Source organism: Schistocerca nitens, chromosome 4 (assembly GCF_023898315.1).
Source record: "Schistocerca nitens isolate TAMUIC-IGC-003100 chromosome 4, iqSchNite1.1, whole genome shotgun sequence".
In the NCBI taxonomy this organism is placed as follows: domain Eukaryota; kingdom Metazoa; phylum Arthropoda; class Insecta; order Orthoptera; family Acrididae; genus Schistocerca; species Schistocerca nitens.
In genome coordinates, this window is record NC_064617.1 from 552,056,465 (window position 1) to 552,178,360 (window position 121,896).

Consider the following 121,896-nt stretch of genomic DNA (forward strand, 5'->3'; position numbering starts at 1 on the left):
TATTCTGTACATTCCTGTATCGATTTGAAAGAAAGCAACAATATCATCAAAAGCAGTGTATGGTAGTCTTCTGAAAATGTATCTCTTGTCGTCTTGGGGAAATAACACAGGCCTGACGAGAGGCACCTTTTCGAAATCTCGCACCTATGTAAGAAACGCTTCACAAAATTGCATCTCCTGGATTTGAAAGGCATTTTAAGGAGCTCAGAGTAGTATCTTATAAAAGAACATTTTGTGATTACAATAATGCCACGAAGACAAGTGTTAACTTTTTATATTAGAGTGAAAAATGTATTCAGATGTTGTCAAATTGCAATTAGTCATAACACAGAATAATTTTGCCAGAATAAAAGGCCAGAGGATTCACTAATTTCTCTCAAGTTATTTCCAACTTACTTAGTTTTAAATTTATATACAATGGACTGTGCTATAGGTCTGAAGGGGTTAACCACACAACATGCAAGCTTAATTTAAAAAGTTATGTACCATTTGGCAAAGGGCATTTTAAGGGTAAGATATATGCAGCTTTTGTTTTTCAAATATGCCCAACTAAATAGTTGTAGTAAAATTAAACTTTAAAATGTATTATCTCAAAACACCTCTTTTTCATCATATTTTCAATGTTTTATAACTTAGCTAAATTTAGAAATAGAAATCTGTTTTTTATACAGATGTTCAGAAATTATTGCCGATTTTAAAAATAAAAATAACGCTAAATCAAAAACTGGCAAGACGCACCTTTTCGCTTTCCGTGTCAGATATGTCAAAACACAAGTTCGGGAGTGAACAAAGTTGCTGGTAACCATTTTATCGATCGTTTAAGGTGCCCGTATATGCAGCTATGAGAAACTTTTATTGTCTAATACACGTGGTATTTCCAGACTAGAAGTACGATTTATAACTGTGGAATGGACTGCGTGTTTGGATCTGTGAAACAAACAACGTTATTGCACAGGTATTAGGAGAGAAAAAGAAATAATATGTCAGACGGACTTGAACCATTCTCTATTAAAAACATTATTCGCTTAGGTACGGTTAATATTTGTGTCTACAAAAATTAATACTGGAGCTGGAATGGATCAAAGTCAAAATACGAAAGCTGGAATATATAGTTGAAAGGAATTGCCGTGAAAGAAGAATGTTAACTACTACCGGAGAAAGAGCAGCTTATTGCTCACGTGCAAGTAAGGCTAACAAATTAATTTCAACAAATTGTGTAGAAAACCGTGGGTACAACAGTGGGATACGAAATTTCTGCTATAAACCATGTTGTTGTGGTCTTCAGTCCTGAGACTGGGTTGATGCAGCTCTCCATGCTACTCCATCCTGTGCAACCTTCTTCATCTCCCACTACCTACTGCAGCCTACATCCTTCTGAATCTGCTTAGTGTATTCATCTCTTGGTCTCCCTCTACGATTTTTACCCTCCACGCTGTCCTCCAATACTAAATTGGTGATCCCTCGATGTCTCAGAACATGTCCTACCAATCGATCACTTCTTCTAGTCAAGTTCTGCCACAAGCTCCTCTTCTCCTCAATTCTATTCAATAACTCCTCATTAGTTATGTGATCAGCCCATCTAATCTTCAGCATTCTTCTGTAGAACCACATTTCGAAAGCTTCTATTCTCTTCTTGTCTAAGCTATTTGTCGTCCACGTTTCGCTTCCATACATGACTACACTCCATACAAATACTTTCAGAAACGACTTCCTGACATTTAAATGTATACTCGATGTTAATAAATTTTTCTTCTTCAGAAACGCTTTCCTTGCCATTGCCAGTCTACATTTTCTGTCCTCTCTACTTCGACCATCAACAGTTATTTTGCCCCAAATAGCAAAACTCCTTTACTACTTTAATTGTCTCATTTCCTAATTTAATTCCCTGAACATCACCCGACTTAATTCCGCTACATTCCATTATCCTCGTTTTGCTTTTGTTGATGTTCATCTAATAACCTCCTTTCAAGACACTGTCCATTCCATTCAACTGCTCTTCCAAGTCCTTTGCTGTCTCTGACAGAACTACAATGTCATCGGTGAACCTCAAAGTTTTTATTTCTTCTCCATGGATTTTAATACCTACCCTGAACTTTTCTTTTGTTTCCTTTATTGCTTGCTCAATATACAGATTGAATAACATCGGGGAGAGACTACAACCCTGTCTCACTCCCTTCCCAACCACTGCTTCTCTTTCATGTCCCTCGACTCTTATAACTGCCATCTGGTTTGTGTACAAATTGTAAATAGCCTTTCGCTCTCTGTATTTTACCCCTGCCACCTGTAGAATTTGAAATAGAGTATTCCAGTCAACATTGTCAAAAGCTTTCTCTAAGTCTAAAAATGCTAGAAACGAAGGTTTGCCTTTCCTTAATGTTTCTTCTAAGATAAGCCGTAAGGTCAGTATTGGCTCACGTGTTCCAAAATTTCTGCGGAATCCAAACTGACCTTCCCCGAGGTCGGCTTCTATCAATTTTTCCATTCGTCTGTAAAGAATTGGCGTTAGTATTTTGCAGCTGTGACGTATTAAACTGATAGTTCGGTAATTTTCACATCTGTCAACGCCTGATTTCTTTGGGATTGGGATTATTATATTCTTCTTGAAGTCTGAGGGTATTTCGCCTGTCTCAAACATCTTGCTCAACAGATGGTAGAGTTTTGTCATGACTGGCTCTCCCAACGCTGTCAGTAGTTCTAATTGAATGTTGTCTACTCCCGGGGCCTTGTTTCGACTCAGGTCTTTCAGTGCTTTGTCAAACTCTTCACGCAGTATGGTATCTCCCATTTCATCCTCATCTACATCCTCTCCTATTTCCATGATATTGACCTCAAGTACATCGCCCTTGTATATGCCCTCTATATACTCCTTCCACCTTTCTGCTTTCCGTTCTTTGCTTAGAACTGTGTTTCCATCAAAGCTCTTGATATTCATGCAAGTGGTTCTCCTTTCTCCAAAGGTCTCTTTAATTTTCCTGTAAGCAGTATCTATCTTACCACTAGTGAGATAAGACTCTACATCCTTACATTTGTCCTCCAGCCATCCCTGCTTAGCCATTTTGCACTTCCTGTCGATCTCATTTTTGAGACGTTTGTATTCCTTTTTGCCTGCTTCATTTACTGCATTTTAATATTCTCTCCTTTCATCAATTAAATTCAATATTTCTTCTGTTACCCAAAGGTTTCTACTAGCCCTCGTCTATTTACCTATTTGATCTTCTGCTGCCTTCACTATTTCATCCCTCAAAGCTACCCATTCTTCTTCTACTGTACTTCTTTCCCCCATTCCTGTCAATTGTTCCCTTATGCTCTCCCTGAAACTCTGTACAACCTCTGGGTCTTTCAGTTTATCCAGGTCCCATCTCCTTAAATTCCCACCTTTTTGCAGTTTCTTCAGTTTTAATCTACAGTTCATAACCAATTGATTGTGGTTAGAGTCCACATCTGCCACCGGAAATGTCTTACAATTTAAAACCTGGTTCCTAAATCTCTCTCTTACCATTATATAATCTATCTGATACCTTTTGGTATCTCCAGGGTTCTTCCATGTATACAACCTTCTTTCAAGGTTCTTAAACGAAGTGTTAGCTATGATTAAGTTATTCTCTGTGCAAAATTCTACCAGGCGGCTTCCTCTTTAATTTCTTAGCCCCAATCCATTTTCACCTACTATGTTTCCTTCTCTCCCTTTTCTCTGACGAATTCCAGTCACCCATGACTATTAAATTTTCGTCTCCCTTCACTACCTGAATAATTTCTTTTATCACATCATACATTTCATCAACTTCTTCGTCATCTGCAGAGCTGGTTGGCATATAAACTTGTACTACTGTGGTAGGCGTCGGTTTCGTGTCTATCTTGGCCACAATAATGCGTTCACTATGCTGTTTGTAGTAGCTTACCGCACTCCTATTTTTTTATTCATTACTAAACCTACTCCTGCATTACCCCTATTTGGTTTTGTACACTCCTGGAAATTGAAATAAGAACACCGTGAATTCATTGTCCCAGGAAGGGGAAACTTTATTGACACATTCCTGGGGTCAGATACATCACATGATTACACTGACAGAACCACAGGCACATAGACACAGGCAACAGAGCATGCACAATGTCGGCACTAGTACAGTGTATATCCACCTTTCGCAGCAATGCAGGCTGCTATTCTCCCATGGAGACGATCGTAGAGATGCTGGATGTAGTCCTGTGGAACGGCTTGCCATGCCATTTCCACCTGGCGCCTCAGTTGGACCAGCGTTCGTGCTGGACGTGCAGACCGCGTGAGACGACGCTTCATCCAGTCCCAAACATGCTCAATGGGGGACAGATCCGGAGATCTTGCTGGCCAGGGTAGTTGACTTACACCTTCTAGAGCACGTTGGGTGGCACGGGATACATGCGGACGTGCATTGTCCTGTTGGAACAGCAAGTTCCCTTGCCGGTCTAGGAATGGTAGAACGATGGGTTCGATGACGGTTTGGATGTACCGTGCACTATTCAGTGTCCCCTCGACGATCACCAGTGGTGTACGGCCAGTGTAGGAGATCGCTCCCCACACCATGATGCCGGGTGTTGGCCCTGTGTGCCTCGGTCGTATGCAGTCCTGATTGTGGCGCTCACCTGCACGGCGCCAAACACGCATACGACCATCATTGGCACCAAGGCAGAAGCGACTCTCATCGCTGAAGACGACACGTCTCCATTCGTCCCTCCATTCACGCCTGTCGCGACACCACTGGAGGCGGGCTGCACGATGTTGGGGCGTGAGCGGAAGACGGCCTAACGGTGTGCGGCACCGTAGCCCAGCTTCATGGCGACGGTTGCGAATGGTCCTCGCCGATACCCCAGGAGCAACAGTGTCCCTAATTTGCTGGGAAGTGGCGGTGCGGTCCCCTACGGCACTGCGTAGGATCCTACGGCCTTGGCGTGCATCCGTGCGTCGCTGCGGTCCGGTCCCAGGTCGACGGGCACGTGCACCTTCCGCCGACCACTGGCGACAACATCGATGTACTGTGGAGACCTCACGCCCCACGTGTTGAGCAGTTCGGCGGTACGTCCACCCGGCCTCCCGCATGCCCACTATACGCCCTCGCTCAAAGTCCGTCAACTGCACATACGGTTCACGTCCACGCTGTCGCGGCATGCTACCAGTGTTAAAGACTGCGATGGAGCTCCGTATGCCACGGCAAACTGGCTGACACTGACGGCGGCGGTGCACAAATGCTGCGCAGCTAGCGCCATTCGACGGCCAACACCGCGGTTCCTGGTGTGTGCGCTGTGCCGTGCGTGTGATCATTGCTTGTACAGCCCTCTCGCAGTGTCCGGAGTAAGTATGGTGGGTCTGACACACCGGTGTCAATGTGTTCTTCTTTCCATTTCCAGGAGTGTATTTATAACCCTGTATTCACCTGACCAGAAGTCTTTTTCCTCCTGCCACCGAACTTCACTAATTCCCACTTTATCTAACTTTAACCTATCCATTTCCCTTTTTAAATTTTCTAACCTACCTGCCCGATTAAGGGATCTGGCATTCCACGCTCCGATCCATAGAACTCCAGTTTTCTTTCTCCTGATAACAACGTCCTCTTGAGTAGTCCCTGCCCGGAGATCCGAATGGGGGACTATTTTATTTCCGGAATATTTTACCCAAGAGGAAGCTATTATCATTTAATTATACAGTAAAGCTGCATGTCCTCGGGAAAAATTACGGCTGAAGTTTCCCCTTGCTTTCAGCCGTTCGCAGTACCAGCACAGCAAGGCCATTTTGGTTAGTGTTATAAGGCCAGACCAATCAATCACCCAGACTGTTGCCCCTGCAACTACTGAAAAGGCTGCTGCCCCTCTTCAGGAACAACACGTTTGTCTGGCCTCTCAACAGATACCCCGCCGTTGTGGTTGCACCTACGGTACGGTCATCTGTATCGTTGGGGCACAGCAGTGTACACATTGTTCAGCATAACTGCCTGCGATGGATTCACTGCCACAGAGCTCCCACAGGCTGACGGCACGACGGCTCTCAACCACTAGCTGTTCCTGCTTGTTTCCAACATCCCACGTGTACAGTATACAACCTAAAAAACGCGTCAAACGTGAACTGCGCCTCAGTCTAAAATTAAAAACCAGAAAACTGAATTTTGCAAGCAGTTTCCGTTATCATCAGGTTTTTGGCGTAGTCAGCAGCAATTGGCTGTGCCGGTGCATGTTCTCGGAGACCCGGATTTCCCGCTTTGCATGAGCTGCCGCCTTAACTGTCTTTCTACCTGTCGTGTGAAGTAGCAGTTGTAGGTAGCGGAGAGGTTAAATGGAAAACGAGGACAGTGCGGCATCAGGCGCTGCATCCGCCAGGAGCTTGATGAACAAACACTGGCAGCAGTGACTTCTGTAAAATATCTGGGAGTATGCGTACGGAACGATTTGAAGTGGAATGATCATACAAAATTAATTGTTGGTAAGGCGGGTGCCAGGTTGAGATTCATTGGGAGAGTGCTTAGAAAATGTGGTCCATCAACAAAGGAGGTGGCTTGCAAAACACTCGTTCGGCCCATACTTGAGTATTGCTCATCAGTGTGGGGTCCGTACCAGGTCGGGTTCACAGAAGAGATGGAGAAGATCGAAAGAAGAGCGGCGCGTTTCGTCACAGGGTTATTTGGTAAGCGTGATAGCGTTACGGAGATGTTTAGCAAACTCAAGTGGCAGACTCTTCAAGAGAGGCGCTCTGCATCGCGGTGTAGCTTGCTGTCAAGGTTTCGAGAGGGTGCGTTTCTGGATGAGGTATCGAATATATTGTTTCCCCCCTCCCGAGGAGATCACGAGTGTAAAATTAGAGAGATTCGAGCGCGCACGGAGGCTTTCCGGCAGTCGTTCTTCCCGCGAACCGTACGCGAGTGGAACAGGAAAGGGAGGTAACGACAGTGGCACGTAAAGTGCCGTCCGCCACACACCGCTGGGTGGCTTGCGGAGTATAAATGTAGGTGTGGATGTAATGTGTGTGCGGGGGGGGGGGGGGGGGGGAGGGGGGAAGGGGGTGTTAGTAGTGCACCTCGGCAGCAATCAAGGCTACGACACGTGGCACATTCCAGTTGAGTGAGGAATCGCAGAAAATCCCACAGAGGTACTTGGCGAAAATTTTTTCAAAATATATGGTAAGTTCCTATGGGACCAAACAGCTGAGGTCATCGGTCCCTCGGCTTGCACACTACTTAACCTAACTTAAAGTAACTAACGCTAAGTATAAGACGCACACACCTATGCCCAAGGGAGGAGGAGTACCTCCAACGGGGAGAGCCACGCGGACAGTGGCCACGCGCCTCAGAACGCGCGGCTACCCTGCGCGGCGTACTTGGCGAAAATGCCCTGGTACCGTAGACGTTTTTGAACCACGGCATGGTCATTCTGTATGATGGTCGAAAGACCAAGTCACGATTTGGCCCCGTCCTTTGAGCCAGACTACTTCTTGATTCTTGGCTGCCGGGAAACACACGTCCATCAGGAGAATGAAGGCGCATGGTTCGACCACCGGTGTAGGGATGCGTAGGAAACAGGTGACCGTTTGCTTCCATATAATCCAGATTTCACAAACAGTGGCGCACTTCAGACGATGGGCATCATCATCCAACCAGGCACAGGAGGTGTATAAAGGAGTATCGATCAAACCAGTCGCATGGTAGTACCGAGTTTTCACAGGTGACATCATATCGGCCAGAGAGATGTCGAGAGGTACAGTTGATGAAGCATGCGCCACACCACTGTCTACCTCTTTAATAGATATTTTATGTCAACGTTGTTGCAAGTTACGCTACGCAGTAATTGAACGTAGAAATCCTTCGGACGTGGGGGTGCGTACATGAGAGATCAGTGCATACACAGCGAAGGCCCACATCAGAGATAGACAGATGAGTGAATAGTGCCACATCGTGTCGTACCGGCACCGGTGGGGATATGGAGACCTGAGTGTAAATGTTCAAGAATTGTCACGTGAATCATTTCTCTGTGACCGACTACGGTTTGTTCATGTTGTTCTGATACTCGTATAAGGCCGCACACAAACATCTCCCATATTCACAAAAGAAAGCAAATTCTAAAAAAATAAAACATTCTGTGAAATACGGCACACGCAAATAATCAGTTCCAAGAACGAACTGGTAGTTCGCTGGTAGTGCAATTCAGCACCACGGGGGTGACCGATACCAACAGCTAATTTCTTTGTACTCACCCCTCTGTTCGTTCTTGCTTTCCATACTATACAATCATTCACACGCTCAACCTATTCCTTATCAAAGTAGTTTGGACGTGCTGCTTGCAAATGGGGGTTAAAAAGGAACCGTGAACAAGATTTATGAGATGGCCTAGAAAAATTTTACGTCACTCGCTTAGAACATTAAGTATGTGACACACGCATCTTCAACCAGGTTTCACACGGAATCGTCATCCAAATTACTCATCAGCCGTTACGACCACGTGTTAACTAGGAGGGGTGACGCCCCAGGTTACTTTAACATTGCAAGAAACGCTGCTTCTAAAAGTGAAACTGTACGATTTTTTTTAGAGCTATTGCTGCTCTCGTGTGCTGAATGCACCAAGTGACTGCAGCACTATAAATGGATGACGCGAGCCCCCATGCTCGCCTCTGAATAAGAAACCCTAACAGAAAACTGTAATTGTAAAGGCAAAATTTCTCAAAAAATGAATGAATGACCGTAACGACACGCTATTTCATTCCTGAAAAAGATCGGATTAGTAACAGTGTAAAACATAATACCTCATGCCATGGTAAAATGGGCGGCAAAGACGGAGATCGCCCTCGATCCCGTCTGCTCTGTTCAGCCGCTACCGCAAGAGTGACTATCGTGGTGGCTCTCAGCGGCCATTCCCTTACATGGAGGGGAGGGGGACCTGTTACCCCCTGGCAAACAAATTCATCATCTCTGCTTTTACTCCAAGCTTAGGTTGGCACTAACCAACCTACGCGGTGACCACATCTCTTCACTCGAGATATGATACTATTTAAAGTAAAAAAAAATGTTGAAAGTATATTCAATAATATGCAACTAAAAGTAATTGTGATGTGATGGAACAAACTGTTCCCTCTCAACGTACCTCGTGAGGCGACTGCCGATAGGCATCAGAACGTGGATAAATGGCAGTGCCACCAACCGCGTGTCCCTGGTAGCCACCGTTGCTGCCATGCATTTACCGCTCCACCGCGGGCGTCGCAGGGCCCTGAACGTGGTCCAGCTCGTCCTCGAGGTAACCGTTCCATGCGGAGGTCGTCAGCGCCTCGCATGTTTCCCTACGATCAACGGCAAACATCGTCGAGGGCGTCGGCACAAAGTCGAGCCGACAGCGGGGCGGAATTGTGTTAGGTCGTCTGTTTACACAGACATCACACTAGTCACTATTATTCCATCAGCTAAAGTAACATAGTTGTCCTCTTCGTTTTGAGACATCACTGAGACGTCACCAGGGCAACCAGTCACAGAATCTTGGATGGAAGGCGAGGCATCCCGATTGGAGGTCGTGCGTTGCGGCCGCCTACACTTCTTGGATGACCGCTAATTGCGCAACAACCGACCTACAGTGACGGAAGACGGGAGTGATCCCCGACGTGGCTGTAGAAAAGCCGCTGTAGGAATGATGGTCAATGAAAGATCTGTCGAAGCGTCCGGCACGGCGTCGACAGGCGTCGATATTGTAGAAGAGGGAGAGATGGACGCAGGTGCCTCCGTTCTGTCGGACTCCGCAGGTAGGCGTGCCACTTCCTACAGCGACTCTGTTGGTTGTCGACCTGTTGGTGGCGGAGTGAGGGCCGTCACGTGGGTGACAGCCGATACCGTTTGTTGAGTCTCTCTCGGAATCTCAGCGGGCAGTAGTGACTTGCTGTTGCAGTCTTTCTGAACGGAGACGACCATTCTTGCCACACGCAGAGATGTTGTGTTGATCTACTGCATATATAACGACTGCACGACATCTGCTGATGACTAAATAGGATGTTTCAGGAGAACAAAGTGCAATCATGATGTGATGCACCTCGATTAAAATGGGGTGCATATTGAACTGCACCCAGCAGTCTTCGGTGTAAATCCGAACCACGCCGCGGGGCCAGAAGACCTCTATGAGTTCCTCCGCCGGCATCTCGGAAGTTACCTCCAGTACCCCTATAGTATGAAGGCCCAAGCCCGCATATACCACCGTGACCCCGCCGACGTTGCCTTCAGTGCGTCGAAACTGGACGCCGTGTTGATCAAATTTCAATATCATGGGAAACGTTGCATTTCAAAGACCTTGACAAATAAGATACTATTAAGAGTGGAAAGGTGTATTCCAGTATGTCCGATCGCAGTATCTTCCCCGATCATGAAGGAAGCCTTCTACCTCCAGCCTTTTTGGTCATATGTACTCATTACGAAAGGTGAGTCGAAAAGCCGCTTTTCTGAAGCAGTTAGCCATGTTCCTGCTAGCAATTAAGTGGTGTCTAAGCCTGCAAAGTAAACTAGTCAGGTTGTGTGCATCGCAGGCAGAAACTCTACGTTCATCCTCACGACTCAGCTTCTCAAGCCAGACTGTCGCTTTAACAGCTTTGGCTGTCCATACGCAACTCATGGTCAGACGAAAACTTCTATTTGTCGTCGTTCCTGTGCACAGCCTGTACTCGTATACATATAACGTAATTGACAAGCATGCATAGCGAAAATGGTTAATGCGACAATCTGTGTAAAGCCGGATATCTGGATTCGGATCTCGGTCCGGCACAAATTTTCACTGTCGTCGCTCCTGTATATAGCTGATGGTCCGTATTCACAACTGCAAATACGTTTCATGTATTTTATAATAATTATAAAGGTTGACACCTCCACGAATAGGACAATGATTGGAGCTCTTCGTTGAAGGCTACGCCCCATTTATGATGTCATTCGTTATTTCTCACAATTTGAATTTATTTTCTTAATGAGATAATCACAAATGAAGAAAAATCTAATTTGCACAAAGAATTCGAGCAACTGAAACACAGTTAATGACATTACACGTCCTAACATTGTGCCTCACAATCCATTTTCTTTAAAGAAAGGGACCACCAAAAATTTAAAATTCTTAACTGAGGCGGAGCTGAATGACAATTAGAACAATTATAAAATTGACATTTGCACTGAGGAACAAGACGCTAAAGGGTACAGAAGGAAAGACAAACGCAAGTTAGGGAGCTGAAGAAGTGGCATGAAAAGTGCCCGCAGTGGTGAGAGGCGCTGCCAGACCTCGAGCTGCCTGACTAGCAGCTGGCCAGGGTCGCGCCGCGCGGAGCAGAGCCACGCGGCAGCAGGCCCTGCACAGCCACTCCAGTACCGGGTCCTCGCAGGCCCCGCAGCCAGTGCTAGAAGCGCTGAAAGGTAGAAAACAGCGTAGCGAAGGAATCGCGTAAGCAAGATAGGTCCAAATCAAACAGTAATACAAGCACAATGGCCCTTCAACAAAGGAAGCGCAAATAAAGAGACACCTAATCCCCTTCAGTTAGGTAAAATTAAATGACAGTTTTTAAAAACGGACTAAATCAACTTGCTGCCCACTAAATTAGAATTTGAGTATGTATTAAATAAGGTATTAAACTAATTCAATCGGTGAAATGAAATGTCGTGTGGCTAGGGCCTCCCGTCAGGTAGACCGTTCGCCTGGTGCAGGTCTTTCGATTTGACGCCACTTCGGCGACCTGCGCGTCGATGGAGATGAAATGATGATGATTAGGACAACACCCAGTCCCTGAGCGGAGAAAATCTCCGACCCAGCCGGGAATCGAACCCGGACCCTTAGGATTGATAGTCTGTCACGCTGACCACTCAGCTACCGGGGGCGGGCATTCAATCGGTAAATGCTCTAAAAGGGACAAACACAATTAATTACAATTTGCGACTTCAGTTAATTAAATTGAAAACATTACAATTACTTGACCTGAGGAATAGTCAGCAATGTCAAATAGCAACCCCAAAATTTTGGATGCAGTCACGTACGTAAATCAAAAGAAGACCTTACCTCAGAATCAGATTGGGCATTGACGAGCAGCTGATCAATGTCTCCATATTAAAGGGCTCAATAAACACCTTGAGGACCTGGGCAGGTCATGCGTCAAAGACATAACTAAAACCAATACATATTAAAACTTGAACATAGATTAAATGAATAGCTAGGATTAAAAACAAATGAACAGAAACTCGTACGATACTAGCACCCCTGGAGGGGAGAATACTAAACAACAGTGACGTGCCATGAAACCGTTCAGTCAGAACAGTAACCCTAAACACACTATGAGGTCACTATGAAGGGCATCGATACGACATCACAAACTAATTTTTACAAACGGAAAACCTTAAGCCTATATTGAAACAAATATACTCACAGTAACATAATAAAATACCAGAAAGCAATACGATGTAGAAGGGAGGCAGAGGCGGCCCCCCAAAACAACTCGCGCCATGTGATTGAGCGTCTCGCCAAACGCTCTCGCAGGAAGTGCACGGCGTCTAAGTTAAAGCGGCGTAAATCTCCAGGAATGTGGTTGTCTGATCCACCTAGACTATGAATGGAATGCCCCAGAAAAACACCTTTCCAAACACCGAGCTTACTAAGTTCCCCATAGATCGAAAATCCACCGTAGTGGTTGCCGGGTACAAGGCAAAACACTATTTCAACACGGGCAACGCCTCGTGCCTCAACGGCCATCTCTCTCTCTCTCTCTCTCTCTCTCTTTCTCTTTCTCTCTCTCTCTCTCTCTGTCTCTATCTATCTATCTATCTATCTACCTTATCTGATTCAGAGATCACTCCAAATCTCGCAATGGCGCGCAGTCGTGCCACCTCGCGGCGCACCGGAACGGTGAAGTCTTGCCATTATGCCGCGAAGCAGATATCGATACGAGCCAGCACGCCTCAGTCGCCGCAGTACCTGTTGCTTCGGGCACGCATTTATGTCTGAAAGAACTTTGCATCGTTCTTTTTAACGACACAGGCACTGCAGTATCGTTTTTATCTGCCGATACCGAGTACCGACTTCAAATTAAAATGTCCTGCCCTACACGTGGATTACATAATGTGTTTATGAAAACGGATTCTGACGTAAGAACGAGATTGACAGAAAGTGTGGAATGGTAAATCAAGAATTACTAGCCACGTACAACGCTATAGATGGCTGTGCGATTGTAGGAGATGTTGATCCTGTGCATAGGGAAGAAACAAGAAACAGCAGCTGTATGAACACCATGAGCTCACATAGCATGCCAGTACTAAGCAAAAAACCCTTCCTACTTTACTTAAAGCTGACATGTGAAAGGTGGCTACACTGAGCCACAGCGCCAGAGATCGCTAGAGAGCATTGTTCCGCCGCCTCCACTGGCACAGTCATTATTGAGATGTCGTAGTAGTCAGTGCTTGTCGAGGACTCGTGGTAGTCAGTTCGTGTTCAGATGTGCTAGTAGGGAGTGCTTGCTGAGATGTGATACTGAAAGGTTCTTGTTCAGATGTGGTAATAGCGAGGCGGTGTGGAGATATATTGTAATTATGAGAGTGATTTTGGTCAATATATGAAGGTAACGAAACTTGATTTATTTTTCATTATTTCCATGTTTTAAATAATGTGTCATTACAGGTTCAGTCAACAAAGCATCTGGCTTGTGTTCTTGGATTAGAGTGTAATTGTGGTTCTCTTGAGTAATTATGGTATTTGTATTTTCTTTAATTAATTCAGTATAATGTTATTTAAAAATTGTTGTGTTGTTGAAGAAGAACCGTGCCAGATGCGTACGTTGAGTCACACTCCCACACACAGAACAGTTACTCTTGTGCTTGTTGTTGCGTTGGTTTTATAGTTGCTGGGGACTTAATTAATTAACTGTGTTAATGAAAATTTCCATTTCATTCTTTGTTATTGTTCTAAGCAGTCAGATTGCGTAATAATACTAGTCAGGGCCAACCGGTACGAGACTTCGTAATCGGACAAACAGCTACGAAAAATTAAAATTATTTACATTGCATTTAATAAAGCCCACATGCACGTGGCGACCGCTGCTTCGGATCGTCCCTTGGAATTCTTCTGATTGTAAAAATAGTAGACAGTAGTATTGTTGTAGTAATTTGTAGTTTAGTAATTGTAGTCTATATTGCATGTGTAGATTTGGTAATTGGCATTCTTCTGATGGTATTTTTCAAAATTTAATATTGGTTGTCTTGTCTATGGGTTTGACAAATTAGTGCAATTATTTCAATTGTTCGTTAATCGTGTTTGAAGGAAGCGTTTCGTGTGAATGGTATTGTTGGTGATAACGTGTTATATTCTCTGTAATTTTCGTACTGTGACGAGTTTTGTACGTTTTGTAAATGATTACGCGATCGATGAAAAAGGCAAAAATGATGGATAGTCACAATGACGAAATTGTTGACATGGCGAACTCGCCAACACAGGACAACAGTACGATAAATAATGAAGTTGAAAACAATTTAATAAGCAGGGAAAATAGTCCAGAACCCTTTCAAAATTTTTCTCAATCAGAAAATTCAGAGAATACGAGATTACCGATAGAAGATTCTGGAATAGTATCGAACACAGATAGCTTTACAGCTATGACGAAGGAAACTGGTTTTGCGGGAAATGTTAGGGGCGAAAAGAATTTCGAACCGGCTATTATGGAGCAGTTGTTGGGTGCAATATTAAATATGGGATCACAGTTACGATCTGAAATTAAAACTGATATAGCATCTGAATTAAAAACAGTGGCAACACGTTTAGAAACAGATATGGGAACAATGGAATCACGGTTAGACTCACAAATAGGAACAATTAGAACTGAGATGGGAACAATGGAAACACGGTTAGATTCACGAATAGGGACATGTTTCAAAAACATGAAAGATGAATTAAAGAAAGAAATCAGAGAAGAAGTACAACCGATTTTGAATTCTCACAATAATAGATTAATTGCAGTAGAGATTAGAAAAAGGGAACAGGATAGAGAACAGGAAGAAAGAGATCGCGTGATAGTACAAAAATTTTCAGAGTTAAATTTACAACGTGCACACGATAAGGAAGAGATATTTGAGAGAATCGAGGAATCCGTACCAAATGACAGATTAAATAACCTAACACAACAATATGAACAGTTAACTACCAAATGTGTCAACACTGAAACCCGAGTCGCGACACTTACGGAAGACGTAGGTAAACAGAAAGAAAAAATAGGTGACTTATCGGAAAGAGTTGAGGAGATTTCAGATAAATTGACAAATCTTAGTTTACATGGGGACAGAGATTCAGATGATACAGCACCATTGCCATTTGCAGAAACCGAAGAGTATCAGGACATAAATAAGCATGTTGAAAATCAGGGAAAATTTAATGAACGCGTGAAAAGGGAATTTGAGGCATTAAAAAAGCAAGTCAAACAAATTGAAGGCGAAATCGTAGGAAAAGACGGCAAAAGAGATTTAGAATCACAGATACCAGAGGGGTTTGAAGAAAATAATTTGTTTCATTTACGGGATGCAACAAGAGAGCGCCAGGCGCGCGAACTTGACAATAATCGACATTCAAACTGGGACAGACGCGGTAGGTCTTTGTCGCCACGAGGCGAAAACTTTGACTATAAACACTTTTTGACTGTTCGGAAATTTAAGATCTTCCGCAATTCTAAGAATGACATACATCCATGTGCATGGTTAGATCAATTTATGTATGCACTCCCACCAAATTGGCCACTAAGTCACAAACTGGAATTTATGTGTGGATATTTAGAAAACGAACCGGCGACGCGGATGCGTGCACTCATTAGAGAGTTTAATAATCTGAATGATTTTTATCATGCATTTCTATCGGCATATTGGTCCGAAAACACGCAAGACAGAGTCAAACACAGTCTTATTATGCAGCGTAATTTCAAACAGTCTGAGTTCCGCACACCAGCAGAATATTTTGAAGACATGATTCGAAAGAATCAGTTCGTTTCTAACCCTTACAGCCCGACTGAATTAATTCGCATTTGCTTAACTAAGCTGCCACAATCCATAAGACAAATTGCTTTAGCTGGAAGATGTAAAGACGACATTGAGACTTTTAAGACTTTGTTACAAGAACTTGAGTATGACAACGACGACGGGACTTCTTGTAACTTTTTCAGTAACAGTAATTACGATAGATTTTCAGAGAAAAGGGATAGTGATCGGAACGGGCGTTATATGGGTAATTTTGAGAATGACAGACGTAACAGACAGGACAATAGATACCAGCCTTATGACAATAACAGACGTTCTAACAGAAATTACACAGGCAATTATGATAACGGTAATTCGTACCGGAATGATCATTCATACGGAAACAGTAATCGGTATCATAAAGACAGAAATTATTCATACAACAATAGAAATTCTTACTACAGAAATAACCAGGATAGTAGATACAACAATAATTTCAGAAGTGACAGTCGAAATTATACAAGGAGTAGTTATGCAGACAGACAGGAAAACAGAAATTTTAATAACAGACACAACCAAGAATTAGCATCTAACAGACAGGAAGGACCTAATTGGCATCCTCCGCGTGACAGAAATTCAGAGAGACAAGTGGAAATAGTAGGAATTGATCCGCGAAATGTCGGGAATAATCAAAGACGTGACGCAAACAATCGACAATGACTAGCAGCTTCGGCTTCTGGCAGCAATATAGACGGTTCAGAAAGTAATGACACTACAACTTTACACTACGTACGCCTGGAAGATATGAGAGACATTTTGCTAGGCGAAAAGGAAAATAATGTAGACGCATTTTTACATCCTGTTATTGAAGTATGTGTGGGTAAGAATAAGTTCACTGCAGTTTTAGATTCTGGGAGCCCATTGAACGTCATTAGTGAATCGGTTTTTCGTATATGTGAAAGAACTATTGCCTGTCCTGTGTTACCTATTTCTAAAACTACAATTCGAGGAGCGATTTCTGGAAAAGGTGTGGAAGTTAAACAACAGACCAACATAAATTTCATTTGTCAAGGATACGAATTGTCTGCTAATTTTATTATTGTTCCATTACTCAGTACACAGATTATATTAGGTATGGAGTTTCTTAACACACATAAGGCAATTTTGAACTTTAAAGAAGGAAGTGTGAATTTGAATGTTGCCGGTATGCCGAAATGTTTGAAATTTTTCGAGTGTTTAGCAAGATCTGAATCAGATACAAAATGTTTAAGGTTTCTTACTTCTGATGTTTTCGTTGAGCATTATGACGACAGTGTGTTTATTCATGACAATGACAATAGATACAGAGACGCGATGGAGGATATAATTAGTAGCGAAGAATTAATTAATGAAAAGGTTAAAAAAGCTGAAGTGCCAGATGACGTTGCAAGAGAAGAGCTGCACCATATTTTGACTTCACATGCTACAGTGTTTAGTCATCACACAGGAACTATACAAGGCTTACAATATTTATTTAAAGTAAAAGAACACACACCATTTCGCGGAAAAACGTACGCTATTCCTTTGGCTTACAGAGACAAGGTTAAGAATGAACTTCAATACATGTTAGATCAGGGCATTGTTGAGCCAGCAGTCAGTCCTTATACCAGCCCATTACACGTTGTTCTTAAAAAGGATGGGTCAATTCGTTTGGTTCTGGATTCCAGACAGATAAATAATATTATTATTCCTGAAACTGACCGTCCACAAAATTTAGATGAACTTCTTCAACATTTCCATGGAATTAAAGTTTTATCCACGATTGATATGCGCGCAAGTTTTTGGAAAATAGAACTCCACCCTGATTGTAGAAAATATACTGCCTTTTTAGCCTTTGGTAACTGTTACCAGTTTCGGAAATTACCGTTTGGACTTACTGTATCTTCTGCAGCATTTATTCGCAGTTTAAATGAAATTTTACCTGTTTATCTTCGTGACAATATTACTTCTTATGTTGACGACATTCTTATTGCTAAACGTTCTTGGAGTGAGCATAACAAAATTTTGGATTCATTATTACGTATTTTTGCACGAGTTGGCATGACAGTGAACTTGGAAAAATCTGAATTTGGTCGTTCTCAGGTGAAATTTCTCGGTCACGTTATTTCTACAGAAGGTATTCTCCCTGATCCAGAGAAACTAGACGCTATTCATAATTATGCTGTTCCTACCACAAAACGTGATGTTCGTAGTTTCCTTGGTGTCTGTAATTTTCTTAGACGCTTTGTTAGATTGGACAATTTGGCCACACCTCGTTTATGTGAATTATCTGGAAAAAATTCTAATTGGTGTTGGGATGAGGAAGCTCAGTCAGAATTTGAACAACTTCGTGATGCTTTAGTTGCTGCCCCACTTCTTTCACATCCGGATTTATCTAAAGATTTTTGTTTGGCGACGGACTCATCATACAAAGGCCTAGGTGCACATTTATTTCAAGAGATAGAAGAAAACGGCGTTGTAGTACAGAAGACTATTGCATTTGGAAGTCGTGTTCTCTCTAAATCAGAGAAGAATTATTCGATTACGGAACTTGAAGCTTTGGCTGTTGTATGGGCCTTCACAAAATTTCGCACATTTTTGTTTGGCAGACATACTAAGGTTTACACCGATCATCGAGCTCTGGAATTTCTTATGTCGACAAAATTAACTCATGGCAGATTGTCACGATGGGCGTTGTACCTACAGGAATTTGATTTTAGTATTGTTTACATACAGGGATTTTCAAATATTGTTGCTGATGCTTTATCACGTGCACCTATGGGTTTGAAACAAAGTGCCGAAGAGGACGGCAAAGAAAACCATTATTGTTTGATGTACATTCAAGGTGTTGCGTTTGAGAACTTTATTTCGTCTTCGCTCCAGGACATCGCTAAGGAGCAAAATAAGGATCCAATCTGGAAGGACATTAAGGAGAAGTGGAGGAGAAAGGAAAGCGTAGCGATCAGACAGTATTATTTAGTTCGCAATGATATTCTTTTCAAACGAAAATCGGTCGACAACTCTGTTTGGTTAGTTTGTATTCCTGATGAGTGGGTCAATAAATTGATTTGGTACACACATTTGAGTTATGCGCACTTTGGTCCCAGAAAATGCTTTCATAAATTACGAGAAAATTGCTACTTCAGTAATATGGAAAAACGTATTCGATCTGTTCTTGCCAAATGCAAATTATGTCAAAAGGCTAAGCCGCCAACAGTTTCTCACAGAGCACCGTTGTTTCCTATCATTCCAGCGAAATTAAAGGAGATGGCTGCAGTCGATTTGTTCGGTCCAGTGGTTCGTTCTACTAATGGTTTTGCGTATATTTTCGTAGCAGTGGAATTAACATCAAAATATGTGTGTTTTACACCTTTACGCAAAGCAACAGCTCGTTCAGTATCTAACGCTTTCATCAAACATTTTCTTAAAGAAGTTGGTCATGTTGATAAGGTTATATCAGATAATGGATCACAGTTTCGCTCTAAAATTTGGCTTCGTACTCTACGGCGTCGTAAAATTAAACCAATTTTCATTTCACTTTTTCACCCTCAATCTAATCCTTCAGAGAGATGGATGAAAGAAATCAATAAATTGTGTCGTCTTTATTGTCATCAGAATCACAGAACGTGGGATCAGTATCTTCATCTTTTTCAAAACATTCTGAATGAACTTCCTAATGATTCAACTTCTTTACCGCCTATACTGATATTAAAAAATAAAGCACCGATAAACCGCATTTCTGAAATCGTTTCTTTTCCGCCTTCACGGAAACTGCGGCATTCTGAAGTTGTCAACCTGGCTCTACAAAATATTGCATCTGCGGCTGCTAGAAGAGAGAAATCAGCTAAACGTCCTGGTCGTTTAAAAATCTTGTCAGTTGGTCAGAAGGTGTTAATTAAATCTCATCGTTTGTCTCATAAAGGAAAAGGCTTATGTCGCAAATTTTTTCTGCTTTATAACGGTCCATATAGAGTTCGCAAAATTATTCATGATAACACTGTTGAAGTAGAAACTCTTAAAACTCGGCGCTCTAAGGGAATACATCACATATCTAACGTAAAAATTTTTGTGGAATGACATACTTGTGAGAAACCAACAGTTTACGTAAACATGGAGAGAGTACAAGGATACCGCGCTGTGTTTGGCGGCGGCACATACTCAAAGCAACAGTCAGTCTGCGCGCCGCACAAGGCAGTCGTTGACCGCAAACAATTACCTTCCTACGTCACGCGCCTACAGCTGATCGAGCGCTCAGTGCGAATGCACTGACAGACGTAAACAAACACACAGTCTAATTTCTCCGACTAAATTCTGTATAAAGCTATAAGGACTTAATAAATTATGTTATTAACGTTCAGTATTTTTCAGGATACGGTTGTATAAAGTATTTAAGACCTTCAGGTAAATTCGGTGCGTGTCCGGCGTTAAGACGACTTGCTTTGGAGAAAATTTTCAGGAAGATGGTCATTTCGAAGAAGAAAGTAATAAACAAAAAAAGGTAACGGTTAATTGAGTTTATTTTTCAGGTAACATAATTCCACTTAGGTACGTACTTCAGACGTAATTTGCTGCTTGCGATTACGTGATTCATACTTTGTGCTAATTTCATGTTCTATGAATTTACTAGTGAAGCGACGTGCTTACGCATATTAACTGATTTTGACAATGATTAATTAATGAACAGGGTTGATATTTGTATATATTATGCATCGCTTGGCTGCTATGCTTTTTCACTGATGTCATATATTTCTATTATGTGCCTGCTGTGCTTATTTATTTAAATTATAATTGTCACCTGATTAATTGTGCTGATGTGGTTAGATATGTAAGTTATACTTTGTGATTTATCTGCTTGCGCCTTCATGTTTACTTATTAAGATTACATATAAACATTTATTTGCTTATGCTGATATGATGCTAATGACCTGTTTATTATGATAGATAACATATTTGCTGCCTTGCTTATGGATTGCATATTTACACATTTCTGTTTTGTTGTCATAACTACTCTTCAATTTAGTATATAGAAATGCTGATATACTGTGTACAAACATAGAGACTAGGTTATACTATGGTATTAATTGTAGATTGTTCGCTTGGCAGAGCCTTGTTATAGGGATTGTGCTGCATCCACTTGTTGACATTCTGTTCTCTACTGGTATATTTACTCGCTATTGCTTGTTTTGCCTACGCTCAGTGCCTTATATTTTTAAGATAAGAAAATGAACTGCAGTAATTCTACGAACGACATTAGTACAAGAAAGTCATAGAAGTCACATGAGCTGAGGTTTTATGGAAGCTGTATAAATTTATGCTAATAGGAAGGAAGCTAACGACATGACATACCAAAACTAGGTTTAGACCATTGACAGTATTACACTGCATTTTTCGTGAGCAATTGAAATAGGAGGTGACACTTGACACAAAAAATACTCCACATGTTTGCTTCTGCTATGATTCTTGAAGTGGTGTACACACTGTGAAATATTATGATCATTCACACTCCGTAATCGTACTTAATTACTGAGAGTTATTCGAACTAAAGTCTGTTAGAGGTCATGTATGCATTTCTTTTATTTAATGATGGACAAGGAACCAAAATGTATCTTATAATTTATAATGAGTAGAAAATTTGGGTCAGATGGATTACACAGAGGTTGTGTGTGGACACTGTGTCTTCGGATTGTATGGGATGATGAATTGAAGTTGCACTAGGATTTTGTCTGTACTTGTTCAAGGAGACTGACTAGAGGAAAGAGTTGTTATGGAAGTGAAATGATATTGGTGCTGAGGTTTATATGTATCGACGTATTATTGAGGTATTGAGATTAGGTGAAGTAGATGATTATTGGAGTTTTCGTGGACAAAAGGTAAGATAAATGATATTGATGATCGACGTATTGAAAAGGTATTAGTGAAGTATTGAGATTAAGTTGATGATTATTGGAGTTTTGGTGGATAAGAGGTAAAGTAAATGAGGAGCATATTTTTTTTTGTTGGTCCATATGGAACAAGGAGGATAAAGATGGCAGACTAGAACACTCAAGTAGAAGGAAGATTGTCTACACACACACTTTGTCAAATCACTAAGCAGTATACACTTTTTTTTGAAGAGAGGAAGTATTTGCATATCTTGGCTCACTGACAGTTGTTCAGCAACAGTACAATTTGATCTGGCTTGGCAAACATTGGTCTAGACATGATGACTATAACGTTGACTAACTATTATTGACTGTTATACATTGCTGCCACTACTACTTGATACACATAATGAACATAAAATTTCGACAGAATTGCATTTACACAGTTAACACTATTCAATTACACAGTAGCACTAATGTGGATGAAAGATGAGTGAGTGTGTTTTGTGTGTTTTCCTTTTATAATCCCAGAGAAGTGATCCCAACCTATCTCCTAAATATTATTTCACTTGTTTGTTGTGGCTTGCACTGACACCCATAAATATTATAGGTTAACTGTTATTGTGTACTGTAATAGTTAATGTGACAATTACCTGATATCATTTGTGTGTTTATTATGATTTGTATGTTTAGTGTAAGAGCATTGATTATATTTTGTTAAAGAAATTGTATGTGCATTCAAACTATTGTTCATGACTGAACTGTCTCAGTAGTTATGGTGAATAGTATGGACTGTTACTTGCACCTTTTCTACAATATTGGTGCCACTAGGACATGTTTAATTTCTGCTTATAAACTCTGATGAACAGTGTGATCAGTGACAGTGTATTTTATTGAACTGCTTCTGCTGAGAAATGTGACTTGTTGCTGTGCGTACCTGCTCAACATTGCTGGGTACCACTGATGGACTGTTTCTACTGAAAAGATGTCACCTGTTGCTGTGTGTACCTACTCAACATTGCTGGGTACCACTAATGGACTGCTTCTACTGAAATGGTGTTACTTGTTGGTGTCTGCACCTACTCAACATTGCTGGGTGCCACTGATGGACTGCTTCTAATGAAAAGATGTCACCTGTTGATGTCTGCACCTGCTCAACATTGCTGGGTGCCACTGATGGATTGCTTCTACTGAAATGAAGTCACCTGTTGCTGTGTGCACCTGATCAACATTGCTGGTGCCACTAATGGACTGCTTCTACTGAAATGGTGTTACTTGTTGGTGTCTGTACCTACTCAACATTGCTGGGTGCCGCTGATGGATTGCTTCTACTGAAATGAAGTCACCTGTTGCTGTGTGCACCTGATCAACATTGTGGGTGCCACTGATGGACTGCTCCTATTGAAAAAATGTTACTTATTGGTTTTTGCACCTGTTGACCATTGCTGGGTGCTATTGCTGGAACTGTCAACTGCTTATTCATGGGCTATGGAAAGCGTTTATGTGAATATTTGTATAAACTGATTTATTGTGTATTACTGTTTGTGGAAAGTTATGAGACTCTTACCTGTACATATTCGTCATTGCTGACGCTATTGATTGAACTGTTTAACCACATAATACTTGTATAAACTGTTATGTAAAGTCACATGTATGAAAGAATTTGTATTGCTTACTGTATTCTATATAATAGGTTATTGAAAGGTCAGTGCAAAGCCAAAATTTTATCTAGTTATATGATATTTACGTATTAATATTATCTTTTATTTTTGTCTATATTTTTTTGACGAATTTGGTGGTATTTTCACCACCAATGCTGGCAAAAATACCATCAAATTCTAGCCGTGGAGGAAGGGCATATGAAAGGTGGCTACACTGAGCCACAGCGCCAGAGATCGCTAGAGAGCATTGTTCCGCCGCCTCCACTGGCACAGTCATTATTGAGATGTCGTAGTAGTCAGTGCTTGTCGAGGACTCGTGGTAGTCAGTTCGTGTTCAGATGTGCTAGTAGGGAGTGCTTGCTGAGATGTGATACTGAAAGGTTCTTGTTCAGATGTGGTAATAGCGAGGCGGTGTGGAGATATATTGTAATTATGAGAGTGATTTTGGTCAATATATGAAGGTAACGAAACTTGATTTATTTTTCATTATTTCCATGTTTTAAATAATGTGTCATTACAGGTTCAGTCAACAAAGCATCTGGCTTGTGTTCTTGGATTAGAGTGTAATTGTGGTTCTCTTGAGTAATTACAGTATTTGTATTTTCTTTAATTAATTCAGTATAATGTTATTTAAAAATTGTTGTGTTGTTGAAGAAGAACCGTGCCAGATGCGTACGTTGAGTCACACTCCCACACACAGAACAGTTACTCTTGTGCTTGTTGTTGCGTTGGTTTTATAGTTGCTGGGGACTTAATTAATTAACTGTGTTAATGAAAATTTCCATTTCATTCTTTGTTATTGTTCTAAGCAGTCAGATTGCGTAATAATAATAGTCAGGGCCAACCGTTACGAGACTTCGTAATCGGACAGACAGCTACTAAAGCAGAAATTAAAATTATTTGCATTCAATATTTTTATTAAGCCCCCATGCACATGTCATCTGAGTTCTTGTTCTTACTGCTGTTTCCTCTTCATTCATGGCATCAAACTTTTCTTCAAGGCCGAAACTAGGGCGGGATATATACAAAAACTGCTTGAGGAAGGAACACTCAAGACAATTTTTTTTAAGGCAAGAGGAAGTAGATGAAGCTGTATGGGAGACACCGTGAGAAGAATTTTATAGAGTACTGTGAGGCCGTAGTGCTCCGTACAGAGTCAGAGTGGTGTCCATCAGAAAATTCTACGAACTGGATTACCCCGTATTCCAGATTAACTGCTTCCACAGACAGTGTGGTGTTGTGTAACCTCAAGAGCATAACACGAAAAGCAACCTGTTTATGCTGCGGAGGAAGACTGCACGAACTATATCTCACTACGTCCGCATTGGCAGTCTTCCGATCAACATCAAATTTGGAAGAATCATCCTGCAATGTGACAGTAATGTCCAAATATGGTAAGTGTTCCTAGTACCGTTTTCAATCATGAATTGCACACAATCACTGAGCCCTTTAAGGTGGTGAAGAAAATTGTTAAAATCAGAAAAGTTCCTTTATATCAAAGAAAAATATCATCGACATACCGTAACCACAATTCCTGGAAAACTAGTCAACTCAGTAAATTCGCGATACTCCAAACTACTCAGGAATACACACCGGGGTGACATGTCATGGGATAGCGATGTGCACATCTACAGATGGCAGCAGTCTACAGTCGTCAATGTAGTCTGAATATACAGAGGAAACAGATGAAAATAACCCTGTAGTGCTGTCACATTGTTAAATCTTCCTTAAGAGTACGTAGAATAGGAAGACAGCATTCGATACCTATACTTGTACCAGAGGCCCTGAATGAAAATAACAAGCTGAGATCCTATTCTAGGTCAGTCATCTTGGATTCTGATGTCATAGAGTTGCACCAGCCTCTCGTAAAGCCAACTCTGCCGCTCGCGGTCCGGGACAGCGTCGCCATAGACTGCCGAGTTTCTTGGAGGGGCTGCCAGCCTCTCGTGGCGCCTAGGTGCCCTTTCCAACACGGAGAGGTGGACGGCGGCACAGCCCGTAACTCGAGCTGCTTCCCCTCCTTCCCCCCCCCCCGCACCCCCCTCCTCCAGTCTGACCACTAGTGGAAGTGGGCGAGGAGGCAGCTCCCCAGCAGAGCAGTACAAAGTCCAGTGAGGACTTGGCAGTTCTAGAAGGTGTGGTGGTATAATCCCGAACCTGCAGCTGCTGCATACTGTCCCACGTCACTTAGTCACCGTCAGTGGCCCTCCCGCCTCATGCAGATGCTGCTGGAATGATGCTCAACTCAATAGTTATATATCCTCGTTTGTAGCTCACTTGTTGTGCTGAAACCCTGATTGCAGGCACGCTCGGTATAAGAAGTCAGTGGTCTTGCGTGTGGCAACAGACTGGATCACGTTGCGACAGTTTTGTTTTCAAGTGCTGTTGCAATATTGCCGTGCTGAGTCTATTCTGTGCCATGGCCGCACGTAAGCGTTTTGTAGTGTTGTGGGTGAAGTGCTAGTTTCTGTAGTAACACCCAAAATACAGTAATGGCGTTACAATAAGCCTTAGACGCCAAATCCCACAGGTTTAATTAAGAGTGATGATACATAATTGACTTCGGCTCGGTTCTTTGAAAGCAGATAATTCAATACGATTTTACACAGCAGTGCAAATCAGCATGACGACATGGGTATTTGCAGGAAAATTAACATTGTCAGTGTATATGCAAGATTATGATATCTAATATACTGACAAATGCAGTCAAATGGTATCACATTTGACGTCAGTAGGACAGTGTACAGCACGACATCAGCGGTTCAGGCGGTAGAGGGTGGAACTCGGTATAAAAGCAGTCGGCTCTGTGCGGTGTGTATACTTGCCATTCCTGCAGACCGGAAACAGACGCAATTAGTGACAGTGCGTATCGTACATACACTCCTGGAAATGGAAAAAAGAACACATTGACACCGGTGTGTCAGACCCACCATACTTGCTCCGGACACTGCGAGAGGGCTTTACAAGCAATGATCACACGCACGGCACAGCGGACACACCAGGAACCGCGGTGTTGGCCGTCGAATGGCGCTAGCTGCGCAGCATTTGTGCACCGCCGCCGTCAGTGTCAGCCAGTTTGCCGTGGCATACGGAGCTCCATCGCAGTCTTTAACACTGGTAGCATGCCGCGACAGCGTGGACGTGAACCGTATGTGCAGTTGACGGACTTTGAGCGAGGGCGTATAGTGGGCATGCGGGAGGCCGGGTGGACGTACCGCCGAATTGCTCAACACGTGGGGCGTGAGGTCTCCACAGTACATCGATGTTGTCGCCAGTGGTCGGCGGAAGGTGCACGTGCCCGTCGACCTGGGACCGGACCGCAGCGACGCACGGATGCACGCCTAGACCGTAGGATCCTACGCAGTGCCGTAGGGGACCGCACCGCCACTTCCCAGCAAATTAGGGACACTGTTGCTCCTGGGGTATCGGCGAGGACCATTCGCAACCGTCTCCATGAAGCTGGGCTACGGTCCCGCACACCGTTAGGCCGTCTTCCGCTCACACCCCAACATCGTGCAGCCCGCCTCCAGAGGTGTCGCGACAGGCGTGAATGGAGGGACGAATGGAGACGTGTCGTCTTCAGCGATGAGAGTCGCTTCTGCCTTGGTGCCAATGATGGTCGTATGCGTGTTTGGCGCCGTGCAGGTGAGCGCCACAATCAGGACTGCATACGACCGAGGCACACAGGGCCAACACCCGGCATCATGGTGTGGGGAGCGATCTCCTACACCGGCCGTACACCACTGGTGATCGTCGAGGGGACACTGAATAGTGCACGGTACATCCAAACCGTCATCGAACCCATCGCTCTACCATTCCTAGACCGGCAAGGGAACTTGCTGTTCCAACAGGACAATGCACGTCCGCATGTATCCCGTGCCACCCAACGTGCTCTAGAAGGTGTAAGTCAACTACCCTGGCCAGCAAGATCTCCGGATCTGTCCCCCATTGAGCATGTTTGGGACTGGATGAAGCGTCGTCTCACGCGGTCTGCACGTCCAGCACGAACGCTGGTCCAACTGAGTCGCCAGGTGGAAATGGCATGGCAAGCCGTTCCACAGGACTACATCCAGCATCTCTACGATCGTCTCCATGCGAGTATAGCAGCCTGTATTGCTGCGAAAGGTGGATATACACTGTACTAGTGCCGACATTGTGCATGCTCTGTTGCCTGTGTCTATGTGCCTGTGGTTCCGTCAGTGTGATCATGTGATGTATCTGACCACAGGAATGTGTCAATAAAGTTTCCCCTTCCTGGGACAATGAATTCACGGTGTTCTTATTTCAATTTCCAGGAGTGTATAAACCACGACTGTGACGTAGCCCAGCGGGAAACGGTTGTCACGTGATGGAAAAGCGAAAATCGGCGCATAGAAGAAAATGCGATTCTCTAATCGTCAAAACTTCAAAAATTTGAACCGTTCTAGTGCAGTAAATTATAATTTCGTTGGATTCGGCGAACGATATGGACAGAACGGATAATATGGGAAAGTAGGGAACAATCTAAGGCACTGAAACGGTTACATTTGCACTAAGCAAGGGTGAGAAACTGTTCTTCTTCTCAACCTGTAGATGGTTTACAATTATCAGTAACTGCAAGACATGTAAGACAAATTTCTGAAACGAAAACATTTTGCAAATCTTTAACATATTGCAGCGTGTCAGCAACTGTGAAATGTACAACAATTAAACAATTTTTTCAGCCTTCAGTTGCAAGGTAATTTTATTCGTTTACCTAGGTTTCGATTCCAGTAATGGAATCTTCTTCAGAACCTATAAATTAAACCACATACAGACATATGTTACTACTACAATGCATTATCAGTCTAATGTTGAATATTAAAGAAATTGGGATACTTACAAAAATTAAATTATTTTGTGAGCCAAACTCTGGCCATGTCACAGATTAAAAATTAACATTAACGACGCATAATCATAAGATTATGTCAGTCAAAATTAACACCATTGAGGCGAACGTGGACGCTACGCCGGCCAGAAATAAGGACCACACGTAAGCGGCTCGAAAACTAGGCGTTGTGAGCCGTTACGCGGCGAGGCTGGCCGCGGCCAAGCGCATGCGCAAGCGCAGGGGCGAGAGACAACTGTCTCAAAATTACTTAGAGCAACTATACATATAAACAAAATGTGACTGAAAGCCGTCCTAAATTGGACAAAACTATCTATTAGTATAGCAACATTAAACAAATTTATATATATATATATATATATATATATATATATATATATATATATATATATATATAACGTAGTACAAAGATACACATGTACAATTGCATTATAATAAAGGGACGAAGCAGATGGGGAAAACAGCATCGGTCATTCGAGGCGGACTGTTGGTCAACTCCACTGGAGTAAAGGTTGGAATCCTTCGAAGTAACTTCTATTTTTTAATTGCAGCTGATCATTAAGTAAGTTGTCTCTATCAATACTAAGATGTTTAAAAATTTGCAATTCTTCGAGGGTGTCTAGCCTACATCCCTTTACTTCATTATGCAAAAGCTCTCTAGGAAACTCGTACGCCAGATTTTAAATGAAAGAAGTGCTGAATTGTACTCCAAGAAAGACAACCTGAATGAAGAAGCTTATGAACTGTATCTTGAACTTTCAAAAATTTTTAAGACTACCTATAATTTTCAAATTGATTCTTTTTGGATGCAAATTAGTTTATGGTTAGCAAACCGTAAAACCGAAATTAGTGTTAGACATGAAAGAAAGCTAGCCAAATTATTAAAATGTGGTGATGTTTCTGGCGTTCATAACACATGTAAAGGGGCGGCCACCCAAACCCAATTTTACAAACGCGTAGTGAATAAGACTAATATTTGTTTCTCCAAAGCTGAGAACGAGCTTTTATGTAAAGGTTTCAAGTTTAATGTACAACCTAAATGTACTTCTCAAAGTGTAGAAAATTTAATTGTCGACCTCAAAGTTGGGCTTGATTGTTCTAAAATAGCAAAAAATGTGCAAACAAGAATAGCTTATAACGCCTGTAAAATAGTCCAAAAAGATTACTCTATTCAAAATCCTGTTTCTGCTGTACATCAAACGTTGAAGAGCATTAATCTTAAGCTTAGAAATAATGAAGCACTAATAACTAAGGCCGACAAAGGCAATTCCCTAATTATCGCCCACAAAAGCGAATACATCCGTAAAACTGAAATGTTTTTTGAGGAAAATGGCATCGTGCCAATCGAGGTGGACCCCACACCCGTGATCCAAAAAGAGATAAGATCGGCTCTTAGCAGTACAAAAAAGTTAATCGGCGAGTTTTATAAAAAATGCCTTATAAACATGAATCCGAAACCGCCTATTTTGAGAAGCCAGTTCAAGGTTCATAAAATTTCCCAACCTATCCGTCCGATCGTTGACAGCACCAAAAGTGCATACCACAAACTAGCTTGGTTCCTACACCGTAAATTGAAAGAGTATTTTGTGTTTGAAAAAAATTTCTCCGTCAAAAATTCGGTAGACGTGGCCAACAAACTTAAAACTTTAGCCTGTTCTGACATCACAAAACTCGTATCATTTGATATTAAAAATTTATACACTAATGTACCCGTTGAACAGACGATGGACATTATAGAATCCAATTTGCGATACCATAAAAAATTATCGGCCCCTGAGATCGATGAACTAATGGTTCTGTTACGCACCACCCTCAAGTACAATTATTTCTCTTTCAATAATAAAATATATTCGCAACCCTGTGGTCTAGCTATGGGCAGCCCGTTAGCTGGTATCATGTCAGATATTTTTATAAACTCAATGGAACAGATGTTTTTTCGGAATTATCCAGATATGGCAAATAATATAATATTCTATGCGAGATATGTAGATGACCTGCTATTTGTGTTTGAAGGTTCCCATGAAGAGCTAGAACTGTTATTTACCACTTTCAATAACCTACATGAAAAAATCAGATTCACGCAAGAAAATCAGACAGCTGATAGGACCTTAGACTATCTCGATCTGACTCTATCCATTATTGGCAACAAAATAGATTTTAAAATTTTTCGGAAAGCAACCTATTCCGACATCATCATCCCAGCTGATTCCACCCATCCTCAGGCCCAAAAAATGGCCTTTTTTCACTCGAGTATCCATCGAGCTCTTTCCATTCCACTTTCGCCAGTCAACTTACAGAACGAATTAAAAGTCCTCGAAAACATCGCTCAGAATAATGGATATAATCCCAGTATAGTGAGACAGTTGTTCAATAAAAAAACACGAAAGAAGACTACCACTCTTTCCAGTTCAGATACTCACAATCAACACCAGGCAACGAAATACATATCAGTTCCCTTTATAGGTAACATCTCCTATAAGGTAGGTAGGTTATTAAAAAACCTAGGGTGCAAAGTTTCATACTCTACCACCAACAACCTCAAAAAGAACTTAATTCATTCCCTGGTTAAAGGTAATGATAAATCATCGCTGTCAGGTGTGTATAAAATCACGTGTGCTGAATGCCCTTCTTATTACATTGGCCAGACAGGAAGGGCCCTGTCGGTTAGGTTTAAAGAGCATCTGCCGACAAAAAGCGGTGATGGAACTCGAGGATCTACATTTGCTGAACATCTGGTCCAAAAGGCGCATGCTCCCAAGCCTCTAAAAGACGCAGAGCTTTTGCATAATGAAGTAAAGGGATGTAGGCTAGACACCCTCGAAGAATTGCAAATTTTTAGACATCGTAGTATTGATAGAGACAACTTACTTAATGATCAGCTGCAATTAAAAAATAGAAGTTATTTCGAAGGATTCCAACCTTTACTCCAGTGGAGTTGACCAACAGTCCGCCTCGAATGACCGATGCTGTTTTCCCCATCTGCTTCGTCCCTTTATTATAATGCAATTGTACATGTGTATCTTTGTACTACGTTATATATATATATATATATATATATATATATATATATATATATATATATATATATTTGTTTAATGTTGCTATACTAATAGATAGTTTTGTCCAATTTAGGACGGCTTTCAGTCACATTTTGTTTATATGTATAGTTGCTCTAAGTAATTTTGAGACAGTTGTCTCTCGCCCCTGCGCTTGCGCATGCGCTTGGCCGCGGCCAGCCTCGCCGCGTAACGGCTCACAACGCCTAGTTTTCGAGCCGCTTACGTGTGATCCTTATTTCTGGCCGGCGTAGCGTCCACGTTCGCCTCAATGGTGTTAATTTTGACTGACATAATCTTATGATTATGCGTCGTTAATGTTAATTTTTAATCTGTGACATGGCCAGAGTTTGGCTCACAAAATAATTTAATTTTTGTAAGTATCCCAATTTCTTTAATATTCAACATTAGACTGATAATGCATTGTAGTAGTAACATATGTCTGTATGTGGTTTAATTTATAGGTTCTGAAGAAGATTCCATTACTGGAATCGAAACCTAGGTAAACGAATAAAATTACCTTGCAACTGAAGGCTGAAAAAATTGTTTAATTGAAAACATTTTGCATTCCAGAAACGACTGCAGAAACCTGCTCTGACAGCTGAACATATATAGGTTTGATTGGAGTTTGCTGAAAAATGTATATCATCTATATGTAATTTCATCTGTATGTAATTTCATATCTCATCTAGTTGAGTATGGGATCAAGTGATCTTCAGTGATGAGAAGAAGTTTAATTTTGACAGTCCGCAAGGATTTTAATATGACTGGCATTATCTGAGCACAGACCAGCAAGTAAGAATGCGTAGAAATTTGGGTTTTAAAAGTGTTACGATTTGGGCAGCTCTCTGCACAAAAGGTAAATCATACATTTCTTGGGTGAACACTGGAGTTTATTTTAATATAACGGATTAGAATGTATGAGAACATAGGGAACGAGAGTCTAATGTTTCAACAAGGTAATGCATCTGTGCAGGTTTCTGCACTTGAATAGATTGGTGTGGAGGTACCGGTGTCTTGCACATAGCCGGGATTTGAACCACGTGGAAAATCTCGGAAGAATACTTGCAAGGTTTGCTTCTCGCAATGTAAGGCAAGCTGAGGCAGTGTGTCAGCTGAAAAGAGAGATACAAGAAGAGTGGGCGACTAATTTACTGGAAGAAGTACAAACCCTAACAAAATCGGTGCCGAAGAGAATTTTTGGAAAGAACGGATTTTGGACAAAGTACTAAAAATGCACTAACGTAAGAGGACGGTGAGTACCTATATACCACTTTTCGTCCAGAAGTTCCAAACCCAATGTTTTATTACTCTTGATATGAAAGAAACTATGTAACTTTGTTATAGTTGTTTATGCCTTATATGTATCTATCACTCAGTTAATAAATCATACGTATAAGCTTCAGACATTTTATATATTACCTTCTTAGGAACCCTGCCTTTATACTGATTTCTACTGTTGTGGATCACGTTTTTCCTTCCGTATCAGCAATTCCTGTTTCCCAATTACGTTAAGGAATGCCTTTAACGGAGCTCTGCCATCTATCTGCAATCTCCTCCTTCTTTGCCACTTTTTTGGAGGTGTCCGTCTGCGTCTCACGAGATAACACCAATTGATTATAATTTTACGAAGTAGGATTTGATTTTCTTGCACATTGCACTGATTTTTCTTGTGACCACCTACTTCTTAGTTTCTTTGTGTCTGAGTTAGTCCACTTGCACTTGCTATTTGTCTCTTTCGCAAGAATGTTGTATCGTAGATGTGTGCTACAAGTGATTTTGTCACCTACGCTTTTTCTGTACTTACAGTGTCCTCACGTATTATTCGCTTCTTTGCAACACGCCTGAATCGTCAGATGTAAACGCATATAATTAATCTGTTCACCACCGATTCGAAGAATTTTAGCTTCACAAGACCACATAGTCTAAATATCCTGCCACGACTCCTAACATTATATATAACTTTTAGTAGTTGTTCTATGTGTAAATCTCACTTCCCTACTGTTTTGTGACGAAAAGATATTTATCTCGAGCAAAATAACAATGTAATTGACAGTGGAGCATGAGAGGGGGCGCTGCAGTCGGTTCACGTTTGTGTGCGCTCATAATGTTGCTGCATTAACTACTGAGACTTTCGGTTCTGGACACATTCACACGCTGTCCGGTTTGTTTATCAGGGTGCTAGTAAGTGGCGGCTGGTGATCATGTGCTAAAGTGCTACAGCACACTGCAAACACTGTAATGCAAGCCGGATGAAAGACTAAAATTATGCCATTTGTTGTCGAATGGGAGCCGGAAAATACACAAAAATTACGCCATTTCCCTTCGAACACATGCTGGCTTGGTAACAAAATGGATGAAAGCATGTTCTGTGGCCTTCTCTCCGCAATAACTAGGAGCCAATGTCGAGAGCTGAAATGTTTGTCAGTGGTGCTAACAAGGGAATCTCCCCATCGCACCCCCCTCAGATTTAGTTATAAGTTGGCACAGTGGATAGGCCTTGAAAAACTGAACACAGATCAATCGAGAAAACAGGAAGAAGTTGTGTGGAACTATGAACAAAATAAGCAAAATATACAAACTGAGTAGTCCATACGCAAGATAGGCAACCTCAAGGAGAGGAGGAACTCCGTAGTGCCGTGGTCACGTGGTTAGAGTGAGTAGCTGCAGAGCGAGAGGTCATTGGTTCAAGTCTTCCCTCGAGTGAAAAGTTTTAATTTCTTATTTTCAGACAATTATCAAAGTTCAGGCACTCACACATAATCAACTTCGCTCTCCAAAATTCCAGGATATGTTCAGATTTGCTTGGACATATGCAGGATTAGACGGTCTACACACGGAAAAAATTGAAAACGTTAAAAACATATGTTTTGACAGAGCACAGGGAAAACTGTGCGACTGTGAAACTGTTGCATTCATTTGTTGCAGTTTATGTGACAAACTCGTCGGGCAAGGTAGAATAATCTTTTTACCCATTCGCCAAGTGTATAAGTTAGGTGGGTCGACAACATATTCCTGTCATGTGACGCACATACCGTCACCAGTGTCGTACAGAATATATTAGACGTGTTTTCCTGAATCGGTTGACCTATGACCTTGCGATCACATGTTTTCGGTTCCCATTGGAGAGGCACGTCCTTTCGTCTACTAATCGAACGGTTTTGCGGTGCGGTCGCAAAACACAGACACTAAACTTATTACAGTGAACACAGGCGTCAATGAACGAACGGACAGATTATAACTTTGTGAAAATAAAGAAATTAAACTTTTCACTCGAGGGAAAACTTGAATCAAGGACCTCTCGTATCGCATCTTCTCACGCAAACCACGGGACCACGGCGCTCCTGAGTTCCCGCTATCCTTGATGTTGCCTATTTTGCGCATGGATTAATCAGTTAGTATATTTTGTTTATTTTTTCATAGTTCTACACAATTTCTTCCTGTTTTCTCGATTGATCTGTGTTCAGTTTTTCAAGGCCTATCCACTGTGCCAACTTATAACTAAATCTGAGGGGGGGTGCGATGGGGAGGTTCCCTTGTAAGATCAGATCAGTGAAGAGACGCTGCTGTCCGTTTCCGACACGTCATCCCCGTCAGCATTCATGGTGCTACGTTGTGCACAGATCGACGTCAGTATCTTTCTTCGAGCACTGCACTGAGGATTCACAAAACACTTGTCATAATGGTGGTGTGGATGAATGGTCAGCCGGCACGGTAGCTCAGCGTGTTCGGTCAGAGGGTTAGCTGTCCTCTGCAATAAAAAAAACTGAGTTAATCGATCAACAACGAACTTAAAAGGACGTCTTACGACGTCCGCCCCGAGCAGACGAAGCGAACAAAATAAGATTTTTTTTTAAAAAGTGGTTTAGCATATAGAGTGGTAATTTATTAGGCTGGGTTCGAATCCTGCTGCCACCAAATTTTCTTTAGTATTATTTTATTCCTCTCAGTGTTGAACTATTAATTAGAAAATCACTTTGCCTGTTGAAGACATACTCTCTACATTCCGTGGAGAGAGCGGCTTTGTTGTCGCTATACTGCTCGCCTAATGCTGCTACCTGTGGTGAGAGATGGCATTCCGGCCGCTTTGAAATACTTATGATCCGGTTTCAAGAAATCTGTTTTGCGAAAAGGACTAGATTTTCCCAAATCTTGCAGTCTGATATCTTCGCTTGATAAAAGGCTGAATTTCTTTTCGTTATTCGTCGTAGTTACTGTGTTGCATCAAATTCAGTAAGGCAAAACAAAAATTTTTAAAGAATTTGCAGAGGTAAAAACTCAGTGTATAAATGAAATGCAGGCAAGATATCGAAAAGTTATTGAAAATTGAGAACACGAACATATCTCGTTTAGTTTTCAAGTTATATTTTTATATCCGTCAGAAGGTCATGCATAATGTGCCCAATTTTGTCCATGTGGACATGCCAGTTGTTATGAAATATCTATCATTCATCTTTAAGATAACTATTAGGTGCAAACATTGATGTTTGCACATCTTTCAGTATAATATATTTGCTTGATAAATGACTGAATTTCTTTAACATTATGCGTCATAGTAACTGTGCTGCATCAAATTCAGTAAAGCACAGCACGAAATTTGAGAGTTTACACAGGTAACAATGCATTGCGGAAACTTTGTTTGTTGTTGATCTTAGCCGAAACATAGCTTTCTTTGCTATGTAGACAGGAAATCGAAATTTTATTTAAAACTGAATATCTCATTTCGTTCTCGAGGTATTGGTTTCTTCATCCGTTGCACAGCACTCGCTATGCACTTGTTTCTGTCCTTACGCATCAGGAAACATGAGATCTTAATCATCGTCATACTTCACAAATGGTTCAGTATATTATTGATACGAGGTATTTTGCAAGTGACAGCACACTAATAAGCAAGTGCATTTTCCGATAAATACTTGAAAATTTTTTATTTGCTAAGATATAGAAGTACGTCGTCTGTAGCAACGAGATGGTCTGCAGAACAGGACGCGTACGCACAATAATAGCTCTTAAGTTCTCAAAGCGAGAATTTTTGGAGATTTTTGACCATTTGTACAGACGTCGGTTCTGTAGCCTACTGGTTAAATGGCCAGTTTGTTGACATAGGTTTGATTTCCACAGCTGCCAACATTTTTTGTATTATGATTTTATTTTGTTCCTCGCAATGTTAAGCGATTATCCATAAGATTTAAATACATTTAAACAGTTAAATTTATATACATTGAATTCTGAAATACAATATAATTATGATTGCTACCGCTGTGTCATCCTCACCCCTTAGGCAACGCCGGCCGAAGTGGCCGTGCGGTTAAAGGCGCTGCAGTCTGGAACCGCAGGACCGCTACGGTCGCAGGTTCGAATCCTGCCTCGGGCATGGATGTTTGTGATGTCCTTAGGTTAGTTAGGTTTAACTAGTTCTAAGTTCTAGGGGACTAATGACCTCAGCAGTTGAGTCCCATAGTGCTCAGAGCCATTTGAACCATTTTTGAACCTTAGGCAACACCAGTTGCGTGTACGGAGGGGCATGTGGTCAGCACACCGCTCTCCCGGCCGTTGTCGGTTTTCATGACCGGTGTCGCTTCTTCTCAATCAGGTGGGCCCTCAACTGACCTCACAAAGGCTGAGGGCTGAGTGCGCCCCGGTCGCTAACAGCACTCGGCAGGCCCAGACGGTGACCCAATCAAGTGCTATCCGAGCCCGACAACGCTTAGCTTCGGTGAGGTGGAGGACGTTGGCACACGAATACCTATAGAGTAGGAAATACATTGTTTTCATTGTTAATATTGCTCTATTCAGAACGGACTTTCTGAAAACAATTTTCTAACCAGCAGTGACAACTTTGCCTTGCTAGAGGCATCGGAAAGCCTGCTGTATTATGACTCTCTGAGGCTCGAGAAGAAAGATCTGATGAAATTATAGCATTGCATTGCTGTAAAACTTTAAGCAAAATAACACATCGACAGGTTAAACAGCGTAACCTGTGTGATCACAGAAATGAAGCAACATACAACTTTCACATATGTTAGCGTTTCTCTTCCTGTACTGAGGTGACAATATTGCAATCAGATAATGCGGCATTATAGTTCGTCTAGAAACTCCGCTATTTGGCTCCAAAATCCAAGCGATGCCGACCGGCCGTCGTGTCGTCCTCTGCCGTGTGACGTCTGGCGGATGCGGTATGGAGGGACATGGAGTCAGCACACCCGTCTTCCGGCTGCTATCGTCTTTCCAAACTCTGAAGCAAGCATTTCGCATTGAGGTATTGCTGCTCTAAAAGCAATAACTTTCCGACCTGTCCAAAACTAGCCTGTAATATCTTCTGGTGTTGGAGTGAAAGGTAAATTACTGAGGGTCGGATGATGCTTTCGAAAAAAAGAAGGACGAACTTTTCAGCTAGAATGCACACTTGCAGCTGGCGACATTGGGTGTAAAGAAAAACATTTAGCTGGTCGAAGGCCGAACAGGACGGACAGGTTGAGAGAGACACATTGCTCAATGAGCTTTTTAAGACACCTCGGTGGAGCCGAGTGCTCTTCCATGACGTTTAAAGTCGCTGCCTCTCGTTTGTAGTGACGAAACCAGTGGTACTGACTGCTTTTACTTCGCGGCGTATGAAATGGTAGCTCGTCGAAATTGACTTCTGCAATACGAGTCCGGATTTAATGTGCCCGCTTGATTTGTGTCCTCTTGATTTGACTCCATGTGTAAAAATAGATTAAAAATGATGTTCATTTAAAACTACCTATCAGTTCTAATTACATAGACATTCATAGCAGATAGCATTTCTTGGACATAAAACCAATATTTTAGGTTTCCAATGGAATGTTATAGAACCACAGATTTTCGCAGTATATACTAATGAACTTGTGGTTACGATCGGGCATTCCGATAGGCCTACCTACTGAGAACTGACGTTTGATACATGGATTGTTAGGTATCTTCCACAAGATATCTTCCACATAAACAAATTTGACGTGTTGCACATAAATAGGCATAAAAATTGCATCTTTACATGACTGCAGACCAAACACTGGAAGGCAGTGACATCCATTAGACAAATAGGAGTGCACGTACCGAGGGATTTAAAGTGGAACAGTCAGATGCAACAAATGACAGGAAAGACAGATTCCAGACAAATTCATTAAAAGGACCCTCAGTGTATTGCCACGAGGCGGTTAGCTAACAGCTCGTTCGGTCGATACTTGAACTTTGCTCTGTAGTCTGAGACCCGTCCAAGACACGAAGATCCAAAGACGTGCAGCACGATTCGTCAGGAGTTCGTTTATTAAGCGCGAAAGCGCCACGGATATGCTTATCCAATTCCAGTGACAGGCGCTGAAAGAGAGGCGTTGGGCCTCTCGGTACGTTTTAATATGAAACTTCAGAGACCGTACGTGCCTCAAAGAGCCATCCAACATATTGCTTCTTCTGACGCATATCTCCCTGAAAAACCTCGGAGAAAGAATCCGGTTCACACACTTGCGCAAAATCGTTATTTCCGCGCACCATTCGCAATTGGAACAAGCAACAGAATAAGTGACAGATGTATGCGAAGTAGCATCCGATAAACATCACAAAGTGGATTCTGGAGTATAGATGATATACCTTACGATAACTGATGTGAAGCCATCATACAACTGTTATTCACACAATACGTAGGAAATTCAGACCAATTGTCAATCGTGTGATTATAGCCCCAACGCGTTTCGGAGCAACATTATCCTATTTCCAAGTGCTTAAATTATTTCTTATTTTTTAAGCCATTAGGCCTCGTCACAACTTAGAAATCACCTCCACACGCGCAATGTCCACTCGAACCGTAAAATATAAAACACCCAAAGCCAAGGCATCCACCGTTCACGACGTACGCTGTTTTTAAGTTGTGATGACGTAGTGGCATAAAAATATTAAAAAAGTTTTAAGCACTAGGAAATGGGATAATGTTGTCCCGAAACATCTTGTGGCTAAATCACACGATCGACAACTAGGCAGAATATCCTACATATTGCGTTGACAGAGTAGCTAAATTCATTTTCTCTGAGCACACTAATTTAAGTACTTGCTTTTACGCTACAGCATTTGCACTGTCCTTCCACAAATACACATTGTTTAAGTAATGTTTCAAACTCTACTGCGCCGGCCGCTGTGGCCGAGCGGTTCTAGGCGCTTCAGTCCGTAACAGCGCGCCTGCTACGGTCGCTGGATCGAATCCTGCCTCGGGCGTGGATGTGTGTGATGTCCTTAGGTTAGTTAGGTTTAAGTAGTTCTAAGGGACTGATGACCTCAGATGTTAAGTCCTATAGTGCTTAGAGCCATTGCAACTGCACAAACTGTACTGCACAAAGTCTGAAGTTTGGGAGTGCCCCTGGGAGTTAACATGTCTCTATTCTGTATCCGCTGAATTCCAAGCCATATCACTTACCTGCTGCGTGTAAACTGACTGTATTACAGTTCAGTGTCGTGTCACTCTACACAGTGCTTTGTTGTTTGTGTCTATTGGACTCAGTGGAATGTCATCTCCGATATTCAGTCAGTCTCGACCGAAACGAGTCTGACTATACATGTAAGCTGTATTATACACTGAGGCGACAGAAGTCATAGAGTATCTCCTAATATCGTGTCGAACCTCATTCTGCCCGGTGTGGGGCACCAACTCGACGCAGCAAGCACTCAACAAGTCGTTGGGAGTTACCTACATAAACACTGATCCATGCTGTCTCAATACAGAACCATAAACGCGAAAGCGTTGCCGGTGCAGGATTTTGTGTACGAACTTACCTCTCGATTATGTATCACAAATGTTCGATGGGATTCACGTACGGCTATCTGGGTGGCCAAATTATTAACTCCAACTGCCCATAACGTTCCTCAACCCAGCCGCGAAAAATTGCGTCCCGGTGACGTGGCGCATTGCCAACCATAAAAATTCCATCCCGATGACTTATAACCGTCTCCAAATAGTCGAACATGACCATTACCAGTCAATGATCGGTTCACATTCCATGTAAATACAGTCCATGTCGTTATGGAGCCACAACCAGCCTCCACAATGCCTTGTTGATTGCTTGTATCCATTGCTTCGTGGGGTCTGCGCCGCACTCGACCCCTACAATCAGCTCTTACACTACTGAAATCGGATTCATCTGACCAGACCACGGTTTCCAGTCATCTAGGATTCAACAGATATTGTCACGAGTGCAGGACAGGCGCTTCTGTCGATGTCGTGCAGTTAGTAAAGGCATTCGCGTTGGTCGTCTGCTGCCATAGCCCATTAACGCCAAATTCGCCGTTCTAATCTAACGGATATGTTAGTTGTACGTCGCACATTGATTTCTGCTGCTATTTCACGCAGTGTTGCTTGTCTGTTAGCACTGACAACTCTTTTCAAATGCGGATGCTCTCGGTATTTAGTTTAGGCCTTCGGCCACTGCGTTCCCCGTCGAGAGAGGTAATGCCTGAAATTTGGTACTCTCGGCACGCTCTTGGCGCTGTGTATCTGGGACTAATGAATTCGCTAACGATTTCTGAAATGGAATGTCCCATGCGTGTTGCTCGAACCATCACTCAAAGTCTGTTGATCCCCGTCGTGAGGCTATAATCATGTCTTTTCACATGAACCCCCAGGGAACAAATGGCAGCTCCGCTAACATACTGACCTTTTATACCTTGTGTACGCTGTACTAACCCCGTCTGTATATGTGCTATCGCTTTCGCATGACATTACGTTGCCTCAGTGTAAGGTCATCAAATTGGCACCGAAGGTCGTTTCTTCTCTGCAGAGATTATTTTGTGCAGATGTTAGTGGCGCAAACAGGTCATTGCAAACAGTTTCACGAACTGTTCCGCTGCAAAGGTGGTAGTGTTGCATTTAACTCCGTCATTATTGACAGTATAATGAGAGGAGGTGAACTGGGTAACTCTTACACGTAGTGAGATATGCACGTCCATTCTATGATCTGTGAATCAATCTCCAAAGGATGTGAACAATAGCCACTACCGCTTGTGTGTACTGAGACACTGCGGTGCGTATATCCACTGACTGAGATAATTAGTGACGCACTGTAGACCAATGTCGCATATTACTGAACGACTAACCCTAGCACGTTCACTCAGTTCCAGTTGCAGGTTGTTCCAGTGACAACAAAAATTTCATTTTCAGCATTTCGTACAATTATTGACTGAATTTAAAGAATTAAAGCGCTGTAATAATCTACACATTAAGAGATGAGAACGTATGTAGGGGGTGGTTTACTGTCTTTGGCCAGAAAAAAGGATGTTATTTGAGATTTTTTTTCTCGGGATGTGTTAGAGATATAAGTGTCAAATTTTGTCAAGATATTTCCTCTACAAACTAGAATTTTTTCGACCGGAAATGTCTAAGAGCAAGGGCGGAAGTGCCGTCGGATCGAAACAAAATTTCGATGTAGATCTCCACGCGCGGTATGTTACAGGTCAGCCGGCTCGTCTTAAATCAAAGTTGAGTTGACGATAGCGAAGTGTATAAGATTATTTAAGAGTTGTACCTCGCTTAAGTTATTTGGACCATAGGAAACAAAATGGCGGCCATTTCAAACTAAATACGGTTTTTTCATCGATTTTTCGACTTCGTCGGCCAAGCAAAAATATTTATGGTTGATGGATCGGAATAAACGTGGTAAAACTCCTAGAAAATTTAGTTAGCTTCGTCGGAAACAAAGAATCATGCCAATAGGCTCGGTAAATTTGAAGTTACCATACCGCGCGATGAAAAAAACGTCATTTCGAGAAAAACGCGTCTGAAGTTTTGACTACATATAAATGCAATATCATGCACCGTACGTTCAATCTGCTATTCAGGGTCCGTAAATTAGTCCTTCCTCATAGAGGGCGTTCTGCTCATCTGGGCCATCCTGCGCTGCACCAGAGCCGCTCGTACGGCTGGTGACAAGCGATTTTCAGCCGCTTGAATCCGGTGGTCGACCGAATGCTTGGCGAACTGCGTCGAATAGAGTCCCAGGGTAACGTCCATCGTTGTCATGGTCTTCAGGCTTGCTGAATACCCTTCACTGAAGCTGCTCACTGCCAGGAAAGTCGCAACCTTCACAGTCTTCGCACCAGAATGCAAATGCTTGTGGCCTAACTTCCAAACACACGCGTTCAAACTTTGATTTGAATTTTGTGTGTTTCCTCCCAAGCACCGGTACAATAACTCGTCTTCCGAAAGAAAAAAAAAACTGATGCGTGGAAAATGCCGATATCAGGCAGATGCATTTTTTTGTTCAACCGCGAATAACAAACACTTCCGTTCCGCATTTGGAAAAACCGTTTCAGGGGTGGTTTCTATACACTTTTATAGATCCAAAAACGCAATTTAAAAAAATCGGTTTTTTGAACCAAAAGATAGTAAACCTCCAGTTAAAGTTCAGAAACTGTGTATGTGTATTTTTACGGCGTAAGGTCGTCGCCGGCACGCCAGTCGGGAACGGCAGAGAAGAAAGGCTGTGAGAAGAGATGAGCCAGTCGCACGCTGACCGACCTACGACAACGCGACAGCAGCGGACCCTAGGCGAAGACGACATAAGCGCCGAGTCAGACTGGTGGCACTCACTTCGATAGCAGCTTCAACGTTAGCCACATCGTTAGCCGACGCATCGTAGCCTCTTCATTAGCAATCTCTACGTAACACAGAATCAGCGGTAACTGCAGTTGAGTTGACAGACATTTGTTAGTTGCGGTTGCTAGGACCAGAAGTGTTACTTGTGTTTGTCTATTCTGAAGAATAGAATTCAAAATAGAATTATACTTTGTTTGTCACCCTTCGCTTGCGACACATCTCTGTAATTGCAGCCGGCCGGAGTGGCCGAGCGGTTCTAGGCGCTTCAGTCTGGAACGGCGCGACCGCTACGGTCGCAGGTTCGAATCCTGCCTCGGGCATGGATGTGTGTGATGTCTTTACGTTTGTTAGTTTTAAGTAGTTCTAAGTTCTTTGGGACTGATGACCTCAAGAGTTAAGTCCCAAAGTGCTCAGATCCATTTGAACCATTTTTTGTAATTGCACTTGTGGCTGATCATGTATAATGGACTACAGGAATTTTCAGATGAAAGTTTAGTGTTTGTGTTTGTCTTGTTGTAATAAAACTCATTTATACGAGTTGTTTGATTGTTTGTCTAGCGAACCGGTTATGCAGGATTCCTGGACGCAACATGTACTGAAACAGCGTAAGGCACCACCCGCAAATGTCCTAGTATATTCACCCAGTATTTGAGAATTAGAACATTTAATGAATTGCAACAAATTTTCCGCATTTTAAGAAAGTTTTTCTTGCTAATGGCCCCCTCCTACCTCCCCCCCCCCCCCAACCCCACACACACACAAAACACAAAAGTAAGAAAGAAAGATGTTTAACGCTTAGTATATTTTCGCTGTTAATGCAGTAAAAATACGCCATCAGGCGTGACGTTTTAATTTATTACTTCTTTATTAGTAATTGTATTCGCAACAAAGTTTGCAGATCATCAGCATATATCATTGAGTGTACCTGAAAAATAATATCATTACACGACGGACGGTTCAGGAGACATGATGTTAAAAATTGAGAAGCGTGAAAAATTAGCTTCTTCCTAAAACAGACCGTAAATTACCCAGACTATACTCGGCCAGTATTTGATAATCAGAGCATTTACCGACTTCCGACACAATGAAATCATAATTTTAGCCCTTCTCTGAAGATTTTCTTGCTTACATGCTTAATGTGAAATATTTAAAACATTAACTCATTAGTAAAGTAATCAGGAGTTTGAAGCTGTTTTATATAGGAGAGTTAGTTTCTTTAAGAAATAGTGGGTTTACTCGTACCTTTATATTTCCCAGCTGTTGATCGGAAATATTTCTTCAATAAAAAGAATTGCTTTCGCCAATGATGCCGTGCCAGGCACTGTGTATACCGCATGGTACAATAATGCAGCTTTGATCATCTGGATGTGACAATCGTTCGGTTGCGCCAGTAACTCTTGGAGAAAACTATATTAAGGATACGGAACTTTCCGGCGGGTTAAAACTGCCAGCCGGATCGACACTCGAACGCGTGAACTTTGCCCTTCACGTGCATGTCTTCACCGACTTTCTTCTTCTTTTTAATCCCATTTTCTTCGTTATTATTCGTTGCATTTGTTCGGAGCAGACGTCCCATGACGCCCGATAAAATTCAACGTTGATCCATTCACTCAGTTTATTTATTACAGGGGACAGCTGCCCCTCTGACCGAACAATCAGAGCTGCCGTGCCGGCTGCTGAGAAACTCACACACGACTCGCGAGCTGTCCTCACAGCTGTACTTCCTCCGGTACCTCATCTCCTACCCACGAAACTCCACAGAAGCTCTCCTTCGAAACTTGCCTGACTAAAACTCCTGGAAAATAGTATATTGCGGAGACATGGCTTAGCCACAGACTGCGATGACTTCAGAACAAATTTTCAATCTACAGCGGAGTGTCCTCTAATATGAAACTTCCTGGCAGATTAAAATTGTATTCCGAACCGAGACTCGAACTCTGGATCTTTGCCTTTTGTGTTCAAGTTCTCTTACATGCCGATAGCAAGAAACCGCACATTGTAACACATTGTAGTTCGAGTGTTACGTTTTCATCAGTACAGTCATGTTAGGTAGGAAATAGGACAAAAGACCTGCAGCTTCGAGGATCGTCTGATGATGGCAGTTTTGCTGCAGACGAGGGGAAAAGTTGTCTTCCTAGCATGACGTCTCAAGGGAAAGTAGTTGTGGATCACGAATCACTGGGGGATCCCAGCACTTTCTCCGACATCCAGTACAAACCCAATTGCCCAGAAGTCAATTTGATTCGTTTCTAGACTTTCTTAGTTTTCATGACAATAGGTGTTTACAAAAGGTCCGAGACGTTAATAGCATGTCGATGAAGCCGTTTCCTTCACGATTTTCTGCAATTTCGTATTTTTTTCACTTCCAAACGCAAGCACCGTTTCATTTCCCTGCTACCTTTGAATCCTGGTATCACTAATTACTGCCATCTTCACACTATCTCAGCTTGATAAAAACTAAACTCTGTCCGAACAGGCCAGGGAGACCCCAACGGTACTGACCGGCCGCCGTGTCATCCTCAGCCTACAGGCGTCACTGGATGTGGATATGGCGGGGCATGTGGTCAGCACACCGCTCTCCCGACCGTACGTCAGTTTACGAGACTGGGGCCGCTACTTCTCGATCACGTAGCTCCTCAATATGCCCCACAAGGGCTGAGTGCATCCCACTTGCCAACAGCTCTTGGCAGACCGGATGGTCACCCATCCGGCCCAGCCCAACAGCACTTAACTTCGGTTATCCGATGGGAAGCGCTTTCACCACTGCGGCAAGGCCATTGGCTGTCTCAGTTTCATAGTTTTTAATAATGGCGGATTAGCGCGCCATACTGCGTGTTATTGCACACCTCAACTTCTCAGTGCGTGTTCAGTGATCTGCGGTGAAACTAAGAGTTAGGTGACACTTTTAAAAATGAAGAGAACGTTCGATCTAGATGGTACAACATGCATTGTGTATTTGTTCACAAGTACATTACATTGGTTCATCTGTTTGCAGATATCTGCAACGTCAAAGAGTAACAGAAGTGTTGCGATTACAAAGTGCATTGTCTCAGGCACTACAAACCACCAGTTTTCGGGGAATCTACTTGTAAACAAAAAAGTCTGGTTGCGTCATTGGTGTGCAGCTCTGTCTGACACGAATAAATGGATTCATACATATGTGACATAACAGATGCCGAGGCCATGTCTGTTCCATTGTTGATGACCTTGTAGCTTCTCAGAAGGTTCACATAAGCCCGCTCGATCACGCGCAAACACACACGCACACACACACGCGCACACGCAGACACATACAAACACTGACACACGCACGCACATTCATACAGGTAACCATTGAGGATAAATACACCGATGGCAGCGAATGTTGTCAGAACGGCTCTTGAACACAGTGCAGCATGCGATCCTCCCAGTTGGCGTTTGTGCCGAGTTTGCTGTTGTGGCTAGCGGCCGCAGTGAAGGTAAATGTTCAGCCGCTTATAATATTCCTCCATATTTAGTAAGTTCCTGACCACTCACGTACAGGAAAAATGTAAGTTTATTAGCATTTAGATATCCTAACAGTCCGGTGAAGACCGATGCAGCTAATTATAAATAACACGCGGATGTATCTAAATCTGTCGATAGGAAGACGCAGTCTAACAATGAAAGCATAATTACTGAACTGCTATTAGAAAATGGACTTACATATGTGGGTAATAGGGTTTCAGGTGGAACACGAACGTGCTGAAGAAAATGTCCTAAACTCCTCCTAGCAAGTAATTCTAAATAAATACCTGTCAAGAAATATAGCCAAAAGATTAATTGGGATGTTATGGAGCACGTAAATGTTAGGCCGTTGAAGCACAAATGTTCTGTAAATGAGTTGGTTCCCACTTAATAACGCAAAAATCTTTAGCGAAAAAACTTAGAATGTGGGAACACATTTTGGTTCCTGGTTGCTTATTTTTTTGTCAGTTGCTGCTAAATTTGCTAGAAACAGACGATTTCGAGCTGCTTTTTGTGATTTCATCTCTACAGGTTTCCGACTTTCATTGCTGAAACTCTCTGATTAATTTCAGGATGACCCTGAGATCATTTAGAACATTTTACTTTCCTTTTGTTTCTATTTTTCTAGTCTTTATATGCTTTTCGCGCGCAGTTTCCAACACAGATTTATGCAATAGAAACCATCGACAAAATATTCTTTTTCAGTGTACTCAAAGAATTTTTGAGAATTGCAACTCCCATTAAATACGAAATCCGTTTATCTGTAGAACGTTATGTGCGAAGGTTTCTGCAGCCGGTGTCACTTTGAATAAAATCCATTTAGGACTTACACTACTTCTTTATGAATATTGGTTTTAACTCCAGGTAAAATTATGTAATGCGCAAAGTGATTTCATTAAACTATTTGAAGAACAATTCGCTAGAAATAAGTGATTAAACTTGCAGAGATTTGGCGTATACATATGTTTCTTTCATGAATAGAAAGGTATCCTCATCTCGCATAGTGAAGAGCTTTCAGCATCTAGAAGGAACCTAAAATTGGGTGCTAGTACGCCTCGTCGACGTCAAAAACGATGTTCCATTTACTGTTGACAGATCGGGCTCCAGATGGACTCCCATCCCGTAATAAACGTTTCCAAGGTTTCCAATTCGTCAGGATTTATTGTAGTAACAGAGTGCATATGGAGTACATGAAATGATTACATTTACAGATGGACAGCACAAGCGTTTCTGAGGTAAAAGGTATCGACCCATGCTGAAACATCCATATTAGCACGTGCTTGCAGCTTCCATGGGTGGCATTACAGAAACTGACTGGTATCCAGTCGATCGTGCAGATAGCAGAAACTGTCCTGGAACACGTTATCCCACGCTTGCTAGATCACTTTCGCTCCATCGTATCCCACACGTGTTTGACTGAAGACAAGTCAGTAGATCGCGCTGGCCAGGGAAGTTGCTGCACATCTTTAAAATCACTTTGAGTGTCACAGGCAGTGTATAGGCAAGCATTTTTCTGTTGTAAGAACAAATCGCCTTCCCGTTGCAAGAATGGCACATTTTGCACGTACCGAGCTCTGGTTAGCGTCCACTCCAGAAATAAAAAAGGTAAACGAGAGTTGTAGCTTGTCACACCCGACACCATAAGACATGGCTTATGGCCAGTGTGTCTTGGCGGATGCAGTGTATGTGACAGCGCTCATCACGTATACATCTTAAGCCCAAACGACCATCAGCTGCTTGCAGGCCGAGTCGGATTTCATCGCTGAAAACCACGGCCCGCAGTTCCATCTTTACATAATACCCTGACGACAGCAGTCGAGCCATGCACGTCGATGGTGTGGTGTGACTGGAAGCTGGGCTATTAATGTGCATGCCCGTAGTCCCATTGCTGATAACCGACTCGCAACAGTTACTAGTGACACGTCTGGGCTCACAACTCTTTTGTCTTTACTGTGGTAGCTGTGCGATCTCCCACTTTTGCCTGTACAGAACGTCTGTACTGACGGGCTTCTGTGCTTCGTGGACCTCAAGAACCTCGTCAAGGAGTGTGAGAATGTTCATGTGACCACTGAAGCCAGCATCGTTGCACAATGACTCAGCATGTCCAACTTGAGTGGCAGTTCTCAAAACGGACTATCCTGACACACACACACACACACACACACACACACACACACACACACACACACAATTTGACCCCTTTAAACTCGATCAGTTGATTGTAGGAAAGCACAAGAGCGTTGGCATCGTCTGTTTCCTTGACACAAATGCACGCCACTGAACCTTCTCGCGTTGAGCATTCCCTATTAGTGGGTAGACGCAAATGGCGCTCTGATAGCTATTCCACTGAGATATCTGTTAGCAGAGGACGTACTTTGCTGCTTCGAAAGTCATACGACTTTGGAATCAATGTCTGGAAAACAGTGATACGGGTGTGTACTAGAATGAAACCACAGTGTGGTCACATGTCCCTTTTTCTGTACGGCCGTACTTGATCAATAAAATATCTTCGCTCGACCTGGGGTACTGAGGCGAGAGTCGCCTGCTGCTATGTTCATATGAAACCTTCTGCTTTGTGCTGAACTAGTGGCCGGCCGAAGTGGCCGTGCGGTTAAAGGCGCTGCAGTCTGGAACCGCAAGACCGCTACGGTCGCAGGTTCGAATCCTGCCTCGGGCATGGATGTTTGTGATGTCCTTAGGTTAGTTAGGTTTAACTAGTTCTAAGTTCTAGGGAACTAATGACCTCAGCAGTTGAGTCCCATAGTGCTCAGAGCCATTTGAACCATTTTTTTTCCTGAACTAGTAGCACACTTGCACTTTCGTCGGAAGGTATTACCCAAAAACACAAACGCCGCAAAGTTTTTGAGGTAAAGTGAAGATTAACTTGTAGCTTATGACTTTATTTAGGGATTCCACGATCTGCGGAAATCAACGTACCGAGATGGGCTGTGTACTGTGAACAAACAACGCTATATTACGACAAGTTACTATATTTCGTTCAGCGAGGACATAGTTGCAGTTAATCTGGTTGAAAACAGACTTAGGACATCTTAAAAAATTTACAGTAATATTTAAGGCTTATTCATTTTATTTTGTGCATAACTCATAGAGCTGCTATTAATAACCATATTTTATTTGTCACTTGTATCTGGAAAGGACGATGATGACTGAACCAGAGAAGTAGCATTTCATTAGGAGGTTTGGCGAAAGTCGTTCCTTACTGTAAACACCATTTGCGAATGGAACGTAAGACGGTTGCACAGTAGTGTAGGGCGTTATTATGGTACAGTGCTAACTCTTTACGACACATCATCTATTGCTCTCCTCGATTACGAGCAGGTTCACCGTCATGATTGTATGGCCTGTCAGAGGTCCACGAAGAAGATATTCCACTGCGCCTCATAGTTAGTAATATGGGAGCAGTAATATACGGCACGGCAAAATACGTCACTGATCTCCTGATTCCTTCTGTGGGGACATGCGAACAACACATCCAAATTTTCACTCATTTTGTATAATGTCTACAACAACTTTGACGTAATTATAATGATCTGTTGATGAGTTGCGATGTAGTGTCCATTCCATCTTCACCAGGGTTCAACGGAAGGATTCCGTGAAACTGATTAGCAGGAAATTCGACTTTAACCTTACGAGACTCTCCGAATTTTTGCGTACTTCAGCGTACTTCCTGTTCGATGGAAACTGTTGTGAGCAGAAGAGCGGCGTCGCCATGGGACGTCCCCTGTCACCGATTTGGCGAATTTGTTCGAGGATTCCGATGAGAAGGCCCTGAACAAGCCCAATAAAAACCGACCTCGTTCTGTCGTTACGTCGACAATACGTTCGATGTTTCGCCATGTGGACGGGACAGCTCAAGTGAATTTTTTAGTCACCTGGATTCGCTACACCCCCCTCCTCCATACAATTAGATGCAATATGCATTTATGGAGATGGCGATAGTATCACGTACACAAGGTGTAACAGGGCAGTGCATTGTCGGGGCTGTCATTTGTATTCAGGCAACTCACATCAAAAAGTTTCCAATGTGATTATGGCCCCACGACGTGAAAAAACAGTCTTTGAACGTGGGATGGCAGATGGAGCTGGACGAATGGAACATTCCACTTTAGGAAATCGTTAGGGAATTCAATACCAATACCCATTTTAAGGCACTACTTCTCACCACTGAACCACACAGTGGCTACCGACCTTCACTTAACGACCGAGAGCAGCGGGGTATGCGTAGAGTTGTCAGTGCAAATACAAGCAACACTGGGTGAAATCACCGTAGAAATTAGTGTGAGACATAGGACGAACGTATTCGTTAAGACAGTGCGGTGAAATTTGGCGTTATTGGGCTACGGCAGCAGATGACCAGTGCGAGTGGCTTTGTCGACAGCAACACATCGCCTGTTCTGTGCTGTGCTGGTGCCCATACAGGATGGACCCTAGATGACTGGAAAACCGCGCTCTGCTCAGATGTGTCCGATTTCAGTTGTGCAAGAGCTGATGGCAAGGTTCAAGGATCGCGGAGACCCCAAGAAACCGTGACCCAAAGTTGTGAACAAGACATTGTGGAAGGTGGTGATGGCTCCATAAGCGATTACTTTGGAGAACATTCTGGACAGTTCGAGTGAATGTTTTGACCACGCAGATCGCCCGACGTGGTTCACTGCGAACATATATGGAACGTTATCGAGAGGTCAGGTCCTTCACAAAAACCAGTGCCGCTTTCGATATTATTGACAGCTATAGAGGCAGTATGGTTTAATATTTCTGCAGGGGACTTCCAACGACTTTTTGAGTCCATGCCACTTCGAGTTTCGCACTTCGCCGGGCAAAAGGAGGTCCTACACTATAATAGGAGGTATGCCATGAAATTTCTACATAGTGGAGGCGGAACAGGATGTCGATCTCCCATTTCTTGATGTGCTAGTGCATCGATAACCAGAGCGCAATGTGGGATACAGTGTGTATAGAAAATCAGTAGATATTGATCTTTATCTGCATACCTCCAGTAGTCACCGCAGCTCCAAGCCTGTAGAAGTTTCACACACACTTGTTCAGGGGTTACCATCCATCTGCAACCAAGACAGCCTTCCAACTAAGCTGCAACACCTCGAGACGACATTCCGGAGAAGCGGGTACTGCTGCACGTCGATCAGACAGGCTGTATCCCGAAACCAGCAGGAACGAAAAGAAGAGCAAAAATCACTAGCGTGCATCCCGTTAGTCCACAATACTTCCAGAAAAATGGGCATTATCATGTTAAATGTTTATCTCCTCTGTCCCCTGTAATGTCGACATTAATAGGCCCAGTGAAGCGGAATCTAGGCCTTCGCAAACCAAATCCCACCGTCAGCCCCTTGGCAATGCGACAAGGCATACATTGGGGATATTGTACGCACAGTAGAAGGGAAGTTCTAAGAACATAAGCGACTGACCGCCAGTTAGCAGTGGCCGACCATGGTTTAAAAACTGGCCGTACTATGTTGTACAACAATGCCAAAATACTTTAGCAGTCTTCCTCCTTCGGGGATTGCGTGATTAAAGAGGTCATTGAAATCAGATTTCAAGATAGTCTAATTAATAAATATAGCGGCCTACAATTGAGTCAGGTGCGAAAGCTTATACTGAGACCCGAGAAAGAGTAACATCCCCCCATAGTGAAGTCCGCACCCAACAGCGATAGCGCGGAGAACAGAGAGCAGATACTGGGGCCGGGAGCCGATATCCCGATCACCGAGGCGATCGCTCGGATATCAGTAGGAGTGGAGTGGTAAGGCACGCTGACAAGAGTGAACGAGAAGGCATCAGGGACCATCTGAGTATTGCAAGTCTGTTTTCCAAAATATCGTAAAGCAATTACCAGGTGACCAGGTCGGACGCCCGAGAATTCTATAAGTTAGAATTACGCGGGGTAAACATCAGATTGTATTTGGAGTATAGATGTTAACGAAAAAAAGTTCTTATCTTGTAACCATGAACGGAATGGCTTGCACAGTTTAGCACTGAATAAATTATGAGACTATGAGAATAACTTTTGACTTCATCATCTTTTGGTTGTAATTAATAGTCACATAATGTCTTCACACTAACATGAAATTTTAATAAAATAGACAAAATAAGGACATGTTATCAAACTAGCTGTCTGTAAAAATAGCAGAAATAAGTACAATGTTAACGTATGTGAAAATCGACACATTTCACTGAAAATTTCAGCAGGCGTGCTCACAGTGACTGAATGAATAAAGTGCAATTCTTGAAAACTTTCCAATAACTGTTCGGTATCATGTCGGCCTTAAGCTAACCGATCAGCGTTTCGGAGTGCCATGATGTGGAGCACTCAGGTTTGATACCCGGAACTGTCAGGGAATTTGTCTTGATGGGAGGCTGGACTGGTGTGCATGTAGCCTCGTGAGACGTAGAGGAACTGCTTGAATGAGCAGTCGCAGCTGGATGGTTTGGAACGCTGATAACGGGAGAGGGAGCCATGTGCTGACCCAGTGCCCAGTAGCGGCTGGGGAACTGTAGATTAATAGGGGCGGCACGTCTGTCCAGGCAATCGCGTGCAAGATTTTTGCACTCCGGGATATTCACTGAACGGGGAAAATGTAGCATTTAGTGTAACAGGCAGTGACGAAATTAAAACCTTCATCTAACAATTTTTTACTCCGATACAAAAAGGAAAATTTAGCACAAGTACATAGTTTATAGTATCTTCTACATTTTGAACAGCAATTCATAGAATAAAATTGAAACTACGATCTAACCTTAATTAACAGGTTTTTAAATGAAGTCCCTTCTCCTCTCCTTCGCCTCAGCAAAGGGATCAATTAAAAGCTCATTAAAATTATACACATTAAACAGTGCGTTTTCTGTACAGTACACAGCTGACGCAAACAGTCTCTCTTCTTTCGTGTGTTTCTAGTGGACGTCCTTATCGTTTTCAGTGTGAAACAACACCTCTTCGCATTCCACTGTTCTCACTGGTATTAACCAAATAATTTGTAAACGTTTTACCGATTTTGATGAAACAGTTTCGAAGTTATTCACGTACATGCAATTCAGAAGTGCTAAAACTTCGTGTGCATTTTAGAAATCATTTCCATTGTATATGGCTGTCAATTTCTGTCGCAGTTCACTTTCATTTAAGTCAAATAACTATAGTCTGAAATTCTTTGTCAGGGATAACAGCTTGAGTTTCTTGAGTTTTGGAAACAAACTAGGCTAGAACGCTCGTCAGTGTTAGCCATAACAAGGTCACAAGCTTCCTTTACAACAATTTCACGGGAGTCTACGAATCGGAAATATTTAGGCCAGGCGACCTATTCAGTTTTATGCCAGTTATCTCAACGATGATCGACATCAAGATAATTTCTCCCCATCTGTATCGCTGACCTCAAATCTGAGACGTTCTTAAGGGCTTTCACGCTACATAAATCTGTACGTTGCAGATGAGAAAACAAAATCTCGCATCGTGGCACGACCTTATTCAACAATTCAAGCAAAAATACAAACTTTTGTTCGTTGTTGAGAAGTTTCCAATGTTAACTGCTTCCCTGGCTATTGAATTATAAATGCTATCTACAGCCTCATTGGTACTAAGGCACTCAACTATTTCCTGCTTATACCTAAAAACAGTTTTCACACAGCGCGCATAAGATTATTTCTTGTGTCAGCATTTCTTGGAATACGTTTCTTCACAATATTATCCAGTAAGGCAATTAGTTTCACTGACTTCGAGAACAAAGTAGAGAATAAATGGAATTACTTTAAAAATATTGTGACTTCTTTGTGCTATGTTGCACAATGCTCTATAATTGTTGAATTGTTGTGTATAACAGTGTACAAATTTTTTTCTTTCCATAGATTTCACTCTTACCTGCACCCCATTCTGCCTACCGTTCTTAACTGAAGCTCCACTATAACTCAGTTTTTCTGGAAAGTCGTCAATTTTTAGTTTCTTTAGTTCGTTGAACAATTCAGTACTTATTTCCTCAGCTTTGTGATCTTTGGGTGCTACAGAAGTTATGAACCTTTCATATACCTCTCCCTTTAATTCATATCGAACAGTAAGTACGAGTTGAGGCAATGTTACACTATCTGTCCTTTCAGTAACTTCATCTGCGAGGTAATCTGTTTGTGATATTTGTTTAGAAATCGACTAATTGAAAACAGCATATGTAGAAAACAACAGTTCGTTCTCAATTGTTTTGGAAAGCCTCAAAAACACACGATTATTGGCTTTTTCAATATATTCCTACAAAGTGGAATCCAGTTCTGCCATCACATTAACCAAATCCTGAAAAATAGCAGGATTCTCTGAATTATCTGTTTCGTCATGTCCCAGTAGTACAAACTTCCCACAGAACTTTAGACAGTGTATCTTTGCTAAGGACGTAACTATTGTTTGACGCATCTTCATTAAACCGATTTATTATTTATGGCTCGAAAATAAACAGCTGATTAAAATATGACATCATTGATCAAAGCCGACGAGTTGACCCCGTCGGCTTTGAAACATGACACCACAAGTTACCACAGATGATGCACTGCAATGACATAGACGTATAATGAGAAAGAAAGTATTGTAATACAGAGAAAACAGATCGTAGAAGTATACCAACGTATATATTTCGAACTTAATCTTATACACATAACTCTTTTCGCTGTAGAAAATCCTAGTATCCTATTCTTCAGTTGCTCTATGTAGGTCAGCTGAAAGGTAGGATACCAGTGCTATAAAAAAAAGAAAAACAAGAAACGAAACAAAAAATCAACATGCGTAACATTGGCATGAAACACGTCAGTTGAACATGTAGGTTGTATCCTGTATTTCAGTGGGCCTAGTCCAACGGAATACTAATTTACACACGTTGGTTTTTTCGCCTTCGCTATTGCTCAACTGAAGAAAGGGATACTACTACTAGCGAAGGCGGAAAAAAGCGATAAATCTAAAACTTGTATTTTGCACGTCAGGCATAGGACACAAGTGCTAGCGAAAGCAAAAAAGGAGAAGAGAATAGTAGTACTAGCGAAGGTGAAGAATGACAACCGTAAAATTTTTATCCTGTACTTCAGTTGACCTATACAGATCAGTTGAAGGATATGATACTAATGCTACGAAAAAAGGTCATATGCAATATTGCAACATTTGCATGGGAAACCTCAGTAAACATGTATGGTTCGTATCCTTTACATAAGGTGACCTATGAAGGTCAACTGAAGTATATCGTACAAATTTGACGTATGTCTGTTTCTCTTTTCGTCTTCGTAAATACTAGTATCAAGTGTAAAATAGAATACTTGTACTAGTGAATCCAAAAAAAAAGGTCAAACGCAAAATTTCAAAGCCGACAGGTTGTATCACTTCCTTCAGTATTCCCAACTTTTTAATCCTTACTCTGTAAGCTGTATCCTTTGACATCTTATACTGACTTTTCCAAACATAGAAAACTCGACGCTACTGTTTATGTGTAGTACTCTCAATTTAGGTTTTTTTTTTTTTAAATTTTGACAGCTAAGTGATAAGTGTCAGTTACCACATCTGTGGTCCAAGGATGTACTGCAGCGTTCGTTAACAGACACGTGTAATAGGATAAAACATTTCTTATTTTCAAGCCACCAGTCTGCATGTGTATATAAAATGGGAGTAAATTTTCTAGTACATCTACTTTTGTTTTTGCACGTTTTTTTTGGCAACGAAACGTTTGAATGAGGCGCAGCTCCATTCGATTGTACTTCGCCCACTTCGGACGGACGCCACCCTAAGCAGCCCTAAAACAACGTACTGCCCATTGTAGACGTAGACCACGGGTTAACTACAAAAAGCGGGTTCGAGTGATGTAGGCAGCAGTGGTCATGTAAACGTGAAGAGAGTTTCACATAATAGATTAGAATGGTTAGCTATGGCAAGCAAGTCTTCCCACTGAAGACATAACAAAAACACAGAAGGGTACATATTAGTCTCTGTCTTAGGTAAGGAATAAAGCTTCAGATTTACTGCACTCAGAAGCCGTAGATTTACGTCATTAAAACGTTAAACGATATCAGTTCATCTGTAGTATTCTGTCGGTGAAGCGGACGAATAACTGCTTTGCACGCAGCGTGACATGTGGTGCTCACCTTAAATGTTGTGCAGGCAGAGGACGTGCTGGTGGCTGTGCAGCAGGGCACCCTCCAGGGGAAGACGGCCACCGGCGTCTACAACACGTCCTACACGGCCTTCCTGGGTATCCCGTACGCTGTGCCACCGCTCGGAGAGTTGCGATTCAAGGTGAGTTACACAGTGGGAAAGTGTGCTGATGTTAGAGCCGTTCATAGGCCGTACGATCTCACTGAGGACTTCTTCAATTGGTATTCTATATCTGTGAATCAGCTCTTTCCATGTGACCAGATTCTTTGCTGAAGGAAAGCCTTTGAACTGTAAAACTTGTAAATATTGTGACATTAAAATGCGTGTAGTGACAAACATGTCACAGAAAAAAACGTCTACATAAGCAGTAAATACAGCTTCCAGATACGTGTAGAAGAGTGTACAGTGCTTTAGATAACGCTAATGTTTCTCCGCCAGTGCAAGACGGAACACAGCCTCTGTGGCACAGCGCCACCTGCAAAATAGGCAACACATGTGTACGTCACGAGTAAATTCAACGATGTAAAAGAATTCAATTGAAGAAGATGGTATGACCATTAAATCGTTTAGTGACGTCGAAATAAGAATAAAATTGAATCATCCATTCTTTTCACAAAAAGTGTAGTAAGACCGATCTCGACAACTAAAGAGGCATATCTCTGGTATCAGTCAGCTATGAAATTTTTTTCTGGAGCCCTGCTAACTATAGTCATAACCAAATGACTCCCAGCTAGGAGAATATCAGCTAATGGATCCTTGTACGGAGAAAATGCAAAGCCTGAAAACCATTCTTACTTACCAAGTCACGAACGACATTCCTGCCTAGCAACGCAAGTGTCGATAGACACAAGAAGCGGGCCTAGATGAAAGGACCACCAGAAAAGTCTATGCCGCTCTGAGGAACATGATCTCAAAAGTCAAACATAGAAGTGAGCTCTCTGAGAGTTTTACCTTTCAAACAGGAGTTAGACAATGCAATGGGCTTCATGCATGCTCTTCAGCTGCACCCTGGAGAAGGTTTACAGCGAATGGACTTGCAAGCTACCATCGGGAACTGAAATGAAGATTGGATACACCAAAGGTAATCTCAATGTTCCCCGTCTAGCCCTTGCAAATAATCTTCTAATCTTAGACGACAATGTATAGGACGCTACTCACAAACTACAGAACCTCTACAACACAGTTGCGAAGGCCGGTTTGAGGGTTAATACACAAAAAAGTGAGTTCATTGCTAACAAAAGGGAACACCATCTGCATTTCGATTAGAAGACACATCCATTCATGTAGCCTGCAGTCATTTATTTAGGAAATTGGATCTTAGCTGATAGGAGCGAAAACTTAACAATAGGTACCAGTTGTGGCTAGTTGGAAAGAGTCTACCAATCCTGTAGCGAAACGTACAACTCCGTTTCCAAGAACCTTTAACTCAAGTATTGCAACTCAGCAGTGCAAAGTAGATCCCTCCGTATTCTGCGCCTCTGAGGGCCTCTCGATCAACGGGAATGGTCCACCCAGGAAACTAGAGGTCAAGGTACGGAAAATCCTAAGGACAATACTACGACCAATAAGAGAAGACGATCGCTCCTGCATTATCAGATACAACAGTCAGCTGTAGAGTCTCCAAGAGGACATATCACACGAACCAGGAAAAGGCGACTGGCCTTCTATGCATGTCAGGATCTTTAGTATCGCAGGGAAATCAGACCTGGGGCTACTTGAAATCCCACCAGAAACCATACAGAATCGCTCCCAGTTCCGGCAAATCGCTTTACACTTTACAAGGGATACTCCCAGTGTCCCTTACCAGCAAAAAGAGCACAGAACCAGCCGACCGAAGTGGACCGATGATAGGAAGCTTGCTCACAGCCAGAAAATTAAAGCTTTCAGTGATAAGAAGAAACAAAAGGTCCGTGTAAAGAGTCAAAACGAGCGCCGTGGTCCTAAGCAGGCCCAGAGGAAAAGAAGAAGAAGAAGAAGAAGAAAAAATGGAAGTCGCATTGTACCAATAATTGATTGTGTGTGCACGATCTTCCAGAGGATAAGAGGAACTTTAAAGCGAAGTGAAGCAAAGAACAGTAGACTATATACGTGAGCGATCAGTGTCACATGAGGAGTACTGCTGATTTCCCGTGAGAGATTATTTTATAATTCACTTTTTCGTCACAATACGGTACGTGCGTAGTACTCCTCTGACATTTTAACAGTTCGTAATGTTGCATACTAGAATCTATAATTTAGTATAATAATAATACGCACATAATATATCATACTGTGTATGACGAAAAGCGACAAGTGATACCTCTTCATGTGATATATTTTATGTAATAGGAATAGTGTAACCATATGTTGAGATAAACCGTTGATGCGATGAATTCCTGTATCTTATTCCTATTATGTGATAAAAGTCTCGAACAACTACGAGTAATCTAACAACGATGACGGGAAAGTAAAAATGTAGACCTCCTAGACACGATATTTTCGACGGAGTAATGAATGAGGAAGGGATTATTACCATATTGCTGTTACAGGAACAATTGTCAGTAAATGGGACAACTAAGAGTATTTCGTTGGGTGACCTTGCTATGTCTATCAACTTACTTAAAAGACAATATGCGCACACTGGACTCGCACTCGGGAGGACGACGGTTCATTTCCGCCTCCAGCCACCCTGATTTAGGTTTTCCGTGATTTCCCTAAATCGCTCCAGGCAAATGCCGGGATGGTTCCTTTGAAAGGGCACGGCCTCCATTCTTCTCCGTCCTTGCCTAATCCGATGAGACCGGTGACCTCGCTGTATGGTCTCCTTCCCCAAACAACCCAACCAAACAATATGCCCACATTTATTCCAGATCTGGCAAATGTCGAACAATATTACGTTTAAAGCTGAAAGATATTGTAAACTGAGCTCTAGATAAACAAGTACTAAGAGAAGCAATAAAAGACGACAAAAATAAACCTTGATTTTATGGTACCATTTAGAGACCGTTGCGCAAACAGGCTGCTACTCTCTCATTACAAAAGAGACTGCAGAGAAATTGATTAACAAAGCTTAACAGAAACTTTTGGGTTAGTGAGAACAGACGTGCGTCCTACTAATAGTGATTTTCAATGTCTGACCCTCGTGGAATGTCTATCAGAAAGTTTGGGAGGTTCTGGTTATAAATAACGTTATTGAGTGGGGCCCAATCTTTTATTCAGTTTCTCGTGGTTCCGTCTCGTATTTAAAATGAAGACAGCGGATAGAAAGCAGAAATATCAAATATGCCATACAAAATTATATTTACTCAAGAAATTACGAATTTATCAATGTTTGACCGCAGCTCATATGTATCGAGTCTGTATTTCTCGGCGACGTCCCGCATGACCGCAAAAGGGTAATGTGCACCAAGAAAGCGTAACAGGTCATTCTCAATTTTCACAAATAACACAGGCCAACGAAAAATTTTTAGAAAAATTTTTTATACTTTGATAGCTGATCATTATAGATTTTTATGAGCGGAATCCAAATCTAGCCTTAGCTTTTTTGTATCACCCATAGTTTTCGAGCACTATAGTTTTTACTACATAGTATAAAAATCCTAGGGTATAGGGTAAACGTGGAAATTAACAAAACGCTTTATTCCAACACAAGCATGGTTTGTATTTACAATAAGCTACTTAAAACAATGATATGTGTTAATAGAGGTTTCACTTGTTAGCTGGAATTGGTTTGTATTTTCTTTCTCTTTTTTTGTTTGAAGCTTCTTGTGTAGCTTTTTCTACGATGAGTCGCTTGCTAAACTTCTCGGTGAAGTGATCAACAATAGTCCCCGTCATGCTGGTGGTCCAGCAGCCTTGGCAGCGTTTTTCCATCACTTTAATGTCCTGATGAAAACACTCTACTTGTTCCTCAGTAACATCTCCTCCTATATCGTCCTGGAAGTAATCTAAGTGACTGTTCAGAAAGTGAACTTTCACGCTCTTTAAACATCCTAAAGCTGTAAACTTCTTTAACATTGTAGCTATAATGGAAACATATTCTGGGTCTTTTCCATGTCCTAAGAACTTTGTAACGATTTACTTGAATGATACCCATGCTTCTTTCACGTTTAAGGTCGTTTTGGATTCAAAGTTAACATCAATTTTCTAATGTCAGGTCCGCCAAAGACGCCTTCTTTTAGTTTAGCTTCTGAAAGGTGTTGAAACTTTTGGCAGAGATACTTAAAACATGGTCCATCTTTAGGAAAACCTTTAAAAGCTGTTTCATCAAGCCTAATGGTGTTCTTCTCACCAGGTTTTATAGACTCTCTCATAGGCCAGTTCTTTCTGCACCAGTGTTGATCCCTAGCCTTACTGTCGTATTCACATAAGAAACATGGAAATTTGGTAAAGCCACCTTGCTGACCAAGGAACATGCATGTTACTTTTAGATCGCCACATATCACCCAACCATGAGCATAATAGCCTATTTTATTTAGCACTATTTCTAGGTTTTTGTTGCTTTCTTTCATATATACAGAATGTCCAACAGGTATAGATGCATACATGTTACCATTGTGTAAACAGCCTTTAAACTATTTTTGGATGAATCAATAAACAGCATCCTGTCTTTCATTTTGTATTCAATACCACACTCACTCATCAGACTGGGAACGTCTGAGCAGTACACTATATTACCTTTTTGTTGAAAAAACTTCTTTCTATACATGTATACGCTGGTTCCACCTGCCAATAAGTTCCTTTCTTTTAATCTAGAGCCAAGCAATTCAGCTTTTTCTTTCGTTAAGCCCAGATCCGTAACCAAATCGTTAATCTCGGCCTGAGTAAGCAATTTGGGCTCTAGACTTTGTGTTACAATTGAATTCATCATTATCTGGTTTATCTAAATCACATTGTAGACCAGAAAGTACTTCGGTTCGAATAGAATTTAAATCATCTGGTGGTTCAGGAACCGACAAATCTAAACCATGTCCCACGGTCGGATGGCGGGCGGAAGGTTAAGGTAGCCTATTATCTTCTTGTTATTCGAATTATAGCCGGTAATATCAGTACTACAAAAGTAGAAATCATCAGAATGATATCTTGGCTCCCTCCATATCATAGGAACAACAAATCTGAAGGCTTTTTTCTCCTTTTAGGACCACTTTCTCAAATCTTCAACACAAACATAACAAACCTTATGCGGCGACCAAGATTTATTTTGATCACCAAGTTTAGATCCAAAGTATGATAGATAAACCTTTTTCACAAAGCCTGTAATGTTTCTTTGGTGTTTTTGAATCACAAATTCACCACAAATATAACAAAAACTGTCAGCAGAATTTTTACAACAGCGATTAGACATTGTACTGAGCACAAGTACAGGAAACGGGAAAGTGAGGTTAGGTTGACAGTAATCAAAACACCATCTGTTAACACAAAAATAGAATCGACCTTTCTTTTGCCAGAAAGTGGTTTCCAGCAGAGCTGCCAACGTTATCTACATTCATTACACCTACTTTTTAAATTATTTTAACTATATAAAATGTGTTAAATTCTTTAAAAAGTTGTTTAATTTTATAAATTTAACTGTAAAATTTGAAGAAATGGTGGGTGATACAGTTTTTTAAATATCATATTTGGATTTCACATAACAATTAGGTATTTTCAGCAAGTAAGGTTTTCCATCGTTGGCCTGTGTAATCAGACAAAATCAGCAGCACTTTAAGGTTGTGTGCTGGCTGACGTTGCAGTTGTGTACGAGGAAAGATCGGCATTGGACGATCGTAAGGCAGCGCATCTTTCAATACGCTTTAGACAAGTATGTTTTGTGCAAGATCTTAGGGGATGGGAAAAGACCTATCGTGGTTTAATACCTGGAGTGGAAAGCTGCAACGAAAGAAAGAGAGCTTCATTAGAGACTCAACGGAAGTGAAAACATAGCAAACAAACAAAAGTTAAACAAAGCGAAAGAGAGCATAAGGAGATTAGCGAGTGGTTAAAACTCTAACAGGTTTTGGTCTAACGTAAAATGTGTAAGCAGGCTGAATAATTCGTTCAGTCACTCAATGACCATACACCCACGACACGAAAGATATCACAGAGAAGAGGTTAATACTGAATTCGGTCTTCCGGAACCGTTTCACAGTGGAAAACAGTAATGCGGTCTCTCCTTTCAGTCATCCAGCATATAAATGAGGACGCAGGTTTCAAGTTCTACTCTGAGATAAAGAGGTTGGCACGGGAGAGGAATGGGTTCACCACTGCAGTGCTTTACTAGGCGTGGAGGTGTGTCCTTGACTTCCTCCCATCTCTGAACAGACTTGTGCAGCCAGTTAGAGGGGAGGATCTACACCTGAACACGTACTCCAAAATACAAAACAACTTGGCGTTATTGTCATTGTTATGGGCGAAATAAGCGATAAGAAGAGAGTAAATTATAGGATCAGCTCGGGATCGAACCTTAAGCCTAAGTTTGTATTCTGGAACTTAAGGGGCTCCGGAACGCCCTATACTTGCAATGTTAAAATAACGCTTATAAATTGCATCTTTCCTCACAAAGTATTTGAGGTAGGAAGTTGAACTTTTTACAGATTATTTATTGGAATATGGGCTACAACTTAACACAGGGATTTTACAAAATTTTAGTTCAGTTATTAAAGATGATTTTTTTCAATTGTAATGAAAATTCACAACATTTTTTTGCAATTTTTTATTTATATATTCAAAAATATACAGTTTTTTGGAAAAAGGCTGTGTTAAATTATGCAGAAGGTACTGTGTAACATTTACTGAAAGTTGGAAACAAATATGTTTGGAAGATCCTTAGAAAACATGTAATTAGTATGAGAAAATAAAAGTTTTGGGAATCGAGCGACAAAGATTGGATTAACTTTTTAGTGCATTCCAGGTCCATAGGATGGATTATCTTCATCCTCTGCAAACTCCTCCTCCAGCTTCCTCTTGTTCCTCCTCCTGTTTACTCTTGCTTGTATTTCTAGACTCTTTACAGCCCTGTCTGCAGCCCGAAGGCGTTCCTTGTCTAAAGCAAGCATCGCTCGTACCATGTTAGAACCTATCTTCATTCCCATATTTCTAAATACCTTGCACCTTACAATGTTGCCATCATTGAAAGTCGCAACAGCATCATACACACCAAAGTGAAGTGTTTCTATTCCAACAAATACAGTCTTGGGGATTCTGGACCATATAACACTATTTACACTTTCATTGGGGTTTTGAGTTTTTCCGTGAATACACTTTTTCAACAGTTCAGGTGCTGCTAAGTCTCTGAAAATAGGTTTTATCACCTCCATTATTGCATGAGGCAGACTATGCTTATGAGTGTACACTTCACCAGTTAGCAATCCTTTGTTATATTTACACCAACTGTCTTCTTCTTTGGGACACAAGCTATGTTGGGGATTTTCATCGGTTGAAGAAGTATGAAAAAAAAAAGAGCCCAAACAGTCTTCTTCATTTCGTCGACACTTTGTGTATTTTGCCTAATAGCCATTCCATAATAGTTCTGTATTTTGTCAATTACACTGTCAGTTAACCTTCCCTTCCCATCCAACCCTTTACCATCACTGAGTTTTTGTTTTTTGTACGAAGCTTTCAGTCGCCGAAGTCTTTTTCCCATTCGCTTCTGTACGTGTCCAATACACTTAAATTTCTGCACTACAACATCATCACCATAGGGCTTCAGTCCTTGAACATGTTTGAAACTTTTAGAATCACCGTCACCAAGGTAATTAACATATCGCACTTTATCACACGCCTCAGAACGCTGGAATATACTGGCAACACCAGCCACTTCCATTCCTCCACTACTGCCACTATAGTTAGCTTTGCAATTATTTTCATGTATACCTTTATATTTTTGTGGACATCTACAATACTTTGATATTACTGCTACATCTAAAACTTTCCCTGTATACATACTGGTGGCAGATACTACACCATGAAGAGCTGTGTGTCCCCGTTTATGCCAGGTACCATCGAACGCTGCAGTCAAATCTCTGTTACCATTATTTTCCATTACTGCCTCTTCCACAGCGTTCTTCATAGATTCTATACAGACATCTTCTACTTTAGACCCTATTAATTTATTATAGGTCGTAAACTTGGTTGGGGGATTTGGAAGATTCATGATGCCACAGAAAATTGCACCTGCAGTAGCACCCTTACCAACTGAACGCAAGGAATAAACAAATCTAATGTTGTGTTCGTAGATTTTGCTACCATTTTCTTCAGTTGCAGTTACTGCAACACTGTTCCAAAAGGTGGTCATGTATGAACACTTATCACATTTCAGTTGTATTTCACTAGCAAGTCCTACGTGCTTTATTATGGAGAGTTCCAGACCAACTTCACTACAATGAATACATCTTACACAGTTTGAAAAAATTCCTTTGAGAACCGACATATCAAATATTTCATTCACATCCGATTCGCCCATAAAACATTCATAGTTTTCACTCATTGAACCAAGCTTCTTCTGTGAAGTATTTTCTTTCCCACTTTGACTGCTATGGGCAGGTGTACTTGAGAGGTTAGGTTCACTCACTTGGTTATCGTCTTTATTGTTTACAGTAATAACACATACCTTTGGCTTTCCAACATTTCTCCTTTTCTTAAAAGCCTTCAGAGGATTTCTAATAACTTTACTTTTACTCATTATTATACTTCAACAAAACAGAGACTCAAGAAACAGAATTAATTACGAATATTTTCGAGATAACGACAGAGTAAATAAATATGAAACAATCGACAATCACACCAGCGATATATATTGAACCATCACAGGTTAGCCACAACACATACTTTACCTCACATCACTAAAATGTACCTGATGAACACGGACGTTAATAATAACACCATTTGACAGCAGTTTAACAGCGCCACAGTGGGTCACGCCCATGTAGAACACATTTCAAAAAAAAATTAAAAATAGTTGTAGTCTTCGGAATTGAATAAATTATATATCTATTAAAAGGTAATAGTCTGCAGATTCAGAAAACGCAAAAAAGTAAAAATTGAACTTGTCATGATTTTGAGCCGTTTCGGAGCCCCTTAAGCGAAAAGTGTAAGGTCATGCACATGGGTGCTAAAAGGAACTCGTTAAACTTCGGTTACACATAAATCAGTCTAATCTAAAAGCCGTAAATTCAACTAAACACCTAGGTATTACAATTACGAACAACTTAAATTGGAAGGAACAAATAGAAGATGTTGTGGGGAAGGCTAACCAAAGACTGCGTTTTATTGGCAGGACACTTAGAAAATGTGACAGATCTGCTAAGGAGACTGCCTACAGTAGGCTTGTCCGTCGTCTTTTATAATATTGCTGCGCGGAGTGGGACCCTTACCAGATAGGACTGACGAAGTACATCGAAAAAGTTCAAAGAAAGGCAGCACGTTTTGTATTATCTCGAAATGTGGGAGAGTGTCACAGAATGATACAGAATTTGTGATGGAAATCATTGAAAGAAAGGCGTTTTTCGTTGCGACGGAATCTTCTCACGAAATTTCAATCACCAACTTTCTCCTCCGAATGCGAAAATATTTTGTTGACACCGACCTACATGGGGAGGAACGATCACCACGATAAAATAGGGGAATTCAGAGCTACTGCGGAAAGGTATAGGTATTCAATCTTTCCGCGCAATGAACACAAAAGTGAAGAACTGAAGGAACTTGTTACGTGGCTTACGAAATGCAGTGGTGGTTTACCGAAATAAATATGAAAAAAGCGTCTCTAGCTACACAGTGGCAACATCAGAAGAGACGGACAACTGAAACAGGGGCCCAGAAAGAGGAATGTTAATTATTTACAGTCTGATATACAATTAATTCTACAAATTTGTTGTAGGTGCTGGGTGACATCTAATATTGCTTAAGGTAATGGTCGTAGAAAGATTGGGAGTCACTGATGTACATAAATATTCCGTAAACCATCTGAAGGTGTTTGGCAGAGAGTACTTCTGATACCACTAACTGTACCCCTCTTCCCACGTCTGGTGCTTTTTTTCGTTGTGGTCATTTTTCGAGACGTATCTGGGAAGAATTAATCCATTGTATGACTCTTGCTGCGTCCACGTCTCGTAGTTTCAATAGTCAATGTTTCCCTTCGTTGAGCATCCCTGCAACTCTCTCGCGTCAACTAAACAATCCCATGGCGAAACTCGCCGCTCGTCGTTGGCCCTTCACTATTCCTTCCATTAACCGTATGTGCTAAAAGTCCGAGACTAATGAGAAATAATGAAGGATCGCTCAAACAAATATTTCGCAAGCCACTTCTTTCATGGATGAATGACAGTTCCTTAAGTTTTTGTCTGTGAATCTCACTCTGACATCTGCTTTTCATATCATTTGTTTTATGTGATCATTTCACTAAATCTCTCTCGAGATGATGCTCCTTGAATTATGCTACATACTGTTTACCAACATTTGTCGTCAGTAGTATACCTGTGCAGTGGTAGAGTCACTGCACCATTCATCAATCCTCTCCAGTTTCTCCTGGCGTCGCTACCTTCTTATAGACAACCGCAGCATCTGTGAACACCCTTACGAAACTTCCGACGTTTTCTACTAGATCAGTTACATTTTCCTTGCGGTTATCCTGAACTTACCTTTATAGCTGCCTAGTTTGTTCTTTTGGAGTGGCGCGTTTTCTATATCCAAGGAAATCCTGAATCGATTCCGAAATACAGTCTGCTACACGGTAAGCTGGTACTATTTCTCACTAAACGGCAGTGCGGGGTACTGCCAAATGCCTTCACGGATTCCAGGAGCACGGCATCAAACTAAGCATCGTTATCCAATGCGTTATGGATCCCGCGGAGGAACAGAGCAAGATGAGTTTCGCAAGATCTGTGTTTGAGGAATCCACGTTGATTTTTATAGAAAGAGATTTTCTTTCTCCAAATACGTCATAGTTCTTGAGCACGAAACGTTTCATAATTCTGCTACATATTGACGTCTGTGATATAGGCATATAATGATGTACATTAATCGCACGGCCTTTCTTGAATACGGAAATGACCTGCGCATTTTTCCATTTGCTAGGTACTCTCGAAATTCAGTATTTCGGTCTTCTCTGAGCTACAGTTCATTTCAGTGCCCGTATGGCCAATGAATAGATGGTCTTGAACCGCTTACCGATATTAGCTCTTAGAGCTCTTAGAGCTCTCCTTACGCTCCTTTTGGCTTCGTTCAGCTTTAGTTTTTTACGCAAGGTTTTGACTTCTCACAAGTCTGTGATGGACCTGTCTTTGTCTATGTACTAGTTTTATAACATGGCTGCTAAACTGCTATGAGTCCTCCCCATCCCTTCCTACAAATCTTGGCACATGCTTTTGTAAGGCATATTTAAACACGCTTTTCCATTTGCGCTCTACATTTTCGTTCTCAGTACTGAATATTTGATATGACCACTCAGATACTATGCACTTAATATCTTGTGACTCTAGTAAAGCCAAAATATTATCCTAAGTGTGTTTGTCGCTAGGAGATCTAGGACATTACCTTTACGAGTTGATTGTTCTGCCTACCTAAAACTGAGTGACAGCCCTAACATGCGAGACGGTCGTCCTCACAGCCTGATAGCCAACAGTTATCGGCGCCAAGCAAAATTACTGTGGAACTCTATCTGCACGACACGGACTTCAGTGTGGGACAGGAGCTCTTGAATCTTGTGTTGAATACGCCAGGCTGGGAAATTTCCCTGCGCCTCTCGTACTGAGTGGTTTCGAAGCCAATGTGAGACTAAGAATATGCTTTGTACAGGCACCGCAGCCAGCAGAAAGATGGGAGGGCGTCCTGAACGCCACAGAGTACGGCAGCGACTGCGTGCAGGAAGACGGCAGCGGCTCTGAGGACTGCCTCTACCTGAACGTCTTCGTGCCAGGCGTGCCTCAAGAGGGGGCAGGGCTGCCCGTGCTCTTCTGGGTGCACGGCGGAGGGTTTGTACGTGGCAGCGGCTCCGACTACGACTACGGCCCCGACTTCCTCATCTCGTACGACGTCATATTCGTCACCATCAACTATCGCCTCGGACCTCTCGGTATGTGGACACAACTGAATCTAAGCTAAGCGCATCAGAGAGTAATGTCAGAACCAATAGTCCTCAGGTGTTAATTATTCCGTCACATATTCCAGAATAGATAGGAAGAGTTGACTATGAGCAAACGCGAGATGTGTACTACAAGATAAAGACAAGTAGTGTTCTATCGTTGTTACCAAAAACCTCGAATAGCTTTTGACCGATTTACTTCACATATATATGAAGGAAATCGCCGGCCGCGGTGGTCTAGCGGTTCTAGGCGCTCAGTCCGGAGCCGCGCGACTGCTACGGTCGCAGGTTCGAATCCTGCGTCGGGCATGGATGTGTGTGATGTCCTTAGGTTAGTTAAGTTTAAGTAGTTCTAAGTTCTAGGGGACTGATGACCACAGATGTTAAGTCCCATAGTGCTCAGAGCCATTTGAACCATTTTGTTTTTAAGGAAATCGGTCAAGTAAAATTTATAACTTTATATTTCTGCATATTATGAACCACATCATTACTTTCGTATACTCAGATGTCTGTCACGAGATATTTCAACGAATATACCTGCTCAGTTATCCTATTTTGGTCTTCTTACTTGTTCCCGTTCCATTTTAATTACTTTTTGTCTTATTTCAGAACAGTAGCTCGATTAGTTCGTAAAATAGTATTCAAATTAACCGCATTTTCTAGTAAGGCGCTTTTATATTCTGCTTTCATAACCCGGTCGTTAAAAATAGTGTTATTAAACTTGTCCCGTCCCAGGTTAATCCTCTTGGCACTTTTAGAATTTCAGTCTTCTAAAACCCTGTAGATATACTTACAGAATGAGTGTTGACAGACCAAACGCTTGTTTAATCCATGGTTTACAGTAAAAAACTATTCGTTTGAAGTTATTTTAGTTTCATCGTTTTGTGATGTCATGGCGCTCAACATATATATGAATTATCCGCGTTATTATTCTGTTAGCATTGCTACACGTTTATCGTGCACAACTGAAAACGAGAGTAATAAATGCAGCATGCAGTGCCACGTGAAGAAACATAGAACTATTACTTTTCTTTACCTCGGTGCAGGTTTCTTTAGCACTGGTGACGAAGTGGTCCCTGGCAACGCGGGCCTCAAGGACCAGCAGCTGGCCCTAGCCTGGGTGCAGAGCAACATCGCCAGGTTCGGCGGAGACCCTCAGCGAGTCATGCTGTTCGGACAGAGCGCTGGGGGCGGGGCAGTCTCGCTACATCTCGTGTCACCAACATCGGCAGGTTGGTAACCCCCGCTACTCAGTCAACCCCGTCGCTGAACACGATTAACTTACAGCTGCTTCAAGACACTTACCTTTCCGTACAAAACATTAGCTACTCTCTTAAAAGAACTCCGAGCGGTCTAAGGCGCTGCGGTCATGGACTGTGTGGTTGGTCCCGGTGGAGGTTCGAGTCCTCCCTCGGGCATGGGTGTGTGTGTTTGTCCTTAGGATAATTTAGGTTAAGTAGTGAGTAAGCTTAGGAACTGATGACCTTAGCAGTTAAGTCCCATACGATTTCACATACATTTGAACTTTTTTTTTCCTTAAAATAACAAGTTCGTTCCTTTGTAGAGGTGTGTACGGTGTATAAATGACGCGGAAGAATACTCCGATCACAGCACAAAAAATGTGAATAAGCTCCTTTTTATTAAAAAACTCTCTCTGAAAGGTATGGTACCAGCTGCCTCAGTCTATCTCGCTCTGCACCTTTAAAAATATTCCCAAAAAGTTCGGCATGCGAACATATTCGTACTCATCTCAACATGTAACCCCCTGCTTAATCCCATAAGCTCCCCTAACTGTAACTCGCTCACAACACACATCGCTGTAAATCGTTCGTACCCATTCATTCCCGCATGCCACCCTCATTCACTCATTCTGACCAAATGACTGTCATTATCTTTCGCGTCTCTCTCACTGTTTCTGACCTCTGCCTCTCAGCTACAGCCTCTTTCGTTCCGTTTTACTAATACTCTCTCTTACTGCTACTACTTCATTCATTCCTTCCTCCTGCTGCTGTCTGTACTCGCTGTCACTAACTCTCTCTTCCTCGCTGTCCTTATCATAGAGTCTGTCTCTTATTACCACTGGCTCTCACCTACTACCACTATATCCTCTTTACACCGGTCCCACTAGCAGTGCCTCACTATGAATTACGTTCCACTGCCGCTGTGTACCTCTCTTTCTCTCACACTGTTATTGACTTATTTGCTCTTTCTACATCACGACCACTGTCTACTATCTTCCAGTATTTATTACTTTTCCGTCTCTTTCCCAATGCCACTGTTTCCTTCTCTCTCAGCATAAAAAAAGGCGTATATATTCGCATGCCAAAACATTTGGGGTCATTTTTAAAGGTGCAGAGGAAAGTACAATAAGGCAGCTGGTACCCCGATTTTCAGTTACTTTTAACAAACACGAGATATTCCCCTTTTTTACCCTCCGATATGATCATTTATTCGCTGGTTCCCTTCTTTTTCTTACAACAACAGAGGATGTGATCCATATGAAAAGAACTTCATGAGTCAGTAAAATGATGATAAGTTAATATGAACGTGAAATAACGCGAAACTATTTAATTTTACATCTCAGGCCGTATTTAATGTGCACAAAAGTTTTTCATGAGCTTCAGTATAGCAACAACATAGAATTCCTACAAACCTTCTGGTGATAATGGAGATACTATGGAGCATATATCTCTGTGCTATGTTATTTTACGAACTACGTTTACGCCTTACGCTGGATTTTAAGTGCGTATTTTACGTGTTCAAGTACGGTAATTTTGGACCTGCAAATCTCGGAAACGAATGAAAATATATGACAAATTTTCAAGGATTTTCAGATCGGGATGTTAGGAATATATGGTAAAATTACAGCCATTTGCTTTGCATAGCCGTCTTGGGAATCGAGACTGAGTTTTCATACCCAAAAACAATGTTTTTGTGGTGTTTCTCGATAACAGATAAAGATTTGAGAAATTGGGAAAATGGCACTTTTAGATAAATGCCTAGAGAATGTGCCATTAGAATTTGGACAGTTTCCTGCAGTTACTTATTATTTAGACTTTGCCCCACACTGGATTTTGCACGCGTATTTTACGTGTAAAGTAGGTTAACTTTGAACATGGGTGTCTCGGAAAGGGATATACTCAACAACTAAGTTTTCAAGATTATTCTAAATCGGGATCTTTGGAACGTATCGTAAAAACATCAGCCATTTACTGTGCGTTGCCGTGTTGGAATCCGCCTCTAGGTTTTGATACCCAAAAATCTCAGGAACAGACCGTGAACGAAATGGTGCCTCACTTTAAAATGCACCATAGGCTACATCTAATGAAAAAAAAAACAACAACCAAGCTATGTGCTCCATTTGCCTGACTTGGTGGAAATGTGTAATATACAAATTTTGACCCAGTGCTGTAGGATATTTACTTGTGAGCCGGTTCTTTTATTGGGTATACAAATGGTCCATAGCGCATAGGCTATCCATTTGTATCCCATCCCTCTGTCAGCAACAGAATCATAGGTGTGAGTCCCGGATACATCCGCTTTTTTATGCGCGATGTTTTGGAACAATTAGGTAGCGCATGCTGACGCATGGTTAGCGCTACCAGGTGGTCATGAGACCCTCCAGCGCTGGCGTAAGTCATAATGGCGAAGTAATACGAATGTGCAAGGCAATTCTATGGAATCAGTGCATGGTGGTGGATTCACGTGGGGACGTGGTAAAAATGACAGAATGAGGTTATATCACCGTGGACCGTCCATCATGTTTGCAGGACTGCTGTAGCACTCTCAGCCATATAACAAGGCGTAACAACTGATCCTAGGTGCTTCTGTCATCTTCTGCTGGTAGTTTTCATACTATGTCCGGTACTTCTCATTCAGATTACTGATAACGTAAGGGTATGTGTTTTATTTCAACTTCTCGTCTACCAAGTGAAATTTGGTATATACTTTTAGATAACTTAACAACTGCCTTCCACGTCAGCGTTGGCATACTCACTTAAAACGTTGCGTAATCTCGTGTGGGATGCCAATACTCTACTTTGTCACCGTTTCCTGTCCACGACTGGTTGTCAATGAGCATTATTAATCTTTTGCATAGTGGGTACCGCAGCCATAAATTCATTAAGTTAATGACACATTTTTCCATTTAGGCTGTTTTTATTTATAGTTCTCTTTCCTTCCCCGAATAAATCTGTTATTCAGTGTTTAGCACACTACATATGTAAAGACGCGCACTAGATATTGCCGTCACGAAACGGGAACACTGTGCACCTTTGTTGCAGGACTATTCTCCCGACTAGTGGACCAGAGCGGCTCCTATATCGCCAGGATGACCGTGGTTCAGGAGCCGAGCTACCACGCTTTCAGACTGGGTGCCGTTCTTGGCTACGAAACGGAAGACTCCCAGCAGCTGGTGGAGTTCCTGCAGTCCGTCAACGCCACCGACCTTCTGGTGGACCAGAACCTGCTCAAGTCAGATGAAGTAAGTCATATTCTGCTCCACGCACCACTTGTTTACGCGAATTATTGTACTAGTTCTCTGCTGTCACTAATTACAGAAACTATACTTCAAATGCGCCTGACAGTTGTAGTAACAGTGGTATCTCAATTACTTTATATTTTCAGCAAAAACTTCTGCTAGCCTACATGGTTTGGGCCCCCACTGTGGAGCCAGACTTAGATGGAGCTTTCATAACCGAATCGCCGATTCGAGCACTCAACGAAGGCCGATTTAACCAGGTGCCCATCATGACAGGTGTAACATCTGCTGAAAACGGTGCGTATTTTCGAATCTTTTCTAAAATTTCTTGCAAGGTACAAGTCAATATGCCCCCCAAAGTATTGTTTCTTCCATTCCTTTCCGTATCACCATCACCATCATCATCGACAGCATATGTTTCTTTTTTTGTCTTTCTTTTTCTGCTTTCCTTCATTCAAGCATTATGCGATTCGCCTTTTTCGTCAGAGTGTAATTCGTTGCACACGTTTCCGTGGCCTTCTTATCATGAAGGAAATGCCAGTTTGGTAATGGAGACGGCCGGGGATTATGGAGCGTAAAAACTGTAAATTGGCATCATGTTTTGAAAATTTAATCAGGTTCACATAGATGTAAGTAACGGTAGTCATTCAGAGGTGAAGTGGCTTGTACAGGATAGACTGGCATGGAGTGCTGCACCAAATCAGTCTTCGGACTGAATGCCCACATTGGACGTTCATCGATCCGAGCACGACAGTGCACGGTACTATCATAGAAAAGTCAAATTGTGAGGGTGGTCAGTTCTGTAATTTCTATTAATGGCAGATCTTAGAAATTTTTACCATGTGTGCATTCTCGAGGAACTTAAAAATTTTTCCGAAACAATCATCTACTACCGATATCCAGAGATTGAAAGTTATCGTATTTACGCAGGTAAAGTATACACGTAAATGCAGCTTGAACTGACGTAGTAAACACATGGCGAGGATTCTAGGGTCATCTCAAGAGTTCTGAGGTCACCAAACTACGTTTTTAATTAGCACTCCTTTACCAATAAAACTTTATGACCTGCTGTCTCTGCATAATGATCACTTCACGTTTCTAGATATTTTCAGCTGCCGAAGTATGGAGGAGACGGTGGAAGTGGGAAAGAAAGGCAAAAGGGACAAAAGGAGGAAGTGTTATTGAGAGAGTAGACAGTGACAGTGGATATGCTGAAATCAATGGAAGGAAAAGGGGACAGTGGAAAAGACACATGTACGGGCAATGGACGTGAAACGGAGACGCTGAGTATGAAATCATGGCTATAAAGAAAGAGTGAGTGAAAAGATTTAGAATATTTCATTTTAAAAGAGCAGGACTACGCTAGCATGGCAATATTTTTGGTAAGGACGGCGAAATGAGGATTGAGGGAGTTGGTTCCCCCATTTCCTGTCAGAGTCTTTTAGGCAGGAACGTTTTCGTCTTTTTTATGCTCAGACAGGACCATTCTTCCACTGGTTATGGTAATTTATAGTAATGGCTCGAAGTTTTTCTTTTGCTGCTGCTTCCGTTCACGGAAGAATGTTTCATGTCAAATGAGAATGGCAGTGTCTACTTACATGTCACACTGATATCATTCAATACACATTTTCACAGGGACAAATGGATTCAAAAATACAAGCTGATACAGAAAATCGAACTCATTCCCCAAATACTCCTAATCAGGAGTTCTCTGTTCGCTGGGACCCGGCTGCAAAGATCCAAATTCCACAGTAGGTTGAGTTCTTAACCAGTCCATCTATTAGGACAAGAAATTAAATGTGAAAAACATCCACTTGGAAACGGCTTGTCCTGGACAGTTGGACAGAGAATGGTAAGAAATACGTTGACATTGACCTTGGTTTAACTACAGTCTGGTGATTAACAACCATCACATATGTTTTATTGCTAGTAACGGTGTCCAAGCGACAATTCGTATAATTTCTCCCTACAAGCTTAATCCTGTTGCCTAAACAGACAAGTTCTTAGATGAAGCCTGAGACAGAATATTGTAAACCATTGATCGAAATGTGTGATTGCTTCACGCTGTCAGCGTGTGACTGCTTAATCCTGTAATGAATGTGTATGACATAATATAACTATTTCTTTTCTGTTACAACAGTCTCCGTCTTAGTGGCTGACATTTAATTGTTAACAGATTTTGTTATGTAGAAAATGTATTTGTAATTGAGCATCGTTTAGGCAAGGACTTACTCAGACTTCTTTTACGGAGATACGTCAACGCCGATAAGTTTCTAATAATCTGTAGCTGTCTTAGTTGTATGAAAATATTCAAATAATGTGACAAAAATCTTGTCAGTGATGAAACATAGGGCGACATACTTTTGCATAACATTCAACTAAGAAGTCTAATAACTTTGGACTAGGTGGTGGAATACTCAGCAATGCTGACCTGATTAATAATCTGAACGAAGCATTTGAAGAAGCAGTCGGCCCGTGTCTTCACTTGCCTACAACAGAAGAGCAAAGAGAAGCAGCCATCAAACTTCGGAATTTCTACTTTGGTGACGCAAATATCACGGCAGAGAATCCAGCGCCTTTGGTCTACGTGAGTACAAAGAGTAAATGTGTCTAAATATCTAATACGGTTTTATACAGCTCTATTCTTTTGATCTTGCCTATGTGCCCTGTTCGAATCATGTCGATCTTTTCGTATAAAGAGCTGATTCACCCAATTTTCATTTTGAATTACTTCGTTGAAGTATGAGCTAAGAATGTAATAAGTTTCAGTCCATAGCGGACACATTATATTTTTCCCATTTAATGTGTACGAAGTACTATTACAAGCAAGTACGAAGAAAAGAATACTTCCTTAAAGGATGATGTTCTCCTCAAAATCAGATGTGAAAGTTCTACTACCTCTATGGATAAACGTTGCTCATTAAAGAAAGATAAGAAATGAAATAGGGAATTTCACATGGGATCCCTGGTCGCTGAACTCCCAAAGAGTATCCACCTGCTAGTAGAGTGACATGCCTTCTCTAGTTAATGTGTTACAAATATAACAGTGCCTAATTCATCCAGAACAAACTTTCCCTCTGCAGCGGAATGTACACTGATCTGAAACTTTTTGGCAGATTAAAACCGTGTAGCGAGTTTGGACTCGAACTCAGAAACTTTCCTTTCGCTGGAGAAGACAGATACATTTCCGGAGAACTGATAGATTCCGGGTTCTAAAGCCCGTCCGGCGAACAATTCTAACCTGCCAGGAAGTCTGTTTCCTTTCTGATCAAGCTACTCAAGTGAAACAGTTTGCTTTTCAACAGCCATTAGCTTCAAGATTATATAAAAATGAGGTAAGAAAATTCTTGAATTCATTATCTCTTATGTATTGTCACATTGAGTAGATAAATCTTGCTATCAAGTCCGATCCAGCACTAAAGTCCAGAAATGAAACTACGAAAAAAATCTCTTATTAGCAACAACCCTTTCACACTTGTAGCATACTATCTCTCTAATATAACAAAATTGAACACCTACAGCCGTCCTTTAGATATTACTTTTTATATGGCTACTAGTTTCGCTTATACAGTAGAACATTTGCAGGCCTTAACCGACGCTGAGGGGGCTATCTACAGTCGTATAAAAGATTCCATCAATGGCCATCATCTATGAACTGGTTTCCGTAGACTGTAACAATGATGTTGTGTCTCCAATCATAACAGCTAGTGATCAGTTCGTGACCTGAACTCGTAACCTATTGTTTACACAACCGCAATTTTTATTAGTTAATAAGCAGTTTGTGCAAATGTACCGTGTTTAATGGTTTTGGATGCACGTTCAAATACCATGGAGTTCATCACATTTTCGATACTGAAAGATAATTCTTATTACTGGTTGAGAATGCCACGCGGAATTTATTAATCTTCGAAAATAAGTAGCAATTTTCACTACAAAATTTGAAATGTCTGTAGATGTCATCCACGACTGATTACAAACTTTCATGGATCACTTCAAATATTCATAAAAATAATAATGCACAGTCTCAATAAAATAACTATACCTCCGAGCTATATGACGTCACATCACAAGTAGTGACAGTAGACTGATCGAGACATCATCATCTCCCAGCAACGAAGTGCACGAAAGATCCGTTCACTGGCTGGTCGAGTAACATAATAGCCAATCTGCACCCTATTTCAACTCACATATCCCCACATCTCCCTCTTTTGACCAATCACAGTTCCAAACTCAGTTTCCTCCAAAATACAAAGTAATACATTTCAAAAACCAATAAAAATTGAAATAAACCCAACTTGACTCGTCTGAATGACCGAAGTCAACATTGAGCCACTAAAGTACCGAAAACTGGCTACTTTGCTATTACCTTATTCCCCATATATGTGAGTCACATTAACGTTGAGCAATCTGACTGTCTCACTCAGTCACATGCAGTTGTTAACAATTTTAACTATTTATAATTCACATACATGTCACACTCAAGCGTCAGTTACTCAGATAACAAAACAAATGAGAATAATGGGACCAAACAAGTGAAACACATTTGCATCTACATACATATTCCGCAAGCCACCGTATGGTGCGTGGCGGAGGGTATCCTGTACCACAACTAGTCGTTTCCTTTCCTGTTCCACTCGCAGATACAGCGAGGGAAAAACAACTTTCTATGCCCCCGAATGAGTCATTATTTCTCGTATCTTATCTTCGTGGTCCCTACGCGAAATGTATGTCGGCGGCAGTAGGATCGTATTGCAGTCAGCTTCAAATGTGTTTCTCTAAAGTTGCTCAGTAATGTTTTTCCAAATGAATCTCTTCTTTCCTCCAGGGATTCCCACATGAGCTATCGAAGCGTACCTGTAACACTTGTATACTTCTCGAATCTACCGGTGACAAATGTAGCACCTCGTCGCTGAATTGCTTCGATATCTTTTTTCAGTTAGACCTGGTGCGGATCCCAAACACTAGACCAGTACCCACATGCGATCTCCTTTGCAGATGAACCACACTTTTGGTAAAGTCTCCCAATAAACCGAAGTTGACAATTTGCCTTCCCTACCACATCCTCACATGCTCGTTCCATTTCACATCGCTTCGCAACGTTGCGCCAAGGTATTTAAACTACGTGACTGTGTCAAGCAGGACACTCCTAATGCTGTATCCCAATATTTCATGTTCGTTCTTCCTACTCATCCCCATTAACATACATTTGTCCACAGTTAGGGATAGGTGCCGTTCATCAGACACCTGGAGATTTTCAGAATGAGATTTTCACTCTGCAGCGGAGTGTGCGCTGATATGAAACTTCCTGGCAGATTAAAACTGTGTGTCCGACCGAGACTCGAACTCGGGACCTTTGCCTGTCGCGGGCAAGTGCTCTACCATCTGAGCTACAGAAGCATGACTCACGCCCGGTACTCACAGCTTTACTTCTGCCAGTATCTCGTCTCCTACCTTCCAAACTTTACAGAAGCTCTCCTAGGCAGGAGAGCTTCTGTAAAGTTTGGAAGGTAGGAGACGAGATACTGGCAGAAGTAAAGCTGTGAGTACCGGGCGTGAGTCATGCTTCTGTAGCTCAGATGGTAGAGCACTTGCCCGCGAAAGGCAAAGGTCCCGAGTTCGAGTCTCGGTCGGACACACAGTTTTAATCTGCCAGGGAGTTTCATAACTGGAAATTTTGTCTATGTCGTCTTGTAGCTTCCTAACGGGCTTATGACGTGCGCCAGCTAATGCTTCCCGTCCGTGACACCGTATCAGAAACTCTCATAGCAAGTTGAGCGCAATTACATGCTGCCAAACCGCGAAAGCGTGGTAACTCGCGGGAGCATCACACAACACACCTGCTCAACTGCCCTACTCCCGCCAGACTTCCCCTCTGCCCGCGCTCCATGCGGCAGAGTTAACCCTCCCAAAGATCCTAAACACTTTGGTTCTCCACACGACCTATCGATGTAATCGTTCGATAGCATAGTTTTCCCTAGGCAAGAACCAAGCGTAAAAATACAAATAATATTTACATAACAAACCAATTATACATCGACATAAATGCATAAATAAATATATATACAAATAGTAAAACAATTACAATATATAAAGACACAGAAATGTCATACCTTCAGGTAACAAAATAAGGAAAAAAAATTATAGTACAATAGATGGAAATAGGAGGATATGCATTTCCGGCGTTACAGGTTCTATTACTTAAGAAGTCTTCGAGCCAATCACATATCTGGGAGCCTAATCCGTATGCACATAGCTTCGTTAACAGTCTGCAGTGGTGTATTGTGTCGAATTATTTAGGGAATTTTACATATATGGAATCAGTCTGTTGCCCTTCATCCATAGTTCCCAATTTATCATGAGAGGAAATAGCAAACTTCCTAAAGCCATGCTGATTCATGGACTAGAGCTTTTCGGTCCCTTGGAAATTTATTATATTCTAACTCAGAATATGCTCTAGACTTCTGCGGCAAACCGATGTTAAGGATATTGATTCGTTATTTTGTGGGTCCGTTCTTTTACCCTTCTTATATACAGGAGTCATCAGCACATTTATCCAGTCAGTTGGCACTTTGTACTGGTCTAGAGATTCGCGATAAATGCAGACTAAGTAAGGGGCAAATGACGTAGAGCACTGTTTGTAAATCGAATTGGGATTCCATAAGGGCCTGGCGACTTATTTGTTTTCAACTCTTTCAATTGTTTCTCAACGCCAGGGATGCTCATTGCAATGTCATCCCTACTGGGGTCTGTGCGATGGTCAAACGACGGTACGTTTGTACAATTCTCCTGAGTGAACGATTTCTTAAAGTTGGAATTTAAAATTCCGCTTTCCTTTTGCTGTCTTCTACTGCCATACCAGACTGGTCGACGAGTAACTGAATGGAGGCCATTGACCCACTTAGCTATTTTACTTTGGACTAGAATTTTTTTCGAATTCTCCAATAGATCTTTAGCCAAGGTATGACGTTGGTAGCTGTTGTATGCCTCGCGCATAGATCTTTTCACAGATACACGAATCTCTACTAATCTTTGCCTGTCGTCATTTGCGCGTCCTCTTTTGAGCTGAGAGTGCAGCAGCCTTTGCTTTCTCAGCATTTTCCGAATTTCGTTATTATGCCACGGTGGATCTTTTCCATCCTTAATCCACTTGCTAGGTACATACTTGTCCAGAGCACGATTTACAATCTCCTCTACAGCCATCATTCTAGAACTAAGTAAGTGCAGTTCATGATTTAAGTGAGATGCTAACAACTCCTTATCTGCTCTTTCTAGCCCTATTGACTGATTTATTAACTTTCGTAACCGTAGTCGCTATGATGACATCACGATCAGTAATCTCCGTCTCTATATTGGAACCATCGGTATTGTCCGGCCTGCTGAACTAGCTGCTCAAGATAGTTTTCGGAAAATTTCTTCACAAGATTGTCTTTTTGTACCCCCTGCAATGGACCCACCCACATCCCAGTCTATACTCGTTACGTTAAAGTCACCATCAACTAGAACTGAATGATTTGGGTATTTACGCACAACTGACCATAGAATTTCTTTGAATGACTCTAGAACTGTCACAGTGAAGTCGGGTGGTCAGCAAAAACATTCAACAGTTAACTTGCTTCCACCTAGACCTGTAATGGGCGACCAGATAACTTCTCTACCACACTCAATTTCAATCTCAGTAGAGACAACATCTTTGCCGACTGTAGTGGACACTCCCCCTCCTGTGGTGTCTAATCTGTCTCTCTGATAAACATTCCAAGATAAGCTAAATATCTCAGAGTTGTTCGACTTTTCGTCAGGTCTCAGTCCCAAGAATAATTTGAGGTTGAGAACTTTCCTGGAGGGCAGTAAACTCGCGAACTTTGTTACGAATACTTCGGCCATTTACTGATAAAATTTTTACAGTCGAACTGTCTTTACTCAGAATGCGGTCTGATTTCCCTAAATACGTATCGACTGGCGAATGTTTATGAGAGTACCTCAACTGCCTCCTAACCTAAAGTAACACACATGTGTACTTCACAAGTACTCTCCTAACCGAATAGCTGCTTCCTTTCTGTAGTGTAACCGCGACCTCTCAAGGGCAGCCCTGCAAATCCGCACCTAAAAACGCGGGTCCAGAAATCGGCAGCCAAGACCGTCACAGAGACGAAGAAGCCTTTGGTTTAGACCCTCCACTCGGCTCCAAACCAAAGGATCCCGCTCAACTCTGGGAACGATGCTGCAAATTGTGATCTCTGGTTGCACCCCGCGTTCGGGGCCAGCAGTCTTCACCACATCCAACAGCCGCCTATAAGAACTGAGGATCGTCTCGGAACACTTGAGACAGGCGTCGTTGGTACCGACGTGGGCCACAACGTGCAGACGACCGAACACTGCACGCCCTACAGCTACAGGCGAGGTCGCCTCCGTATATCGGATGAGGCCCCGCGGCTGACATGTCGAGTTACTCGCAATAACTAGCAAACCCCCGCTCACATATTCCTGTACGGACCCTCATGAAGGAACGGCCACCTGTTCACTCACACGGTGAGTAGGCGAGTCCGTACGGCCGGTCTCCATCGTGGCCCTGCGTTTTGACCGATTTATTTTGCGTGACTGCCCGCTTACTAGAGTGGTTAAGTGCTTGAATTCCATGCAGTGGACCGGGGTTCGATACGCGGCCAGGTTGGATATTTTCTTCGCTCATGGACTGAGTGTTGTGTTTGTACTCATCACCGTTTCAACATCACCGACGCGTGATTCGCCCAATATGGCGACACCTGAAATAAGTGTTGCACTCGGCAGCCGATCTCCCCCGCATGGGGCCTCCCAGCCATCAGTGCCACACTATCGCTTCATTTAACTTTTTACTCACCCTGCTGGTCACTCAAGATGGGTACTCGAGAAGGTGACTCGTCAGTAGAGCCCTTGGGGCCCATGAAACGCTTCGGAATCTCCACCACCGCTACATCTCAAGGCGGTAGCCTGAAGGCGACTGATCGCTGTCAAATCTACTATCAACTGTTCCCAAATTGCGGCCAGCTCCTCCCGCGTCTGCACACAGCAGGCACACGTCGTCCTCATCCTAGCAAGATTAACGGAAGAGTAAGCAGTAAACACTGGCACAAAAGTAGGTAAGCTGCTTGTTACACTCGCGACGTGTAGCCAAGGGGCTCTGATACCTCAATGAACTATGTAGTTAGCTGTCTGGCAGTCAAAATATTGCGTATTTGGTCCATTCAACCAAAATGTTCTTAGTTATTTAATGATAAATTATTTAGTATAAGTTCTTCCCTGATTTTTACACATGACAGGAAGTTATTTACCGTGGAATATCCTGATTTGCGTGTTTTGGGTGATTTTATGTACTTAGGAAGGGGTGTTAGGTATTAAACTGGTATTCATACTAACTTTAATTATTATCATTACAAAAAGCTATACAAGGTTTCATAGTAATAAGATTGCTGGAAAACTCTTTAAAAATTCCTAACGTGGTGCATAATGTTTGGTGTCTGTAAAACAAATGCATGCAACTTGGCACACTGGTAAGCTGACACGTAACGCCTGTTGCCCCGAGCGTGAGGACGTGTTCTACAGAGCCACAAGTCATCGAGTGTGGCAAAAGAACTTCTAACACATTTTCTACTGGCGATATATATTGCTACATACCACGCCCCCTGTGATTCTCAAATTTTCTTAAATAAATGTTAGGTATTACATAAAATGTCATAAAAATTTATCAAATTACGAGAAATCAGAAACAACCAAAAACACAAAATCTGTATCCTTCGAACTCGGCGGCTCTGCAAGGTAAACGAGTTACTAAGCTCAGAAAATTGTTAGAGAATTCTTTCAAAATTTTCGCAAAATTTTTGCAAAACTTTAAAACTTGCAATTTTCAACTCTTTTGAATTACTATTCAAATAATTTTTCCTAACAAACTTTTAATATTCGTAAGCTTTTCTCACTAAAAGGCTACATGTCATTTACTAGTACTTCACATCAGTACTAATGTTACCAATACCCTATCAGTACCAATGTTACCAATACCCTTAGTAACCAAAAGGACTTCAGTATAAAAATTATAGTCAACTGACGTGTTATTTCACCAAAAACAATACCATATTCTGTCATCCTCTCCTCATGTTCCTTATATTTCTTTCAGCTTTTGGCTTCTCTTGTTCTCGTCAACTTTTCGATTTCTTAAACATCACGTCGTTACTCGTAACTGATTCTCAACAAATCTCCTGATAATGTAGACTATTGAAGATCAAAGATAGAGTTCAGAATGACAGAGAAGGTAGCTTTAGCACACAAAATAAAAATGAAGTAGTAATACTAGTACCTAAGGTACCTGGTAACCGTAAGTCACCTGGCATAGCTAGAAATGCCAGCGCCATGAGACAATACAGACTCCTGGTAGTGAAGGATATTAAAAAACTTAGACATTATACAGACTCGTGATACTGAAGAATATTGAAATAATGCCTACATTTCAGAATTACAGGAAACGAAGATTCACAGATTGTCAATAACTCAGGTACCTAGTAACCGTCAGTCATCTGGAACTGCAAGGAATGCAAGGCCCCTGGGATATTACAAGATCCTTGAAAATGAAGAAAGTGAGAATCTATACAAGTAACGCTAACTGACTGAAAAGGAAGATTGAAAACATGAAAAGAAAGTGAAATAGTACTGATAATGACCCCGTGTTCGTCAGTCAACTGGTATTGCAAAGAATGCAGGCCTACTGAGGCCTTACCACTAGCTCATATTTAATTCATGAATTCCTTCCATCTTCTTAGTTATTTCATCTTGGATGGCTCGTAATTCCTCTGGATTCACGACCATTTCCTTCCAATCCTACCCTGTTCATCAGCCTACTGTCTTTATTAAAAAATTCGAAATTTCCGTAGACGTCATTCATGACTGATTACAGACTTTCATGGATCAATCCAATTCTTCTTAAAACAACTACTGGATGATCTTAACAAAATGACTAGAGAACTGGGCTACATGAGGTCGCCTCACAAGGCTACACCACTGACTTCTAAAGATTAATGTGCAGACCTTATCTCCAAGTAACTAAGTGCTCAAAATATCTCTTCCGTGATAGACCAAATGACACAATAGCCAATCATTATTTTGTTCCAAGTCATGAAACCCAGTAATTTTCGTCTTTTGACCAATTCAAAATCAAAATCAATTATCGTCCAGTTTCGAGAGAAAAAGATATTCCAGAAAGCAATAAAAATAAAGACAACCTTACGTGTACTCTTCAGATCGAAGTAAACATTACATTACTCAGGCACTCTTAACTGTCTACATTACAGTCATCATATTCCCTAAGCATGTGGCTCACGTCGAGGTAGCACATACTCACACTTCGTTATGCACAGTTTCTACAATTCATACTTCACATGCATGCTATATTCATCCTCTCGTCAACTCTCACAATAAAATAAACAGGAAAATATTCCAGAAAACGAGATACTAGTGGGTATTAGAAACTGATAATATTACCTAATTTTTCCATTATAACCAAAAACTCTATTTAACTGGTGAATGACGAAGTATCTAGTCAAAGTTCTTCACTAGGACCGAACGAAATATTTGCTCTATGTAAGAACATTTGTACAACTTGACTTGGCGTACTGATCAGTTCACTCGTAACGTATTTTGCTTTCTGCATGAGAAACCGCTCTCTAGAGCCATGAACCATTACATGTGGCGAGAAGGCTTCTGTTAGAAATCTGCTGGTGGTGCTTATTGCTATGTTACTAACTGAGGGTTAGAATAATTTCTATCACATCTGACGTTTAAGTTTTTAATAAGCATTAGTGTATTTGGAGTAATCTTCTCGCGGGCTATGAGAATGTGTTCTATCCCATCGTCAATGCTCGATGCTCTGATGACAGTGAATCGTATTTGTACCGTGCCTACTGATTCTTTTATACTGGCGACCTTCGTTTAGACGCCTGTGGACTGTCCCGCACAGCGCGAGCTGACAAATGATAGCCACAAATTCAGAATGCCACAAATTAGGTTACACAAACCTGTTAATTTGATAGTAGTATCAGTTTCTATTTCTACAGTAAGAATAAGGCAGGGACTCAGGGGGCACTTAATACCAACAATATTTTCTTCCATAGAGAAAGGATCGCACAAGGATAAACAATAGAATGACTTACAACGCTGGCCTTTTTTCTCCTCTGCAAAATATTCCAAATGCGTGTTACACATATCCTACAGGGTATTGAATCTCCTTTACATTCCGAGCGTTGTTCATTATCAGAACTTTACACGCGGACTAACGCAACTGTTTATTTATTATTGTAAGACTTTTTTCGGTTTCTGTGGTGGGACGGCGTTAATATTTACCGCATATTAATAGCTCCACTACGTTCATGCGTTCAGCACTAAAAATGTTATGTAATAGTCTTTGATAGTGTAATATACAGCAAAAATTTCTCTAGACCTCAGAAAATAGACGAATACAATGGTTGCGGTGAATGAGTCTGTTTAACTTGTTGTCTCGCTATTAATAATGTGGCAATACTCCCATGAATTGATTTAGTGTACTCACAATAACGCGTGTTCATATGTATATGTGAGCAGTATGTACCACACTGTATTAATGCTATTTCCTATGACTTATTATATTTTAAAAAGTATTAAATTTTTATGATGTATGTAACACTGTTCTCTTACATCTGCATAGTCCAGCACAATTGCTACAGTTTAGTTACAGATTTCATTGTGTCAATAAAAAATAATGCTCATTAATTCAGTGTTGTTTTTTTAAATAAATGTTTCTCATTTTCGTAGATGAACGAAGATTTAACTTTCTTCGAGCCTGCTGACGCTATGGTTAGGAAAATTGCTGAAATTACTGATTTGCCAGTCTACTACTACGAATTTGACTATCGTGGAGAAAACGTACCAGTAAGCGAGTGGGGTAAGTAAACAAGTCACTTCTTAACGTAGCCTTTTGTCGCTTCTAAGTCGAAATTCCACACTATTAGAAGACAACGTCCTGAATTGTGTTCTGTAAAATAAACTTGGTTTCCAAGTGTTTTAAGTTGCATTATCAGCTAACCAAAATGTGTATCAGATAGAAAATATTGCCTCGTTGATGTTGAGATCATTTGAGATGGAACGATTGATGAGTTGGAAAAACAGGAAATTTGGCGACTGGGTACTACGTAACAAATCATCTCTGAATTCAACTATCGCAATTTAGGTAACCACAGAGATCTAAATTACTATTGGAAGGTAATTTGTAAGCTAGGTCCATCCAAATACTGTGAATGTCTTAAATTTTATCGAGAGAGGTGGTGCAATGGTCTGCAGACTGTACCTGCATTCGGGAGGACGGCGGTTCACACACGCGTCCAGCCATCCTGATTCACTTTTTCTGTATTTACCTTAATCGTTTGAGGCATACGCCTGGACGGTTCCTTTGAAAGGATACGGGCAATTTCCTTCCCCATCCTTCCCTAATCCGAGCTTGTGCTCCTCTCTAGCGACTTCGTTGTCGACGGGATGTTAAACACTAATTTAGTCCTCTTAAATACTCATTTCGCTCAGTAGATATACTTGAAAATATAGTTCGTGTGTGATGCGTTTTGCAGGATAACATTTTCTGTGGTATGAGAGACACAAAACAAATCACTAATTTTCGTTTTATGTAGGGAGTAACAGGTATACGAGCAGATTTGTTTCTTTGTGGCTGAAGACACACTAATGTCTGTACATATTAAGGTATCACATATAAAGTCATCTGCAGTTATATCCATTACACAATGTACGTTTAATATTCATGAAAGTGGAATAAGAAGGACGGGAAGTAGCTTAGAGTTATGCGTGCCGTAAACGACCAGGTCTTTGTCTGTGGAGGTGGAGCCAGTCTCGGACTAGGAAATGATGGTAAAACAAATCATCTGAGTACATTTCAAAGGAATCATCCTCGCATTTCCTTTAACTGATATGGATAAGCTATGGAAAACCTAACTGTCTAGCAAGACCGGAGCCCCATTGCTTCGTAATGCGAGTCCAGTGTCTACCAGGGGATAGTACCATTGTAAGTAACATAAGGGATAAAACAAATAGAAGCAACGTAATCTATTCAACATTCGTTTACTAAGCAGACTAAATACACATAAATAAAAAGGAGCCAAGGAAGACATAGATATGAATATTAAAACAAAAAAATATTACTTCGCTAATATCATTTTAGAGCAATTACGAGAAATACAGTAGATGTCACAGGAGCCCCTAAGAAGGAGACAAAATACCGAAATTCTATAAAACTGTTTAATCACACATGTGCAAGGTGTTTATGCAACACTATGAATCGCACATAGAACATGTATCATCTAAGAAACTGCGTTATCAAATCACTTGACGTGAGAGACTAATTCCTCGAAATAAAATACAAAATTTAAACTAGGTAGCTAAAAAAATGTGAAAGGAAAATTACAATATATTGTAAGAACTCGTTACAAATACAACTAAATCGTGATAATGATAATACGCTGGAGTGTAACGTCCCATTAATGAAAAGGTCAGAAGGGACGGAGTAAATATTTGAGCTGGTTAGAGATGGTGCAGGAAATTAGTCGCGATCTATTCAAAGACGCTTTTCTTGTGTCATTAGAAGTGTTCCAGGGGAATTAGAGCGTGTATAAGTTTAGACGGTTACGCGAGGGCTGAAAAGCTGCTATTCCCCGCTTCCCACAATCAACAACAACATTAATCACTGCCAGAAAGAACAGTCGAATCGTATTCATTTTCAATTGATATCGCAAACGTATAGCCAGAATAATTTTGCTGAATGAAAATAAAGTACTCTGAGTGATTAGTTCTCCTTATTTCTATCTCTACTGCAAAATTAGCGCTGAGCGTGCAGCCGACTAAGGACGCTACAACAGTACTCTTGAAGATTACGATAGAAGGCTCAAAACGTCATGCTCATAGAAAAATAATAAGAAGAAAGAATACTCTACAATCATAGACAACGACCAAAAAATCTTACGGAATTATACTGAAACTTCTCATAGTTTGTTGTTTCCAGAGGGAGGGAAGGAAGATTAAAGTTTTACATACTGTCGACAACAAAGGTATTAGTAATGGAACAAAAACTCGAGTAGTGGAAGAAGAGGAAAGGAGTCGGTCATATCCTACTCAAAATAACCATTCTCCTTACTAGAATTTTGACACCACAGGTATTTGAAATAGGATGGCTCCACGGGAATATTAACTGCTGTCCTTCAGAGGAAAAGTCCAACATTGTTCCACTTCATTACCGATTTCCTTCAAGCTAAACAAATGACTAATGATCAATATGACAATACTGTTTGGAATCGATCAAGAAGATTCATCTAACGACACATCCAGTTTCCATACAAAATCTCGCATTAGTAACAGCAATTCGAGAACCACATCGTAAAATACTTCGAAAACGTATCCAAGTAACGATAATTTATCTGGCGATAAGGAACGTTGTCACATGTTCACTTGAGAATAAAAGCCTCAGAGTACAATTAAATTCTCATTTTGTTTAATACACCGATAGATTTCGAGGCTTCCAGCTTCATCTCTTATGCTTTACTTCTTCATAATAGAGACATGCAATAAACCAGTACTTTATATACTGTGTGTGTGCTGCAAATTTATTAACGGTTTTTCGAAATACTAACTAACTTAGCTTAAATTGAAATCAGATTGTTTTTGTTTTGTGGTGGTCTTTAGTCCGAAGACTGGTTTTATGCTGCTCTTCATGCTACTCTATCCCGTGCAACCTCTTTATCTCCGAATAGCTACTTTGGTGCACATTCTTCTGAATCTGCTGATTGCATCCTTCTCTTGGCCTCCCTCTACGATTTTTATTCCCCATACTGCCCCTCAATACTAAATTGGTGATGCCGTGGTGTCTCTGAATGTGTCCTATCAAGCAATCACTTTTTTAGTCAAGTTTTGCTACAAATTTCTTGTCTCTCTTGTTCTGTTCCGTACTTACTCATTAGTTACGCGATCTACCCATCTAATCTACAGCAGTCTTCTGTAACAACGCAAGCGAAAACTTCTATTCTCTTCTTATCTAAACCGTTTATCGTCCGTTTTTCCCTTCCATATTCGGATACACTCCAGATTTTATAAGACTATATTCGTTGTTAACAAATTTCCCTTCTTCAGAAACGCTTCTCTTGCCATTAACAGTCTAAATTGTATGTCCTCTCTACTTATTTTGCTCCCCGCACGGCAAAATTAATTTACAAAATTCAGTGTCACGTTTCTTAAACTAATTTCCTCAGCATCACCTGATTTACTTCTACTTCATTCCATTATCATTGTATTGCTCTTGTTGATGTTCGTCTCATATCCTCCTTTCAAGACGTTGTCAACTTCGTTCAACTACTCTTCCAAGTCCCTTTCTGTCTCTGGCACAATTACAATGTTATCAGCAGACCTCAAAGTTTTATTTCTTCTCACTGAACTGCAATTCGTACTCGAATCTTTTCTTCGCTTTCCTTCACTGCTTGCTCATCGTACAGGTTGAATAACGTCGGGGTTAGGCTACAACCCTGTCTCACTCACTTCTCAACCATTGCTTCCGTTTCATGCCGCTCGACTTTTGTAACTGACACCTGGTTTCTGCACAAGTTGTAAATAGCCTTTCTCTCCCTGTATTTTTCCCCTGACATCTCCAGAATTTCAAACATACCGTTTCAGTCAACATCGTGAAAAGATTTCCCTAAGTCTACAAAATCTATATATGTGGGTTTACTTTCCTGTAAACTACGTGTTTTCTACGAAAAGTCGTAGAGTCAGTACTGCCTTGCGTGTTGCTATATTTCTCCGGAATCCAGATTTTCTCCGAGATCGGCTTCTACCAATTTTTCCATTATTGTGCTAAGAATTCGTGTTAGTTTATTGCAACCTTGATTCACTAAAATAATAGTTCGGTAATCTTCACATATGTTAGCGCTTGCTTATTTTGGAATTGTAATTATTAGTTCTTCCCCCATGAACCATGGACCTTGCCGTTGGTGGGGAGACTTGCGTGCCTCAGCAATACAGATGGCCGTACCGTAGGTGCAACCACAACGGAGGGGTATCTGTTGAGAGGCCAGACAAACATGTGGTTCCTGAAGAGGGGCAGCGGCCTTTTCAGTAGTTGCAGGGGCAACAGTCTGGATGATTGACTGATCTGCCCTTGTAACAATAACCAAAACGGCCTTGCTGTGCTGGTACTGCGAACGGCTGAAAGCAAGGGGAAACTACAGCCGTAATTTTTCCCGAGGACATGCAGCTTTACTGTATGATTAAATGATGATGGCGTCCTCTTGGGTAAAATATTCCGGAGGTAAAATAGTTCCCCATTCGGATCTCCGGGCGGGGACTACTCAAGAGGACATCTTTATCAGGAGAAAGAAAACTGGCATTCTACGGATCGGAGCGTGGAATGTCAGATCCCTTAATCGGGCATGTAGGTTAGAAAATTTAAAAAGGGAAATGGATAGGTTAAAGTTAGATATAGTGGGAATTAGTGAAGCTCGGTGGCAGGAGGAACAAGACTTTTGGTCAGGTGATTACAGGGTTATAAATAGAAAATCAAATAGGGGTAATGCAGGAGTAGGTTTAATAATGAATAAAAAAAATAGGAGTGCGGGTTAGCTACTACAAACAACATGGTGAACGCATTATTGTGGCCAAGATAGACACAAAGCCCTTGCCTACTACAGTAGTACAAGTTTATATGCCAACTAGCTCTGCAGATGATGAAGAAATTGATGAAATGTATGACGAGATAAAAGAAATTATTCAGGTCGTGAAGGGAGACGAAAATTTAATAGTAATGGGTGACTGGAATTCGTCAGTAGGAAAAGGGAGAGAAGAAAACATAGTAGGTGAATATGGATTGGGGGGAAGAAGTGAAAGAAGAAGCCGCCTTGTAGAATTTTGCACAGAGCATAACTTAATCATAGCTAACACTTGGTTCAAGAATCATAAAAGAAGGTTGTATACCTGGAAGAATCCTGGAGATACTAATAGGTATCAGATAGATTATATAATGGTAAGACAGAGATTTAGGAACCAGGTTTCAAATTGTAAGACATTTCCAGGGGCAGATGTGGATTCTGACCACAATCTATTGGTTATGAACTGCAGATTTAAACTGAAGAAACTGCAAAAAGGTGGGAACTTAAGGAGATGGGACCTGGATAAACTGAAAGAACCAGAGGTTGTAGAGAGTTTCAGGGAGAGCATAAGGGAACAATTGACAGGAATGGGGGAAAGAAATACAGTAGAAGAAGAATGGGTAGCTCTGAGGGATGAAGTAGTGAAGGCAGCAGAGGATCAAGTAGGTAAAAAGAAGAGGGCTAATAGAAACCCTTGGGTAACAGAAGAAATATTGAATTTAATTGATGAAAGGAGAAAATATAAAAATGCAGTAAATGAAGCAGGCAAAAGGGAATACAAACGTCTCAAAAATGAGATCGACAGAAAGTGCAAAATGGCTAAGCAGGGATGGCTAGAGGACAAATGTAAGGATGTAGAGGCTTGTCTCACTAGGGGTAAGATAGATACTGCCTACAGGAAAATTAAAGAGGCCTTTGGAGAGAAGAAAACCACTTGTATGAATATCAAGAGCTCAGATGGAAACCCAGTTCTAAGCAAAGAAGGGAAAGCAGAAAGGTGGAAGGAGTATATAGAGGGTTTATACAAGGGCGATGTACTTGAGGACAATATTATGGAAATGGAAGAGGATGTAGATGAAGATGAAATGGGAGATAAGATACTGCGTGAAGAGTTTGACAGAGCACTGAAAGACCTGAGTCGAAACAAGGCCCCGGGAGTAGACAACATTCCATTAGAACTACTGATGGCCTTGGGAGAGCCAGTCCTGACAAAACTCTACCATCTGGTGAGCAAGATGTATGAGACAGGCGAAATACCCACAGACTTCAAGAAGAATATAATAATTCCAATACCAAAGAAAGCAGGTGTTGACAGATGTGAAAATTACCGAACTATCAGTTTAATAACTCACAGCTGCAAAATACTAACAGGAATTCTTTACAGACGAATGGAAAAACTGGTAGAAGCGGACCTCGGGGAAGATCAGTTTGGATTCCGTAGAAATGTTGGAACACGTGAGGCAATACTAACCTTACGACTTATCTTAGAAGAAAGATTAAGAAAAGGCAAACATACGTTTCTAGCATTTGTAGACTTAGAGAAAGCTTTTGACAACGTTAACTGGAATACTCTCTTTCAAATTCTGAAGGTGGCAGGGGTAAAATACAGGGAGCGAAAGGCTATTTACAATTTGTACAGAAACCAGATGGCAGTTATAAGAGTCGAGGGGCATGAAAGGGAAGCAGTGGTTGGGAAATGAGTGAGACAGGGTTGTAGCCTCTCCCCGATGTTATTCAATATGTATATTGAGCAAGCAGTAAAGGAAACAAAAGAAAAATTCGGAGTAGGTATTAAAATTCATGGAGAAGAAGTAAAAACTTTGAGGTTCGCCGATGACATTGTAATTCTGTCAGAGACAGCAAAGGACTTGGAAGAGCAGTTGAACGGAATGGACAGTGTCTTGAAAGGAGGATATAAGTTGAACATCAACAAAAGCAAAACGAGGATAATGGAATGTAGTCAAATTAAATCGGGTGATGCTGAGGGGATTAGATTAGGAAATGAGACACTTAAAGTAGTAAAGGAATTTTGCTATTTAGGGAGTAAAATAACTGATGATGGTCGAAGTAGAGAGGATATAAAATGTAGACTTGCAATGGCAAGGAAATCGTTTCAGAAGAGGAGAAATTTGTTAACATCGAGTATAGATTTAAGTGTCAGGAAGTCGTTTCTGAAAGTATTTGTATGGAGTGTAGCCATGTATGGAAGTGAAACATGTACGATAACCAGTTTGGACAAGAAGAGAATAGAAGCTTTCGAAATGTGGTGCTACAGAAGACTGCTGAAGATAAGGTGGGTAGATCACGTAACTAATGAGGAGGTATTGAATAGGATTGGGGAGAAGAGAAGTTTGTGGCACAACTTGACTAGAAGAAGGGATCGGTTGGTAGGACATGTTTTGAGGCATCAAGGGATCACAAATTTAGCATTGGAGGGCAGCGTGGAGGGTAAAAATCGTAGAGGGAGACCAAGAGATGAATACACTAAGCAGATTCAGAAGGATGTAGGTTGCAGTAGGTACTGGGAGATGAAGAAGCTTGCACAGGATAGAGTAGCATGGAGAGCTGCATCAAACCAGTCTCAGGACTGAAGACCACAACAACAACAACAACAATTATTAGTCTTCTTAAAGTCTGGAGATATTTAGCCTGTCTCATACATCTTGTATACCAGATGTGTGGGGGGCTCTCCCAATTCTGCCGCCTATATAAATTAACTAGCTGAGGTGTAATGAAATGCAGACTCCATTAGAAACGTCAGTCATCTATATATGTTTATGACTTACGTACATACTTTAAATTCATCTATAGGCCGTTAATAAATCTCACGACCAGAAGGCGTCAATAAAATTGTTAGCTCAATATATAATGCAATAGTATTATGAATTGTAGTGGTTTACTGTATGTCTGCACTGTGAACACGTACATCTGATGATGTTGTTTTTACTGCCAATATTTTGCGGGAATTGGGAGGACAGGGGGTGGCGTAGAGTTCCTGACCATCAGACTTCGGACCAGCGTTCTTAATCAGACACCAAACCTCCCCGTAGTCTCTCATGAATAGAGGGCATGTAACACTGTTGATGGAGACCCGTCCGTCTAATGGGGACACTAAACTTGAGGACACCCTTGGTGGTACCCGCGCAAAGTACATTATGTTCTGGCACCGAGTTTCACCCTCTGCCTTCCATCATAACCGTCATCATACAATACAAATATTACGCTCCACTTCACACACATACACATTTTCCTCTCTTTCTCTCTCTCTCTCTCTCTCTCTCTCTCTCTCTCACACACACACACACACACACACACACACACACACACAAATAGATGTAGTATTAAAAATATCGTAATGTTGCAAATAAATAAATAAATAACAAAAAATAATCTGATGATGAGGCTAGAAGCATGAAACCTATTATAGTATAATATAAGGAAGAGCACTTATTGCAGTCTGGGGAAAATTCCTTTGTTTTCCTTTAACCCTGCTGTTCTGTTCACTTTTACGATTCAACTGTGCTCCTCATTTCAATATGTTCTGACACTGAAATACTGAGAAAAAGCCTCTACTATGAAAGATTTTCTATGCAGTTGTTGGCACTGTCATTTTCCAATAAATTGTTTAATAAATGTTTTTAAAATACTAATTATTATGATTATGTACAGAAGTTTGTTTATGGAGATAGGGTAAATTTGAAACAACAAAGAACTTTCAGTAAGGTATTCTTCTTAGATTCAGTTACTTTATTTTCCAATCATTTCTTTTTTGTTGCTTTACTGATTGCAGTTTGGACCAAACAGTCACATAAATATAGACAAAATCGCAAATGTGAAACAACTGCATTCAGTTTCATAAATGGCACTCATAATACTTATGCTTACTGCAGTGTTATTACCTGCTGAAGTGAGTCTACGGAGCGCACGTTTAGTCGTTTTTCTTGTTGTTACTGATTCTGACACAAGTGGTGCACCTTCGGGATTTCGCATGGTCCTAACCGTTCTCAGAGAATCTTCTCTTCTTGGGATATGAGTTCTTGATGCAATGTGTTCCACTACCAGTGACTCTTCAATTACTAGAATAATATTCTATTTCTTGTCAACTTTCTTTCGTTCCAATTAAAGTTAGTTGAGGTCTACAAGTCTTATGCATTATAAGTACGAACATCGAGAATATTGTGGAATGATGTTATGGGTCACCTAATCGTTTCACGTTTGTATGTATATGTACCTGTTAGCTGGTAAAATGTGAGCCTTAATCATTTTCAGCTTCGTAACAACTCTGTCATCGATTCCATCATTTGTCATGGTGCTCATTGGCTCAACATACTTATTTCTCTTAGGAATATGACTGACCGCCCTAGTGTAATTTTTTTAGTAAAATGAAGAGCCCTGATGTTTTTGTTGTTCGTATTTTTTTGGAAGCTCTAGCTTATTTTTCAGTATAGTTTTCAACACTATTAATTTGCTTTGTAATGGATTACTTGGGATATGCTAACTGAATGGGCAGCGACGTCTTAAGTCTATTAATGTGTTGTAGACAGTAACTTCTCCCAAACACTACGGATTTTAGCAAATTTTTTGGTACGTCGTGTTTCCTCTCTAGTAGATTTATTATGAAAATGAAGGACACGCAAACTCCTACAGCATGTTTGACTGGAAATGGTTGCTCGAAATATGTTCCGCCCAGGATCCTTGTCTCACAGATTTTTTGTTTATTCGCCATGTGATCACTGTACACCAGGAAGAAGCAAGGGATCTAAGTATGCATGAAAAATTGGCCGTGCTGTCTAATGCACTGCTTTCCGGGCGGGAAAGAGCGCCTGCTCCCCGGCACGACTCCGCCCGGCAGACTTGTGCCGAGGTCCGGTGAGCCGGCCAGTCTGTGGATGGTTTCTAGGCGGTTTTTCATCTGCCTCGGCGAATGCGGGCTGGTTCCCCTTATTCCACCTCAGTTACGCTATGACGGCAATTGCTGCGCAAACAAATTCTCCAAGTACGCGTACACCACCATTACTCTCCCACGCAAACATAGGGGCTACACTCGTCAGGTGTGAGACGTTCCCTGGGGGGTCCACCGAGAGCCGAACCGCACAATAACCCTAGGTTCGGAGCGAGACGGCGGACGGGTGAAGTGGACTGCGGTAGTCGTCGTGGGGTTGTGGACCACTGCGGCAGCGGCGGGAACGGAGCCTCTCCGTCGTTTCTAGGTCCCCGGTTCACACACAAAACAATACAATTCATGAAAAAAGAATTATCTGTGTTTGTGTCCGCCCCGGTAGCTGAGTGGTCAGCGTGACAGACTGTCAATCCTAAGGGCCCGGGTTCGATTCCCGGCTGGGTCGGAAATTTTCTCCGCTCAGGGACTGGGTGTTGTGTTGTCCTAATCATCATCATTTCATCGCCATCGACACGCAGGTCGCCGAAGTGGCGTCAAATCGAAAGACCTGCACCAGGCGAACGGTCTACCCGACGGGAGGCCCTAGCCACACGACATTTCCATTTCCATCTGTGTTTGTCCGTTGGTGATCACAAACCATTCGGAAGCTACTTACAAAATACTAATTCAAATGTTCCAGATATTCAACTGGTAGTGTTGAGACTACCGAAGTTTCCTTGACGACATTCGTAGATGTTAGGCGGCAATTTTGTGCTGGTGGCTCAAACTACCTTTCTATCTACAGTTCCAAAACACTACACACTATTTTGTACGGGCTGTGTCCGGACTATCGTCACTGTCGTCACAACACTTGCTCTCTGATGCATTAGATCTTCAGACTCAGAAAGAATTCCTTCTTCAATGATGTAATTGCCACCGAGTAACAATTAAAATTCAGCAGACACAATAAAGATTCAAATAATTGAGAAGTGCTACACAATATCTAGGATAAAGCTAGAAATAAGCTCATTGTTTTAAACGCAGAAGCATTGTTGACTGTTCAGAGTAAGATGGAACAATAAAAACATTATTACTATAAAGAGTAACCGAAAATTTAAAAAATATATGTTTAACATTACAGTAATCAAATTTATATGGTTTCCAATCGAAACACCTTCAACCGCCTAAATTTCCAATTGTTATTTGAGCAACCAGTTTCGGCCCTACAGTACGCCTTGTTAAGACCCCCTGACCGACATGTAGGAAAAATCCCATCTCTGGTCCAGTCAAAATAGGAGCCAACATTCATTTACTGGTATCGGTAGATTTTGACACATTGATTCCTTTGATCATCTCTTGTTCATCACTTGAGTCTGTGTCCCAGAAATCTATGGATACTAGTCTGTGAATGCTAGCCACTGTGTTGACTGAACCTCAGGGGCATACTTCCTGGACGTCGGTCGAGATGCCTGAAGGTGACGTAATGTAGCGCAGAAAGTGGTTGCTCAAATTAAATAACAGTTGGAAATTTAGACGGCTGAAGGTGTTTTCGATTCGACATTTCATACTGAACAGCTGAGGTCTCGCAAAGATATGCGTAAAGCTGAATTTACAAAGACTTAATCATACAGGATAACAGTTATTGAATTATATGAAATAAAATCGTCATAATTGCTGAACGGTTTGCGTTAGGACGTTCAAACTGCACCGTTGGCCGCGGGGCATAATAGGAATTAGAATGCGCGTATGGTTTGGTATAGCGACAAAGCCCTCTTCCATTTGGATGGATTTGTCATTAAGCAGAACTGGCATATCTGGGGGACTGAGAATCCACATTTCGCGATCGAGAAATCTCTTCACCCTTAACGAATGACTATGTAGTGTGCTATGTCAAGTCACGGAATAATCGGTGTGATATACTTTGATGGCACGGTGACTATAGAACGGTACGTAAAGGTTTTGGAAGATGTCTTCAAAATGGTTCAAATGCCTCTGAGCACTATGGGACTTAACGTCTGAGGTCATCAGTCTCCCAGAACTTAGAACTACTGAAACCTAACTAACCTACGGACACCACACGCATCCATGCCCGAGGCAGGATTCGAACCTGCGACCATAGCAGTCGCGCGGTTCCAGACTGAAGCCCCTAGAACCGCTCGGCCACTCTGACCGGCGAAGATGACTTCATTCCCATTATGAAAGTGACCCTGATTCCGACAAGATGTGGATAATGCAAGACGGAGCTATACGTCATCGAAGCAGCATAGTGTTTGATGTCCTGTAGGAGCAAAACAGCACTCTCTGGCTGTGGGGTATTCAGAGGCCAATGGCTTAGACCTTGATTGGCCACCATATTGTCCGGATCTGAACATACGCGACTCCTTTTTGTGTGGCTGTATTAAAGACAAGGTGTACAGCTGTAACCCAAAACCCACTGCTGAGCTGAAAACAGCCATTCAAGAGGTCATCGACAGCCTCAATGTCCCGACACGTCAGCGAGTCGTGCAGAATTTCTCTGTTCGTCTGCGCCACATCATCGCCAATGATGCCAGGCATATAGAACATGTCATAACCTAAATCGAATATCTGTAGTGACGTTTACATGTTGAATAAAGTGTTTGCACGCGTAGTTTGTAACTAATTTACGGTTTATCATCGTTTTGCGTTGTGTATACCCGAACAGAGAAAAGGATTGAAACTTCAACTGATCGTAGAACCAGATATTTCTAAGTCTCTTAAGAAACATCCGTGTATATTGGAAATCCCCCCACAATAGATGAAACCATTAGGAAACAGATTTTTGTAAAAATCTCCTGGTGTCTACAATTTTCCTTTTCTGGGAAAGCGAATCAAACGGAATGTGCTTTAGTAAACAAACTAATAAATCAGGTCACTGGATGGTAGAACTACGAATAGATTATAACAAAGTAGAGAGGACGATGGAGAGGACAGTACAAACTCAATTTGCAAGAGGAGGATGCTGGATGTTTGAGGTTATGAATGAAATTGTTACGTAGTGCAACCTTCAGCTATGGCACTAATATGATCTAAATTGTTAATACTCCGGTATGACGGTTAAATAAGAAAATATGTGTCCAGGGTCGCGATCGATCCGAAAATGCTTTGGAATGACGTTTCGAGAATGCTGTGATGAGTTCAGTGTTTTCAGCGGAAGTAAAATACGGATGCTTAGTATCTGACTTCAGCATATGCATGCAAAGATAGCTATCATAAATAGTTTCTCGAAGGACTCACAATGATTTGTGTTGCAGGCGTTGCACACGCTGGAGAGTTACAATTCCTCTTCATGCGGAATGGCGTCGATGTTGATTACAACCTTGATCCGGATTCAGAAGAGGAACATGTACGCAGAAATATGCTACGGCTTTGGACCAATTTTGGAAAATATGGGTGAGGATGATAAAAATATCCAAGGCTATTAAAACAAAATATAAGTTACATTACTGCATGTCGTATTGTTCATCATCTTACGTGAACAGAGAAACGTAAATGAAAGTGATTTTTTCACAATGTCAATAGCTACTCAGACAAGAGTATAGCCGGCTAGAGTAGCCGAGCGGTTCTAGGCGCTACAGTCTGGAACCGCGTGAACGCTACGATCGCAGGTTCGAATCGTGCCTCGGGCATGGATGTGTGTGATGTCCTTAGGTTAGTTACGTTTAAGTAGTTCTAAGTTCTAGGGGACTGATGACCTCAGAAGTTAAGTCCCATAGTGCTCAGAGCCATTTGAACCCTTTAAACAGAAGAGTATTTCTTGTGTTTAGAGAAGACAAAGATGACTTCTGTGATGGTTCCTCTATATCTTTGTAATAAACACCTTTAGGCATCACTTAAAATCCTACTTAGAACAATCGCAATCTAATTATTCTTGCCCTTCACTCTTTTTCGCGACCCTCAATACCAAAATTTAGGTCTGTATCCGGGCTTCGACCCCAGTCTCTCGTCGTTACAGGCGTCTTTTTGATGCGATCTTGTCAATGATTCAGAAGCTGCAGTTGCTTGAAATTCGATACTAACATAGTCATTTCTTAGCTTAATGAAACTTCTCACTATCATTCTCCTGCAGGCAGTGTATATGAATTTTATTCCTCTTTTCACAAATGTCTCAACAACATTTGGTGGATTTATAACAGTTAACCTATTTCACCACTAGTGAGTCATCATTAACTACAGCATGTAAATGACGATTTGACAGACCGCTGTTACAGCTATATACTGATTCCGATGACTCATTAGTGTCAAAATAGGTTAATTGTAATAAATTTACAATATGCGCTCAAGACATTTGGCATAAAAGATTGTATTTGTCTACTTTTCACATTCTCTTCCTTCTCAGTTTATCCGTTCCTTATTTTTACAGCTGATGCCTTGTATCATACCCTTAAAAAACTCTTCTTCTGTGAACTTGACATCATAAATATTTAGAACTAATTTGCATAAAGTACAGCGTTACGTTTTCTAGTTAGCGTTCTATGTGACAAAGCGTTGGTATTCACGATTACTTGCAGATTAAATAAAAGCATGTATTCAGCCTACGTTACGTCGAAGGTAATTTTCTTTGCGTAACGCATAGACTCCGATAAACACAAATTTATAGACTGTATGTTTTGCAGATACATTTGTAGAGAGATTTCACGAAACCGAATATTTCCGTCTTGCCCCATTCAACCTTGTATTAGACAAGCCATTGCAGCTGTTTCCACAGGAACTTCTGTTGTCTCCTAGTGCGGATTTCATTGGGTTGTTTAGTAAAAAAAGGAAAATTTTGAGATGAGCATTACACTTAGCAATGGTGATTCACTACTACATCTGTGGGTAAATTTCAGTCATTTGCACCAGAAAGAGTTTGTCTCAGTATCAACACCTTTGAAACATTTCGGACGTCTTTCCACCACACACTACTGCCACACTCTAATCTAAAAAACACCTTCCAGTTCAGGCCGTTTAGGTTCTTGTATGTAACTCTTCCACTGTCACATAATAAATACCACGCCGACAGCGCTACTGCGTGCGTGTGCCACTGATGTCCCAGCGTCGAAAACAAGATGTTGGACTACTGTGCTCGGTCAGATGTCCACATCATGTAGCTATGGAGGAACACCGAAGCGAGGAGAACTTTAAATCATACTGTTACGTCATTATTCTCAGAAAACAAGCACGATTATAATATTCAAAATATGTACTTTTAATGGACCAGAGACACAGTGTTACTGACGTTCACAGATTAAAACAGGAAATAAAAAACGGTGGCTGACGAAGCAATCTACACGTACAATATGAGTTCAGAGGCACTGCTACGAACGTTCTGTATCGAATAAAAAACAACGGACACAACTAAAAACCTAAAATTTTTAAAGAACAAAGGAAACTAAGCATAAGTATTTTACTGCAGAGAAAATGGATTAAGATGCAAAAATAATCGATTTCGGGTTACCAATCCGTGCTTCACCCAGAAAAATTTCTAGTTTTAATCCTAATTTCAACACTCAGTCGTTACGTTTGTATCGTGTACTTCTAAGTATGTGGCACTTGCCATAACTAATATTACGTTTTATCAATTGATGAGAGTAAAAGTTAAATTACTGATACAGCGCCATTCTCATCTGCTTTTGCGTAAGAGATTGTTGTTTGGTCTTATTTTAGAATGAAACTAAATAAATATCATCCATTTTCCAACTGACTTCATGATGTAACTGTGAAATAGCTGCGGTTTATGAAAAAATCCTACCTCTAGACAATAATGGTATTCCTTGTGTTAGACACAAGGCCTCACTCAAGGCAGGAGGAGTAAGTTTAGCTACGTTTTAATTTTGTGAAAGTGTTAACATAAGTTTCAGAATCAGGAAAATAAGAGACTAAAATAGAAAATGCTCACGAAGAGGATATGACTCAAGGTTTTCTTTATGGGAGTGGTAGGGGATTTCTTGCAAGGTTTAGGAGGTAGACGCAACTATTTTAAACTTACTGTGGGAAGTGGTGTTTTCCTGCTGTGAGACATTCTTTAAGATGATCAACTTAAAATTTTACAGGTCTAAGGCCTTAATGACGCTTTCTTCCGCTATTTCCACTCTACCCAAAAGGAGCATTGTTCTTTAGCAGTCATTATGGTAGGTGTTAACAGAAGCTGTAAATGGTAGTTCCGTTAAGCTACAGCAGCAAAAAAAGAGACAGAGGTAAACATGGATGTACTGTCTTGATATCACATATTTGCAGATGTTCAAATGCGTAGCTGAAGCTGATACAGATGGTTGACAAAAGTATGGGAACACCAAAACACAGCACATTACCACGTCCAGTACGTTGCAGGAAACCCATTAGCATTCAATACAGCTTCCAGTCGTCCCGGAGTGGATAAATACTAGTCCTGTATGTTTTTCTAGGGACTCTTACAGGCTACCATTCTTCCTGCCAAACAGTGGCAGATGCATGTAATGATGGTTAGGTGGGTAGCGATCGCGCACTCTTCTCTCCACAGCAGACCACAAGTACTCAGTAATATTGAGGTCTGATGACTGTCGTGGCCAGGGGAGACAGACACATCAGTGTTCCAAAAACTCTTTCCGCCCCGTGCGAACCGTGTGAACAGGGGCTATGTCGTCTTTCACGTCACTACTCTCTCGAATTGTTTTAAATTGTTGCTCTTTGGTTTATTTATTTATTTTTTGATTATTGGCGTAACAACGCATATATGGAAAGAGTTACGTGAAATACTTTTAACAATGCTGTGCTTTGAATTTCTTTATCATCGTTACCTTTTTGCAAAATAAAATGTATCTATGGAAGTCTTATCGTTCTGTATCTGGCCTACAATTTAAAGAACGATTTTTCTTAACTGCAACTCATGCTAAGGATCAATATAACTTTCCTACTTCATAGTTATTAAAAGTTGAAATTACTTTCAATGAACACTGATGTTACAGTTCGTATGATCGTTCAAAAACACAAGTTCGCAGTGGATTTTATTTCTTGGTGAAATACTATTTCATACCACGACTAGCCCAAGAACATGAGACTCTCATAAAAAAAATTACATTTTCACTATAAAATTTGCCAGATCAGAACGGAGCACAGCAAGATTACTATCAGATTTTGAGGGTACATTAAATTATTTGCACTGTAAATTATATCCTATCAGCAGCCCGCGTCAACCTGCAACACATCATAAAATCTGCTGATCTTCACTGCCAGCCTGGGAGCTAAAAGAAATAATATTATTTTACTATTATTTTACCGCTTCCTTGCGGTATGCTCGACTATATTGTAAGTCGTTTAAATACGCCGCGGCAGCGGCTCTTCGTTCTCCACGCAGCTCAGCACCACAGATAATATTTATATAACTGAAAAATGTCTCAACAGGATGGGATAATAGGCAAGCAAGCTTTAACTATTAATAATACAAGTTTTCATTTAAACAACTCTATTAAAACATTTAAATTTCTCATTGATTACAGACCTGTGTGAATTCACACGTAATGGCGTAAATTTCCCAGTCTCGACAAAAGAATGCTACATTCGCGTTCTCCACGACAACAACAGGAGATCTTACTCTCACAACTTCCAGATTAAGAAGACAAAGATTCATATTCAACACGTATTATATACTAGTTCCTTTTTTAATCTCTGTTTAACATTTATCTTCTGTGTCGGTTTTATTACTCGCCGACGCAGACGTTCTCAAAAATAAATAATTAAAAAATAAAATACATAATTTTATACAATGACACAATATGATACATCTAATTTTCTAATTACTACATAATATGTTGTTTTTGTTTCTTACTAGACGTTACAATGCCCCCTGGCAGCAATTGATTAACGTTGAAAATGTTTGGCAATATGCTGCCACTAACGTCTGTTTGGTTATTGTCTGTTACCTTGGTTGGAACATTCACTTTACACTTCTGAGTTCTTTTACACTGTAGGTTTAATTACACTTTTTATACTGTTCTTACACTTTGCGAGGTGACCGTCAACCTAGTCCCAGGGTCATTACATTTATTTGGCTCCCCCATTCGGGCTACGTGCGATCAGAAAACCTGGGAAAACTGCGCCGGAGCCATGGTCATCTCACAAAAAGTTCAGACTCTATTCAATGTTCACATATAACAAAGGCTATTTGTGATAGTATGTTAAACTTTTAGTCTCTTTGTAATCAATATAATATTTGTGTTCTGGATTGTAATGAAAGTCACTTATTACACATTTTTACAATAGTATAATGAATCGTCCTTGCACTTACTCGCGACAGTTGGTTTAAAATGTCTAGCATTCGTGCGAGTATCCTTCATTAACATGACGAAAACATATTAGATCGATACATCACTAAACCCATGAATACTTTGAATTTGTGTTGGATAAATCAAAAAAAAATGTTTGTCACATCATTTCGTGTCCACTAAACCCTATTCATGTTAGTGCATTAGATACATAGTTGATAGTTCATTTGAATGACAACAATGTTGTACGGAGCTGGCGGCGCGAAGCAATTGTTGAGTAGCGTCGTCCGGAACGCCGCGTACCGACGGCCGCTGGGTTCGACGACCGGCTCTCAGTAACAGCGACGTCGTGCTGACGTGGCGCCCAAGCAGTCGCGAACCGCGGCGAACCATTCGCCGATGTCGGCGAGTGGCAGTGGTTTACCGCGACCGGCTGGCTGGCGGCACGGCACTCGTCTCTGCTTCTCCGCGTGGCTCCCCGTCGTAGCGCATGAAACAAACATTCCACAACGGTGTACTGTCTTTAAGGACACAGATTACTAGCTGTGGAAGAAGATGCAACTTGTTAAAAGCGTTTATTGTTCAGTAGCCGTCGCTTCACTGGTATGCACTGGTATGTTTTGGCGTGATAACAGGTTTCTTGTGGCATTGTGACACTGGTATTCAGGGTTCGTCACACGCACATTGTACTACACACTTTCACTCACTCCCACGGTTGATACACTGCCAGAGCGTCTTTCAACACGCGAAAATGTTTCGTTACACACATACTAAATGTCTCCGTCGAGCGATGTTTGTTTGAATCGACTTCGAACGGATCAATAACTACTGTTTTTATACACTGTCTATTGTTCGTTGAGCACTGCACTAGGACAGTCTATCACTCAACACTAGACTTATCGACGTATATATTGGTGCAGATACAACAGTCATTTTCTGTCCCTACTACACACAATATTCCGTCATTTCCTTAATTGTTTATGCACACAGTTTATTTTTTAATACCTTTTAACTGTTCTTCGCATAATTACTCTCATCTACATGGCGTCTATTTGTTTTTACCTTATCACAACACAGTTTTCATATTGTTACTAGGCGTATATAGCCCTTTTGTAAATTTTTTAAAGGTGTGTGATTTTTTTTTTTTTTTTTTTTTTTTGTACATAGTTTTCCTTTCCTCCTTTCAGTGTAGCTTGCCTGGTTATCACCCATCTAGCAAACAGATTTTACCATGTGCATGACAGCTTGACTTGGGCATATTGCTCAATAAATACTTCATTTAGCACTAGCATTATTTTTAATGAATTTTCCTATATGACTACAGTGTAGGTTCCGCATTGGTTGACTTAATTCGCGTATCGCGTAATGAATATTCAAGGGCGTGTACCAAGTACACAGGCTTCAATTGAAGCATTGCTACATACAGAGCGGAGTTTCCACGGAACGGGCTTGTTTTTAATTAGCTTCTGCTCCAGTGTCGTTCTCAAATCACTACTGGCAGCAAACATCACATCACATAATTGTTGCATATTACAAAGTCAATGTTTGGCTAGTAAAGACTCTCTCTCTCAGGGTTCCTTATTCTAATACAATTACAGCAATTACCTTACTATATAAGATTGCATCATTAATTGCACTTACACACTACACATAGAAAATGGTTCAAGAAATTAATCCTTTATAAAATGATTCAAGAAATTAATCCTCACTTTATCAACAAGAAGATTGTTCGTTGCTTAATGAGCATATAATATTTTAATGACTAATTGTCTGTAAACAAAATCTTTCCTGTGTAAGCTATTGCTCACTTTCTGATTCCACTTCCTCCAAGTTTAATTACACACAAATTTCTTTCTTAATACTAACATACTTATATTCTAAAACACAATTAAAATCTTCTTACAACTATTACTCTTTATATGTGATATGTCACTGAATAAATAACTTCACATCTTTACGTGGATATAATCCTTTGATCTTCCCCGTATGGGGATGTGCTAACAAATAGCTACATTCGTGTGGCACGCTTATTACTTCAAAGGGCCCTGAATATAGCAATTGCCACTTACTATTTTGTTTTAAGGTGGCTGAAGATTTAGGGTGGTTACGAATAAGTACTAGGTCTCCTACATTATATTTCTGTTCGTTAGTTACACCTCGATCGTACCTCTTTTTTTCTTTGGCCACTACTTCTCTCCTCGACCAAGGGATGGAGTAAGTTGCGCGACAGTATGTTTTATGGGGCATCACCTCTATGTGATAGTGGTACCCTTTGACTATTCCTGGTCGGTCGGTAAATACCATAGTATATTCCGATAGCAGCTGCGTCAACTGTTGCTTTTGTGTATCACTTAAACCTTCAGATGCGTGCACTTTGGTTTGAAATGCCTCAACATTTGTTTCAAAATTTCGCTCCTCTAAATTCGGGTAATAGAGGTCTGCTGCATGTGAAAAATCATCGAGGTGGAGTACCCAAGGGTTCCTACCTTTGATATAGATTCGATTACAACACGGCACAAGTACCTCCTTCGATTTCATCATAGATAACTCAATCCTCCTACCCCTATTAATTATGCTTAATTTCCCCAAGGAGAGGTCGATCAATGCGTCCCTCTCCCGGAGAAAGTCTACTCCCAGAATGCAGGCCACCTTTAATCCTTTAACAACGAGGAACGAGCTCACTATGGCTTCGCCCTCCTTACAAATCTCCACCTGCACCTGGTACTTAACTAACTGGCTCTGTGCACTAATGGCTCCAGACACCTTACAATTATTAACCGGGAAAGTCGGAATGCTATGTCCTTTTCCCAGTGCTTTAAATAACTCCATACTCATTACACTTACTGAGGCACCTGTGTCGATGATTATATTCACTGCAACATCATTGATTTTCGCTTCGATAATAGCTTGCACATTTTCGTTATTATCTTTCTTACATTCGTGCGGTTCGTTCAGTAGATCTTTATCCATACTGACACCGTCGTTGTATCGCAGCATACGTATCCCAGGTATATTATTATCACTCGTGTTGCTCTCACTCCATCCCTCGGCCATCGATGGAGAGCATATCGAGGCCGATTCTAGTTTGTTGGATTGCTTACTTGTGAGGTACTTGGACGGCTATTGTCCGCGACCTCCACTATATGTACATTCTGATTTGTAGGCCGCCACGGCTGCGCAATAGGCGCGTTTTGCGGTGGTGGTCTATTGTTGTCATACCGGTCATTACCCTGTCGCTCTGGGCTTCTTCGCTGATTCTGTTGCCAATTTCGATTATTATCACTATAATTGCTCTGCCACTGACCTCGCGCATTTTTCCAGCGGTTGGTCCCTGACATTCCGGATTCGTACCGGTCGTCAAATCGACGCTTTTTGTTATAAGTTGGTTGTCCATACCCGTTCTGGCTTCTACCATTACTACCATTTTGCGAATGTTCTTGTCGCTTGTTACCACCCCCACCATTTCCATGGTTGTGGTTTTGTGCACTACTATTTCTGTCATGTTTACATCCTGACCCATTATTCCGCGAGTGATCGCACGCTGATTTTGCGTCTTCCTGTATCAAGTCTATTGAATCTAGAACAGACAGGAAGTTTTCCATGTCGCTTTCTGGTACGTGTATTAATTTCTCTTTGATATGAATGGGTAAATGTGATTTTAGCAGTCTTATTATGTCTCTTGGTGATATAGGCTCGTCCCAGTAGCGCGTTTTGTTTATATATTTTTCAAAATACCGCCTCAAATTCCCAAGACGGGGTGAGTACGGTTCGGGATTATATACTTCTTTTCTTAGCCGCTCTTGTATACAAGGCGACCAATATTTCGACAGAAATGCCCTTTCGAACTGTTCGTATGTCCTGCAGCTGTCTGCTACTTCTGTAGCCCACAACGCTGCGTCACCTTGAATGTACGACATTACGTATTGAATTTTCTGTGTTTCGTTCCATACACTGGGCAAGATATTTTTAAAGCTTTTTATGAATACTACTGGGTGTACTGATTTCCGTTCAGTAGTAAACGTTTGAAATTGCCTATTTTTGATTAAACTTTCTTCAACTAATATTTTTGAACTACATGGGTTTGCTCCTGGGACATATGCTGTGTGCTCCGAACCGGAGCTACAGCTCTTCGCATTATCGACTACAGATTCCCCATTGTTGTATCGCGTATAAGTTTGTGCGTTGCCAAAACCATGGGCTGTTGGCGACATAGGTTCCTGTTCCAGATGTTTTCTGCTTTGTGCTAAACCCTTCTCCAGGTCGGATATCCGTTTGTTCATATTCACTTGCCACTGCGGAATATCCTCACTGAGTATTTGTTTGATGGTTTGCACGTCGTTCTGTACCTGACTATTTACTGCGGTACTGAACGATTCGGAATCTCTATTTGCTATGGCTGCTTGTACTTTAGAATTAATATTTTTGTCAATCTCACTCTCCTTCACTTCTAGCCATGAGTTGAATTCTGTTTCAATTTTAGTTGCTTGTTCGTTCCACTTCTGCTCTACAAGCTGTGTGGAATCTATTTCTAGCTTTTCTACTCGGTTGGCTAAGACACCTATTTCATCTACTATGTTAGTGTTTGCTACTTGCAGGTTGTTGACCTGTTCCGTCAACTCCTGCACGGCCTTAGGTATCGACTCATAACTCTGTTTCATACAGGCAATGTCCTTTTTCATAATTTCTAAAGATTGCACAAGTTGCTGGTCTCGCTCAGCTAGCTGTTCAAGTAACTTTTCCTCTTGCTGACGAGCTCGCTCGGCTTGTTGGCGATCTCGCTCAGCTTGCTGTGCGAGTAAATTTTCCTCTAGCCTGCGATCTCGCTCAGCTTGCTGACGATCTCGCTCAGCTTGCTGGCGATCTCGCTCAGCTTGCTGTTGCGCAAATTCTGCCTGGTAATTTAGCACACGCTCTAATATAGCTTGAAGTGAATACCCACCAGGCAGATTACCACTCTCTGGTTCCTGCTTTTCTGGTGGTGGTACAATTTCTTTATCTACATCTCCTTGAGCCCTAGTGGGCGGTGGCACCACTTCCTGTGCCCCTGCCCCCACATTCTCACATGTTATATCCTCAAAGAGAGTACTAGTACTACTTGAGGTACCCGGTTCCACATTTCCTACGCTACCTAATTGCTGTTCCTCAGTATCCATATTGCTCGGACGTTGACTACGCAACTTAACCATATTCCTAAATTGCTTACTAAAACACAAACCTGACAGTTTTGTCACTTGCACACAAAATACGTTAATTTATCTACACTACACTGCACACTAAAAATTACTATCTACCATCAACTTTGTCCTGTCCCAAACACTAACATCAAACTACGCGCAATATGCACACCACCAGCGATATGAGATCACTTCACTGGAGCTCAACTTCTACGAACAGGACAACTACACTGTAGTCTTACCTTTAGTTTATCTTATCTCGGGGTTCGGCTGCCCCCGGATTACGTAGTCGTTAGAGCTTCTCAGTACTATCAGGATCGTCTTCTCAGACTCGCTTGCAGTAGTACGTTTTGTCATGAAAGAGTGTTTGCACATTCATTAATGCATAGCATTGATCATGATATACATACATACATTTATCACTAAATACATATATATATATATACATACATAACAATCAACCCTGAAAGAAAAATACATAAAATTTTATAATTGTGGCCACTGCAAATTCGGGCCCCGCGTTTTTGGGCGACAGTTTCACGTCACTACTCTCTCGAATTGTTTTAAATTGTTGCTCTTTGGTTTATTTATTTATTTTTTGATTATTGGCGTAACAACGCATATATGGAAAGAGTTACGTGAAATACTTTTAACAATGCTGTGCTTTGAATTTCTTTATCATCGTTACCTTTTTGCAAAATAAAATGTATCTATGGAAGTCTTATCGTTCTGTATCTGGCCTACAATTTAAAGAACGATTTTTCTTAACTGCAACTCATGCTAAGGATCAATATAACTTTCCTACTTCATAGTTATTAAAAGTTGAAATTACTTTCAATGAACACTGATGTTACAGTTCGTATGATCGTTCAAAAACACAAGTTCGCAGTGGATTTTATTTCTTGGTGAAATACTATTTCATACCACGACTAGCCCAAGAACATGAGACTCTCATAAAAAAAATTACATTATCACTATAAAATTTGCCAGATCAGAACGGAGCACAGCAAGATTACTATCAGATTTTGAGGGTACATTAAATTATTTGCACTGTAAATTATATCCTATCAGCAGCCCGCGTCAACCTGCAACACATCATAAAATCTGCTGATCTTCACTGCCAGCCTGGGAGCTAAAAGAAATAATATTATTTTACTATTATTTTACCGCTTCCTTGCGGTATGCTCGACTATATTGTAAGTCGTTTAAATACGCCGCGGCAGCGGCTCTTCGTTCTCCACGCAGCTCAGCACCACAGATAATATTTATATAACTGAAAAATGTCTCAACAGGATGGGATAATAGGCAAGCAAGCTTTAACAATTAATAATACAAGTTTTCATTTAAACAACTCTATTAAAACATTTAAATATCTCATTGATTACAGACCTGTGTGAATTCACACGTAATGGCGTAAATTTCCCAGTCTCGACAAAAGAATGCTACATTCGCGTTCTCCACGACAACAACAGGAGATCTTACTCTCACAACTTCCAGATTAAGAAGACAAAGATTCATATTCAACACGTATTATATACTAGTTCCTTTTTTAATCTCTGTTTAACATTTATCTTCTGTGTCGGTTTTATTACTCGCCGACGCAGACGTTCTCAAAAATAAATAATTAAAAAATAAAATACATAATTTTATACAATGACACAATATGATACATCTAATTTTCTAATTACTACATAATATGTTGTTTTTGTTTCTTACTAGACGTTACACGTCTTAAAACACAGCAGCGTCATCTGGGAGCAAGCATTGTACCGCTGGATGGGACTGATCGGCCAAAATGGTCACATAATCCTTGGCAGTGATGCCACCTTGCCGAGCATCCATGGGACGCATGTAATTCCACGATAAAACTGCCAGAACCATCACTGATCCCCCACCAGGTTTCACTCTTGGGACGTAAACTCAGATTGAAGATGGAAACAATGTGCAACATGACTCGTACGACGAAATTACTTTCTTTCGTTGCTCCACAATTCAGGTTTTATGGCATCAACACCACAGTTTCCACGTAAATTCCATCTCTAATCAGTAGCTTTGGAATTCCAGCTCACTGTGCTATACTGCGTCTTATTTTTCGTCCCACCCCTCTTTCATGGCCGTTCGTCAGCCTCACTCAACAAACACTTCCGTCTACGCTGTGGCTTAGCGGATGCTGTTTTTCCGCTTTCCCTGTACGCGATATAAATCTTACGTACGGTGTTTCTTGACACACCAAACACGTAGGGTACCTTGGTTACGGAAGCAACCACTATGAAAGCACTAGCAATATGCCAGCGCTTATATTAATTTTCTCCTATATACTGTCTGTATACTATCTCACGTTGGAGATATGCTTAGGGGAACCTCCCTCTAGAAAGGTATGTTCTCTAAACATTAACAGTAAACACCACTGGTGCAGAATGTCTTTCTCGCAGATTCTCCATTAGACTCAGTTGATCATCTGTCTGACGTTTATGTGTTTACTAAATGAACTTGTAGCAAAAAGCGCTGTTCTTATTTGTGTTTGTGTCTCCACAATGGTAAATGAAGCAACCACTTGGGTTTGTGTGGGAGCAAGAACCAGGTGCACAATAAACTGTACATTATCTCTACAGGAACCCTACCCCTGAAGCGGATCCTGTGATCTGGCAGCCGTACGACCTGACCAATCGCAGCTACCTGCTGATGCAGGCCAACTTCACTCTGGAGGAAAACAGACTCGCAGAGCGTATGGATTTCTGGAACCAAAATGTACCACTGCTTCCTTACCCTGGAACATTTTGAGGAAACGAGGACATGAAGAAATGCAGCGAATTGTTGGCATCTGTTCTTATTTTCAACTGACTGACAATCTAAAAACGAGATTTAAGTGGATGTAAATAAATATTTGTGAAATACATTATTTTGATGAGAACCTGTTACAATATGTAGCATAACTCGTTTTGTTTCCAAACTGTATTGTATGCCGTCAAAATAACCATCCTTGCTACCTATTTTGCTTTCTATATCCTATTAACTTCCTTCGCTTAGGAAAGCTCTGGCACATTCTTCAATGTATGGACGCCGATTCTACAAGTGTGTTTAACAATTGTTTAGTTAACGTTAAGTTGTTTCCAATTAATTCGTCAAAATAAAAAGAGTTAATAAATGTACTGTACATATAGTACATGCAGTATCTCGTCATTGTCCATGAAGCGAATTCCAGTACGTTCATGCAACTCTATTCTCGACTACTGTGGTATTGTGCGCGTTGTCGGTTGGGCTTCGAGAAGGTTTCAGGTAAGCCAGACTTAATAGCATAACCCTGAATTTGTTAATTAGTGCACAGAAGCACATTTAATGGTACCAAGTGCTACTTTTTCCCACTACCGTACATAACTGATGGAACAATGGAGTTCGACTGTGCTCCTGTTACCAAGCAGACCCTTTGAGACAAAGAAATAAAGTAGAGTCAAAACTTAGTAGAGGTAACAGCTGTGTGAATGGTCAAGGGGAATTGTTGCAGACACTGAAGATTGGTTACATCCAGATCCATCTTGCGAGGCATGGGTAAAGTGCAAAATTTTTGACTAAGCAAAGTGATAACACACAGGAAAAGTGAATAGCACACAAAGCTGCTAAAGGTTTTTCAGCTGCGGCTAACTTTATTTTCGGACTTTAGCAGGTACATAGCTGCTCAAATTGTAGAGTATTTACTTATTACACTGTAGTTTTTACCCACGATTTAAACACATGCTTATTCGTTGTTACTCAGAATATTACTCCCAACAGTCAATTTGTTTTTCTACACATGAGCATCTGATAATACAAAATGCTCTATAAAAGTTAATACAGTACTGTGACGGAACAGCTATTTCGTATTTGCGCTGTAAACTGCCGCTACTTCTTTGGTTGATATCTGTGAATATTTTGACAGACAACTCCATTCCTTGTGCTCTACTGCAAGTACAGATATACTGTTAGTATAAAACATTTCTTGTGCTGTAACAAAGAGCAGAGCAGAGCCAGTAACCCTCTTCCTCACTAATTTAGATGGAGTGGAATTAAGGTACCAGTGAACTTTAAATAGTGATTAATTACCCAAACCTAATACCAGTATAAGCTTTTTACAAACGAAAAATAAATCGTTCAGGATTATTCTCTTTGTATCTCCTGTCGTTAATATAAATGAACTGATTTGAATATTTCATGGCTTTAGCTAGAAAATTTTTTTCATGGTATAATTTCAGAATTGATGTTAAACTACAAAATTGTTGAACTTACGTTACTTGGTACCACGAAGCATTAGTATCATACAATATATCTGTGTGATAATATTCAGTGACAGACCTTTAATTAACTTTTCCTATTATTTCAATTAAGAAATGCTCTTACATTTCTTTAGGCATAAAATATCTTTTCGCTGTACGTTCTATTATCAGGATAAGTTCAATTCGTTCCTGAAATTAAGAGTCGGAACGTCTTAATTTCAGTTTAACGCATCTTTGCTTTATTAGACTTACATATATAAAGGAAGTCAATGATAGTGAATGACCGACAAGTTGTAACCCACAATAAAGCAATAAAAATTATAAGCGCAAAAAGGAACTACGACTTAGTGCCATATAACTTAAAATATTTATAAAATTTTCGCCTGTAACTTAGTGAAACTGACTTAATTTTCAGAATTTGACATTCAAAAATATCATTCACGGAGATGTGGTCCATCTGCAACTAAACGAAAAACAGTTTATTATCTGCTATATGAGATTTGCTTCTTCTAGTTGTAAACCATCTTCAGTGACCTGTAATACATGTTTCTTTCTATACATACAATAAATGAACTTTGTAGTAGTTACAATATGTTACCATATTACATTTCGTCTAGTTTTTCTCTTACATTTCAGATTAGAGACAAATTCTGTAGCACAAATGTAGTGATGTTAAATTATCGTTTGATGTTACTTAACGATTTACAGTGCTTTTAGTCCTTATTGATCCACCTGTGTGGTCCTTAAGATGTGTTCATTCGGTCCTTAAGCTCCAGGTGGCCGATTTCCTGCGTTTTCCAACGCACATTTGTTATGACAACTTACTTGCACTTTTGATTTTGCGATCTGTATGTACTGAGCGTAGTGTTGCCAAACATCGCTGTGTGTTTATCTTCCGTCTTTTGTTTGTGTTGAGTGAGTGGTTTAATTTTTTCGTTTGTTTTGTGTGTGTGTGTCGGTATTTGTGATAGCATGTTTTCATTTCTTGTTAACTAATAAGTGGATATTTGTGTGTGTCTCAGAGAGAGAGAGAGAGAGACTGAAAGGAAGGAAGTAAGATTGAGGTCATTACAGACAGAGTACAATCTCAGATTGTGTCTAGAACTGGGAAGCAAATTGGCCATGCCCTTTCAAAGAAACCATCCCAGTCTTAACGCTGGTTTGAATCGTTGTCCTCCCAAATGCAAGTCCAGTCTGTTTGTTATTGTTTTTGCGGCTAACATGGTCAGGGAATTATTGCTTACATTGATGAGGTCGTTAATTACTTTCTTTTTCATTGTATCTGTGGTTTTATGGGAAAGTTCTCTTGTAATGACAGAAGCTTTTCGTTATGTTCTTCAATCTAATACTTTTCATATTTTGTTCCATGTTGGATGGTTCATGTCCACGTTTTAGCAGGTGTTCGGCAAATGCGGAATGGCCACTTTCATATTTCCAGCTTCTCATTGGTTCTTTATACTTGGTTTTGAAATTTATGCCTGTCATCGCCAGATACACTGATTCACATTCTTTTCATTCTAACTGGTATGTACCTGCTTCTTGGTTTGTCTGTTGCTGTGATTTGAGTGTGTTTCTTGTTCTCTAAGCAATGTGTGATGCCTGTTTCTTTAGTATATTTCACGTCGTGTGTGTTAATTTGTGTTTGTATGTTAAAGTGTACCATTTTTTTCAGTTAGTCATGTCATGTGTGTTATTGCTTTATGCTTTTGTGTGCTGTAGGATCTGTGGAGTTCTTGGTGCTTGTGTTCTGTGTTCAAATGTTCAAATGTGTGTGAAATCTTATGGGACTTAACTGCTAAGGTCATCAGTCCCTATGCTTACACACTACCTATCCTAAATTATCCTAAGGACAAACACACACACCCACGCCCAAGGGAGGAGTCGAACCTCCGTCGGGACCAGCCGCACAGTCATGACTGCAGCGCCTGAAACTGCTCGGCTAATCCCGCGCGGCCTTGTGTTCTATGCTAGTATTTATTTTTTTTAGTTGATTTTTTGGTTGAGTCTTTGTACTGTATGGGTGTTGTAACCATTGTTTCTGGCTACAAGATGTATTGTTTGTAAATCTTTTTCGTAGTTTTATTTGCTGAGTGGGATATTATTTAGTCCATGTAACATGTGGCATAGGGCTGCCAATTTTGATTTTGTGGGTGGTTAGATGAAGCACATATCATTGCATCTGTGGGTGTTGGCTTTCTGAAGATGTCAAAAGTGTGTTTATTGCTGTCTCTCTTACTTGATATATCCAAGAAATGTATTTGCTTTTATGGTACTTTTTCCACGGTGAGCTGAATGTTTTTATGTATATTGTTTATGTATGTATGGTATTTATCTATTTTCTCGATTGGTTCATGTCCCATTCAGATTATGCCATTATGTTAGTCACAAAAACAATAACAAATAGATATCTGTTGCATAACCAAAGTATATAATTAATGAATCTACCTCCCCCCTTGAAGCTGATTGTCTGTCTGTCTCTCTCTCCTTCCACTCTGTCTCTCTCTCTCTCTCTTTCTCCCTAACACACACATACATACCCAAATATCCATTAGTTAATTAAAAAATAAAAATAAAAATCTCCCACAAGGAATGATGCATAAAAAAATACACATACACGCACACAACAAATTAAGAATCAAATCACTCACACAACACAAGCAAGAGACTGAAGATAAATACACAGTAATAGTTGGCTGCCCTACACTCTGTAAACACACATACACAGACCACAAAATGAAAAACGAAAGTGAGGCGCTATAATAAATTAGCGTGGAAAAATGGCGGAAATAGGCCAGCTGGAGGCTAAATGAACACATATCAGGGACCACACAAATGGACTACCACTGACTTACAACACTGGTAATCGTAACACCAAACGATAATTTAACATCATGATATTTGTGCTACAAAAGTTGTTTGTAATCTGAAATACAAGTGAAAAACATGAAAAAATGTAACAGTAACATACTGTGACTACTACATAATACTTTTGATATATTTATAAAAAGAAACATGTATTACAGATCACTGAAGATGCTTCACAAATAAAAGTAGCGATATGCGTAAGCCATATAAACTGCCTTCCATTTAGTTGCGAATACAGAACACACCTCCATGACTTCTTAAGCAACTAAGGAACGAAGGAAAACGAAAATATGACGATAACGCAGCCATGTCAGGCATTTTCCGCCAAGTTATACAACAGTTTCAAGGATATCCATCTCAGACTCCACAAGACCCTTCAACACATCAAATTCAATTACACTTGCAAAATGAATAACGCAATTCCAAGTTAAATTAATGTAATTGACAGAAACAGCTCTTTAGTAGCACCAAGAACGAAATTATTTGCACGGAAGACTTGGTTAAAATATGAAACCAAGTTGCTTTATACTGCGAAATTCATGCTTAATAGAATGTTGGATGATATACACATGGAGGTATCTGTATTTATTAGCAACAAAACAATGATGATCAACATAATACATAACATTGAACAAATCACACCAAGAACACTGGAATATACGCTGAACATATGCAAGCAGAATATCAGAACCCTCTCTACGAAAAACAATCAGAAAGAAAAACTCAACAAAGCACAACACACACACCACCACAAATTTTACCTGTAACCAATAAACTTCACAGAAACAGAATTATTAGAGAAAGGAACACATACATTAGAGAACGGGCTCAACCACAACAACAGCACAAAACTAGATAACCACTACATAGAAAATCTGATTATAAAAACAGAAATTATCCTGGCAGAGGAAGAGAAACAAAAAAATAACACTGTAATTATTGGGCTACCACAAGAAGTGGAGAAAGAATTGAAAAATATAATCACCATGTAAAAGAAAGAGCAAAAGAAGAAATTTGAAACACGAAATAACATCACCACAATCTGACAACATTATAGTCACAACAGAAGATAAACGGAACAGAACAGCACTGGTCAATAAAGAACGATATACAGGGTGGTCCATTGATCGTGACCGGGCCAAATATTCACGAAATAAGCGCCAAACGAAAAAACTACAGAGAACGAAACTTGTCTAGCTCGGAGGGGGAAACCAGATGGCGCTATGGTTGGCCCACTAGATGGCGCTGCCATAGGTCAAACGAATATCAACTGCGTTTGTTTAAATAGGAACCCCCATTTTTATTACATATTCGTGTAATACCTAAAGAAACATGAATGATTGAGTTGGACCACGTTTTTCGCTTTGTAATAGTCACAAACATACGACACACAATTTAAACGAACAGCTGGTAACAGGTAGGTTTTTTAAATTAAAATACAGCACGTAGGTGCGTTCGACCATTTTATTTCGGTTTTCCCAATGTTGATACATGTACCTTCGTGAACTTATCATTTCTGAGAACGCATGCTGTTACAGCGTGATTACCTGTAAATAAAATGTTCTGTCCGCAGCTCGTGGTCGTGCGGTAGCGTTCTCGCTTCCCGCGCCCGGGTTCCCGGGTTCGATTCCCAGCGGGGTCAGAGATTTTCTCTGCCTAGTGATGACTGGGTGTTGTGTGATGTCCTTAGGTTAGTTAGGTTTAAGTAGTTCTAAGTTCTAGGGGACTGATGACCAAAGATGTTAAGTCCCATAGTGCTCAGAGCCATTTGAACCATTTGAAGCATGAAATGTTCTAACGTACCTACGTTCTGTATTTTAATTTAAAAAACCTACCTCTTACCAACTGTTCGTCTAAAATTGTGAGCCATATGTTTGTGACTATAACAGCGCCATCTATCACAAAGCGAAAAAAGTAGTCCAACTAGAAAATTCATATTTCTTTACGTACTACATGAATATGTAATAAAAAATAGAAGTTCCTATTAAAAAAAGGCCGTTGATATCCGTTTGACCTATGGCAGCGCCATCTAGCCGGCCAACCATAGCGCCATCTAGTTTCCTCTTTCAAGTAAGACGAGTTTCGTTCTTTGTAGTTTTTTCGTTTCATGATTATTTCGTGAGATATTTGGCCCAGTTACTATCAATGGACCACCCTGTATATGGGGAAAACTAAATAATTTATCTCCTGTGAAAATATAATCCCACAGCATATTTACAGACATTCAAAACAAACTACCTCAGAGGTATCAAACACATACTCACACACAAACAAAAACGACACATCGCACAGAAGAACCCAAAATCACCAACTCAGGTGCAAACCTGAGATTCACAAGCTCCTTTTTCCATTGAGGCCTGCTTTTAATTTCATGAATGCACCATCATACTATGGGGCAAAACATATGAAGAAAATCATAATGCAACACTATGAAATGAAGAACAGTAGAAAAATGGAAACTACAATTGAACTCATAACACAATTGAATACTTACACATTCTGGAAACAGCATCACTCATATCTTTGGTCATAGAGAATGCGTACATCTAGGTACCCCCTAAAGACACAATAATTTTATAGATGAAAGCATAGTGACATACAACGACCTACCCATAGAAAATATTACTGAAATAACCAAAATCCTTAGAGCAATCGCGTTCCAAAATTGCTTCCAGTCTGAAAAAGAATTCTGCTTACAAAAAGATGTGCTTCCAATGGGATCCACAATGACAGGATAATTGCCAAACATATTTATCAATCACAAGAAAACGCAATGGTCAATAAAGTCAAGAAAGGATACAAAGTTGTTTACTCGTACAGGTATGTTGATGACGTACTCTGAATGCAACATGAACCGACTCAGAAAACAGAAGAGCACAATCAGGCACGAAATGGAAAATGAGCGTTTGGCGTCATTGGAAGGGAGGCCACTTATAGGGCAGGTCCAGCCGCCTTGGTGTAGGACTTATTACATTCGACCCCACATTGGGCGACCTGCGCGCCAGATGGGGATGAAATGATGATGAAGCGAACACCACACCCAGTCCCTGAGCGGAAAAAATCCCCGACACAGACGGGACTCAAACCCGGGCCTGTAGGACGCAATCCGTCACGCTGACCACTGAGCTATAGGGGCGGACACCAATCAGACATGAACAGTATACACGAAATATCCAGAAAAGAAACACAAATTCAAATACATTTCTTGGATATAAACATAAAGCGAGACAATAATAACCATACATTTCATATCTTCAGAAACTCAACCGTCAAAGATGCAAATACATTGCATGGGGGCCTAATTAAATGTAATGCAAATAATTTTAGTTTTAGTTGTATGTCCGGTTACGAAGTCTCGTTACTGGTTGACCCTGAGTAGTATTAGTACACAATCTGACTGCATAGAATAACAATAAAGAATGTAAGGAAATTTCCGTTAACACACTTAATTAACTAAGTCGACAGCAGTTATAAAAGCTACGAAACAACTAAGCACAAATGCACCCATAATGTTGAAGAAGTGCAGGTAACAGTCCATAATATTCACTATTACTAATCAGACTGTTCATCAGAGTTTATCAGCAGAAATTAAACACTTCCAGTGGCACCCATCAATAATGATAGGTGCAAGCACGAACAACAGTTTGAATGAACACACAATTGCTTTTACGAAATTATTATCAATGTTCTTACACTAAACATACAAATTACAATAAACATACAAATGATATCAGATAATTGTCATATTAAGTATCGCAAATACTCAAGTATCAATGTTGTTGTTGTTGTTGTGGTCTTCAGTCCTGAGACTGGTTTGATGCAGCTCTCCATGCTACTCTATCCTGTGCAAGCTTCTTCATCTCCCAGTACCTACTGCAACCTACATCCTTCTGAATCTGCTTAGTGTATTCATCTCTTGGTCTCCCTCTACGATTTTTACCCTCCACGCTGCCCTCCAATGCTAAATTGGTGATCCCTTGATACCTCAGAACATGTCCTACCAACCGATCTCTTCTCCTACTCAAGTTGTGCCACAAACTTCTATTCTCCCCAATCCTATTCAATACTTCCTCATTAGTTATGTGATCTACCCATCTAATCTTCAGCATTCTTCTGTAGCACCACATTTCTAAAGCTTCTATTCTCCTCTAGTCCAAACTATTTATCGTCCATGTTTCACTTCCATACATGGCTACACTCCGTACAAATACTTTCAGAAAAGACTTCCGGGCACTTAAATCTACGCTCGATGTTAACAAATTTCTCTTCTTCACAAACGCTTTCCTTGCCATTGCCAGTCTACATTTTATATCCTCTCTACTTCGACCATCATCAGTTATTTTGCTCCACAAATAACAAAACTCCTTTACTACTTTAAGTGTCTCATTTCCTAATCTAATTCCCTCAGCATCACCCAACTTAATTCGACTACATTCCATTATCCTCGTTTTGCTTTTGTTGATGTTCATCTTATACCCTCCTTTCAAGACGCTATCCATTCCGTTCAACTGCTCTTCCAAGTCCTTTGCTGTCTCTGACAGAATTACAATGTCATCGGCGAACGTCAAAGTTTTTATTTCTTCTCCATGGATTTTATACCTACTCCGAATTTTTCTTTTGTTTCCTTTACTGCTTGCTCAACATACAGATTGAATAACATCGGGGAGAGGCTACAACCCTGTCTTACTCCTTTCCCAACAACTGCTTCCCTTTCATGTCCCTCGACTCTTATAATTGCCATCTGGTTTCTGTACAAATTGTAAATAGCCTTTCGCTCCCTGTATTTTACCCCTGCCACCTTCAGAATTTGAAAGAGAGTATTCCAGTTAACGTTGTCAAAAGCTTTCTCTAAGTCTACAAATGCTAGAAACGTATGTTTGCCTTTTCTTAATCTTTCTTCTAAGATAAGTCGTAAGGTTAGTATTGCCTCACGTGTTCCAACATTTCTACGGAATCCAAACTGATCTTCCCCGAGGTCCGCTTCTACCAGTTTTTCCATTCGTCTGTAAAGAATTCCTGTTAGTATTTTGCAGCTGTGAGTTATTAAACTGATAGTTCGGTAATTTTCACATCTGTCAACACCTGCTTTCTTTGGTATTGGAATTATTATATTCTTCTTGAAGTCTGTGGGTATTTCGCCTGTCTCATACATCTTGCTCACCAGATGGTAGAGTTTTGTCAGGACTGGCTCTCCCAAGGCCATCAGTAGTTCTAATGGAATGTTGTCTACTCCCGGGGCCTTGTTTCGACTCAGGTCTTTCAGTGCTCTGTCAAACTCTTCACGCAGTATCTTATCTCTCATTTCATCTTCATCTACATCCTCTTCCATTTCCATAATATTGTCCTCAAGTACATCGCCCTTGTATAGACCCTCTATATACTCCTTCCACCTTTCTGCCTTCCCTTCTTTGCTTAGAACTGGGTTTCCATCTGAGCTCTTGATATTCATACAAGTGGTTTTCTTCTCTCCAAAGGCCTCTTTAATTTTCCTGTAGGCAGTATCTATCTTACCCCTAGTGAGACAAGCCTCTACATCCTTACATTTGTCCTCTAGCCATCCCTGCTTAGCCATTTTGCACTTTCTGTCGATCTCATTTTTGAGACGTTTGTATTCCCTTTTGCTTTCTTCATTTACTTCATTTTTATATTTTCTCCTTTCATCAATAAAATTCAATATTTCT

General features: G+C 41.1%; 1 protein-coding gene across 2 annotated transcripts; it reads left to right on the forward strand.

The window, feature by feature from the left end:
• The first annotated feature begins 46,356 nt into the window (after window positions 1–46,356).
• On the forward strand, window positions 46,357–112,014 carry LOC126252755 (putative inactive carboxylesterase 4). 2 transcript variants are annotated; one of them, XM_049953667.1, is made up of 10 exons: window positions 46,357–46,449; window positions 56,622–56,756; window positions 68,364–68,640; window positions 69,696–69,881; window positions 72,933–73,132; window positions 73,276–73,426; window positions 75,535–75,716; window positions 85,937–86,066; window positions 98,965–99,103; window positions 111,716–112,014. In XM_049953667.1, the coding sequence occupies exons 1-10, from the start codon at window positions 46,387–46,389 to the stop codon at window positions 111,882–111,884; spliced, it is 1,632 nt and encodes a 543-aa protein (XP_049809624.1). In that variant the 5' UTR covers window positions 46,357–46,386; the 3' UTR covers window positions 111,885–112,014. The 2 variants fall into 2 exon arrangements, with proteins under 2 accessions (XP_049809624.1, XP_049809625.1); XM_049953668.1 differs by lacking the exon at window positions 98,965–99,103 and having other exon boundaries at window positions 46,378–46,449; window positions 111,716–111,882.
• The last annotated feature ends 9,882 nt before the right edge of the window (window positions 112,015–121,896 follow it).

Coding starts and splice junctions, on each gene's coding strand:
- LOC126252755 (XM_049953667.1), top strand. CDS start 46,387: ATGCGATCCTCCCAGTTGGCGTTTGTGCCGAGTTTGCTGTTGTGGCTA. Junction 68,641..69,695: donor CTATCGCCTCGGACCTCTCG/GTATGTGGACAC, acceptor ACCTCGGTGCAG/GTTTCTTTAGCACTGGTGAC. Junction 73,133..73,275: donor ACCTGCTCAAGTCAGATGAA/GTAAGTCATATT, acceptor TTATATTTTCAG/CAAAAACTTCTGCTAGCCTA.